This window comes from Taudactylus pleione, unplaced genomic scaffold (genome assembly GCF_031769625.1).
Source record: "Taudactylus pleione unplaced genomic scaffold, aTauple2 ptg000006l, whole genome shotgun sequence".
Taxonomy (NCBI): domain Eukaryota; kingdom Metazoa; phylum Chordata; class Amphibia; order Anura; family Myobatrachidae; genus Taudactylus; species Taudactylus pleione.
This window is the reverse complement of record NW_028284409.1, coordinates 10,493,473-10,637,651: the sequence shown is the minus strand read 5'-3', so window position 1 is coordinate 10,637,651 and position 144,179 is coordinate 10,493,473. Positions and strand designations below refer to the sequence as shown.

The window sequence follows — 144,179 nt, the reverse complement described above, 5'->3', positions numbered from 1 at the left end:
AATTAAATCTGATATTACCTATTTACAGGAAACCCCCCTAACTCCTACGGAACATGTTAAGCTGAATATGTTACACCACCGGGTCGGGGCCTTTTCCTCATATTCCAACCAAAGCTCAAGGTGTGGCGATAATAATACGTCGAGGTATCCAAACTGAGGTACACTCTGCAGATACAGACCCAAATCGGCAATATGTTATATTAGATGTCACATTAGATGGTACCAGATACTGCCTATGTAACGTGTATGGCCCAAATACCTATGATAGATCCTTTATTCTGAGATTGATCAATAAGTTATACCCTTTCGCAGATTCTCAAATTATATTAGGAGGTGATTTTAACTTGGTTGCTTCCCCGATTTTAGATAGGAAAGGCTCTTCTCGCACCCACCCCAAACAGCCTAAGTTAGGGTTGAATTATCTTTCTATGGAACTTGATTTACTTGATATGTGGCTGGTGAGACATTATGTGAACTTAGAATATACATATTACTCAGCGACGCATAATGCATTTTCTAGACTTGATTATCTGTACTTATCTAAGTCAATGTCCCCAATGGTTCTAGTATGGATAGATATACAGGGAATATTTTCCTTGGGATCTTCCTCCCAATGGCGGTTCCCAGCAAAACTTGCCTCCTCTCTCAAATTTCGGTCAATGTTAGAGGCTGCTTGGGCTACATATGAAATAAACAATCGGGAACATAAAGATGATTCCTGTTTGCTCTGGCAAACTGCTAAGGCAGTAATTAGAGGAGATATCATCTCCTTTATGAAAAAATACAGGGCAGAACAAGATGCAGCTTACAGATCTGCTCAGATCTCCCTTACTAATGCATTTCAAACATTACAAGTCTCACCCTCACCACAAAACAAAGCTACATATACTGAGTGTAAACTGCATTTCGATCAAATTCTTACCCAATTGGATGATAAATACATCCAAACGGGTAAACTGCACTTCTTCAGATACGGTAACAAGCCTAGTCGTCTTCTCTCTAATATGCTACGGGGAGATAGATCACACAATAATATTGCAGCACTTAAGGATGAGCACTCAGTTACACATTTTAAGGGAGAGGAGATAGCTGACATCTTTTTTCACTACTATCGAAACCTTTACTCTCAGGAACCAATTGCAACTGAGCAAAAACAAACTTTCTTGGATAACATTATCATACCACAAATATCGATTGATCAAGCAGAAAGTCTTACCTGTAAAATCACCACATTGGAAATGGACCAAGCTATTAAAGCACTGAAAGTGTTGATAGCACTTGGCCCTGATGGTCTTAGCGGAGAATCCTTTAAAGAATTTACGCTCCCATATAGTGGAAACCCTAACTAATGTATTTAACTCAATACTAGATAATAAGACTCTCCCCTTACACTATAACTCGGCCACAGTGAAGGTCCTTTCTGAACCGGGTAGGGACCCTCTTCTCCCCTCCTCATATAGACCCATCTCTCTACTTAATGTAGATTATAAGTTGCTGACAAAAATAATAGCGGAGCGACTTAAAGTGATACTTCCGTCAATAATACATCATGACCAAACTGGATTTGTGTGGGGCCCGAAGTTCGGTTTCTAATATTAGGAAGGTCTTGGCTATAATACAATCATTACAGGGGATGTGGATGATCCCAGGTTCCTATTATCCATAGATGCGGAAAAAGCGCTTGACCTGGTAACCTGGGATCATCTATTTGAATCTTTACGCCGCTTTGGAATACCCCCCCTTTTTACAGACCTTTTGATTACATTATACTCCTCTCTCATTACTCGAGTCCTTACCAATAGACATCTGTTGGCTCCTTTTTGTATTCAAAGAGGGACACGACAAGGATTTCCACTCTCACCACTGCTATTTCTACTTCAGGGTCCATAGGGTATCCACAGGATACCTTGGGGTATAGGTGTGACGTCAGTCACTGGGCACCATAGAGTTAAGCTTTTCAGCCTCCCAGGATGCACTAGGGTCCCCCTCCTATACCCCGCCCCGAGCCAAGGCACCTCAGTTTAGTTTGGTGCCCGGCCGGCGTCGGGTGCACCTGTCGGAGTGGGGGCTAGAAGAGCCCCTGAAGCTTTCTTCAGTGCAGCTGTGGCTGCACATCTGGATGTACAGCATGGACAGTCAGTCCTGATGTCCATGCTGTCTTCCCTACACCCCCGCCAGTACCAGAACGCCGGTACCGATCCGGGGATGCTGGTGAGCATCTGGGGTCACAGCTAGCGGTGACCCCAGATGTTCCGGACCATGGCCGGATCCAAGGGGGACAAAGGTAAGCAGCGGGGTCCCGCGGTTGGTCCCCGCTGGTCACATGGTCCTAAGTCCCCAGGCAGGGGGCTCCCTGGGGACTGGCTGCAGCGTGGAGCCAGGCGACCAACCTGTGCTTTCCACTACCCCCTGGGACAGCGGACCGCAGCAGAGCGGTAGTGCTGCGGCGTCCCAGGGGTTAAATGCATGCCAGGGGAGCGCGCCTTCCCTGTCTCACAGCCGGCGCCTCCCCCGCTGCACACAGCCCTCTCTGCATGCTGCCGACTGGTCCTGTAGCAGCGCTCCTCCCCCAGGCCAGCCTCCTCTCTGCTTCTCGGTGGCCATCTTCTCCAGAACGCATGGTGAACACTGCTGGAAGCGCTGGACGGAAGCATCGTGGTCTGGGTCCCCCCGCATACCTCTCCTCCACTGTGGTCAGGTCTGTGTATGCAGCGCTGTGTCCTACCAGACCCTGTGTCTGCGTAGTTGAGTGATCAGCGCTGTTAGTGCAGGAATTGATTTTCTTTGCATTGTATGTGACTATGCTAGCGCTGCTGCCTGTAACTTTTCTCTAAACTGTCAGCTTTATTACTGTCCCTGTTCTTTCTGCTAAGCCCTTGCGGTGCGGTGCTGCAGGGTGGTCTCTTGCCTATTTAAGTTATAATTGGTGAGAGAGGTCACATACGTGGTGCCATCATGTCCGAAAGTGATTTTCCCCTCCGGCTACAGTGTACTACGTGTAAAGTACCGTTAGCGGAGGGGGAGGGTAGCGCGGAGGGCCTTTGCCGGCAGTGTTTGTCCATGGCACGGCCTCTTACGGTTACAGCACCGGTACAGGAGCCGCCCTGGGCTTGTTTCGCTCAGGTGCTTACAGCCTTAGTGGGCCAGTTAGCTCCGCAGCCCGCGTTTACACCGATGGGTTTATCCCAGCAGTCAGTGGTGTCGTCACCCATGCAGGGTTTCCCACGACAATTGGTGGTGCCCCACAGTCTCCCTATTTCCCCGCTCCCGGTTTCTCAGGAGCCAGCGTGGGTTAACTCCCTGACGAGTTCTGTACAGCACTTGTTGGAAGTGTTGCAAGGGGAGTCTGTGATGCGGCCGAATAAACGGCCGGTGGCGTCTCTGTCGGCTCCTTATGAGGATGACGAGGGGACGTCTGATGATGGGGAGATTCTGGATCCTTACGATCAGGAACCTCTCCATACTAAGGATGCTGATGCTAAGTCCAAAGTATATATTCCTGGACTTATTCGGGCGGTCCGCACAGCCTTGGTGATTGAGGACGAAGTTCCCCCAGCAGCTAAATCTAAGTATGCCTTTTTCAAGGATGTGAAGGGCGATGCCACAGTCTTTCCTCTTTCGGGTCAGTTGGTGGACCATTTAGAGGAGGCGTGGAAACAGCCTGGCAAAAGATACCAGCCGCAGAGACGCCTGGCGGTGGCTTATCCATTCGCGGATAATTATTTTGCAAAGTGGGAATCCCCTCGACAGGTGGATTCTCACGTGACCCGTCTTGTCCAGAGTGCCACATTGCCGATGCCATCCATGTCCTCCCTTAAGGATGCTACGGACCGCAAGGTGGAAATCTGCCTGAAGTCCGCTTATTCCCTTGCGGGGGGGGCAGCATGGCCGGCTATGGCCATTTGCTGGGTTGCCAGAGCGATGGAGCGCTGGGCGGATTAATTAGAGGCTTCTTTTGATTCTGACTGTCCGGCCGAACAGGCGGAGTTGATTGGCAATCTCCGTGATTCGGCCACCTACATCAACGAGGCAGCCCTAGACATTAGTACTCTGGTGTCTAGGATTTCTTCAGCAGTGGTAGCTGCTCGTCGCACCTTGTGGCTGCGATCCTGGAAGGCGGACGCAGATTCCAAAAAGGGTCTGGAGGCGTTGCCGTTTACCGGAGAAGTTCTCTTCGGTCCAGATCTGGATAAAATTGTGGCCGCGCTGGCGGCAGCCAAATCGGCTTGTCTCCCGTCGGCTGCTGCTCCTTCTGGTTCTGGACCATCGTCCTTTCGGTCATCTAGGGCCCAGGGCAGGCCCAAACCACAGTCGTTTCCTCGACAGGCTGGTCCTAAGAAATCGGCCAAGCCCCGGAAGCAGGCATGGAGTACCAGACGTCCGGCCCCCAAGCCAGATGACAAGCCTGCGGCCTGACGGTCCGGGCCTCCCTTTGGGGGATCCCAGGGTGGGAGGCCGCCTGCTACAGTTCGCCCAGTGTTGGTCGACCACTACGACAGACACTTGGGTTCTGGAGGTGGTTTCCCACGGATACGCCCTCTCCTTCCGGCACAGACCCCCAGCTCAATTCTTCACCACGGGTCTACCATCAGACCGGAACAAGGCTATGGAGCTGCGGAAGGTATTGCACACTATGCTTCAGGCTGGAGTTATAGTGCCTGTTCCATTCTCCCAGAGGGGCCAGGGTTTCTATTCAAATCTAATTTTGGTACAGAAACCCAATGGGTCATATCGTCCGATTCTCAACCTCAAAGCACTCAACAAGTCTTTGCGGGTCCCGAAGTTTCGGATGGAGACCCTACGGTCCATCATTCTGGCGCTGGAACCTGGGGACTACATGGTGTCATTGGACATACAGGATGCTTACCTGCATGTCCCTATTCTTTTGCGCCATCAACAGTTCCTCAGGTTTGCAATCCGCAGCGACCACTTCCAGTTTCGGGCGTTACCTTTTGGCCTGGCGACAGCACCACGTGTTTTCACCAAGGTGATGGCGGTCATGGCGGCTTCTCTGCGGCTGCAGGGAGTCCGCATGTTGCCATACTTGGACGACCTGTTATTGGTGGCAGGATCTCCAGAGCTCCTGTTACGCCACTTGGACCTGACCATTGCACTGCTGCAATGGCACGGCTGGCTAATCAACTGGCAGAAGTCCACTCTAATCCCGTCTCGGAGGATTCTGCATCTTGGAGCCTTATTGGACTCGGGACAGCAAAGGATCTTCGTGACGGAGGACAAGATCTCTGCTTTACAGTCAAGGGTGCGCAGTTGTCTGCACAGCCGCCGGGTGTCCTTACACTTGGCGATGAGGTTACTGGGCTCCATGGTGTCGGTGTTCGACATGGTGGAATACGCCCAGTTTCACTCCAGACCTCTGCAGCACCTGATCCTGTCCAAGTGGAACGGGCTGCCTCAGTCTCTGAAGTCCCAGACGTTTGTGCTCACCCCGGAGGTTCGCCTGTCCCTTGCGTGGTGGTTACAGACGACCCACCTCAACAAGGGACGTCCGTTCTGGGTTCCAAATTGGGTCCTGTTGACAACGGACGCCAGTCTTCGGGGCTGGGGAGCAGTTTCGGGTCCACACTTGTTCCAGGGCAGGTGGACGCCGACAGAAGCGGAGCTTCCAATAAATATCTTGGAAATCCGTGCGGTCTTCAATGCTCTCCAGCAGGCACAGCGGTTTCTCCAGGGTCACCTGGTGCAGGTCCAGTCGGACAACGCTACCACCGTGGCCTACATAAACAGGCAAGGAGGAACTCGCAGTCGGGCGGCTCTCGTAGAGGTCTCTCGGATCCTGGTTTGGGCGGAGCGCAATCTTCTGGCCATATCAGCGGTCTTCATCCCGGGAGTGCTAAATTGGGAGGCGGACTTTCTAAGTCGCCAGGACGTTCATCCGGGGGAATGGTCCCTGCACCCGGACGTTTTTCAACTACTGGTGGACAGGTGGGGTCTTCCAGAAATCGACCTCATGGCGTCCCGGCACAACAAGTTGCCGGTGTACGGGTCTCGCACAAGAGATGAAGGGGCGTCTCTGGTGGATGCTCTGTCCGTCCGGTGGACGTTCCGGTTCGCATACCTGTTCCCTCCAGTCTCCCTTCTTCCACGGGTAATCCGGAAATTCAAACAGGAAGGAGGGATGCTCCTGTTGATAGCTCCCGCGTGGCCCAGACGGCACTGGTTCTCAGACCTTCAGGGTCTGTCCGTGGACAGTCCTCTGCGGTTGCCGCTACGACCGGACCTTCTGTCTCAGGGTCCTTGCCTTCACCCGGACCTGACTCGGCTGTCTTTGACGGCGTGGCTGTTGAGACGGCCATGCTGAGGTCCCGGGGGTTTTCCAGCTCTGTGGTGCGTACCATGTTACGAGCTCGGAAACCGTCTTCCGCGAGGATATACCATCGCGTGTGGCATACGTTCTTCCAGTGGTGTCGACCGAGAGGTTATGCACCGCGGGAGTTTCGTCTGTCTCGGATTCTCGCCTTCCTGCAAGCGGGAATAGATCATGGGCTTCGCCTTGCTTCTTTGAAGGTACAGGTTTCGGCCCTATCTGTCTGGTTTCACCGTAGGATTGCTACAATCCCGGATGTGCGCACCTTTATGCAATGTGTTCTCCGCATTCAGCCGCCCTTTGTTCCACCTGTGGCGCCTTGGGATTTGGCTGTGGTCCTGAGGGCTCTCCAAGGACCGCCGTTTGAACCACTGGGCTCAGTGGATCTTAAATGGCTAACAGCTAAGACTGTTTTCCTTCTGGCCATTGCTTCGGCCAGACGTGTTTCTGAGTTAGGGGCTCTTTCTTGTAGACCCCCTTTCTTGGTTTTTCATGGGAACAGGGCAGTGCTCCTCACTCGGCCTGAGTTTCTTCCCAAAGTTGTTCCCAGTTTCATGTTAACGAGGAAATAGTTGTTCCGGCCTTTAACTCACCGGATCTTTCCGTGGGTGAGTCCTCTTTGGATGTTGTGCGGGCCTTAAGGACTTATGTTGACCGCACTTCTTCGTTTAGGAAGTCGGACGCTTTGTTTGTCCTCTATGGCTTCCGTAAAAAGGGTTGGCCTGCTTCAAAGCAAACTTTGGCAGCCTGGATCCGTATGGCTATTTCTGAAGCTTATCTTCATGAAGGCCTACCGGTCCCTCCTTCTCTGAAGGCTCATTCCACTAGGTCTGTGGGTCCTTCGTGGGCAGCTCGATGTGGTGCCTCGGCAGTTCAGATCTGCAAGGCTGCTACGTGGTCCTCTGTCCATACCTTCGTGAGGTATTACAGGTTTGACACCTTCGCCTCTCAGGATGCTTCCTTCGGGCGGCGGATTCTCCTTTCAGCACAGGAGTGTCCCCACCCTTAAAGGATACTGCTTTGGGACATCCCCAAGGAATCCTGTGGATACCCTATGGACCCTGAAGTAGACAATATGAGATATGGTAAGAACTTACCCTTGTTATCTCTATTTCTATGAAGTCCATAGGGTTCCACAGGACTCCCGCCCTGTCGCACCTGTGCTGCAGATGGGCTTTGCTCTGGTCACCGGTTTTCCGTCTCCCTCTGGTGAGAATGTGATTCTTGTATGTGTCCAGATCTTTTTTCTCTCTCTTCCTTCTCCTCCTCCGGCCTATGGCTTGATAACTAACTGAGGTGCCTTGGCTCGGGGGCGGGGTATAGGAGGGGGACCCTAGTGCATCCTGGGAGGCTGAAAAGCTTAACTCTATGGTGCCCAGCGACTGACGTCACACCTATACCCCAAGGTATCCTGTGGAACCCTATGGACTTTGTAGAAATAGAGATAACAAGGGTAAGTTCTTACCATATCTCATATTATGCCATAGCCCTTGAACCATTGGCGATCGCATTAAGACAGAAATCTAGTTTTAAAGGTATTGCAGTCAGGACTGCAAGTTGTCTCTCTTTGCTGATGACATGATGCTCTTCATTTCAGATCCGTTACATTCCATACCTGCAATTTTAGATACAATAGCTATATTTGGTTCCTTTTCAGGATACTGTATAAATATAGGAAAATCTGAATTGCTCCCTATCTGCAAATCCACTTTCCTATCCTATCTTTACATCCTCAAATTGCCTCTCTGTTTACTGTTGAGACTCAGAATACCAACCCACGGTGACTAGCATCCGTGTAGACTCGGAAGGGCTTCTCATAGTCTGGGTATGCCAGTAGAGGAGCCTCGATCAGGGACAACTTCAGTTGCTCAAAGGAGTTTTATTGGTCTTCGGTCCATGCAACCAGGGAAGTGCTTCACCTCTAATGACCAGACGCCTCGCAGAAGCTCATGGAATGGTGTGGCGGATAGGCATCCTTGTGCGTCAATCTGTTCAGCTTCCGGTAATCTACGCAGAATCGAAGACTGCCATCCTTCTTCCTCACAATCACTAGCGGTGCCGCCCATGGGCTGTGGCTCTCCCGGATTACGCCAGCTTATTTCATCTCGCTGAGCATACTTTGCACTGGTTGATACATGGCTGGTGGTAGGGGCCTATGCCTTTCCTTGATCGGTGGGTTAGTCCCTGTGGGGATGTGATGATGGATACCTTCTGTTTTCCCATAGTTGGAGGGATATTGACTAAATGCCTCCGCATTTTCCTGTACCACTTGGAGCGTTCCCTCACGCCTCTTTTCTGGGGTGTCTGAATCCCCGATTTGCATCTCGCTCCACCAGGGAGTCTCACTGTCAGCAGCTGTCCAGTCACTATTCTCAGGTGGGCCACTGGTACGCTCTCCCCAAACACATCTTGAAAGTCAACCTGGATAAGCCGTGCCACCAGGCAATTTTTGAAAAGCCTTATTGGATAGCTGTGTGGATTCATTTTTCCGGACTGGTACTCTTTCACGTTCTACTTTTCCCAGGGTCTTAGCTATGGCGAAGGGTATTGTCCATCAGAGTCGCAGGATTCAAATATGACCTCGTAATTTTGACCACCTGGTCCAATCCTGGCCTTGCACCATACAACATGTTCCGAATTGGGTCTCAAGAGAATAGGCTGACGGTCACCAATTCTGGCTTTTCCCACTTCTCCCCAAGCATTGTCAAATTTCTTCTGCCGCTCAAGCAGTCGCACGGTCTGCTGCATTGTCTTTCACTCCTTTGGGGCGGCGGAACGCATCTTCATCTTGAGAGCCTTCACCAATTCGTCGGGACAATTTTCTGAGGACATTCATCCCAAGAATGACAGGGGGTAGGTATTCATTCTGTACTGTGGTGACCAAACACCCTTGCATCATGAGCTCTGCCTTGCCGATATTCAAGTCAGCTTCAAAATAGCCACGTTAATTGATTTGTTGCCCGTTGCTAGCAAGTAGCTGTAGCCAAGTAGTCGGTGGGGTCACTATTTCTTGTTCATCCCAATACCATAGGAACTCTGTGAATCTGATAGTGGTCACTTGTGAGCCGGTATCCGGGAGAGCTGGCACCTATATGCCGTTAACCCCTTGTCAGATCTCTTTTACCTCTCGACCCAGCTGACATATTTTGCATTAATTCTGTGATTTTACTTGTAAGGACTCTGATCGGATTGTGACCGGACTGTACTTGTTGTGTGGCTATCCCCTTAGGAGTAAGGAGAGCAGGTCTCAGGATTTGACTGATGTCATCCAAGTTCTCATTTTCTAAATGTTCTAAAGATTCGTGATCTTCAGGGTCGGCATTCTGGTTTAGACCAAGGATCTGCTAACACCTCCTTCTTAAACTCAGAGAATGAGCATTCCGGATTCTGACGTCTCCACATTCTCAATTGGGAACATATCACTTCTCCTTGTGTCCCTTCAATAAATAAGTTGATGAGGGTTTCATCTTCTTGTTCTGCCTCGTGGTTCTAAGGCTTGAATTGTACACATGGCTTCCTGGCCCAGGGCAAACTCCCTTACTGACTCCTGAGGTTTTTGTTTTTTAGCATAAAGACGGCACTTAAGTTCTGACAGGGTGCATGAGTCAAAGATGCCAGCTAATTTTTTTAAAGATGGCTTCCACCGTTTTACGTTGTGCATTAGACCACGCTTTGACCGCACGTCGTGCAGACCCTTTCAGTTGTCCAAGCAAGATCTCTACTTTTTATGTGTCGCTCAGTGGATATTAGCCGAAACATAGACTGCATTTTGTCTTTAAATTCTTTGAAAGTACTCGTACCTGGTGTACGTGCATCTCCTGAGTACGTAAGTAGCCATGGGGCCCCAAAATAATATGGCATGTTAATAGGTGAAGTCTATGTCATTGGTAACCACCTTCTGTTGGGTGAGGCATTTATTGCAGGTAAAAATCTTCGGCCTGATATTGATGTAGAAGATTGGGGTTCTGACATCTGGTCAATTGTAGTTTGCTTCAATCTTTGGCCTGACATGTAGGAGATAGGGTTCTGACATCTTTTCTATTGTAGTTTGCTTCGATCCTGTTCTCGGACACCTCGTTGTAATAACAGCCTAATGGGTGAGCGTTGATGAGCGGCGTGTGTATCGTACCTGTTTCCTTATGTACTTGTAATCGTTCCCAACCTTCTGGGTACTTTTGAACCATGCTCCGCTCCTGGAATCCCTTAGTCAGTGTTCAGAGAGACAAGGACCCCCAGAGAACCCCCCCAACAAAGTCACTATTTGTTTGGACAGTGACTATGAATTTTATTTAATTGGAACACTGTGTCACGGTACTTTGATGAATAAAAGTCGGTTATGCAAATCAACATACCGTATTCAAATTACTGTTGGCTATAACTGCATTTCAGACTAAAACAGAATTCACAAGTGCAACTACAATTTCAGGATCACATTACATACTTTACATATTCAAATAGTCCTTCGAGAACTGGGAGCAGGATCTGCAATATCTTAGAATGACCACACGGTGGTGGGGTTTAATGAGAATGACAAAGCAAGCAAGTAAACTTTCAGTACTCTTGGCTAACTGTGAAACAGATATAGCAGTTCTACCTGCTAGTATTGGTAGCAGATAACACAGTTCTTGTCACAAACCCATGCTAGAGACCTCGTGCTGAGACCCCTGCATCTCCCCATGTGCTTATGTCATCGCATCTTGCTGAGTCGCCGGTTGCTCCTGTCAGGGGAATCCAGAGTGGGGCCTATGCCTGAAGGTGCTTTCCTGCATCCCCGCTGTTGCCTAGGTGTCCCAACCACACTTCCATGCACTTCAGTGTGTCAGACCTCCGGATCATGGGTGCGGCCATCTTGGATCAAGTAGGTGGTCCAGATCCATCCAGTCAGCAGCACTCTCCAGTTGTTCCAGCCAATCATCCGACCAGGGGTGTAAGAGCCATTCCCTGACTCTGTCTCATTGCCAGTACAATAGTGCTCTTTGCTACAGCAAGACCTATGTTCCTGAGCTCCGCTGGTTTCCTTTCCAATTTGCCTGCCTCTAGTTCCTGTATACTCCAGTCGGGAGTACTCCTGCTCACAGTCCAGCACACTCCATCCTGGAGTCCTATTCAAAGTGCTTCACCCAATCCAGCAAACTCTATCCTGGAGTCCTATTCAAAGTGCTTCACCCAATCCAGCACACTCCATCCCAGAGTCCTATTCAAAGTGCTTCACCCAATCCAGCACACTCCATCCCGGAGTCCTATTCAAAGTGCTTCACCCAATCCAGCATACTCCATCCCGGAGCCCTATTCAAGTGCTCATCCCATCCAGTGTACTTCATCCCGGAGTCTGACTCAAGTTCATATACCAATTCTGCATACTCCATCCAGGTGTTATATTCAACTACCCTCCAGTATTGGTATCCTTCTTCAAGTTCTACAGTATTCAATTCTACAGTTCCTCGCCACAGTACCCCCTGAACCTCAGAGACTCTTATCATTTGTTTACAGTGTCTTCAGTTGAGCATCTCTGCACCAAGGACTATAATTACCATCTCACATTTAGTCCTCATTTTACTGTATGTAAAGGAATTACATTAAACCATCTAAATTCCAAATCTCTCCTGGTCCTGGTGTCTCTGCATCTCAACCCAGTTCGGTTCTACCCCTTCGAATACCTCAAGCTGTGACAGTTTGTACTGGCCGCATGGATCCATCTGGTACCCAGAGCCCTGGGCCTTGATCTGTCCAGGATCTACTGAATCGCATGGGTAGACAAGAGTCGGCTCAAGTGCAGTTGATGCAATATGTTCAGGATATATCTACTCGTCTGGATAATGTTCAAGCTCTCCTCTCAGGAATATCTAGAGCGGATCTCCAGTCCAGTAATAGCTACAATAGCAGTAGCTTATTTTTATGTTAACTCCAATATACATGAGAGTAATTAATCTCTATAACAGCGAGATCTTCAGAGTGTCCGGTTATAAGGACAGCTGTATGAATATACTCGGAATTGATATATGTTTGCATTGAAACATAAAGGGATTTTACAATAAATCCCCTATAATAGCGACGTTCTCCAGATTGACCGGATATAAGGATATATGTGGAAAGACCTATGACCAATACATGTCTGCGTATTAATTACAGTACATGATCCTATAATTTTAGAATTATTATAATTACCATAGGGGAGTGGTTCCTTAGGACATTAAGACCACTCAACCTAAGTCGCTATTCTCTACTTAAGCAAGTGACACAGAGACTGAGAATATCACCCATATTTGGACTTCAAGAATGAAAATACGGTCACACAGCAAGGGTTCTCCTTTTTATTATCACTAATTTCTATCATTTTGACTTTTTCATATAATTATCTTTCTCTATTTTTAACCTCTATTTCGCTGGTCATGTGGGGGCATTTTAATGTATATTTAATAAAGATTGATTTTTATTTCTTATTACTTTTTGTCGTGCGCCATACCATAGACATTCTTTTCTTCTCCCCTCCTTTGTGAGGTTAGGATGGTATACATTCCTTTGTCTTTTGGCAGCACCCCTTATTTAGTTAAGGATTGAAGGGTTTCTTTGGAATAGTTTTGAGTGCAGATGTTTTTTCCTTTGTCTTCTATTATAACTCATTATGGCTGTTTCCTTAGCCTTTCTGTACATCTAGCACCTCTATATTAACAAATAATTTAATGTATAAATATATAAATAAACTGATTTAATATATTTTTTGAAAAACTATTTATATTTAAAATTAAAGTTTGATTGCATTACTCCTCAGAATGGCATCATTCAGTTTTAGCAAAGACTTAGAAGAAAGACGTGACAAATTTATGAATACTACAGAATCACTATTCACTAAGAATCAAGACAGATTAGATTTCCAATCAAGAGATTGGTCAAATGATCTATATACATTGAAATCTGCATTAATGAGACAGGGGAAAACTTGCTGGAATAAAACCACATTTGACAACTATTTATCTAATGATCTAATCCCTAGGGGATTAAGATTAAAATTATTCCCCATGTTTGAATTAGCCAATAATGACTTAAAACAAGAATGGGAAAATACCCTAACACTTTGTTCGAGAAACTTAATGAAAATCCTAATCAAACACGATGAAGTCATACTGAATCAAACAACACGTGAAATATCAGAATTGGGAGAGAAATTAAAACCTTTTGAGTCTCTAGAGAATTTTCAGACAAGATACGAAAAATATAAATAGGAAATAGAAAAATATGAGGAAGAAATAATACAACATAAATGAAGGAAACTTCAGCGTGATAGGGATGATTACTCCCAAAATAAGATTTATAAATGGAATATTCAATCCCAACGTACTAGGAGCCCAATTTCTCAGAACTATTCAACCTCTGAAATCGATTCCTCTGAAGGAGAAAACTCTGGTGCTATATCCCTGGCTAAAAACTATAGGAGGGATTTTTTAGGCCAGACTCCAAAGGTAACAAGAACCAATATAGAAATAGATGGCGGAAGATCAGGAGCGGGAATAGGCGGAAGGAGGAAAAGAGATCTATTAGACTGGAGAGAGGAACCAAGGGAACAGAGGAAATACCAGAAATAATAGTAACAGGAATTGAGTCCAATGATCAGAAAGATTCCCTAAGAGTCATCAACCTTTCAGATAAGATCTTAAATGATGACCAGTTATCAGTACTAAGTAAAGGACTCTCATTCTCTCCATGTCAGGATTTTGACAGATTTGAATCTGAAAAAGATTTACATCTTTTTATTAGAAAAATCCTCTTAAAAAAATTCTTCCTAACACAATCCCAGAAAAAAGAACAAAATACATGTTCGAACTATGACAGTAGTAGACTCCAGCCAGAAGATTCAGTAATAGTACAACTATTAGAAGACTTAGAACAAGATATTGATACCTTAAATCCAGATATACACGAACCGTTTGATGCTACCAAATTAAAGAAGAAAACTCATTTCTTCCAGGATAATAAAATATGCCCGGTAGCCCAAATATACCAACAATTAGTCTCTAAAGATCTAGACACACTCTTTAATCATAAAAGACCATTTGTTGATAATATTATGAAAGGTGAAAGACGGGCCTTGAAACAAATTCGTGAATGGGATGACATAATCCTGAAGCCATCTGGCAAAGGGGGCAATATTGTCCTGTGGCCTAAATGTATGTACATTGATGAGTTAAATAAACAATTGAATGATAAGAGTTGTTATAAACAACTCATCTTTAATCCGACTCAGACCTTCTGCAAACAATATAATAATCTTATCAACACAGCTTTCAATAATGGAGTTCTTACAAAAAGGGATTATGAATTTCTTAAAGTGGACAAACCAAAAATGTCCACACTATACCTCTTGCCAAAGGTACACAACAACGAACAAACACCTCCAGGAAGACCCATAGTATCAGGGGTAGGCAATTTATCTGAGAAGGCCAGTGTATTTGTTGACCAACATTTACGCAAATATGTACTCACATTACCATCTTATGTGAGAGACACGATGGACGTACTAGTCAAACTCCAAGATCTGACTGTAAACCCGGATGTATGGTTGGTATCGTGTGATATAGAAAGTCTCTATACAAGTATTAACCATGAGAATGGGATACAAGTCATCAGATATTTCCTGAATATGGGTGCATATAATGATTTTAGTGACTTTCTGATTAACCTTTTGAATTTTGTACTCACAAATAATTGCTTTATTTGTAATGAATGCCACTACCTCCAGGTTAGGGGTACGGCAATGGGGACAGCTTTTGCCCCCACCTATGCCAACCTCTACCTGGGGTGGTTGGAGAAAGAAGTGGTTTTTAATGAGTCACTTGAGAAATACACTGATAACATACTATTGTACCTACGCTATATTGATGACATCCTGATACTATGGGAAGGTGATAACTTGACATTGGAGGAATTTATTACTGTACTTAATAGGAATGATTTGAATTTAAAATTAACCTATGTCATGAGCCAAAAAGAAATACACTTCCTGGACCTGACAATTAAAATTGGGGATGATGGCCATATCATAACAGATATGTACAGAAAAATAACAGCCACCAACAGCATTTTACATGCAAATAGCTCCCATCTTCCATCTACCATTCGAGCAATTCCGAAAGGCGAACTACTCCGAACCAAATGTAATTGTTCTACCTCAGAGTCATTTGAAAGGAGACAACAACAATTAAGTGAGAGACTCAAAGACAGGGGATATAGTAACAATATAATCAAAAGATCAATTAGAGAAACCAGAAAATACTCTAGAGATTCATTATTGAAACCTAAAAGTAAGAAAAAAGAGGAAGAAACACTCAGATTTGTTGGAACTTTCAATGTACACTGGAGAGAAATCAACAATATCCTCCAGAAACATTGGCCTATTCTTCAGATGGACACAGATTTGGGTGCAATTTTACCTCCAAGAATTCAAACTAGCTGGAGGAGGTCACAGAACATTAAAGATCTACTTGTTCATAGTCATTTAACCACTAATAAGAAATCACTTTACAACCAGAAAGGCTCCTATAGTTGTGTCATTGTAAAGCGTGCAGGTACATGACTCCAACAAAATGGTTTTATGACAGATACAACAAAAAATGGACGATTCAAAATTATATTACCTGTACCACCGTGGGAGTAATATATCATTTAGAATGTCCATGTGGGAAAATTTATGTGGGAAAAACATCTAGACCTCTGAAAGTAAGGATATTGGAACACAACGGTTCAATTCGCAATGCCAATCAGGATCTGGTCAAATTTAAAAAACTTACGTCTGTGGCCAGGCATTTTTACAAACACCATGAAAGCAATCCAAATGCTTTGAAGGTTTTTGGGATGAAACATGTCCAAATGGGGATTCGTGGTGGTAACTTGGATGACGAACATCTGCGGGCTGAAACTAAACTAATATTTTTAATGAATAGCCTTTATCCCAAGGGACTCAATGAGTATAATAGTTATATACCTTTCCTTTAATTCATGGTGAAGACATGTATTTTTTAGGATCTGTAACAGGCATTTAACAGGACTTTTGAGTCGATTGAAGTAGATTTCATCTCTTTAACAACAGGTACCACTTAGCATTAGTTTGGGAATCCTTGCATTCATGCATTATGACTCAATATATGATCCATAATTTACAAGAGATATGATGGGATATTTAGATTCAACTATTATGATTTATTTCAGGGTGTTTAGCTACTGGCGGATGACTGCAGGACCCTAGTTCCCTAGGGGCTGTTTGCTGATAGCCGTGTGGTTGCTCATCCTGGTATTTTATTATTCCTTCTTCTTCCACCTCCTCTTCTTCTATTTCTTTTTCTTATAGGTGTCACTGCCCTCCTTCCCCACTCTGAGTCTAAACACATCTTGGGTTTGGGACGGATGCCACTGCCTACCTTCTTATTCCCGTCTGTACAATTTATTCTTCCCCATTTCCTATTCTCCCCCTTTTCTCATAGGTGTCACTGCCCTCCTTCCTCACTCCGAGTCTAAATACATCTCGGGTTTGGGACGGACGACACTATTTACCTTTTTATTCTCGTTTGCTATTTTTCCCTTATTTCAATATTATTTTTTATTTTACGGCTGGGGGCGGCTTTTGTTTGTCTGGTCCCCCCGACTCTGAGTCTAAATATATCTCGGAGGAGAGAGGACCTGGCTTGCATTTCCGTTCCCATTTTGTCATCTCATTTTTCAATCTTCTTTCTCTTTCCTGTTCTTTCTTATAATAAAGTTCCCCCCCCCCAGTATAGTATACTTAAATCTTATTTATTGATAATATTTTCCTCGTTATATTTACATTATGCACTTCATTATTCTTATTTTTCACTATTGACACATCATTATTTCCATATAATAATAAAACTTTTCATCATTTTTAAGACTCCTATTATAGATTATATCACAGACATTTTTTCTCTATATTATGATATAATTATAATCACTGATTCCTATTCATTAGTATTAACACAATACCTTTTTCCTTTTTTCTTCTTACTGCTCACTGTTTTGTTCTTTTTCATTACTTCATATATGTTTTCATATTTATTATATCGTATATAACCTTTTCTTTATTTTAAGTTATTATCACTGATGTGTCACTTTTCACACATTTATGACTTATGTCATACCTTTGTATGTTGTTTGTTACCCTGAATTTGATTTTAATTTATTTTATTTAATAATATTATCAGCCCTATAAATGGGGTATTATTTATTTCTTAACAATCAATAGATAACTATTGGGCTGTACTGATATTCCCAACTATAATACATATTAATATAAACTATGAATGAGTAGGGGATATCTAGGGATATATTATTTATATTAATTCAATAGTTTTCTTTAATTTTGATTTGTTAGGAAGCATGAGGAATCGATATAACACTATCTTAATTATTCATAATATATGATTCATGTATTATCTTTGTAACAAATGAAAGATGTTTATCCTGTCTAATCTTACTATATAATCTAATGTGGATGTTCGGAGAAGCATATTCTTACTTACCTGTCAGTATAATTAAATAAGCTAATAATCCGCTTATCTGAAGATGTTATGTGTCTATCTAGGCTGTAAGAGACATTTACGATGTGTCTGTAATCCCATTGGTGGAGAGACACACCCACCAAAGGGAGTGTATGTTACAGCGCTGACGATTGAACATGAGTTAGGTGTTTCCATAAGAATATTAGATGGTCTCTGATTGGCAGAGACAACCACGTGACCAACAAAGAGATTCTGATTGGATTGTGGGGATGAATATAGTATGAGGTTGTAATGGCAATCGGCTTGCCTTGATAAAGCTGACTCACAGCGAAACGCGCATTGGCATACCCGCCGTGTGTACCACATGTGTTGAATACAAATTAATATTATATGTTATAGATGAGATGAATCAATAAGTTTACACCATGTTATTTCGATTTACAATGGTTCAAATGGGTGTGCAGTAACTCCGTCATTTATTATCAATCTGTGCCTTGCAACATTGTGTCTGTGTGCTAAATTATCGATAGCACAGCCACAACAGCAGCATTTGGCGCCGTTTCCAATATCAATATCCAGTAGGATGACTGTGACATTTTGCTAGCCAAAATGAGTGTGTAGAATCCCCGTCATTTGTTACTGATTTATATTATGCAACATTGTGTCGGCGTGTTACAGCATAGCTACAACAGCAGTAGCTTATTTTTATGTTAACTCCAATATACATGAGAGTAATTAATCTCTATAACAGCGAGATCTTCAGAGTGTCCGGTTATAAGGACAACTGAATGAATATACTCGGAATTGATATATGTTTGCATTGAAACATAAAGGGATTTTTACAATAAATCCCCTATAATAGCGAGGTTCTCTAGATTGACCGGATATAAGGATATATGTGGAAGGGAAAGACCTATAACCAATACATGTCTGCGTATTAATTACAGTACATGATCCTATAATTTTCAAATTATTATAATTACCATAGGGGAGTGGTTCCTTAGGACATTAAGACCACTCAACCTAAGTCGCTATTCTCTACTTAAGCAAGTGACACAGAGACTGAGAATATCACCCATATTTGGACTTCAAGAATGAAAATACGGTCACACAGCAAGGGTTCTCCTTTTTATTATCACTAATTTCTATCATTTTCACTTTTTCATATAATTATCTTTCTCTATTTTTTAACCTCTATTTCGCTGGTCATGTCCCATGTGGGGGCATTTTAATGTATATTTAATAAAGATTGATTTTTATCTCTTATTACTTTTTGTCGTGCGCCATACCATAGACATTCTTTTCTTCTCCCCTCCTTTGTGAGGTTAGGATGGTATACATTCCTTTGTCTTTTGGCAGGGTTTCTTTGGAATAGTTTTGAGTGCAGATGTTTTTTCCTTTGTCTTCTGAGATAGGAATGTGCACTGGCTTAAAAATTAGAACAAAATATTACAAATAAACTTACAGAACAAGGAAATTTATTAACAATGGAAAATACAAAACAAAGGTTCGTCAAAAAAACATCAACAGCTAGGAGAAAATGGAGCATCACAACATGTTGCCAAATCCATCCAAAGTGTGGTATTTCCAAATGCAACATACAATGTTATTGATAATGTGGTGATGTTGTTTTTTGGAGGGGGAAGACTTTTTGTTTAGAAAAAAAAATAAATATTAGCATACATGCCATCATTTCAATATTAAAACATTGGTAATCATCTAAACATAAATGGCCTAAATATGTCCCACAAAACAGAACAGATACACCACAAATATAAAAAAATACCTGATAAAACGAGCAACCACAGCATCACGGCTGGCCCCCCTGGATACTCCCACACCACCTACCTCAGGGAGGCCATCCTCCGGCAAGGCATCCTCTGGCTGCATTGGGACTCGATTCCTTATGGCGATGTTATGAAATATCCCACACAGGACCACGATCTTGGAAACCATCTCCGGTGAATACATGTTTGTCACCAGACCGGTGGATGCATCTGAAACGGCCCTTTAACAGGCCAAATAAGGAATCAGCAGCCAGGGCGTGCAAGGATATCCACTGTCTCCTGCACAAAATGATTTAGAAAAATACATATCAGAAAAAAACAGTGACATCAAGTTAATTTGAGCAACACATCAACATATTTTACTTACCTAGAAGCCATGCGGCACCAGCTTGCAGGGTAGATAATTTGTGCGAAAGCCCTGATTGCCGAATGACAAATGCATCATGGGCACTCCCTGGAAACTTTGCATTCAGGGACAGGATCTGGAGGGAGGCATCACATACCACCATTACATTCAATGAATGAAAGTGTTTACGGTTCCTATAAATAGCCTCCTGCAATGCAGGAGGCTGAAGTGGTATGTGGGTGCAATCCACTACCACTATGATATGTGGAAAGCCAGCAATTTCTAGAAACTGCTGCTTTACCAAACCAAGGGCTACCATATCCAATGGCATATTAATAAAATGACAAATTTTTTTAAAAATGTATCGATGATACACCTCAGGATCCTCGAAAATGATGGTTGGGATATCCCACCCACCACACCCACTGTGGTCTGGAAGGACCCTGAGGCGCAGAAATGCAACACCAACAACAACTGCATTAGTGGTGGGATTGCTGTAGGAATGTTAATTTCACTTTCTAGATCACTCTCTATTAATGAGAGAGTATCTACGATAATGTTGGGTGGGAGCCGGAACCTTCTTAATACAACATCATCTGGCATTCCAAATGTGTTCTATATATCTGGGGTCTTGCACGCCTCCTCTGCCTATGCCTAGGAGGATGATCAGGGAGGTAGGGGTGTGAGAGCATCACCACAATCATATCTCCAACAGCTCTCTGAAATTAATCAAACATTTTTAATGTTGGAGATATTTTAAAAATGTTGTGAAAAACTTAACTTCAGCGGTATGTAGGATAATCTTACAGGGTTGGGAAGGGACATCTTGGCTTGCTCCTACATGTTTTTTTAAAAGTAAAGAAGAATAAATAATACAATTTAAAAAACAGGGAAAAGTAAACCATGCCTTCCTAACAAATAAGAATTCTAGACATTTTAGTTGTAAAAAAACATGGCCTGCTAATAAAGTCGATTCACCCAAATTACAATAGTGACAAACATGGCCTGCTAAGGCAACATCAACACAAAAGCACCATGCAGTACTCATATGTACTTACCTAGCCAAAAGGGAGAAAAAAAAACAAATCCAAATAAGGGGAAGTCCTCCCAAGGCCAAAATCAATCTAAAGCACTCCTAGTATATATTTAAAAAAAACAAACAAACATTAATTCACTGGTAAACATGGCCTGCTAATAGAGAATAATACTAGACATTGGAATAGTGACAAACATGGCCTGCTAATAGAGAAGAATACTACACATTTTAGTAGTGAAAAACATGGCCTGCTATTAAAGAATACTAGACATTTTAGTAGTAAAAAACATGGCCTGCTAATAGAGAAGAAAACTTGACATTGGAATAGTGACACACATGGCATGCTAAGGCAACATCAACCCAACAGCAGCATGTATTACTCATATGTACTTACCAGGCCAAAATACTAAGGAGATATCATGCAGAAACTGATCCCTTCAAACACCAGCCACTAACCAACAAAAAAGCATAATGAATAGCTGAAACACCTCAAACTTTAATAGGGTGCAAACTCCCGCCCAAAAATTATTTGTCCGCACAGTGCGCAATGTAAGAACACAGCACACAGCTATGATGCGTATGCATCTATAAATACTGTGCGCACACCACTATTACTCATGCTTTGATCAATAGTGAAACACCATGGACTCTGATGAACATTCAACCCAAAGAACACCAGACTTAAATAAGTTTAAACTTCAATGTTTGCACTTGCCCCAAAAATAAATGACAGTATGAATTCTGCATGTTTCAAAATTGAATCACAAATTTTCTATTACAATGTGTAGACCCTCAAGATGCACGAGCCAGTGATGAGGAGGCTGTCCCAAGCCATGGGAGGCACAGGCAGAGACAGCCACCCTTCACAAGAAAGGAGATGGAAGTTTTGGTTTGCATGTGCATGGAGCAAATTGTCCATGCACCTAGAAATATGGGGGCTGCACAGAAGGAGATTATTCGGGACCAGATAGCCAGTGCTGTCAACTTGGAGGAGCCCATCGTCCAAACCACTAATGATGTGAAGAGACGGTACATTATTTAGACTCATAATGTTTAAAAATAGGGCTCAGCATGTCATGGGGACAGGTGGTGGTTCCACCCCTGAGTCATTAGAATTAGCTTCTTTGGAAGAGATGGCTCAGGGGTGTGTGCAGGAAGAGGAGGTGGTTGACGTCTAGAATATGGACACAGACATGGCTGACTTTGCAGCTCCACATGGTGGTGAAGGTCATTTTCTTTTTTCACCCCCCCAAAAAAAATCTTGTTTCAACTTCACATACACAATATGATTATGTGTTTTATGCTTCTTTACAGTACTAGAGGTGAAAGAGCCTGCTCCTGAGGTCAAGTCTGGGCCAGCAGGTCTGGAGGGTCTGCAGGGGATGAACCAAATAATACATCTGGGGACCCTGTGGAGCCCACTCCTGGGGCACCATACTTACAGGCCATGGCCCTCCTCACCGAGTTGGTCGGCCAGACTCAGCAGAATACATCTGTTCTGCTAAGGATGGAGGCCACTCTGGTGAGGATGGATGCCACTCTGCTGAGGGTGGCGGAGGCCCTGGAGACATCTGCTGCGTCCCATGTTCGTATGGCTGCTGCCCAGGAGCAGGCCAACCGGCTTGCCATGTTGGAGCCATCCTACCTTCCTGCTATTCAATCGTGGACCACCACTTCTGGCAGCCCATCAGCCAGCCCCCAACCTATGGCAAGCCCTATGCCTAGGCCAGAGCCAATACCATCCAGCTCTGGCCAGGCCAGTCGGCGTGTTATACACCAGTCGACTGTTGCCGAGCTTGCCCTTCAGCTGAGGCCTACAAAAGGCAAAAGATAGCACTGGCTATCTCGTCCTTCATCCATTCCTGTGCAGTCTCCATATTTCTTGCTACCAAAACCTCCATCTTCTTCCTCATGAATTTTTAATTAGTTAAATTTGTTTTATATATTGCATTTTGTTTTACAGTAAATTTCTTTTTTGCCATGAATTTAAATGTGCAAAAAAGAAAAAAAACATTAAACATTCAAAACAATAAGTCTTTGTCTACATTTCATTTTTTATAAAATGGTAAAAAACCCCCACAGGTTTAATAATCCCAGGTATAAGGTAATTGCTTACAAACAACATTTACACAAAAGTATCAAAAAATACTAGTTTCTGGATCATTTACAAAACAAACATGTTTCGAAATCCTCCAGCAGACACAAAAGTATCAAAAAATACTAGTTTCTGGATAATTTACAAAACAAACATGTTTCGAAATCCAGCAGCAGTAAATGGTTTAATTAATCAAATTCGCTTCTGCAAACGCAACTGGGCAATTAGGCATCCAATTAGCCCTGTTATTAACAACAAGTTTCCAAACTATTAGGTGTTTGCCTTATGGGCTTTGAAATAGCAACATCACTAGTAACATCGGTTACATTAGGTACTAACGAAAATACTATCGGTCTTGCGGGAGACCATACCCTACCACAAGCTGGACGATCATCCCGACCTGAAACCTGCTCACAGAGTGACGTATTACTACTTCCGCTCTTCGTTCTCTCTTGCAGCACATAATTTATGTACGCCCCTAAAACGCTGTGCGAACGCTGTGGCACGCCTGCATTTTAGACCACCACCGGTCACCACCCACAAACGGCCCTTCCTGTCAATCAACTATCGGGAGTCACTTCCTGCTCACAGTCCGTACGAGCAACCGAAAATCTGATAGCAAGGACTCGTTTGCACATGCGCATAACGGAGCATACGCATGTGCAGTCGCAGAACATCAGCTGCGTACGAGCGTGTGGTTGCTTGCGAGAGGGTCTGAATCAGGCCCTGAGTGTATACTAATACTGAAGGGGAAATGTTCCAAATCACTAATAAAACTTATTATAAAAGACAGAGACCATTCTCTGACACAAATCCAGGAAAAAGCTAGAACATTGGATTAGGAGTTCAGACCTGTTAAAGAGATGGAGGATTACAAGAAATTAATACAAATAACCAACAAAAGAATAGACAATGTTGAAAGAGAAATCAAAGAAAGAAAAAATAGAATCATTATAGATTTGGAAGATAAGAAGGTGATGAATCCAACAGTTAGGAAAAGCATTACAAAAAGTGGATAATAATCGAAGATCAGAGGAGGTAGATAAACAGAGGAAAACAGTTCAATATAAGCAAATACAGACAAAATCCAGGAGACCATTATAAAATACACCAAAGAAAACAGAACCCTATAGGAGGTACAAACCATTTAATGTGGATAATATCACTTATAACAGGAATGAGAGGAGTGCCTATAACAGGGCAGAAAATAACATTACAGCCTACAGACTCGACAGAAGGAACATTGCAACAAATTCCTTTGAAACACGCAGAAGAGATGCGCAGATGGAGGATAGCAGAATGTCTCAGCAACTGTGACAAAGAATCTCGGAAAAACACATAAATAAGAAGGACCTAGCTTTACCCCCCCCCCCCCCAAAAAAAAAAAGAAATAGATCAGTTGACTCCACTGAGGATTTTTTAGATTTTCTGGGAATAGAGAACATAGAACAAATTCAGATTACATCTCAAACAAGAAGAAAAAATAAAATACAACAAAAGGGGAAAAAGAGGAGTAGGGAGTAAAAGAAGGAATATAAAGTTACTAACTCAGAAGGGATCTTTAACCTGAGTTCAGTGGAAATAACAAAAGAACAGATGAGTTTACTACATAAAGGGCTACAATTTGCCCCACAGGCAGGTCCAAACAAATTTGAAATGTATATAAATTTATGAGAAAAATGTGTCTGAAAAAATACTTTATGAAAGATCCTATGGTGAGAGAACAAGAAGTACATCAAGCAAAAGAAAATAATTTCAAACACACTTAATTTAAACCCCAAAGTATCTTTGTTCCATATCACAAGAAGGGACCTATCTTTCAAAGATTGATTGAGAAAGACATTGAAAAATTGCCAGACAAGCCAAAGATTAAACTGAATCTCACTCAAGTTGAGAAGAAAGCCTTGGAGGAATTAAAACAAAATAAAAACGTGATAATTAAGAGCGCAGACAAAGGTGGAGGCTTAGTACTTATGGACTAGGACAAGTACACTGCAGAAACAGAAAGACTCCTTTCAGATGAAACTACCTACAAAAAATTGGACAAAGATCCTACAGAAGAATTCAGGATGGAACTTAATGACAATTTAGAAGAGGGACTATATATTGGTATACTCTCAAAGCAATAATTGACTTTCTAAACCATAACTCACCAAGAATGCCGTTTTTTTTACCAAATCCTGAAAATTTGCAAGGATTTAACCAACCCACCCAGACCTCCTATAGTTTTGGGGATAAACTCCCTCACATCTAATCTGTCGGGATAGGTGGATGTTTTCCTGCGACCGTTGGTCGTTCAACAAAAAAGCTATATTGCAACGTCTTGCGGAAATTGAATGGAAGGAATCATACTTCTTAGTAACATGCAATGTTAAGTCATTGTATACCTGCATAAGACATGCGGATGGCTGTGCACACACCTAGCACTATTTGTGTAAAGATCAAGAGGTTCCACACAGTGATGTAAACTTTATCATGGGGAGTATTGAATACATCTTGCAACATAATTATTTTTTGTATGGAGAGGGGACAACTACAAACAGATAACTGAGACAACGATGGGAAGTTGCTTCGCGCCAAGTTACGCAAACTTATTTGTGGTGATTTCGGAGGAAGATTGTATTTGGAATGACGTGTTTTGCATCTGGGAAGGAAAGGAGGAAGAACTTAAATTTTTCTTGCTATATATCAACCAGAATAATCTAAATTTAGAATTCACTTCCACTTACACCAACATGAGAGTTAATTTTTTGGATTGAGAAATTTATATTGAAGATGGACATATAGAGACCCAGACTTACATCAAAACTGTAGATTGTAATAACTATTTACTAGCATCAAGCAACCATCATCCACAAAGGATTAAAAATATTCCAGGGGGACAGTTCCATAGGATCAGAGGATTTGTTCAAAAGAAGATACTTTTGAAAAACAGTGTAACTCTCTTAAACAGAAATTTCTGTAAAGAAATTACAATGAAACATTGCTAGAAACCAGTCTGGATAAAGTAAAGGAGCCTATCCATTAGGCGACCTGAAAAACTGAACGTCTAGCGTTCAGTCCTTCAGGTCGCCATGGGTGAGGTGCCCCCACTGAACGGTGTTCACTGAACGTCATTCAGTGCAGGAGACTGACCTCCTATCTGCCAACATGTGGAACCTGATGATCGTCGTCAGGTTGACGAGCATGTTCGACAGATAGTCGGCGTCGGCAAGGACCCAGCGTGCACGCGCATCGCTGGTCCTTGGCGGCTATCCATTAGACGACTTTCTGAACGTTCCGATCAAAACCTCCTGGTTTTGGTCGGATCATTCAAATAGTCATCTAATGGATAGGTCCCTTAAGAAACAAGAAGAGGGAGGATCTCATCAAGTACAAAACAACAAATAAAGAGAGGAAATCCAACATCTTGTTCATCATTCAACATAATAGCAGTACAAAAGAATTGGAGACCATACTGAACAAACATTGGGACTTAAAAATCGATCCAATGGTGGAAAAGTTACTTTCAAATAGACCAAAAATAGTCTACAAGAGAGCAAAAACATAAAAAAATATGCTAACGTCAAGTTATATCCCCAGCGGTGCATTTATATATTTTTATTTATTTTTTTATTATTTTTGTTTTGTTTTCATTGTTTTTCATTTTTTAGCTTTTTTTATTTATTTGTATTCCATTTTATTTTAATAGTAGGCACAATTGTAGTATTATTATAGATTACCCCATTACAGTGTTTGGCTAAACCTGTAATCAGGAGCTTTTAGTATACTTATGTTCATGGAGCGACTTTAATAAAGTGATTTTTATCCCGGAGAAAGACTTCTTCATCAATCTCAGCTTCAACCTATCAAAGGAGAGCCCCGGTGATTTAAAGGTATCAGGGGCAAAGGTTCTGCTTCCTTGACAAAGACAAGCCAATTGTTGAAACCCGTAGGAAGTGTCTCAGCGGGCGTTGACATAGAGCACTCCCGGCATATACCAGAGACGCAGAACATCGAGCGTGTCTTATCCCGTAGAGACCCGCTGTGCCACCGAGCAAGGCTTCTTCTGCAAACAGGCTATGTGACACAAGGTGCAGGACGAAGCACCGGACCAGGCGCACGTGCACAACTACCAATCTGTGACATGAGCCGAAGAACCGATACCAAGCAAGGTGGTAGGGTAAGATAGGGATAGTTTGAAATTCTGAGGTCCTTTATTCACAGGTCCAAAACAGACATTTTCTTAAAAGAGCTATAGAGAAAGCTTTCGTTTGTAGAACTAAGAAATTGGTTCCACTTGTGTTTACTATAATTTAATCGACTTTATTTTATTTAGTTTTTGGTTTTGTTTTAGCTCAGTTAGGATGCATTTTTAAGCTCATTTGCATTTTTGTCTTAATGCTGCTACTATTTGTATATTCACATATATTTATTTAGCTTAGCACTGTTTTCTTCCATTATTGAAGGGAAAATATATCATCCAGTGGATAGATCCCCTTCAGTTTTTGTACCCTGGCATCATCAGTTATTTGCCAACGTCATTCCCTACTATCCACGTGGACACAGAGGGGGAATATAAACTTTGGCGAGCGAAGCGAGCCACCGTGCCCGAAGCGTGGTCAGCAAAGCGAGCCCATAAGGGGACAAGTTTCTTTTTTTGTTGTCTGTATGGTCATGGAAATACACTTCCGCCATCACTGAACGTCACTTCCAGTTACTAATACTGAATGGGAAATATACCTTTCCCTTAGGGTATGTACTGCGGTCACTGTGATTGGGCGACATGGAGCACATTGCATCACACGTGCCACACACGCTCACTCCTCCGGTTGCCACGGAAGGGGACTCAGACCAATCAGCGTGAGGGGCGTGACCGCAATACTGTCCTCCGTCATCTCTTGTTTTTACATTTTCTAACACTACTGTGCGAGGCCTGTTACGTGGTGACGTCACCATGTGACCTGACATTCCACTTCCGGTTCTACCACTTCCTCCCCATTACCAGCAGTCACCGCCTACCGGAGACGAGTAACAGAGGAGGAAGAAGAAGCGGAGAAATGGTGGCCAGCGGGGAGCTCAGGCGTGTGTGAGCTGCGTCCATTTTGTCAGGTGCGTTCAGCTCCTGCACATGCGGTGCATGTTAATTAGCACTTACTGCACCACCCTGTACGTGACATGTGTTACCACTGGGCTGCATAGCCCCTTTCCCAGTACATGCGACATGCGCTGTACCTCCAACACTGTGTATGCACGGGCAGACTATATTACATGGCCCTCAATATCCTGCATCAGCCAGCTCCCACACACAGCACAGGAGGACGCACATTGCACCACTTCTGCTACCTTGTATTTGTTAGTACATGCGCTGTAACTACATCTACCTGTCTGTGTTATCTATTTATCAGATACTACTCTCCCAGGTGTGAATTGTAGGGATATTAGAGGTTACAAGGGATTTCTGTATTATAATACGAGTCTGCAGGTCCCAGAAATGTGAGGTACCATCTGGTGTCTGTAGTAATTCACACTAAAGATACATTAAATATACAAGTTTTCCTAATGAACCCTGATTCTATGACCTAACACATGGTTTTTACAGCATTCTAGGAAACTATACATTTACTCACATTTCTTTATTATATAGATGTGTAAAGAAGTTATACAACCTTTAACATCACTTAGTCTTATTGTATAAGTATACAGTGTTGTATTTAGGATCATATGCCTTCTACTTCCACCCTTTGAATAAATTACCTTGTATCATAATTGTGTATATATTAAATATTACACTTAGTATACTACAGTATATGATTAACTACACCCCCACCAGGTTGTATATAGCACAGGGCGCACGTTGCACCACCGCTTACCAGTTTATATCACTTGGCGCACACTGGACCTCTTTATATTTTTATTATCCTTTATATGGCGCCACAAGGGTTCCGCAGTGCCTCACAAAGTACATAAACAAATGAGCAAACTCGTAAAACAGTGACTTACAGTACAAGACGATACAGAATAAGAACATAGTTTATAAACATTTCTGCAGCGATTATAAGACTCAAAAAGGCAGCAGGGCATCAGCTACCAAGTGTTAAGTGCCCTTGTGGAGAGTTTTGAGCAGATGATTGTATGAGTGAGGGAAGGAAAAGCACATAAGGGAAGAGGGCCCTGCTCGTGAGAGCTTACATTCTATAGGGGAGGGGGGGGGGGAGACAGATAGGGTAGACAGTGAGGAAGAAGCATGTAAGCAGCCGGTGGATGAGAGCTGGAAGGATTTGAAGTAGTGAGTCTTGAGACCCCGTTTGAAGATTTGTGGAGAGGGAGAGAGTTCCAGAGGAAGGGAGCAGCACGGGTGAGATCTTGGAAGCAGGAGTGGAAGGATGTGATCAATAGGTTAGGACTAGACTATACAGCGCAGATGGACCTGTGACGTCACACCCACGTGATCCGGCCTGGGAGGGGCGGGGATGCTAACGGGGGACCAAGAGTGTCCCCTCGCGGGCTCGCTGCGCTCGCCACGCTTCGGGCATGGTGGCTCACTACGCTTGCCACAAATATTTATTCCCCCTCTATGCCCTAGTGGATGGTAACGCAGGAGCGGTCCAGCCTCTTGCAGCGGTCACGTGGTGGATACGTCACAGTGGTCCTTTCTCCAACTAGGAAATGGCAGCAACCGTGATCAATAGGCAAGAGAGGTTGGATGCATTTGTAGGAGAGGGAGGGAAATTAGTGTGGTTAAGGGAGAGGAGGGTGGGTGCTGAGCTTAGTGGTTGGGTAGTAGGACCATTGTGGGGGAGAAAAGCATGAAAGAGGAGTAATGGGAGAGGGGAAGGGGGGAAGCGTACAGACAGAGGAGGGGAGAGAAGACGAGGAGTCTAGGGGGAAAGGATAGAGGTGGGAACAGGGGGCAGAATAAATGATTAGGTAGGCACTGAGTAAAGTGAGAATTTGAAGAAAACATGGACACGGTGTGGATGAGGTAAGAATAGTGTATGTGTGAGAACGACAGTGTTGAAGATTTTTCAAAATGCTGGTGAAACAACACAGTTGGTGAATGTATATGCTTGATGACAAGTTTTTTATTTAGGGGTATATACGTGTTTTAAGGGTTTTGAAAATGAGTAAAAAAAAAAAGTTAAAAGTTGTGAGACTAGGCAAAAGCAATGGCAAATCAGACTGTATATGCAAGGTTTCGAGGTTACTTTACATTGGTTCAAATAAGAATTTAGTTTTTAGTGAAAAAAGAGGCTGCACAAATAGTAGCAAGTGAGATAATGTCTTTGCAAGGAGTAGACAAGGAGTTCAGTGTTGCATGTCCTGGTTATGCAGGCAGCAGATATTTGTTGTGAAGAGGTAGTGAACTCACACTTGATGCTCCATAGGTGTCCATATGCAGTATTGCTAGCAGTTTAGTTGTGTTTGATGAAATGTTCTCCTTTTGTTTTCCTTCGGTTTAACGCCGGTCTAACGCTGACATTTTCCTTAAAATCTATTTTGCACTTGTGATTTTGCACTTAGGAGTCTGCTAACTCCAGCCAAGGCTAAACAGCCTAGTGAATGATATTTAAGTAGAGATGTTGCCAAGTGTGCATCCTAATTAATGACAACCCCCCCACTGGCCAGCCAATACAGACCCAACAATAATATGGCTTAACCAAACATGTAGCACATACCAAACATTTAGGACGCAAGATCAATCATGCCTACACACAATCTAAAGTCTGTAGATAGTACTTATGGCAATTTATATACAATATTATAAGACTGCAGCAGACTTCAGATATTAATTGCTGATTACCTAAATCTAAAATTCAAATAAAGCAGCACATCAGGAGTAATGTGCTGCAGCAGACATCAGATATTAATTTCTGTTTACCTGTGGAGACAGAGATATATAACATTATGCAGTGACTAGGCTTTATTACTGCCACCAGACATCACTATGAACTTCGCTAGCAAGCATACCAACGTTATTTGTTCTACATTTACAAAGAAAGGGACATTTTTACATTTGTTGCGTTACATTGTATATGTCAATTTATAAACAGATTGGAGAGAACAAGTTGTAATTAGTGTTAGGCTAATTTTCAACATTTCCAATCTTTACTGTTTAAGTCAGCTAAACATTTTTGTTTTTGCAAAGAATGCATATTCAACAGTCATCACAATTAAAACATGGCTTACATACACTGAAGTGCCAAAAGTCCTGGGGTAGATGCCTAGAATCGTGTAGGACCCCCTCTAGCTCGGCAAAGTGCCGCAACTCTGCGTGGCATCGATTCCACAAGTGTATGGAAGACTTCTGAAGATATGTTGACCCATGGCTAGCTTCTTACAGCTACATGATAATTCTAGATGCAGGATTTTGGATGCAAATGGACCTCTCCACTACGTCCCATATATGCTCGATTGGGTTCATGTTGGACGAACATGGTGGCTCTGGACAACTTGGGACCGCTGGCATGGTGCATTATCCTGCTGAAATATTCCATCATTGTGGGGTTACATGAAGTCCATGAAGGGCTGCAAATGGTCATCAAACAATGCAACTTAGCGGTCAATGACGTGTTCAGGCGGACCCAACCCATGCCACGTGAACACACCCCACACAATTATGGAACCACCACCAGCCTGCATGGTGCCTTGTTGACGGGTGCCCTGGTGGATCTTCTGCTCCCATATCCTATGGAAGCCAAAGAATGCTGCACAGACCTGCTGGATATGCATCTGGTAACCTCCTACATTGAATGTGGATGTGATTTGAGCCCGTGTCACTTGTTTGTTACCATGGAAAATTCTGGCCAGATGCCGCTGGTCTTGATCATTAAGCACCCGTAGTCGGCCACTGTACTGTCCACAGTGGGTGGTAATATCTTCCATGAGGTATTCCCGGTACACATGTGACACCATAGGTCGAGGATTGCTGAATGTCACTTTGGAAATGGAATGCCCCAACTGTCGGAAACACACTATCATGCCCTATTCAAACTCTGATCATTCATGTTGCCTAGCCATGAGCAGCCTAACCAGTGTTCTAACTTATTCGTGAGATGTCAGTCAGGTTACAACTGATGCAGGTCTGGGCATTTCCAAGACGTGTCAGTACGATGACGGCACCTACCATAATCTTTACATACTTCTATACCATGACGTTTGGCACTTCAGTGTATTTATGCTGTCACTTTATACAGATATGCTATTAATTAATCTCTTCTCTCCCTTTCTCAGTTGCAAACTGTTAAATACAATCTTTGAAAATGGGCAGATCCAATTCTAGGTCCCATTCTTCGAGGTCGAAGTCCCGATCTCCATCATCATCTCGATCACGGTCACACTCAAGGAAGAAAAGATATAGGTAAAGAGATGCTATTGCTACAGAGGTCACCAATTTATCAGTCGCATTTCTGCAATGTCTTTTTTGAGAACACCTCTCTAAATGGAAATGGCTTTATTACAGTTGCTCTTAAGATCAATTAGTTCAATTGTACATTATTTATGAAATATTAGTTGATACCACCGTGGCAAATGTTAAAATAACCAGCCCCCTACTTTGGTCAATGGTATTTGCATACATGCACTGAGGGAGACATGTTTGCCAAGAGCCATTTTACCTAGTATCCCTCTCACCCTTTCCTAGCGAGTTCCATGCCAGAAAATGACATGGTTGAAGAGTTGCTGTCACACAAAAGTAATTTCTCTCTGGCTGACTGCTACATAAAGTTTTAAACTACATGCAGTTTTTTAGGACATTGTTGGTAGGAAGCCAAGTCAGCTGTCCAGGCACCTGCAAAATGACTGTAGCTTATTTATTTGCAAACTTCTACTAGCTATTTGGTAGGTTTAAGTCACCATTACAATTGTGTGCCAGAGCTGAGTAACTGCTCAGTAGTTTTAGAGAAATGTGGCTCTAGAATACAGTTTTTTACTTAGTGAGATTTAGCCATTGAATGTAGATAATAGTCTATAAGTATAGATTACAACCTATTGACAACAATTTGCCTTATAATACAATTTTGCCTCTAAGAGGCATGGGACTAGGTTTACAAAGCTGTAGCTTTGACTTGGACATTTAAAGCGGCAATGATATTAAGTGCAATATACTGAGCTTTATACTTCATATTCTGTGTTCTCCCCAGAATTTTTTTCCAGCCGGGTTGCATCAAGAAGTAGCCGGATGAGGCCTTTGCAATAATAAAATGTTTTAAACCCTGATCTTATAATGGTTTAAAATTGAAATAACATTTTATATATTCTCCTCTTCTTAGAGGCCCAGTAGTCTGCAGATTTTTCATAATCAAAGTCTGTAGGATCTGGTCCCTCTAGTGAAATCAGCATCACGTTATTTAGTGCTGGCACCACAGAATATTTTTTTTTTTATACAGCTCCCAGATACTGTCCCCACTTGCAGGCTCCCAAATACTGTCCCCACAGATTTTTTTTTTCAGCTCCTACACAGACAGAGTGAACGCAGAACTACTATCTTTAATGTGTTCAGGCGACTGTTTCCGCACGAACAGCATGCCCTTGCATTTATACAGGGGAAGGGATCTCTGCTAATCCACTGTAGTCCAGGATAACCTCCAGTCTAGTGGCCAAGCCAATAAAACAATGCTTAAGACTGTGTGACATTCAGGTAGAATCTAAATTAGAATAGTGCCATAGCAACATATATTAAACAGTATTGTAGCTTTGGGATACATTTTGTAGCCAAAAGGTAAATTATATCCAATTGATAACACGTGATGTGAATAAAAAATGCTTATTTATGTTTCAGATTTTACTGAATAGAATATTATTTAGTTGACACAAAAATGCTAATTTGTTTTGTTAAACATAGGTTGGTATACCTTTAAACAATCAATTGTTCTATCTTTTTTAAATGCATAATTTAAGCAACTTGTTTCAAAAATAATGTAACTGTCATTGGAATTCATGTTTCAAAGGTAAAAAGCATACATACACTATTTGACAAGGGTTTAGCTATATCTAGTAATATTTGTTTTCTCCCTTATAAACTGTTGCTACATTCCCACTGTAATGGTTTATTTTTTCCTGAAGAATAATTTTTAAACTTTAAGTTCCAGATCTCGGTCAAGAACATATTCGCGATCTCGCAGCAGAGAACGTGTTTACAATAGAGATTTCCGCAGAGATTACAGGAACAATAGAGGAATGAGACGTCCTTATGGCTTTAGAGGAAGAACCAGAGGTTATTACCAAGGAGGTGGTGGGAGGTATTATCGTGGTGGTTACCGGCCAATGTGGAATCGTAGGTACTCGCGAAGTCCTCGGCGTGGTCGGTCTCGCTCTAGAAGTCCAAAAAGGAGGTCTGCATCATCTCAAAGATCTAGAAGTCGATCCCAGAGATCCTATAAGTCCTCTCAGTCACCAAGGTCGTCTTCATCCCGTTCCTCCTCATGTTACAGCAAGTCACCAGTGACAAAATCTCGTGTTTCCCAAGAAAAAACAAAAAAGAAAACCGAAGGGGCTGAAAAATTACAAAGTCCCAAAAATGAGAAATCGGGCGATGAGCACAAAGATGCTTTTGACCCTTCTGAGCCTTTAGATGAACTTGGCAAAGAATTAGATTTACATGGTGACAGTTGGGCAGGACTGTCTGCCTATGATAACAGCCCACGATCCCCTTGTAGCACTTCTCCTGTTGCCTCACCACCCAGCCAGAGTTCCTCCCAGTCTGATTGCCCTATCCTTAGTGTGGTCCACTCTGGTAAAGATACTTTGTCTCAAAATTCACATTCCATTGCGCATAGCCCAGAAAAGTCTGGGTCTGGATCTGGTGGCAATGGTTCCACACGCTACAGTCCTTCGCAAAACAGTCCACTTCATATCCCTTCCCAAAAGAGTCCAGCAAAGACTGTGGTATCTCAGAACCCTTCACGTGACGAAGGGCGTTCTCACTATTCACTGTACCCTGACACAGCAGAACAAGAACCTGCAAAAGGTGTAAAGCATCTAAAAAGGTATGGTGGGTGTCTTCTGTTTACTTCATGATGTGTTGTGCAGTGGTATTACACAATTTCAATACATTAGTAAATTATTATTCAACCTAATTGAGTTTTAGATGTACCTTTTTCCCTGAACTACTGAATTTGTGTGTTAAGTTATACTATGCTTCACTGTTTGAGTCGTTGACTTTTATTTATTTTTTTCTTCATGCTTTAAGTTACTAACCTGTTTTCTCTATGTAATAGTCTATATACGAATTCAGTTGCAGAAATGACCATTTTTGCTTGTCATGTAAATGTCCCCATTTTCAAATTTGTTGACACTCTTATTTTACACCTGCAGGTATGCTGATGAAGAACTTAGTCTATTTCCAATAGAAAGGGTTAGTATTAGAGAGAAAGAAAGCCAAAAAGATAGGGCGTTGGATAAGTCCAAAAAAGGAGGCAAAAGCTGGGACCAACGTGATGCATTGGATTATTTTTTGGAGAAAGACCCTGTTAAAGCTCAGTTTTTGTCTATTTCTGAAAGTGAGGATACAGAGGAAGTAGAAGACTACAGGCAGTTTAGAAAGGCTGTGCTAGCTGAGCAAGGCAAAGGGTTTTCCTCCACATCCCACTGGATCTCTGAGGAGGACGGAACAAAATACAAGTCCAAAGCTGCAGGAAAAGCGAGTAAAGAAGGAGAGAAAGTTAGAGAGGGTAAGGTACATAAAGTGTCCTCTAAAGACAGGCATAAAGATGACGACAAAGGTAGCGATAGGTCAATGATTAAAAAAGACCCCAAGTCACCTGACCCAGTGGTATTTGAAAAGATGAAAGACCCGTTGAGTTGCAGTTTTCCTTTACATCAGAGTGTTGAAGTCAGAGAGAAGGCAGTGTTCAGAGAGGAAAGTCCACTTAGGATCAAAATGGTGGCAACAGAGTCTCACCACCCTGAGGTCAAACTTCGGATGATTTCTGTGCCACTTGATGATGCCAGGTAATGATGTAATAATGCTTTCTTCTAGTCAAGTGATTTTACCTCAATTAATCATAAGCTAAATATTATTTTCTGTTGCGCTAAGGATGTCCTCGATGATAAATGACCGTCTGCTAGCCAGTACTCTTGTACATTCAATCAAGAGACAGAAAGATTTCCGATCCATCTTTGATCACATGAAGGTTTCCTACTCCAACAAAACATCTCCTGAGTCCTTTATCTACCATGTGGTGTCTTTGGTACAGTTTGTTAAAGGTAAGAAATCTATGATTAAAATGTTTGGCCTTTAGAATGTGGGAAGACTTCCTATTGTTGTTTACTTTAGAGCGCATTATTTTATTATCTGTGATACACAACACAGAGCCACAATTTTGCTACTCTGTTGAAACAGTACTAGTGTTAGGAACTGTTATCTGTTACTTTTGTATCTACTAAATGTGCTATATACTTAGTGCTGTTCTCTCATGTACAGATGCGCCACTTATAATGAATAAAATATGCTACAAGGGATGTCACGAGGCGCACTTGGGTGCATCACATTTACGTACATTCATGGCACTAATTTGCTACACCAAGATGTGCTGCTTTGAAACATTTATAAATAATATAAAGTATGCACACTACAGCCGCTGAAAAGCTGGGTTGCTTCAGAGCCAATAAGTATAAATTTAATGGCAAAATAACCAAGCTCCCACACATTAAGTTTAAGACACCGTGCTTAATACTTTTATATTAAAGTTTTTCATCTGAATATCTGATCTGTTTATCAAAGTGCTAAAGGTTAGTATACTGGACGCTCACTTCAAAGGGTGTGGTTTGGGCAGCAACAATGCAAAAAGGAAACCTCCAAAGGAATGTGCATAAAGGTATAGCAAAATGCGCTCCAGGAACTGATATAATGTAACAGCTAAAAATGTCAAAATCAGAAATTATGAATACAATATATGTTGATTTATAATAAACTTTACTTGAGTGATGTTATGACAGAGGTCCTAAGAACCAAGGCTGTATGAAATCCAAAAACAAAACAAGAAAACAATTATATGCACACTACTCTGAGAGGTGCAAAAACGTACAAATTGTACATATAGGAAAAACTCTTTAATAGGATAATGATAAACAATGAGGAAATAACCAACTAAGCAATGCTAATAGCAGGCTCATAAATGCTAAAAAAAAAAGTCCAGGTAATGTGAAGTAGATGAATAATGTCTCAAATAGACGTCACCCTCTATTTGAGACATTATTCATCTACTTCACATTACCTGGACTTTTTTAGCATTTATGAGCCTGCTATAAGCATTGCTTAGTTGGTTATTTCCTTATTGTTTATCATTATCCTTTTAAAAGAGTTTTTCCTATATGTACGTTTTTGCACCTCTCATAGAGTAGTGTGGATATAATTGTTTTCTTTTGTTTTTTATTTATTTTGTTTTTTGATTTCATCCAGCCTTGGGTCTTAGGACCTCTGTCATAACATCACTCAAGTAAAGTATATTATAAAACATCATGTATTGTAATCATAATTTCTGATTTTGACATTTTTAGCTGTTACATTATATCAGTTCCTGGAGCGCATTTTGCTATACCTTTTATGTTTATCAAAGTAATTAATATAAAGTAGTAAAATAGTTGTGTATTTAAACTGTTGCATCCTGGGTGTACTCAAATGGTAACTGGATAAATGACGAAATTTAGGAAAAAGAAAAGTACTCTAGAATTTAAACAACAATCCTTTTCCAACCTTTGAATTTAATCTGTCTATGTTTAATAAAATTAATATTATAGCAGAAATGTATTTCAGTCACCATTTTGATGCATTGTTCATCCCATTATCTTGTGTTCTATTTCTAGCCCCAACAAAAATGTAATGCAACTAGTTATTAGCACCTAATGCCTCATTTTGTATGCCCTCTCAAGTGTCAATTTTACCTTCTTGTGACTGTTTAAAAAAAAAAAAAAAACAACAAAAAGTTTATTAAAGGACACCGTTTTTGTGGCCACATAAACATAAGCATGTAGTTTTTACAATCTGTTAGCTTCTGCCACTCTGGGGAAGGAAAAAATAGCACTTGGAATACGTTTTGTACTTTTTGCAGTAAGTCTGGTGTGCTTGAGTTATTTCTTCTTGATTATTTTATGCTGCAAATGTGCTCAATCTTTATTCTGCTTTGCAGCAAACCACCACATTATGCACATAATCAGTCTGCAGCAATACAGTGTGCTTAATTTGGCTGTTAGCACTTTTCTCTTGCAAGATGTGGATATTTTTTGTTTTATGACTTAAGAAAAGTTCCGCAATATTTTTCATTGTGCATCACAGCAGGGATCTTAATTACGTTTCCGACATATTGGAGGAATCTAAAATTTTTACACTGCACTGTAGATTAAAAAATTTCTCTCTGAAAAGGGTATAAGAAAGGGATATTTCTTGTCCAATTATGTGCGAGTTTGCGAATGCGAATTTGTTTCATAAAACCCACACACTTCGCACTAATCTGCGCTCCCGAGAATTGTGGAGTCCAATTAGAATGCCAATTCCCGCTACTCGTGACGATGTTGTGCGATTATGGTACAAAAAGCAAACTGAAAGAAAACCATTAAAAAGTGAGGAAACCATCCTAAACCCCCCAAAAATTGGAAACTGAGATAGCAGGACCATATAGAAGGCTGTAAGTGACCATAAGCAAAGTACTGGAGGTTCTTAAAAGATATCAAATATCTGTTTTTTCACTTTTTAATATTAATTAAAGCATTTCTAGCATTTTGGAGTGTCAGGAAAAAATGCTTGTACAATGATTTTTCAGTGTTTTTATACACGTCTGTAAGAAGTTGGAATAAACACATTTACCTCTCATTTGCAAGTTCAAAAACCCCTCTCCCATCCAACACCTCCGCATAACTGTCCCACATCATTTACACCTCCACATAACTGTCCCACATCATTTACACCTCCACACACCTGTCCCACGTCATTTACACCTCCACATACCTGTCCCACGTCATTTACACCTCCACATACCTGTCCCACGTCATTTACACCTCCACATACCTGTCCTACATCATTTACACCTCCACATACCTGTCCTACATCATTTACACCTAAACACACCTGTCCCACATTAGTTACACCTCCACATACCTGTTCCACATCAGTTACACCCACATACCTGTCCCACATCATTTATACTTCCACACACCTGTCCTACATCATTTACACCTCCACACACCTGTCCCACATCAATTCATTTACACCTCCAAATACCTGTCCCACATCATTTACACCTCCACATACCTGTCTCACATCATTTACACCTCCACATACCTGTCCCACATCATTTACACCTCCACACACCTTTCCCACATCATTTATACCTCCACACACCTGTCCCACGTCATTTACACCTCCACACACCTGTCCCACATCATTTTATTTACACCTCCACATCATTTTACCCATCATTGAGCTTTTTAGAGAAATTTGCCTAAAAACTGACACGTATTTATTGGCCAAATTATCCTATTTAAACCCCTCCAAGTGCATGATTATTCTGTGGGAGGGGTATGCCAGAGCTTCTGCACTGTGCCCTGACATTTTTAGCTTAGCATAAAGATTTTCCCTACTTTTAATCTGCTCAGTGGTCTTCACGCCAGAGCAAATTTCCTCTGAAAAAGCGATGTGAGTTTGCAATTGGATTGCAATAGAAATTCGCAGTACGAGTTTACTGCAAGAAGGGCACGCAGGAACACTCTCGCACCTAATTGGACTGACCGCTTTGACTGTTACCAGCACTGGGATCCTGTCACTATTGTTACGTCAAAGGATTTTATGTGATCAATGTGGATGTTCCTGCTTTACCTTCCTGGCTTCTATATACATTCTGAGCACTATGTAAAGCAAGATGGTGGCCTCTTCCCTTGAACTCTAGCTGGGCTCTTTATGGACTCACCAGCTTCAGACAAAAATGTACAAGGTTAATGAGATGTTTTAAAATAATGCTCTTTCATACAAGTCCTAAATGTGTTGATAAACTCTGCTTTATTTTTTTTCTTTGTGATTTAGTTTATCCAACTCAAATATAACCACTTTGTGCGGACTACATTTTTACAGTGTGCTAAGGAGTTTGCAGTTCTGATTCAACTGGAAGTAAATCTACCAACTCATGTTTGGCTATTATATTGTCACTTATTTATGGTGGAAATTGTACGTTTTGGTTGCCTAATTACTGAAATGTAAGCTTAGGTAAGATTTCTAAACACAGATATTTGCCTTCAGTTTAAACAAATTTACCATTAAGGTTGTCCACCTTGGGACAATAATTCCCCCCTTAAAAAATGATTTGGGGTAACCGTTTCTGTGGTTAGGACGCGGGGAGATTTTGCACTGGAGGACTGAATTCATCCTAGGCATTGCAGTGCTGGGATAGCAAAGTGAAATTGAATGCAACACTTGTTCATTCACATACCCCATTTTCCACACTCCTTTCAATTATAGAACATTTATTTCTGGAGATGTCACTGGGCAGGTAATTCAGAACCTCTCTCCTTCCTTAGTTTCACAGTGCTGTTACCAGGATACTTTGTGCATACACCAAAGTATTGAACCGAAAATGGACATACACTATTTAAACACAACCGCTTATTGTTACTTAGTTTGTGTGTCAGAGAATATACATTTTGGGTATCAAATTCAGATACATTAAGCCAGGGGTCTTCAACCTTGGCCCTCCATCTGCTGTGGAACTACACATCTCAGCATGCACTGCCACCTGTTTGATATAACAGCTTGCTAAAACTATGACAGTGCATGATTGGATGTGTAGTTCCACAGCAGCTGGAGGGCCAAGGTTGAAGACCCCTGCATTAAGCTAATGCTCCATTTAAATAATTTACCTGACAAGGCAGTTTTTCTTGCAGTGTTATTTAGCTGAATACGGTAAGTTTCTGTCTGTGTGCAGCAACATGGAGTTGCCTGATGTTTTGGCTTCTAGCTGTGTATTACGGCCACAATTTTGCACAGCTGTGTCCTCATGCTTGAGTATCTCAAACTCTGTTTTTCTACAGATGTTTTTGCAAATAGTATCTCGGTATTTAAAGGGGTTTTCTTTGTTCAGCCTCCTTTCCCTCTTTAGTAACACTGACACACCCCCATGTGGCAATTTGGCAGGGGTCTCCTGGAACCTCCTCTATTACCTGTAATCACTGCAAGACCTAATAATTTGCAAGCATGGTGAGGGTAGAGCTTTCATAGCAGGGCCAATTAGAAAGGGCAGGAGTGTTGGAAGCAAATGCTGTGTCTGATTGGACAGGTTCTATGACCATCCAATCAGATGGCAAAAAAATAAATCACAGGGACACTTTCAGTCCTTGCAACAAGGTGGGGGGAAGTTAACTAAAGAGGATGGGTTGGCCCAAAATATTAAGTGTTTCTTACGCAGTGAGCCTGGGCTTTCCACATTTCTTATTTGGTGCTGTCTTGTTTGTTGGTGTAAACCACTCTTTTGATCATGAGCTGGAACTGCCCAGTGTTGATTTCTTTTTCATTATGACTAGGTCCCGGAAAATGTTTTGAAAACCCATGTAACACAATAAGTATACTATTGCTGATGCAAAAATATGCAAAAGTCTTCCTGACACAAATGGCAAAAAAAATCTGAATTGCTAGCTCCAAATATTCCTGGGTATGCTGGAATTAAGCTTGAGGCTCTTCCCTTGTAGTGGCTCTTTCAAGGTGTATTGCTTGATATTGAGGCATGTGCTGGATGATGGGCGGTAAGTGGAAATAGCTGATTGTTGAATTTTTTAAAGAGGGTTACTTGCTTCACATGTTGCATCTCCATATTTGAAATGTGTGCTATTGACCTACTGTTAATATTTTAGCACTAAGTGTAATACTAGCAGCACTAATAACAAGAGGATATAAGGTACGGTTTGGTAACAAACTATTGAATTTCACCAAAATAGAAAACACTGTGCGACCTGTCTTAGTTGATAAAATACGATAACTTTGTATGTTACTGAAGAAAACAGACAACCGGTTTCTTGGATTAGCTCATATAAATGTTCCATTTAAGGCAATTGGAACATTGCCAAGGCACACTATCCGGCTAAGCGGTGTGCTTGACCAATGAATAAACATAAACATTGGCTCCCATATAAAAATATACACACATATTGGCCTCCACAGGTATAAAACACACTACATTGGCCTCCACAAGAATAAAACTCATTACAGCCATGGCCAAAAGTATTGAGAATGACACGAGTATTGGTTTTCACAAAGTTTGCTGCTTCAGTGTTTTTAGACCTTTTTGCCAGATGTTACTATGGTATACTGAAGTAAAATTACAAGCATTTCATAAGTGTCAAAGGCTTTTATTGACAATTACATTAAGTTTATACAGAGTCTCAGTATTTGCATTGTTGATCCTTTATTTTTTTTCAAGACCTCTGCAATGCACCCTGGCATGCTGTCTATCAACTTCTGAGCCACATACTGACTGATGGCCGCCCATTCTTGCCTAATCAATGCTTGGAGTTTGTCAGAATTTGTGGGTTTTTGTTTGTCCACCCGCCTCTTGAGGATTGACCACAAGTTCTCAATGGGATTAAGGTCTGGGGAGTTTCATCACCATGGACCCAAAATTTCGATGTTTTGTTCCTCGAGCCACTTAGTTATCACTTTTGCGTTATGGCAAGGTGCTCCATCATGCTGAAAAGTTCGCCACCAAACTGTTCTTTGATGTTTGGGAGAAGTTACTCTTGGAGGATGTTTTTGTACCATTCTTTATGCATGACTGTGTTCTCAGGCAAAATTGTGAGTGAACCCACTCCCTTGGCTGAGAAGCAACCACACACATGAATGGTCTCAGGATGCTTTACTGTTGGCATGACACAGGACTGATGGTCTGAATCCTTGTCATGGCAAAGAGGGACTTTGCAATTAATTGTAATTCATCTGATCACTCTTCATGACATTCTGGAGTATATGCAAATTGCCATCATAAAAACTGAAGCAGCAGACATTGTGAAAACCAATACTTGGTGTCATTCTAAACTTTTGGCCATGGCTGTATGTTACAAGTGCGCTGGGCTGACCGCAGCGACACACTAGTGTTTGAAAAACGCTTATTTAATTACTTAACTGATGATTTCCAGCAAGACCGGCCGGGCCCGCAGGAAAGTCTGGGGAGTCGGAAGAGATCCGTTCTGCATGTGTGTACAACAAATTTCCTCTTTAAAAACACAGCGGGGCGGTGCAATCAGCTGAAGTACAGCTGGCTGCGTTTGCATCCCATCTGACCACGTCAGTTAAGTGGTTAAGGACTATAATTGTTTCATTAGCAACAGCTGCAATATAAAGACTTTTTCATTTTGCACCTATTACACTTGGTGTTTTAAATGTGCATGTGGCTTCAGAGAACTTATTTATGTGTTTTGTTTAACCTCAGACAGACCTGGGCTAGCACAAGATGGCTCCTCATAATTGTAATATCCCAGTCAAACCTCATGCCCTAGCAATGTATTTATCCTATTCAGAAACCACTCTTAGCTTCTCCCAGCACAGGCTTCTATTTGAATGTCCATAATCAGAGACTGTATCTGAGTAGTGTAACATTAATAAAGCTGTGACCACACTAGGACAAAGTACTACTTAGTCCAGCATGAATTTGCAGGATGGGGCTATTGGACATCTAGGTGAATGTCTTATCAAATATTGCCTTTTTTTTTTTTTTTTTTTTTTTTAATTGTATGTTATATTGCACATGTTGAATCATATGACCTTTGGTAACAGGCTGCTTGGCAAAACTACCGATGCAGCAAGCAGTCAGTGGTGTTTCAGCTCCTATCTAGGCATAGAGATGGGGAGTGGGGATCATACTGCTTACACGGTCTAATTGAGGGAGAGTAGAAAGCTGGGGTTGAATGCTGGGATTATTTTCTATTAGAAGAAAGCAATCACAGCATCATATTAGAGACGACTTCTGTAGTATGTGTAATATAACTCCTAGCAGAGACATGTCAGAAAGTGAGTGTTTTTGTCAGTGCAGTGCCTCAAGCACAGGACATCCTGGGAATTGTGGGAAAGTGAGACTTTCTTAGCCAGGAAATAGAGCTGTTTTCACTATTGTACTTTATACTTATGGTAACAATCAAGGATTTTCCAGGGCCTTTAGCTTTTCTTTCCCAGTTCAGCCCAGAGCAGGTAATAACAGGAACATAGCCATAAAAATAGTCCCTACATAAATGTTCTGGAATATAATAATGAAATGGGTTTACCATGATAGAGATTGTATGTCAAAAATTCTGGCACATTTAGATATGAGGATAATTATTACATGAATGTTATTTCTGTGATATATTTTTTCTATTTTGTCTAATTATTGCGTTCTTCACATCTTAATGTAAAGACTGAGGCTTTGCCTATAAGGGATGTAAAATTAATGGGACAGTTTTTCTACTTTTCCACCAACAGAACATTATTTCAAAGGTGATGGACAGACCCTCAGTGAGAGGTTTGCAGGATATCAGAAAGTCACCAAGGATCAGGCCAGCTGTCCAAAGAGCCCTGAGATACATAGGTAAGTGCCATGATATCTGTAACCCTGAATAACTAAGAGAAGGTCCTTTGTGCCTATTTTATGTTCTATTAAGCAAGGAGAAGACATCACACATTAATATGTAATTCTGCGAGTAGGCATTACATAACTATACTTATGGAGGAAGTGATGTGTTGCAGACCTGTACAAACATGGGTATTCCCTACTTTTTAAAACTCACTAACTAGATGGACAAAATAATTCCATACACTCGCAAATTCATAGATATTTAACATGCAATATTCTGCAGAGCAGTCACTATAATTTTGAGGTGATGTAAGAATTTATTGACTGACAGAGAAAGGTGGTCAGGGCTTTATATTTGTATTGCTTATTTCACGTAGGAGGATAGATCTATCTCTTAACGTGGAGAGGAAACAGATATATTTGCCGGACGAAGACAAGGACTTGGTTGCGAAGGAAGAGCCTGTAAAGGTATTCATTTGCTTATTATTTTTAAAAAGAGAACTTTCTATGGATTTACAGGAATGTTGATGCTGATCACAGAAGAGACTATGGGCCTGATTCAGAGCCGGACGCTATTTGCGAACGGTCGTTCAGAAAAAGGGGCCGGCTATTTAAATTGAGCGCTCGTTCTTTGCGGTGTGTTGATGCCTCTATGTCTGAGCAAGCGAACTAAACATGCCCTCGCTATTTTGTAAAGACGCCCCCTGGCCGTTCGCATCATACGTCATCTCCGCTATTAGATTAATCGAGTACATCGAAAGGCGTCTGACCTGCTCGCAGTGCTTGTGGTTGGATTTTCCTACTGCAATCATGCGAACAGTTCAGGCTAAGAGACAACCAAGTGACTTGGCCGATGACGTTGCTTTGTTAATTATGTACACCCTTAAAACGCCCGTTTTGAATGTTTGGCACGCCTGCGTTCGGATCTCCACTCCCCGTTTTCAAGCACCTTCTCCTGTTACCACCCACAAACGCCTCATCCTGTCACTCAAATTAGCAGGCACTCGCTATTTTGCGAACACACGATTTCCGACCGCACTGACTAGTTGGCGCATGCGCATTACGACCCATACGCATGTGCAGATGTGCGAACATCGCTCGGAGCGAACGAGCAGCCGCTTACGAGCGGCTCTGAATCAGGCCCTATGTTCCTGCCATGTAAATTACAAATTGCCATTCCGCTGTTAATGTGTTTGGCAATGATTCAGAAGTCCTAGCTCAATGAGTGGAGGATTCCAAAACTTTTAAGTTTAGATGTTAGTGTATCCTGATATCCCTTCTCAACTACAGTCAGGTGCATAAATATTGGGACATTGACAGAATTTTCATATTTTGGCCTCTATTCACGACCACAATGGCTTTGAAATGAAACAAACAAGATGTGCTTTAACTGCAGACTTTCAGATTTAATTTGAGGGTAATTACATCCAAATCAGGCGAACGGTGTAGGAATTACAACGGTTTCTATATGTGCCTCCCACTTTTTAAGGGGCCAAAAGTAATGGGACAAACTAAACAATCCTAAATCTAACTATCACTTTTTAATAGTTCGTTGCAAATCCTTTGCAGGCAATTACAGCCTGAAGTCTGGAGCGCATAGACATCGGGAGGCAATCGGGAAGCCGACTGCCTAAATACCGGCAGCCGGCTTCCCAACTTTCCGGCTTCCCAACTTCCCAGCCGGCTTGTCTTATCCCGGCAAGGGTGAAATGCCGGGCGTCTAGATGTAGACGCCCGCATTTCCCCGACGCCGGGAGACCGGCGCCTGGCATCACGATCGCAGTGATGCCGGACGCCTCGAGCGGACAGCCGCGGGTGGGGAGGGTTAGGTTTAGTTTAGGCACCCCCCCCGGGGGACTTAGGTTTAGGCAGCGGGGAAGGGGGTGGTTAGGGTTAGGCACCCCTAAGGAGGGTTAGGGGGGTTAGGTTAGTGGATACTTACCTATCCACGATCGGGATTTCCAGCGCTGTCGGGCTTCCGCTGCGTCGCACTCTGCTTCTGTCGGGCTGCCGCTGACGGGAATCGAACCGCCGGCCATGCGGCTGACGGTATTTCATACCAATTCCTAGACATCACCAGACGCTGGGTTTCATCCCTGGTGATTATCTGCCAGGCTTCTACTGCAAATGTCTTCAGTTCCTGCTTGTTCTTGGGGCATTTTCCCTTCAGTTTTGTCTTCATCAAGTGAAATGCATGCTCAATCGGATTCAGGTCAGGGGATTGACTTGGCCATTGCATAACATTCCACTTTTTAGCCTTAAAAAACTCTTTGGTTGCTTTTGCAGTATGCTTCAGGTCATTGTCCATCTGCACTGTGAAGTGCCGTCCAATGAGTTCTGAAGCATTTGACTGAATATGAGCATATAATATTGCCCGAAATACTTCAGAATTCATTCTGTTGTGTTTGTCAGCAGTCACGTTATCAATAAATACAAGGAAACCAGTTCCATTGGCAGCCGTACATGCCCACGCCATGACACTACCACCACCATGCTTCACTGATGAGGTGGTATGTTTTGGATCATGAGCAATTCCTTTCCTTCTCCATACTCTTCTCTTACCATCACTCTGGTACAAGTTGATCTTTGTCTCATCTGTCCATAGGATGTTGTTCCAGAACTGTAATGGCTTTTTTAGATGTTGTTTGGCAAACTCTAATCTGGTCTTCCTGTTTTTGAGGCTCACCAATGGTTTACATCTTGTTGTGAACCCTCTATATTCACTCTTGTGAAGTCTTCTCTTGATTGTTGACTTTGACACATATACATCTACCTCCTGGAGAGTGTTCTTGATTTGGCCAACTGTTGTGAAGGGGTTTTTCTTCACCAGGGAAATAATTCTTCTGTCATCCACCACAGTTGTTTTCCGTGGTCTTCCGGGTCTTTTGGTGTTGCTGAGCTCTCCGGTGCATTCTTTTTTTTTTTAAGAATGTTCCAAACAGTTGATTTGGCCACACCTAATGTTTTTGTTATCTCTGATGGGTTTGTTTTGATTTTTCAGCCTAATGATGGCTTGCTTCACTGACAGTGACAGCTCTTTGGATCTCATATTGAGAGTCGACAGCAACTGATTCCAAATGCAAATGTCACACCTAGAATCAACTCCAGACCTTTTTACCTGCTTAATTGATAATGAAATAATGAGGGAATAGCCCACACCTGTCCATGAAATAGCTTTTGAGTTGATAGTCCCATTATTTTTGGCCCCTTAAAAAGTGGGAGGCACATATAGAAACCGTTGTAATTCCTACACCGTTCACCTGATTTGGATGTAATTACCCTCAAATTAAATCTGAAAGTCTGCAGTTAAAGCACATCTTGTTTGTTTCATTTCAAAGCCATTGTGGTGGTGAACAGAGGCCAAAATTATGAAAATTCTGTCAATGTCCCAATATTTATACACCTGACTGTATGTAGTTAACTTTGTGAATGCTACAGTTTTGCTCTAGAGCCAATATATAAAACAAAAAGTTGTCACACGCAGTAATGGTATATTTATGGAAGGCAGTTTACCACCGATTGTGCTCTTAATTCTAGTGATGATGTATATATATCACTTTTAAGCAGGTTCATCTGACATTCAGAATCATGGAACATTTCAGCTTCTATGTGCAGTCTGAATGAGGAACCTTCAAGGGTCAGACAAAGCATCTGGTTTGTAGGGAAATATAAAAAAATACACCAGTTGTGGGTCATAGTAACATTTTGTCCCTGCCAAATCCTTGGCACATTAATGGAATCCTAATTTTGGGTTTTTGGTGATGTTACTGCATGGGATTGTTTTCAGGTACTAAAATAACATAAATTATCATTTAGATCTGATTTACTTAATTATAATATGCAGATTTGATTTTAGTTTAGGAAAAGCTTAACATCAATCATCTTACTAATGTGTTGTACATTTATTTACTATCTTCTTGTGGTCCTTTCATCTTCTCTTGGTACATTTCTCCAGTCTCTCTAAGCTGTTTTCATATGACTACTTTCTTCCCTCAAATAATGTAGCGGAATCTTTACATCGATATGTACAGTGCTTCCTTTTTAGAAAACTAATCACTCCCCAGGACTAGACCATTCATCTTTTCACAGATGCACCGCACATAATAACTTCCACCAGACCTTGCTCTCGTGCTCTTTTTGAGATTTCGCAGAGCTTTGCTCTCAATTCTCAGTGCCACATGGTGTATTTTACTGAGTACCTACAACATAGACACTTTTATAACTCTACTGAATACCAACCTAACAGTACAGTGCTCCTTATTGGAATCCCTGTGGCGTCATAACCTTACCTCTAAAGGTCTAATTTCTATACTCTTCTAAAAGATGCTCATGAATTGGCTGAGAAGAGAGATGCAGCTAAGACTTTAGGCCCTGGTGATGAGGAATGGACCTAAATCAAAGCAGCTCTGGCCAAAAGCTCAATATTAGTACAGATCAAAGAAAATTCCTTTTAAGCTATTCTTTAGCTATATGTAGCCCTGACCAGTATACATTCAATCTTCCCTAATTCTTTAATATAGAATCAATATTGAAGGATAAAAATACTGCTGCTGTTTAGAAATGGTTAATAAAATATGACCAGTTCTTAGGCAGAGATAAGCCCCGCCCCTTACTCGGTCATGTGTCAGATGGGACGCTGAAACGCCATTGCACCAAGCCAGTGCTGCAGAGCCTGACAATCAGACTGCTGAGTGGGTTTTAGTGGTTGTAGGCTATGTGGGTGAGGGGGGGGTTGTTGTTGTTTAGGGGCTTATCAAAGGAGTGCGGTCTGTACTTTACAGGCTGTTTATATTTTTATATTGCACTCACTGGTATTGAGAGCTGTGTTACTAGAACTTTTCATTTTGCTATTAAAGATGTTTTTTGTCAATTGGCCCGATAACACTGTGTGTGAGAATATTCCTGCACTTTTTCTTTGGGAAACTGCTCCCAATCAACACTGCGACACTAAGAGCAGTGAGTCTGGCTTTTACAAGCTGGTTCTTATTCAATCGGACAATGCCACTACGGTGGTGTATCAATCGGCTGGGAGGCACTCTGAGTTGCCAGGCTATGTTGGATGGTGGCTCAGATCTTTTCTTGGGCAGAGGCCTGGGTACCTGCGATATCGGCCATCCGCCTTCCTGGGGTAGAGAACTGGGAGACTTAATTTCTAAGTTGTTATTCAGTGCACCTGGGAGAGTGGGAGCTATCAGTAAGTTTTTCAGGCCATAGCAGGCCTTTGGGGTATGCCCATTTATAGACCTAATGGCCTCTCTCCTCAACAAGTAGTTGGCAATCTAGCATGGTCCAGGGACCCTCGGTTGACTTTGTAGTCTGTCAGTTTCTTGGTCTTTCAGACTGGGGTATCTTTTTCCACCTTTATCCAGTGTGAATGTCATCACCTTTTGGCCAATGTCTTCAGTCTCTCTTGTCTTGCCTTTTTTGCAATATGGACTGTCAAAAGGACTAAGCCTGTCTTTAAAGGGGCAGGTATCTGCCCTTTCTGTGCTTTTTCAGATGCGTTTAGTGTTAATCCAGTGGTGCAGCCTTTTCTGCAGTGGGTGTTGTGCATCCACCCACCTTACATTGCTCCTGTCCCTCCTTGGAATTTAAATTCGGCCCTGGATGCTCTTCAAAAACCACCTTTTGAATCTCTTCAGTTGCACTACCTTACCTTGAAGGTTGCTTTCCTTCTAGCCATTGCTTCGGCTAGAAGGATATCAGAATTGGCAGCTATCTTGTACGCCTTCCTTAAATATTTTTCATTCTGATAGTGGTGTTTTGGACTAAGTCATTCTTGCCTAAGGTAGTGTCCAAGTTTCACCTGAACAGGACATAGTCCTCCCTTCTTTTCCTGGTTCTTTTTCCAATTCTTTGCTTCATCGCTTAGATGTGGTGAGATCATTAAGAATTTACATTCATCGTACCTCTGGTTTCTGTCGTACTGATTCTCTTAGTGCTGGTGGATGCTCCTAAGCGTGGCTGGCTGACTAACATCTAAGCATTCTGTTGCTAAATGAGTGATGGCAGGTATTAGTCAGACATATTTGTTCTCTGATGTGCCAGTTCCTACTTCGCTACAAAGACATTGAATGCGTGCTGTCTGGGCCTCTTGGGCGGTTTGCCATTGTGCTTCAGTGGAACAGTTGTGTAGGGTGGCAGTTGTGCCGAGGCTGGTTTCGACCACCGTGTGTTGAGTGTGGCCTTGCCCTCCCCCTGTTAGACTTGCTTTGGGAAATCCCAGTGTCAGCTTAGCAGTGTCCCCCTGATCGGATGATAAGAAAATTGGATTTTCTTTATGTACTCTCCATAAAAAAATGTTTGTCATCCATCTGGGGGACACTGCAATCCCTCCTTTTCCTGTCTTTTCTGTTTTTGTTCAGTTTATGGTTATAATTAGAGTGGTGCAAATTTGCTCCTCCAAACAGCTTTGTTAGAGAACTAAGGCTTCAGGGAAGCAGGAGTGGTTAAGTGGAGGGCGGAGCCAATCAGATTAACTTTCTAGTTCCTACTCCTGTGGCCCAGCCCATCCGACGCAGTGTCAGTTATGCAGTGTCCCCCAGATGGGTGACAAGGAAAGGATTTTATGGTGCGTACATTAAAACAAATATCCAATCTCTGTGCTGCAGGTGTTTTCTTCAGGAGCAGTGGGCTGTTTTTTTTAACCACACCTAATTAGCCCTTAAAAGGTTACAGCAGCTAGCATAACATTAGGCAATATGTGGAAACAAAATAGAAAAGGAATAAGCTCGCACTTGGTATATGCCATATTGTCCAGGGTAACAGACAAATGGTATTATGATTGCCCTATTTCTTTACCAAGAAAAAACAAATTTGAAATCACACAGCAGCATATAAGTACACCACGCTATGATCTAGCATTCATCTTTAGAACACCATCTGTTTATAGTACTACTCACTTGTCATTAGGTATATACTGTGCACAAAGAAACAATAACATATAGTGATTCTAATATTGCTTTCTCTTATTTGCCATCACCCCTTCAGTAATGTAAAGCTGATGATCTAACTATTCTGCCTACATTCTTTCTAATGTTTACCTATTGGTATATGCAGGTATTGTTTCTTTGACACATTGCATAAAGATGTTTATTTTGTGGCTTTAAATTTGCGAAATACTATTAGGTTATGTTAATCTCCTAAAACCTCACTAATGTTTGCAGGTAGAAAAAAAGCTAAAGAGCAGCTTGATTGATGTGAGAGGTGATTCCGACCGTCGTCGGAAGGAGCGCAGTAAAGAACGCGGAGATTCAAAAGGCTCTCGGGAATCGAGTGATTCTCGCAAGCGCGAAAAGCCACAGAAAGAGCTAAAAGAATTCAAATTTTTCAAGGATGACAAGTAAGCAGAATGCCTGTCTAGCAACAAACTGAATGCGTTGCTTTAAATAAGTCTCTATCAAAGATTTGTTTCATGTAAACAACCACAATTGTTTGTTTTACAGCAAAAATGTATTTGTCTTTTACACGACTAATGGTGGATGAGGACAAAAACTTTGGAATAGCAAGCTAACTGAAAAATATGACAAATTATTGTGTCCTATTGTCCAGGCAACATCAGGAAGTTGGACTTCAGTGCAGTGCATTTCTAGAACCCGTTTGTGTAAGAACTTTGGTTCGTTATGCTTGATTCCGCATTTTTTCCACTCATGACACCGCAGTACGAACAGAATCACTGATTGCTGTTGATTTCTCAATGTAATTCCTTCCAAAGAAGAAAAAAAGTGTGTATTTTGTAGAAGAAATACAAAGTATTTTGAACTTCTCATTTCTGGCTGTTTGCCATTGCTGCGGGGAAGGATATTAATATATTTACTTTGGAAACATGAGTTTTTTTTCTGTTTAATTTCAGACAATAAGTTGACAGATTCGTAGAACGTCAGCTAGTATTTAGTTTTAATTTTTTTCAATGTTGACAAATTTGAATGAAACTATGGATGTGTGTATAGAAAATTTTATCAATATAAAGAAAATGTCATATGAATCCTTACATTTTTCCTTAAATGTATTGGTTACAATTTGTGAGCAGTACAAGGGATCAAAAGAAGCATTGCAATCACTGCTACACAGCAAGGAGCGAAACATGTAACAGAGGATGCAGTCTACTTAGTTGGGTTGGGTATAGGATCCAGGCGGTCAGGATGCTGGTGATCAGAATGCAGACTGCAGCATTTCGGCGACAATATTTTGACCTCCGGCATCCTGCTTCCCATTTAGTGCCGGACTCAATTAGTCGCGAAAAGCCGAGATCGGCGAAAAGTTTCATGTATTTTGAGGCAAGTTTTTGCTTGCTTACTCAGTGCGCACACCCACTTTTCGCCCTATTCAATTGTAAAACAGGTGAAAACGCATATGAGCGATGGCAGCGAATAGTGGAACTGGCGAAATGGTCCATTTTTTGGGGGGGAAATCATTCTGTAACCCCAATAAAGCCTAATTCACTCGGGGAATCAATATAAAGTGTATTATCAGCCATAATAAAAGTAATTTGGGTTCTTATTTTGAGTCAAAGGGCTGTTATATGCATATTTGCATAAGTGTTGAAAAATGATATTAAGTAATGTCTTTTATGAAAAATAATTGCAGGTTCATGTAAATGGATACTAGTATATTTTGGGGTTTGTAAAGTGCTGAATAAATAAAAAAAAAACAAACCTGCTGCAGTCTCCTGCAATTCCAAAAACACCTGTCCCATCCATAGAGCAACCCAAAATACCTATCCTAGTACTTTTTCAAACACACTTTGCATTTTCACCCCAAAAATGACATGGCTTTTTTAGGGGGTATTTATGAATTATTATTTTTGCCTAATTAGTCATTAGGGGGGGAGGGGGGGGATTTTTTACTTTTTCTCTTGCCTTTTGGTGGAGAAACTTTTTCGCCTGTTTTTGCCTATGGAGCTTTCACCTAGGGGAAAACGTCCTGGAATTGAGTAGTGCGATACTTCTGAAACAGGGGAAGACCGCACATCGGTAAACTTTTCGACGATCGCGGCTTTTCGTCTCTAATTGCATATGGGCCTTAGTCTGATCATTAATTTTTTTTTGTGCTCAAAGAAATCTACTCAATCACTCCAACAATCTGTGCTCTTATATAGGTGGCGTATACCCTCATGTTGCAACCATGAACATGTAAACAAAGGCAGTACTCTTCTACACCTGTAGCTGACCTGATCTTAAAAAAATAATCCCCTATTCTCAGCTTTTATTTTTTAAATGACTGTTCCATTAAAGATAATGGATGCACGTTCCTGGAGCATATCTGGGAACATTAGGGCGTGTTTGAAAGCGGAATGATTCCTACCTTTTAAGTAGTTTTAGTTCTGTCTGCCAGTCTCTTATTGGGCCAGTACATTTCTTGTGATTTAGGCATTTTTAAAGGCTGCTGTACATAGCATTTTGACAAGCACCTACTTTTGTATATTTTATCAGTAATAATGCAACCTACACAATAAAACAGTATCCATAAAAGCACACGCCATTACTTTCAGTATTTTGTATGCAGAGTACCATGCAATATGTACATCATGCATTAAACAAGAAAAAGGAAAAAGGGACTCCCCTACATCCCAAAAACCCAGTTATGTAGTACTGTACATTAAAGTACAAGTAAAATTGGATAAGCCTATTATAAATGTAATCTTAAATGGGTCGGGACTGGTGTCATGGAGACTGTTGGTTAATAAATACAATTTTTGCATAGAACCTACCTGGTGGGTAAGCGCGGGTGGTGGTGTTATAGTAAGAGGGCATGCATTGTAATTACCTTCATAGATGATCTATATTGACATTGAAAATAAAACATAATTTTCCTTTTTGTCTGAATATATTTTACTTTTGTTTTGTTTTTTCATTTTAAGAGTTTTGTATGTGTGTTTTATAATTTTCTTTTACAGCAAAAGAAGAAAAGACCATGAGCCCTCTCCTCCTCCATCCGATGATGATAAGGACAACAAGAAGGAAAGCAGAGATGAGGAGTTCAAAGGCCCTGTAGATCCCAAAGAATACCCAGGTTTTCCAGGAATCAGCAGGCCCAGAGGCACATTTGTAAGTGTTAAAATAACTTTTTTTATATATATACATTTTTTTTTTGTCATATATATTTTAGGGGTATAGATATGTGATGTCAACAACAGGGCTTCTATTATTAATTTACCTTTCATTTGCTGAAGGTCTAATCAAACAGCAAACTTTTCCAATACATCCACTTATATACACACAGTAGGTCCTTATCCCTTCCTCCTCCCTGATGATGAGGGGGTGGACCTGTGTAATCATTCTTTCTCTCTGGCTTGATCACCATGCAGCGCATTCATGTATGATGTGTTCAGGTGATGCAGAATTCAACTTGCTCTATTTCATGCACAACTGATGTTTTCATTTCAAGAGAACATGAACCATGGCAATAAAAGACAGGAATGCTTTCTTTTCTTTTTTTTTTCTTTTTCTTTTTTGTCCCACATCCATCATTTTTGTTTTTTTCTCTTCCATTAGCTACCTCAGTTTCAGAGCATGGCAACTACAGCAAAAAGCAAGCATTTATAGCATCATTGTGTGTAATATTTTACCAGCACATTGCTTTTTATTTCCTCTATTCATTTAGAGGAATGCTGTCTGCTCCATACAGTTGTAAGGTTTTTTGTTTGTTAATAAGTACAGCTTATATTATATGAAATGCTATGTAGCACAGTCATTTACCTGGACCAGTATAATAAACCAGTGTAACAATTTTAATGTAGATTTTCTTTTTTTTGTTACATATTTTAGGTTAAAGCATATGGGGGACTATTGTCTTTAAGTATGCTCTGTATTATTAATGGCTTAAATTGTAAATTCTGAATCCATTGTCTTCAGCAAAAAAGAGCCAAGGCATGTTATTTGTTGTCTTATATGCTACTTTTTGTCAGCAGTTACATTAGACACATAGACTGACCAAGCAATCATCTTTGCCATGTTTAAAGGGAACACTTCACCAATTAAACCAATTGTTTAGCAGTTCCGAATTAGAGGCAGAGGCCGCGCGCGAGGGGTGTTTGCTGGAACAAGTACTGCTCCTGTGAATACAGCACCAACTTTTCAAAAGCGATCTAAAGAGGAGGAGTGGGATCCAGAATATACTCCTAAAAGCAAGAAATACTTCCTGGTGGGTGTTCAAGGTTTTCCTTTGCATGAACAGACTGCCAAAAATACTATATATACATAATTATAACATGAGCAGTTGCCCATGTTTCAGATTTAAAAAAAAACAAAAAACACACCCACGCCAGCTACTGTGCTCTAGTTTTCAGACTTGGTGGAATAATGAGTCATGCAGTTTGTGCTGTTATAAGGCAAAATAGAATGCATACAATATTTTTTTTTTATGGGGATATATTCAGTTATGTTTTTGGTAAGCATTCTGTAATCGGTGTAATGGTCGTATTCCATGTGGCATTAAAATCCATTAAAGGCAAATGATACTTCATTATATGTTCAATTATTCTGATCCCAAGTATGTTTTCTTCACCCTGTTGACAAGATCACATCTCTACACAGAGCTTAAGTTTAAGCTCAAAGCAAGTTTACTTCATATTTTTTTTTTAACAATTGAAAATTTAATATTTACATTTGTGTAAGAATTGCAAATTTAGGTTGTTTGGAACAATACAAATACATAACAATTTGATGTTATGTTGAATACATCTTCGTCAGTAACACACATGCATCATAAAGAGTACTTGTGGACTGCAAAATAATCTGGGTTATTTGTTGGTCTAGCATGATGACCGAGACGATGGAGTGGATTACTGGGCAAGGAGAGCTAGGGGACGTGGCAACTTCCAACGTGGTAGGGGACGGTTTCCTTTTAAAAAGTCAGGGAGCAGCCCAAAATGGACACATGACAAGTACCAAGGAGATGGTCTTATAGATGATGAAGATGAAGCAATAGAAGATAGACGCAAAGATGAAAAGGTAGATATAGTTTATTCATTTTTGTTTGCTAGGTTCATACATTGTCCTCTTGGTAGAGGGATTGGTATCCTTTGCCCACAGTCACAATGTCGACAATCGGTTTGTCTGCAATGTGATGTCGAGATGATCTAGTGTTAGTTAAAGCACTGTAATCATGTCGGCAGTATAAGTTTTAAAATATGATGGTAAAGCATCATGTTTAAACTTATACTGTTGAGGCATCTTTTGCTTGAAAGAACACTGCGGACAAAATGATTGTGAATTTATGAAAATGAACTCATCTGATTGGTGATAAGTAATTGAATTCTATCAATTTAAAGATTGAGTTATTTATATTTGAAGTAAATGTGGCGTGCTATAAAAGATGGGGAGGCTTTACTCATAGTGGGCTAAAATTTTACCCTGGCCACACATTGTTGTGCAGCCTGATCTTTCAACCCCACTTAGGACTGTGGATTTGTAGGGCGCCGGACCATAGAAAGGGCACTCTCTCGCACGTCCAAAAAGGGGTGAGCCTTTAAGACCCCCCCCCCCCAATTTCATCACTCTGCCGCCAAGCTCCCATCACTGTGAACAAAGGCCGTGCGCATGCGTACACCATCTGCTCACCAGTGGTGAGCGCTGCACTGCAACTCCCCACCGTAAAGTGGCTAAACCAGTCTAAAGTACCATGCCTAGACAGCCGACTTTTCGTCAAATTCTGCTCTCCACCTCAGGACGGTGAAAGTAGAAATCTGGGCCGCCACGCCCAATCAGAGCAACAATTGAATAGCTCTGTCAGGCGGTCAGTACTAACGGGCGCCCAATAAACAATTGAATCTCTACCCCCTTTGAGCCGTTTTGGAGAAACATTTTATTATTGCATTTACCGACAAAGGATGAGGGGGCAATTATATATGCATGGTGGAAGGGGCCTGGGAAATGTTTTGCAAGGTTTACTGTTACTTTAATCTTAATTTCAGTTCCACTCATTTCTTGTAATTTTTATATACACAATTGCATGTTAGTAGCTGCTCTTAATTAAACCAACTTGCATATAATGTTCAAGTCTTCACCAAGTAAGAGTACTTTTTATAGAGGGAATAGTGTATCTTTCCCACAATCCCAAAAATATACTGGTAGGAAAATTAACCCTAGTGTATATGGATGTGTGTGTACATGTGGTATGGAATATAGATTGTAAACTCCACTGGGACAGGGATTGATATGAGTGGCCAAATATTCTCTAAAGCGTTGCAGAATATGTATGTGTGATATGTATAGCTGGTAATAAATAATAAAATATTGTGTTTACTTCACAGGAGTGATGCATCTGGAAGAAGATTGGTACCACAAGTTACCTTCTTATAAAATCACTAGATCAACATCTGAGTTGTATTTTAGTTCTGTTGCTAAATAACAAGTGACATTTGGTTTTAAAGAACATTAGTTTGGCGTGGAGTAAATTTATGCCAATGAGAGTCCAGAATAAACTGGTACATATAATTGCTGGTGTTTGAAATGACAAGTTTTATCAATCTGATTTTAAGTGTTTCTGTTAATCCTGTGTGTATCTGCCATGGACTGATCTAATGATCGTGAACGGCTTCATTTTCTTCTTTCTCTCAACTGATAAACGGAAAACTCACTTTGAACAGCTAGAAAGTTTGCCGTTGTAACAGATTGTTACAAATATATTTCCTGAACCTATGACTCTTTTCTGGTACAAGTTTTATTTTTGCTTGGATTTTATTTTGCAAAGTTGATGCTGGTTATAGGTGTCACCCATTGCATGTGCTGTGTAAACTGGTATGCGTTGCTCCTCTCACACCACTGATTAAACAGCATTTTGCCAAGTGCTGTGAGATAAACTACAATGTGTTAATCCACTATTCCTTGAAATATTCTAAAAGCTGTGTACATAAAAGGCAAGCCATCGCCAAACCCCATGACTAACATTTTTTCTTTACTAAAGTATGTACCCCCCCCCCCAAAAAAAAAAAACAAACAAAAACAGAAAACACTTGATTTAAACAAATATTGTGACAATCTGAGTGTTGTAGTTGATAGTACATTACAGATGAACAAACTGGTACAACAACATCCTTCATAAGATAGGGAAGGGTCATACTTCCTCCACTAGGGGGCACAGGGATGACGACACTAGGAGTATTGCATGGTGAGGAGAGACTGGGCACCAAATAGTTAATGAAATTAATCACAATCTCAGGCTCCTGTCCACAGGACATCTGCGCTGCCGCTCCATCACCCCTCTGGGCGCCGCAACTCCAGTTTTGGCTGGGGAATTGGGCCGGCATCCCGGGGTCTTCGCTAGCTAGCCCCGCGGACAGACCCAAACGGCAACCCGGACGCACAAGGAGACAGGTCAGGCGGGTCATCACTAGCTGTGACCCACGCATTGGCAATCATACCTCCGGTCTCATGGGACAGACCGGAGACGCTGAATGTGGACACAAGCTCCGTCCATCGTGATACACTAGACCACCAGGGTACATATGGAGCGGGAATCCAGCCTCCTGGTGGGTAAACAATCAATATGGGAACGTCGGCTTTCCCCATTAAAGCGGTGCGGCCCCTCAGCTCAGGGTGCCATTCCTCTGAGGTTTTGCTTCCCTAAGCTGCTCTCTGACCACGCCCCTTCTGAGGTCTTCGGCGGCCATTTTCTCCAGGCACAGCCACAGCACTCTCAGGGATACGCAGGGTCTGGTCCCCCCCTACATACCTCTCCCTGTAGTCAGTGTATGTAGCGCTATAGTCTACCAGACACTTGAGTCTGTGTAGTTGATTGTAATGCCAGTTTGCAGTTCTGTTATTTCTGCATTGTATGTGACTTATGCTAGCGGTGCCTGTCTATTTCTCTATACTGTCAGCATATATCTTTTTCCCTTTTTTTTCTGACTTTGCCCTAACATACAGGTGTATTCAGAGTTTTTTCTGTGCCTCACATCTATAGAACTAAGTATTTGTGAGGTTTGTCACATACAGCTCGTTGCACTGCGCCATATTTGGGCTGTGTGCTCCTGCAGCTTACCCAAGCATAAGAGGGGACCAGTATATTGCATTCCTACTAGTATCCTACATACACAGTGGTTACATTATACCCAGTACTATATTGTGTGCCATTTACTCTGCAGCTATGTCTAGCAAAGGCAAGGGTAACAAGTAGGCATCAGCACCCATACTGCTATCATGCAAATTATGTGCTGCAGGCTTAAGTGAGGAGGATTTGATAGAAGATGGGTTATGTATTAAGTGTTATACTCCACCAGGCTCATCAGACCCCCCAGGCTTCCTCTTCTCAGGTACTGGCCACTATTGCGGACCGCATTGTGGTTCTGGATGTAATTCCCCCTATGGGGCTATTGCAGCAGGCTATAAGTCCCCCTTCGGGGTGGCCACAAGAGGTTCAGGCGATACAGGTATCTCGTGTGCACCCACCATGGGTAGACGTACTCTCTAACTCTGTGCAGAGTCTGGTGGCTACATCTAATGCCTTTCAAACCAAGTTGCAAGGTAAGAAGCCCCTACCCAGTAAGCGTCCTGCGTTCTCATCACAGTCCACGCAACTCTCAGATTGGCTAAAGCAATAGAGAGCTGGGCTGATGCACTTGAAGACTCTCTTCCCTCAGAGGCTTCTAGTGATCAGATGTCTTTTGTTGCTCATATTCGAGATGCAGCTTCCTATATTGGAGAAGCAACATTGGAGGTTAGGAGACTGGCATCCAGAGTCTTGGCTGTGCTCATAGAAGGCAGATGCGGATTCCAAGAAAGGCCTTGAAGGATTACCCTATAATGGGGAGATCTTGTTTAGCCCAGACCTTGACAAGATTGTAACCACATTGCCAGTATCAAAAATTGCATTTCTGCTTTCAGCAACTTCTACTACAAGGCCTCAGACTACATCTTTTAAGTCCTTTAGTCCTCAAGGAAAGCCTAAAGGCCAGTCCTTTCCTAGGCAGTGCTGGTGTCAAACCACCACGGATGCTTGGGTAAGAGAAGTGGTCTCTCACGGGTACGCCCTCCCATTTCTCAGACGGCCTCCCCACCAGTTTTTCTACACAGGCCCTCCTTCAGACGCGAAAAAGGCCTTACAAATGCAGAAAGCCATACAGTCCTTGCAAGCAGGGGTAATTGTGCCAGTCCCACTATTTCAGCAAGGGACGGGTTGTTATTCTTTTTCTGGTTCAGAAGCCAAATGGGTTTCATCGGCCTATCCTCCACCTCAGATCCTTGAACAAATTCCTCAAGGTGCCAAGGTTCAGGATGGAAACCCTACGCTCCATCATACTAGCTATGGAGCCTGGGGACTTTATGGTATCTCTGGATATTCAGGACGCATACCTACAGTGCCCTCTCATCAGCGAAATATATCCGGTTTGCTATACTACAGCAACACTTCCAATTTTAGGCTCTACCCTTTGGACTATCCACGGCTGTTTACCAATAATTATGACTATCATGGCGGCCCACCTGCGTGGTCAGGGTGTCAGACTGCTATACCATACCTGGACAACCTCCTGCTCTCAGCAGGTTCCCCAGAGGTGCTTCACCGCCATCTGCAACTAACCTTTGCATTGCGTCATTGGTACTCAGATCTTCGGAGTCTCGTTCGACACTCCGTTCCTACTGCCTCAACGACTGGACCTGTTGTCTCGAGGTCCTTGCCTTTAGCTGGACCGTCTGTCTTTGACAGCGTGGCTCTTGAGATAACCCTCCTGAGGTCCCAAAGGTTTCTCTAGCGCTGTATTTAAAACTGCTCAGAGCGCATAAGCCAGCCTCTACTCGGAGTGTGGCATACATATTTCCAATGGTGTCGTACCAGATGCTACGACCCCCCAGGTGTTTAGGATTTCCAAGGTCCTGGCCTTCCTTCAAGCTGGATTGGACCTAGGACTCCGCCTGGTCTCACTGAGAATGCATGTCTCTGCTCTATCCATTTGGTTCCAGCGTAGGCTTGCTCCACTACTGGATATCCACACCTTCCTCCAAGGTGTCCTCTGGATTCAACCTCCCTTTGTCCCTCCAGTGGCTCCTTGGGATTTGTCATTTGAAGCCCTGGATTCTGTGGAACTCAAGTGGTTAACAGCAAAGACACTTTTTTTTTTTCTTCTGGCTATAGCGTCAGAAGAGTGTCCGATTTAGGGTCGCTCTCCATTTCTTATTTTCCACCAGGATAGGGCAGTACTTCAACTCGCCCTGGGTTCCAGTCAAAAGTTGTTACTAGTTTCCAGTCTCCTCCATGAGTGTGATTCTTGTACCAGTCTTCCTTCACTCTTCTCCTCCGGCTTATCATGACCTGAGGTGCCTCTGGCTTGGGGGTGGGGTATAGGGGGATGGAACGGTGCATCCTGGGAGCTAAGGCTGGGTACACACGTAAAGATTTTCTGTCCAACCACCCAACTAGTTGATTGGTTGGAATGAAAGCAAATGACAATCAGCAATTTGTTCCCAAACGCCAGAGAAATGGACAAATACTGACTAAATTGTCAAGATCAAATATTTAACAAACTTGTCTGAACAACCGTTTTCATGTTTTCTGGTATTTAGGAGCAAATTGCTGATCATCATATACTCCCATACGTTACCAGATTTTCATTCCAACCAAGCAACTAGTTGGATGGTTGGACAGAAAATCTTTACGTGTGCATGCACCTTAAAGCTTTAACTGCGTGGTGCATGGTGTCCTCATCCACCACCTACACCCCCAAGGTCTCCTTGTGGATTTTATGGGCTTTGAAGAAAGAGAGTTAACAAAGGTAAGTTTTACCATAACTCTCATTAGATCATATAGACAGAGGGATAGATATATTTATCTGACTCTGTCTAATGGCCCTTTTTTTGCTTTACATACCCTTACTTATTTGGGTCTGTGGGGGAATTTTTGCAACTCTTAAGATGTCCAGAAATAAGTCTACCAAGGAGATGGGCTCTACAGCATCACGCACCCATTTATGCAAAGATGCTAAATTGCAGCTATTGAGAACATTTAAGAAACCCAAATACCCCTGCTGAAGGTATCTATAGTGACCCCCAATGTCTGTGCATCGTTTCGGGGGTGTCAGGCTGAATTTGCCAAAACTGACAGTACTTTTCGCATGTTACAGTTTTCCTGGGTCCCATTTTCGCTGATTTCTAATAGAGTACGAGGACGCGCATGATACTTTGTCGCACTAAAAACTAGCAAGTCTAAAGCTGCACATAGAAGCTCCTAAGGCTGCGAGGAAAACGCCATATTAAGTGCATCACTGAATGCGTAGGGAAGCAACCTTTGATTCAATGGCCCTTACTTAGAAGTACACACTAGAGCAGTGGTTCTCAAACTCGGTCCTCAGCACTCCACCCAGCAGGTGCACAGGTGCAGTCATTACTCACATTTTAAAAGATCCACAGGTGGAGTTAATTATTTCACTTGTGATTCTGTGAGGAGACTTGGAATACATACACTGTTTGGGGTCCTGAGGACAGAGTTTGAGAACCTGTGTACTAGAGAAAAGGCCACATTTGGCAGAAGTGATCAGAACAAATTCACACTAAATTAGAAGAAAAAAAAAAAAAGTAATAATACAACCCATACAGTATTGTTTATTACAGACCTTTATACAGGGTAATTTTTACAATGAAAACAGACTTGATACATTTGTACAGGAAAGCTTGATACACACTATGCAATTATTGGACTGAACAGCCAATAAGCTTCCAATTATTGCAGTGTGTACACAGCACATAGGGCCAATTATTGTTTAAAAACCCGTTAATCTGATCTGGCCTGCTGCAGTGGAAGTGATGAGCAAATGTCATGTACATTTTCTAGTGTGTACAAGGTCTGTAAGGCTGTTCATTTAAAAACATGTTATCTTTAGAACATAATTGTTCAGATAAGAACAGACAATTCAGTAGTGTATATCAGATGTCATGAAGAGGTCTTTTAAACTCCGAAAACCATGGATTGTTGTTAAGATGCCTATTTATCAAGCATTTTTTCATAAAAATTTAGAAACTTCAGTTTCTGCATAATTTTATGAATAATTGCTGTGGGCCAACAGTCTAATATTCCGGTACATTTCACAAATCTCTAGGAGAGTGCTAATTACCACTGCAGATTGCAGTCCCCATTGTTTTTTATTTAATGTACCAAACTTCAAGAAGCAAAGCTTTTTGGAGTTTGTCCCTATTAGTGTACACCAGGGAAGGGGAACCTCAGGCCTGGGGGCCGTATAAGGCCCGCGGAGTCATGCGGTTTGGCCCTCAAAGCTTTTTTTCTGCTAGCCTCATCTCGATACCAGGGTGCCTAGAATGGGGCCCTGCAGCCAGAATCTATGCAGCAGTGCCACCTGGAGCGTCCTTAGGATGCTTCAGACGGTCACACCGCTAACCTTACAGCTCCCCGGAGCATCATGAAGATGCTCCAGGCATTGCTGTAATCACTGGCGATTGTGGCCCCGTCACAGTCCGACATAAAATGGAGGGGGCGTGGCCTGCACTGGGCCCACAAGTAATGTTATATATATCAAAATGGCCCTCGGCAGAAAAAAGGTTCCCCACCCCACTTAGGCCTGAGGTTTTTACATTCATGTAAAAACTTCTGACCCCCTCTCCAGCAGCCTCGAGCTGGTGCTGGAAGCGGACATTGTGCACAGTGGCAGATTCCCTTATAGGACAACAGCGGTTATTGCGAGTTGTTCCTGCATGTTTGGTTTCGTACATAGTGGGACTATTTTCATTCAAAGTGGAAATATCTGCAGCGATACCATGTTAATTGCAAGTGCCACAATTATAAATACATATAGACTCCTAAGTGTTAGAGAACTATTGTTTCAGTACTGGGAAGTATTGCTGGATAAATTAAGGATATCTTTTTCACAAGATAACTTACAGTATTTAGCTTTTGACACAACAGTGTGTGGCATTTTTATAACTGAACATACTGTAAAGCTGGCCACACACTAGACCAACTTGCATCCAACTTGTTAATTGGTTGGAATGAAAATCTGGTAACGTATGGGAGTAAATGATGATCAGCAATTTGCTCCTAAATGCCAGAAAACAGATGAAAATGGTCGTCAGACAAGTTTGTTAAATGTTTGATCTAAACAATTTGTTCAAACAGTTTTTGTCCATTTTCTGGCGTTTGGGAGCAAATTGCTGATTGTCATTTGCTTTCATACCTTACCAGATTGTCATTCCAACCAATCAACTAGTTGGCTGGTTGGACAGAATCTTTCCATGTGTGGCCAGCTTTAGTCTTTTTGCTCAAGTCAAAAATATTACTGATGCGAACCATGATAAAAAAAAAACCCCCAAAAAACAACAATCATCCCTCCCCATTGTCACTGTAGCATCAGGTTGGTTTGTGAAACATCCAAGAGTGACCACTTGGAAGGAGGATAGAAGATAAAAAAAAAAAAAGGCAACCTGCATCCCAACAGCAGCAATACATCCCCATTTAACTGAAAAAAAAAAAAAAATTGAATGTTAAGTGTAAAAATGTTCACATTAAGAGAATATCTATATATTTTTTTTTCTTAACCGATTAGACAACATTTACGAATTAAAGAGTAAAAATATGTTACTCTGTGAAGCTTTACAAAAAAAAATAAAACAGATAAAAGCTCCCGCTCTGTGGGCATCTACTATGATTGTGACAGAGAACACTGTTCGGATGGAATGATTTGTTTTTCTAGAGCACCTGGCAACTTATGAGTAACCCAATAGTTTTGTTGCTTCAGTGTAAAGATACATACATATCACATGGAAAAACACACAAAATACATTGGGGAAACAACAGAACACTAAAGCTGGCCACACATCTAAAGATTATCTGTCCAACCAGCCAACTAGTTGATTGGTTGGAATGACAATCTGGTAAGGTATGAAAGCAAATGACAATCAGCAATTTGCTCCTAAATGCTGGATAATGGGCCAAAACTGTTGTTTGAACAAATAGTTTAGATCAAACATTTAACAAACTTGTCTGAACGACCATTTTCATCTCTTTTCTGGCATTTAGGAGCATATTGCTGATCATCATTTACTCCCATACGTTACCAGATTTTCATTCCAACCAATTAACAAGTTGGCTGGTTGGATGTAAGTTGGTCTAGTGTGTGGCCAGCTTTAGAACATAGAGTAGGACAGTGGTTCTCAAACTCATGTTTTGCAGGTCACCCAGCAGCTGCACAGGTGTATTCATTACACACTAATACATTTTAAAAGATCCACAGGAGGAGCCAATTAATTCACTTGCAATTCTGTGAGGAGACCTGGAAAACGTGCGGACCAAATTTGAGATCCTGTGAAGTAGGAGATGCAATCAATCAGGGAAAGAAAAGTTGCCCCTAGCAATGGAGATTATTTATATATATATTTATATATATAGATATATATATATATATATATACATACACACACACACACACACACAAAGCTGATGGATACTATGGGCAAATTCTCCCTTAGTCCACTCTTTACACACACATCATCATTACAGTTGCATGTCTAGGTCACCAGTAAAATGTTTTACTAAGGAAACTTGTTGCAGCATTAAACCAGCCTCCACTGCTTTCATCCTTTGATAGAGGCCGGGTCACAGCTTTTTCTAAGCCTTTCTGTGGACTTTCCTCTTCTGGAAAATAGTCTGGTAAGCACAGGTTCTCCTCCACTGTTTGATACAGTTCCATACTTTCAAGTGGAAGATAAACCTATATATAATGGAGTGAGACATAAAACGTTCCATTAAAATTATTAGTATTTTCCTCTAACAAAATTGGTGAAGAAAGCTACTCGTCTTGTTGTTTGGATTGTATGCAAAACAAATTATATAAAATGGTCACCAACAGCAGTCAGTATGCATCCTGAGGAAAGTCTCAAAAATAATTCTTAAGTGCTATTGGTGCAGTTGAAATAGTGAGATCAAGCTCTAAACTTCTTTTCTGAGACTGCAAGGGGACACTGTGGTATAGGAGGTCAGAGGAGCACAGCAATACTAAATAGTGGTTGCTCATATCAGCTTAATGAGCTTTCACATGTATTTGCAAATATGTGCAACAACGACCTCTGGATTTCTATCACCATGTAGTGTTCAAGCCTTTTTGCAGCGTGCTGGAGGAAAACTTGTTTCCTTTTTTTTTTTTTTTTGCTGTAGTACAGAGTAAACCCCTCCCTTTACAAGCACCTATGAAAAACCATTAAGCTGTTACGAGCATTTTGTATTGCATGGGGCTCCCATTACCAGAACCCTAGAAACTGCTCCGTACTGTGAGGTCTAAACAGAAGCTACAACATGAAAATTGCAATTTTTGATTGATTCTCTTAATTCAGACCCCCACCAGTGAGCACAAAAAACACTCACAGCCATCTCAAGGTGCCTACACACTTAGCGATATTTTACACAATTTGCCCCATTCCGACGCATTGTGATGACAAATAGTGTAAAATATGCCCAAATCGTGAGTATCCACTCACGATCACGATGCGCGACCCCGCAGGTCATACATCGCATCATTAGATCTGCCGTGCTGTAGAGCAGATCTGACAATCTCAGTCACAATGCACTGGAATAGTTAGGAGGCACGATAGATCGTTTGTCACATTGGACAGTTTTTAACACCAAATGCCGGGGAGCTGCTGGGGAGAGTTCAAGGGGAAATCGGACACAATGTTGGATTGTCAGCACATCGCCAAGTGTGTAGGCACCTTAAGAGTGCAACTTGTGTATTCACTACCAATATTTACTGGGGATTCCATTCCATGTCAACTTAGATTGGTCACCTTCCACAAGTTGATGAGAACTACTTTAAAATAAAACAAAAATGTGTTGGCTTACATTACATACCTCATCGCCAGATTCATTCTTTATCACCTGCTGTGCCTTCAGAACTTTGGTGTCAGCAATTGCCGAGGTTAAGCTCTGTAAATGTGTTTATACAGTCACATTATATTTTCATTACAACAGTACTGTAAAACACATTAAATATACTGATCATCTACACAACATTGGAGGCAGCTACATAGTTTGTGGAACTTAGTAAATACCATATACCTTTCCTTGAAATGACTCAAGATACTTAGAAGTTGTGTAATACTGAAAAAAAAAAGTTTTAAAATATGTAGAATCAAATAGATATGCACACAGCCTATACATTTATATATATAAAATACAAAGTCAATCGGCACTTCTGATAAGGCCGATTGTCTTTGTATTCTGCATGAGTTTTTCTAGTCAGGCACCCGGGCTATCTATCTATCTATACACACTATGTTTTCCCATCTGAAAAATGTTCTCTCCACATATTTAAACTCCCCTATTATGGAAATACTTCTGGCCAAATCATTATAACCAGCAGGCGATTTTTTGCAAAGTAGCTGTTCCGCAGATAATACTGACATAAGATGCCTGAATCTGTAGAAGAACGGAAAGGCGAAGGAATGCAGAGACTAATGAGTGCATCACTCAAATAAACTATGCGATTTGACAGACTCTGAACGTGCAATGATTGTTGGCGCTCACAGCAGCTGTACGAACATTAGCAAAATGGCTGCACTGGTGAATTGTTTGATAGTGGCAGTTCTAGTACACACAGAATGGAACAGCAGACAAAATAAAAATACTGAGTTTGAGCAAGGCCTGTGGTCATAAACGGCTACTGGATGCTCAGCCCAACAGAGGGGCCACAGTGCATCAAATTGCAGATAATCTGTATCTGGGACTAATTCAGATGGCCGCTCAATGAACACTGCAGCACATTACATTGTATGGGCTACAGAATGAAAGGCCTGTATTTGTTCCCGCAAGGCTGCAGGAACGGCAGGGCGCTGGGGGATCGGCCAGGAGCGTCTGCGTGCTCCTGAAAAGGGGGTGTGGCCAGTCAGGGAGGGGGAGTATCCTTGTAACATCCAATTTGTCATGCTTGGGGGTGTGCCCAGCATTTACGGAGGTGCTGGGCTTCCCCCAAGCTCTCCCTTCACGGTGAATAAATGCTGTGTGCACGTTGTCTATTCACCCAGCGGTGAGCGGTCACTGTAACTTTCCCCACCCGCGGGACACTGGCCCGTGGGTGGGGGAAGGCTGAGGGCATGCCGTTTTTAGCAGGGTGCCGCTAAAAGGGCGGTGTGCATTTTGCCCTTTTAAAATCGGTAAGTGAAATCAAAGAAAAAAGAAACTCCTTTCATGGGGCACTCTCCAATTATATATGAAAATATGATATAAGATAAAATATAAATCTTTATTAATTATCATTAAAATAATGCTGCCACCCTCCTGCAATATGAATAATAAGTGCAAGACAGACTGACAAACAAACAAAAATACGTGATCACAAGTGATCCTGTATGTGCTAGCTGCACCCCTAAGATCAATATCAATACAGGGAGAATATTAAATATATTCTCAGCAACAGGTCCAATTGGACCGTATAACAACTATAATGAGTAAATAACAATAAGACAATCAGCAGTCCTGACCATAGACCTAATGTTATGCTCTTGAATATCAAATATGGGGTAACAGTAGTATATGCACATATAGGTCTGGCGAAAATAAGTGGAAAAAAATATAGGTATCATAAAATGACAAATATTAAAAAGCTGAAAACCACGGATATAATATATAATTACAATCACAATGATTAATTAGTTGGAGGCGTCCCTCCCTTCTACCTGGGAGAATGTAAAGTAAATTGAGCCTAGATAGAGTGTTAAATCAAAACCAAGTGCACTTATAAGTCAGATGCTGCTTTCCCATGTCATACAAGTATCAGACATGAGATGAGCGTCACTGACATATGGCACAAAAACAAGAGATATGGTAAGAACTTACCTTTGTTATCTCTGTTTCTATGAAGTCCATAGGGTCCACAGGGTTGACCTTGGGGTATAGGTTGGGAACCAAATCCGGGCACCACGCAGTTAAAGCTTTTAGCTCCCCGGATGCACTGGGTCCACTCTCCCTATAACCCCACCCCCAAGCCAGAGGCACCTCAGTTTGTAAGTAGCCAAAGGCCGGAGGAGGAGAGAAAAAGAGAAAGAAAATAACCCTACTCACAGAGAAGGAGACGGGAAACCGGCAACCAGTAACACAGCTCATATGAAGCCAGGTGCGTCAGGGTGGGCGCCCTGTGGACCCTATGGACTTCGTAGAAACAGAGATAACAAAGGTAAGTTCTTACCATATCTCTTGTTTTCTACTTCAGGGTCCATAGGGTGTCCACAGGGTTGACCTTGGGGATGTCCCAAAGCAGTTCAACCAAGGGTGGGGACGCTCCTGTGCTAATAGGAGAATCCGTCGCCAAAAAGGAAGCATCCTGAGAGGCAAAGGAAACCAATGCCTAGAACCTTAAAGACCAAGTGGCCACCTAGTAAAGCAAAACAGCCGAGGCGCCATAGCGAGCCGCCCACGAGGGTTACATGGCCCGAGAAAAAACAAGCATCAACAACAGAAACGCCTACCCATGGGTAGGCCCCTGAGGAAGACATAAGAGGCCATCTAGCCAACATTTGGTTATAGGCCGGCCATCCTTTCCTCTGAAAACCAGAAATCTCAGACCACAAATAAGGAGTCCGATTTCCCTAAGGAACTTGAACGGATCACAGAAATCCAAAGTGGCCGGACCACAGTCAATGAGGCAACACCAGCCGAGAGGACTGGGGACTGAATGGCCGTACCATAAGTTCCAGAATAATATGGAACCTAAAAACCACTTTAAGAAGAAACACAGGGCGAGAGCAACGCACACCCTAACATGATGCCCTCCAGAAGAGGGAGCCATATTAGAAATCTCTCAATTCAGACACTCTCCTGGTTGATATAAACACCCTGAGAGAAAGAGAGAGCCTAAGCAATAGACCATGTAATGGCTATCACAACCAGCGGTTCCATTGACTGTCACCGGAGGGAACAAAGAACCACTACTAACTCCCAAGGAGCCCCTAGGGAGGACAAATGGAGGCATAATCCAGAAAACACTCCAAAGGATGAACTGGAAACCAAAGTGGAGCAATTCCATATCTTAACCATACTGACAGTGTAGAGATCCGCACTGTCAGGAAGGCCAGGCCGAAGATGAAACCCAAGCCAGCCGGAAGGAATGCCAGAATATCTGGAAATCCTGGACACCGGAGGATCGTATCGACAGGTACAATACCATAAGAATTATGGCTGCCACAGGTTGTGATAGGTCCCAGCAAAAGCTGATCTATGTGCTCTAATCATTCCAATGATGACAAAGCAAGGGAAGCCGTAAGACCACTGTAGGGACACAGTCAAAGACAAAACGACCCAGGTCCAAGGCAAAACCAAGGACCCTGAGACAACAGGCCCGGGCAGTGAAGCATCAGGAATGGAGTATCGATGGAGAGACTCCGAACATGCAAGTACCCCTGACATCTGCGGCAATCAGGAGCCACCAGCAGGAAAGCATCTCCGTCTCGATTGAAACACTTCCAAAGATCTCGAGGAAGAAGGGAGACCGGAGAACACAGGTACACATAGTGGAAGGACCACTTCACTGACAAAGAGTCACTGAAGTGTGCTTCAGAATTCCTAGAGCTGGACTGTAACACCATAGTGTGATAAAGTCAGAAGGCCATGAAGGTCACCTCAGGGGGGGCCCCCCCTGCTCACCAGGAGATGAAACCTCTCTTGGGGAAGAGACTAGTCCCCGGGATGCACGTTGTGACGGCTGAGGAATCCCGCTTCCCAATGGAGAGCTCCTGAAAAGAATGCTGCCGAGATGGTCGGGAAGGGACCCTCGGACTATGTCCGAATGTGTGACATACCTGACATTGCCACCCAACGAACAGTGTTGCTAAAAAGGAAGCCACTGTCATGACCCGTGTCGGACTGAACCTTTTCAGGTTCACCGTGAAACAAGAATTATGCCAGAGTGAAGGCCCAAGACAGCCTAAAGTTCCAACAAGTTAATTGGCAGGGTGGAATCGACAGACATCCAACTGCACTGAAATGGATGCGCACCAGACACTGTCCGTAGCAAAGAATACCCTGGACGAGATGGCCATAGCCACCTGGACAGGGACCGACTTGCCTCCGAAGAGAGCATCATCGTTTGAACAGTGATCCGACAGAAAAAACTCGATCCATCTGGAGATGAGCCAATTATGGAAAGGCCTGGAATGGAACTGAGCCCATTCCACCCTTCCAAAGGCAGACACTAAATATTTGACCACGCATCCCAGAGTGTAAAGACATATGTCGACTGCGTAGACATCCATGTACTCCTACTGGAAGAGTGGAGATTCCGTCTTACGCCAGAAGAATTCTCAGATTCCGAGAATCCAGCAGGGCTCCTAGATGAAGAATACCCAGAGAGGGATACAGGGAGGACTTTTTCCACGTTAATTAAATGTCTGCACCCTGAAGAAGCCACAGTCATCCTGACCTGGCTGTAAAGTACCCCGGTGATCGCGCTAAGAGCAGGAGGCAGTCCAGGTACAGAAGCATTGGGATATACTGAACAGGAGAACTGTCAGAAAATCCAAAACGCTGGTAAACCCCTGTTGAGCGGAGGACAGTCCCAAAAGGCAGAGTCCGAAAAATTGTAAGGGTTGCTGTGATACAGCAAACCTCAGCCCATGCTGATGAAAGGTCTCTATAAGTACCCGTAGTAGGCACGTGTCCTGTATATCCAGTGATACCATAAAGTCCCCAGGTTCCAAACATCGTATGATGGAGCATAGGGATTTCCTCCTGAGCCCAGGTAGCTTTAGGAACTGGTTCAGGGAATTGAGACAGAGAATAGGCCAAAGAGGACCATTCAGCCATTGCACCAGAAAGAAAGTAGAACAACCAGTCCCTCGCTGAGATAGTGGGGATGGCCTAATTAGCTCTGCTTACCGCAACGACTGTATAGCTTTCTGGATTTGTAAAGAGGCCGCCTGAGCAATGAGAGGGCGTATCCTCCTACCCACGTAGCCGCGGCAACTTGACACTAGTACCGGGCGAACTGAGAAAATCGGTATCTCCCAGTTGTAGGCCTGTCACGTCAGGCTGAAGATATATCCGTCGGTTCAGAAGCAGGATCGGCTGGCAGTACAGGCCTGCTCGGTACTGGATATGGCGGCCCTTGTAGAGGCCGACAGTCTAGGAAGAAACAGACCTTTAGGCTGACCCTGAGGACAAAAAGACTTAACAGACTTAGTCTGAGGCCTTGTAGTGGGCGTAGCTGAAGACGGTAAACTTGTCGTTAGTACTACAGCCAATGTTACTACAATCTTGTCAAGGTCAGGACCAAACAAGATCTTCCTTATAGATGTATCTGCACCTCTGCATTCCCAGAGCGTAGTCCTAGGGTATTACGAAGGATACAGTCGCAGCCAGAACTCCAAAAGTTAGGAGACTGGTATCCAATATAGGTATTTCCACCTATGAAAACTGCATATAATTACGTGAACGACCAAAGACATTTGAACCCCAGACGTGTTGGAGGGGAAAAAAAGACGTTACAAATGCATCAGCCCAGTATGCAATAGTATTAACCAACCATGCTATAGCCATGGTCGGATGGGTAACAACCCCTGAAAGCGAGTATACTGATTTCAGGCAGAGTTACCACCTACGGACCCAAAGAATCCGACCACGCAGGAATGGGAGGCGTAGTAACGTCTGTAATCAGACGAGAAACACGCCCATCCCCCCCCAAGAGGGGCTCGTGATGACCCTCAGGGAATTTGGGACAGGAGGCCAAACGCTGTTGTAATACTTCGTATCTGGCAACAGCCAGAGTCCCGCCATGCGATCCACCCACTAGTCAGCAACAGGGAACCCGAAGGCATGTTAGACTGAGGGTGTATGATACAGGTGCAGGTCAACATTCACTCTAACCAGGATGGACCTGCTACCAGCCCGAAAACAGGGATAATAATACCTGAAATAGGCTTACCCCCGTGTAAGAGGGAAAGAGCCCAAAACAGTATCCAGTGCACAGCAGAGCCAACTGGGAAGTAACCACAGGGCGTCTACCACGCCACTTTGCGTTTTGTAGAAAAACGACATCCACCCAGGGTGGCTGTAGCGGTAATCCCTGCAAGGGGAATGACAGACTACTGAAGCACCAGGGGGAATTCATATACTGTGAAAAAACCCCTGCAGGGAGCGGTAGTCTGTGTCACAGGGGAAGAGTGCAAGAAACTGCGAGATACCCTGAGATGAAAAGGGCAGTATGGTGAAGTAACCCCAAGTGAAGTACAACAATGGGGCCTGCCCGGCGATCCGCAATTGAGAGGATCCCGAGAAAACAAACCGCCCAAGGGGGTCGTGAAAGGGGGCCGGCACTAGATGGTGCCGCATACAGAACCCTTTATGAGTCAAATCCTCCGCACTAACACCTGCAGCACATGACTTGCAGGATAGTAAAAATGGGTGCAGTATCGTGCTCTATCTCCTGGTCAGATATCTGACCCCTCTTGGCGGAAATATCAAGCAGCGCTATACTGGTCCTGACTGATGCCAAAATTAGCTGCAGGAACCCATTTTCAGCGTATGCAACACACCGTTCCATCTAAAATATGGCAAGGTGCAGCACGCAACAGTATGTGACAAACCTCACGAATATTAACAAATATATATATGCGAGGTGTCAGAATCACAAGTACTTTAGCTGTATAAGGGCAGATAAAGAAAAGGGATAGATATACACTGACAGAAGAGACAATAAAGTACAGACAGTCAGCACTAGCATAAGTCACATACAATGCAGAAATTTTATATATATATATATATATATATATATACACACACATATATATATATATATATATATATATATATATATATATATACACATACACACACACACACACTAAACAGCAAAAGGTCACTGCATTCAACTGCCCAGATTCAGTGTCTGGGAAGGCTACAGCGCTGTGTATACTGACCTAGTGGTGAGGTACGCAGGGGGACTGAGCCAAACGCCATCTCCGGAGATCTGCTGCTGCACCACAGAAAAGATGGCCGCTGGAGACCTCAGAAGCAGCGCAGCCCGCGGAGGAAGCAGCTCAGCGACGCCAGACTTTTGACACTGAAAGGCACGCTGAGCTGAGGGGAGGAGCCGCTGTAACAGGGAAGGCTTGCTCCCCTGGCCGGCTATTAACCACCGGGACGCCGGCTCCCTGCACCGATCGTTAAGTCCCTGGTGATCTAGTGGACACACAGGGTATGGGTGGCCCGCCGCCAGTGCCGGCGCCTCCGGTCTGTCCCCAAAGACCGGAGGCACAGGACTGCATTTGAAATGCGCGGATCACCTTACCTGCTCCCCGTGGATCCGGCAGCAGTCCTGGGCGCCCACAGAGTCCGGCTAGTACAGACTCTGGGGTCCCGCTGAGATCCCCAGATCTGTACTGGCGTCTCAGCGCCAGCGGGGTGACGGAGCAGCAGCTTAGACGTCCTATGGACAGTGCGACGCTGCCGCTCTGAGGAGTCCAAAGTCCTTAGAAAAAACTTTGTCCCTAAAAAAATAAAAGAAAGCTTAGGGGCTGCTAATCAGCTCCCCCTGCGCTAATGGTAAACCGACTCCGGCCGGGCACCAACTTAAACTGAGGTGCCTCTGGCTTGGGGGTGGGGTTATAGGGAGAGTGGACCCAGTGCATCCTGGGAGCTAAAAGCTTTAACTGCGTGGTGCTTGGATTTGGTTCCCAACTTATACCCCAAGGTCACCCTGTGGACCCCCTATGGACCCTGAAGTAGAAAGAAACAGTGCAGCTTGCTCTGCTGTTAGTGTCCAATATAACCAGAATCCCTGATACCAATTAAGCAGCACAGGGTATCTGGTTAAGGACAACCTAATGAGAGAGCAAGGAAAAAGATAAAGGTAAGATACTTGTCTGTCCCTGTAGACTCCCAGGTAGGATCGTGGTGCGGAGGTTCCAAGTGCGCACTAGGTCCCCCCCAGCTGTGTGGGACACTAACAGCAGAGACAAGCTGCACTGTTTCTTTTGTGCCATATGTCAGTGACACTCATCTCATGTCTGATACTTGTATGACATGGGAAAGCAGCATCTGACTTATAAGTGCACTTACTTTTGATTTAACACTCTATCTAGGCTCAATTTACTTTACATTCTCCCAGGTAGAAGGGAGGGACGCCTCCAACTAATTAATCATTGTGATTGTAATTATATATTATATCCGTGGTTTTCAGCTTTTTAATATTTGTCATTTGTTACCTTTTATGATACCTATATTTTTTTCCACTTATTTTCGCCAGACCTATATGTGCATATACTACTGTTACCCCATATTTGATATTCAAGAGCATAACATTAGGTCTATGGTCAGGACTGCTGATTGTCTTATTGTTATTTACTCATTATAGTTGTTATACGGTCCAATTGGACCTGTTGCTGAGAATATATTTAATATTCTCCCTGTATTGATATTGATCTTAGGGGTGCAGCTAGCACATACAGGATCACTTGTGATCACGTATTTTTGTTTGTTTGTCAGTCTGTCTTGCACTTATTATTCATATTGCAGGAGGGTGGCAGCATTATTTTAATGATAATTAATAAAGATTTATATTTTATCTTATATCATATTTTCATATATACAGTCAGGTCCATAAATATTGGGACATTGACAGAATTTTCATATTTTGGCCTCAATTCACCACCACAATGGCTTTGAAATGAAACAAACAAGATGTGATTTAACTGCAGACTTTCAGATTTAATTTGAGGGTAATTACATCCAAATCAGGTGAGCGGTGTAGGAATTACAACGGTTTCTATATGTGCCTCCCACTTTTTAAGGGGCCAAAAGTAATGGGACAAACTAAACAATCCTAAATCTAACTATCACTTTTTAATACTTTGTTGCAAAACCTTTGCAGGCAATTACAGCCTGAAGTCTGGAACGCATAGACATCACCAGACGTTGGGTTTCATACCTGGTGATGCTCTGCCAGGCCTTTTTCCCTTCAGTTTTGTCTTCATCAAGTGAAATGCATGCTCAATCGGATTCAGGTCAGGGGATTGACTTGGCCATTGCATAACATTCCACTTTTTAGCCTTAAAAAACTTTGGTTGCTTTTGCAGTATGCTTCGGGTCATTGTCCATCTGCACTGTGAAGCGCCATCCAATGAGTTCTGAAGCATTTGACTGAATATGAGCATATAGTATTGCCCGAAACACTTCAGAATTCATTCTGCTGCTTTTGTCAGTAGTCACATCATCAATAAATACAAGGGAACCAGTTCCATTGGCAGCCATACATGCCCACGCCATGACACTTCACTGATGAGGTGGTATGTTTTGGATCACGAGTAGTTCCTTTCCTTCTCCATACACTTCTCTTCCCATCACTCTGGTACAAGTTGATCTTTGTCTCATCTGTCCATAGGATGTTGTTCCAGAACTGTAATGGCTTTTTTAGATGTTGTTTGGCAAACTCTAATCTGGTCTTCCTTTTTTTGTGGCTCACCAATGGTTTACATCTTGTGGTGAACCCTCTATATTCACTCTTGTGAAGTCTTCTCTTGATTGTTGACTTTGACACATATACACCTACCTCCTGGAGAGTGTTCTTGATTTGGCCAACTGTTGTGAAGGGGTTTTTCTTCACCAGGGAAATAATTCTTCTGGCATCCACCACAGTTGTTTTCCGTGGTCTTCCGGGTCTTTTGGTGTTGCTGAGCTCTCCGATGCGTTCTTTCTTTTTAAGAATGTTCCAAACAGTTGATTTGGCCACACCTAATGTTTTTGCTATCTCTCTGATGGGTTTGTTTTGATTTTTCAGCCTAATGATGGCTTGCTTCACTGATAGTGACAGCTCTTTGGATCTCATATTGAGAGTCGACAGCAACTGATTCCAAATGCAAATGTCACACCTAGAATCAACTCCAGACCTTTTACCTGCTTAATTGATAATGAAATAACGAGGGAATAGCCCACACCTGTCCATGAAATAGCTTTTGAGTTGATAGTCCCATTAGTTTTGGCCCCTTAAAAAGTGGGAGGCACATATAGAAACCGTTGTAATTCCTACACCGTTCACCTGATTTGGATACAATTACCCTCAAATTAAATCTGAAAGTCTGCAGTTAAAGCATATCTTGTTTGTTTCATTTCAAAGCCATTGGGGTGGTGAATAGAGGCCAAAATATGAAAATTCTGTCAATGTCCCAATATTTATGGACCTGACTGTAATTGGAGAGAGCCCCATGAAAGGAGTTTCTTTTTTTCTTTGTTTTCACTTACCTTAGTATACTCTGAGGGAGCACCTCTATATTATATATTAGAATTTCTATATCCTCGACCAATTTGGGTTTTCTCCTGTGAAATTGTGTTTTTTTTTCCCTTTATCCCCCATTCCCTATTAATAATACCTTTTAAAATCGGTTAGGGAGCAACACCCCGCTAAAATAAGCTAGCAGTAACACTAGCCTGTCCATACGCCTTGTGCTGCAAACTGGAATAAACACCTCCAATTTGCTCAGGAACACCATAATTGGATAGTAAATGATTAGAAACACCTGATGAATCACATTCCAATGACACCATGCAGATGGTAGGGTAAGGATATGAAGACAACAGCATGGATCCAACTAGCATCGCCACAACTCTAAAGGCTGATGGAGAGGCAACGTTATGGAGTGCATCACATTTGGGCTAATATTCCCCAAAAATATACCAAAATCCATGCCTAGAATTTAAGCCGTATGAAGGGCAAATTGTGGCCAATAAAAGTACAAAACTGGTAGTCATATCTGGCCACTCAGTGTATATAGAACCTCTATTAATCTGGTTACATACTAGATAGAAAATGTGGTCTGCTATGTCCTTTTTCACTGAAAAATAAAGTTTTAACTCAAGATTTTCTGGGAGATTCAAAAGGAAATTATGAAAAACAAGGGACCTAACATGAGTAATCATTGCTAACCATGAAATGCAGTTTTTTCAAGTTTAACTAGAACTCAGTCACGCTCTAGAGCTACATCTCTATATAATAAAACGAAGTGGTGATAAAAATGTAACCACGTTGACATGCATGTCAGACCTAAGGTGCACATGATGGTGTGTTGGGCTGCTGGGACCGGAGATCGCTCACCAGCTCCGGTCTCCACAGCCTACACACTATAACATTGGTTGCCTGGTCAGGTCTTCTAGTTTTTAAGCACGTTTAAAAACCAGGAGACCAGACAGGTGACCAGGATCTGGTCTGCGGCAGGTACACACAGACCAGTCGGTGGGAGTCGGATCTTCCGAAGATTGGACAACTGTGTACCCAACTTAAGAGACACAAATCTAAATACACATGCAGAGATGCGATACTGTATCACACAATCAAATTCAATTTAGGCAATATTGGGCGCAACAGCTAGTATACAATATAGATAAAGTTTCCCACTTTCAACCTATGCCAGTAGTCATGGGATCCTTCTTTGACAAACTGGATATACCCCCTAATCAAAGAATAGTGGGGCAAACAATCTGAGTAGATGATCCAGTAGACAAGCAGGTGGATGCTTCCAAATGGATAGAGCAAATCGTCGAGATAGCTGAAATCGTCCTAACTGTCCCTCCAAAGACCCCATAATGTAGTGAAACCAGTGGCGTAACTAGGGTATTTGGAGCCCAGGGCAAATTTAAAAATAGAACCCCACCTCCCCATGCCAAAAAAATGGGCGTGGTCACTTAAAAATGGGGTGTGTCAACATGACACACCCCTTTCACGTCACTCTGAACATTCCTTTCCATATGCACCTTATTGCAGTGCCCCTTATACAGTAACCCCAGTAGTGGTCCCTCTTATGCAGGTCCCCAGTAGTGATCCCCCTTATACAGTGCCCCCAGTCGTGGTCCCCCTTATGCAGCGCCCTATGCAGTGGTTTCCCCCCTATGCAGTGACCCCAGTAGTGGTCCCCCTTATGCAGTGACCCCAGTAGTGGTCCCCCTCCTATGCAGTGACCCCAGAAGTGGTCCCCCATTGCAGTGCCCCCAGTAGTAGTACCTGCAGTAGAGGTCTTCCCTCTCCCAGTAGCTGTCCCCAGTAGAGGTCCCCTCCCGATGCAGTGCCCCCCAGTAGTAGTCCGCAGTAGAGGTCCCCCTCCCGATGCAGTGCACAGCAGCCCACTGCAAGAGCCGACTCATTGGCTGCTGAAACACACACATCGCCGCCGCGTCAGGGTGCTGGGAAGCCTGAGTAAATGTATAGTGCTGACGGCACCCACTGAGGTCGGCACTACACTGGCCCAGGGCACGAGCCCCGGCGGCCCTGCCCTAGTTACGCCACTGAGTGAAACCCTCACTCTACCCGATGATTTAAGGTCTTCTCTCACTACCCACACTCCAATTTATTACATTTATAGATAGTGGGTTAGGATTATATCTGCCCTGTAAGAATGGAAACCTAAATCCTAAAAAAGTGGCTAAAGGGCTTGGAACTGTCAGCCCCGCGGGGCATATACTCCAGCTTCAACAATGGGGATTATCACACAGGCCATGGTGGATAATCTCCACTGGTGGAAGCAATAGCTGCCTCGGTCCTTTACAGTATGCAGTCTGAACCCGTTTTTCTGCTCTATGACGTGGCAGTTGTCAGGTGACATGCTGTTCAGACTGCATACCAGTAAGGACAGGTCAGCGTGCACTAAGAGACAGATGTTGCAAAGAGCATGTCCTATCCCGATTCTCCATTAAACAGCAATAGGTTGAAACCATAAAGTGGAGACCCAAAGTGTTGTGGTCCCGGCCCCGTGATTAAAACCCCACTAGTCCAGCGGACACCAGATAAGGATTCCCTAGGGAAAAAAAGCACCAAGGATCCCATACCAAAGTATTTCCCTTTTTAGTTAATACTCCTATGATATGACCATGCATTTTATTTAAAATTGCCAGTTCTATATTCAAAAATCCAAAATTATTATAACACATAATAATGTAATTAGTTAGGTGGCTTATTCATTCTTACATCTGTTGCCAAATCTGGCTTTACTCTGACAGTGCATCTCCTCCTGGCAATCTGGAAAGTAAAGCTGATGACACCTTTCACCTTCAATAACGCCTCTTCACACAGAGATTTCCTTTCCTGAAATTAAAGTTAGAAAATTCTAGTATTAGTATTAAATTAGAAAATAATCTAGTCATAGAAATCGTTTTCCTGCAAATTAATTACGGATATCAAAAACTTTAAATGTTTAAGTTTATATGTAAATGAACAGCAAAATGGTCATTCCTGTGCCTCTGATCCATTTAAAACAGTTTCTCAAGTCTCTTTCCAACAAACACAACAGGCCAGATTTGGGGGTTGTATTTTATAAACAGCTGAATTAAAAAGCGACAATTTTAAAATTACATGAGAGGATGGATAGAAGGTGAGGAAAATATATCTATACTGTTATGGTGGCAGAAAGTTCAAACCGTTTTGGGGGGTATATTGTCATTATTTCTTCAGTATCGCACTCGGACGAGGAGCACCATCATTTAACAGTGATATCTCTTCTTTAGTGAGGGCGGTTAAATCAATCCTGAATATAGGAGGATGATGAACCGGCCCCTAATCCTAAAACCCCGATGTTTAAACGTCAAAAGGTGGTTAAGGCTGAATTCCCTCAATCAGAACAGCTCACTGAGCTCATGGAAGAAGCTTGGGGTACTCCTGGCAAACGGTTCAAGGACCCAAAAAGACTAGGGTCTTTTAACCTTCTCCCTACTAGGGAGTTTACTACGTCGGAAGTCTCTCCCACTATTGATTCTCATGTGGCACGCCTAGTCAGAAGCTTTACGCTGCTTTTACCGCCTACATCCTTCCTTCCTTAAGGATGCCACGGACAGAAAACTAGAAACTGGTCTCAAGTCGGTCTACTCGCTGTCTGGCGCTATCACTAGGCCAGCTACAGCTGCGGTCTGGGTGGCTAAGGCTATTGAAGGATGGGCATAGGCACTGGAAGAGAGCCTGCCATCAGACGCTACCAGGGAACAACTGGCCTACAACTCCCATATTCAGGAAGCGGCCTCTTATTTGGGAGAAGCTGCGTTGAATACTGGACTTCTTGCCTCTAAGGCATCTGCAACCTCAGTAGTCGCCTGCTAGGTCCTTTTGCTACGACCATGGAAGGCAGACACGGGATCCAAGAAAGCACTCGAATCCTTACCCTTTTCTGGAGACAGGCTGTTCGAAGCAGAGTTGGACAAAATTGTGGCTACTGTAGCAGCCTCAATATCTGCCTTTCTGCCATCAGCAACTGTCCTCTTATCGGTCCTTTTGCCCGCAGGGTAAGGCAAGAGGACAATCCTTTCCCAAGCAGTCTAGTTCTCACAAGAACAGCAAGCCGCGATCCAAGCAGTCTTGGTCACCAGACATCCAGCTTCCAAGTCTGGCGACAAACCCTCCACCTGATGGGACGGGCCTCCTCCTGGGGATCCCAGGGTGGGAGGCTTACTTCTTCAATTTTCTGACTCTTGGTGTCAAAAAACAACAGATGCCTGGGTCAGAGAAGAGGTCTCAGGGGTACGCCCTCACCTTCCTGAGGCGTCCTTCCCACCAATTTTCTTGTATAGGTCACCCATCAGACCCTATCAAGGCCATTCACTCCCTGCTGCGGTCAGGTGTGATAATACCGGTTCCTTCTGCTCAGAGGGGAACTTGTTTTTAGTCCACTCTTTTTGATTCAGAAGCCGAATGGTTCTAAATCGGCCTATTCTGAATCTCAAACCCCTCAACAAATTTATCCAAGTGCCAAGTTCTGCATGGAAATTGGAAACTATATGATCAATTGTCCTGGCATTGGAGCCTGGGAATTTCATGGTTTCGCTGGACATTCTGGATGCATGTACCTATTACTCCAACCCACCAGCGGTTCCTACGGTTTGCTGTTCTGCAACAACAGTACCAGTTTCGGGCGCTGCCCTTTGGTCTGTCAACAGCCCCTCGAGTCTTTACCAAAATAATGTCAGTAATGGTGGCCCGCCTCAGGCACCAGGGAGTCAGAATCCTGCCATACCTAGATGACCGCTTAATCTTGGCACACTCACCGGTTGCTACAACGCCATCTCCAGCTGACCATGGACTGCCTGCAAACACACAGCTGGATCATCAGTTGGAAAAAGTCCTCCCTATCTCTGACACAGCGCATGGTACATCTGGGGGCACTCCTGGATTATCAAATACAGAGGATCTTGCAGCCAACAGACAAGATTTTGACACTACACTTGCGTGTGCACAGCTTGCTCCACAATCGGAGGGTATCAATTCACTCAGCAATGCAGGTCCTAGGGTCCATCGATATGGTGGAGTACGCCCAGTTCCACTGAAGGCCCCTTCAAGTGATTCTCTCTTGGTGGAACGATCAGTATCATCTCACCCGGTCCCAGACGATCCTCCTCTCTCCGGAGATATGGCTTTCCCTCTCATGGTGGCTACAGACGTCCCATCTGGACAAGGGTCGCCCCTTCTGGATTCCAATTGGGAACTTCTCACTACAGATGCCATCCCTCGCAGATGGGGAGCATTAAGCGCCCTTGCCTGCACCCAGACCTACCTCGTCTGTCTTTGACGGCGTGGCTCTTGAGTCACCCCTCTTAAAAGCCAAGGGTTTCGCTCGCCCTCTGGGCCAGACAATGCTCAGGGTGCGCAAGCCTGCCTCAGCTCGCATCTATTACAGAGTTTGTCACTCTTACTTCCAATGGTGTTTCCCCAGAGGCTATGACCCTACAGTTTTTAGGGTCTCCCTTGTGCTTGCCTTTCTCCAGGCTGGGTTAGACATCGGCCTCCACCTGGCCTCCCTTAGAGTTCAGGTTTCTGCTCTGTCAATCTGGTTCCAGCGAAGGATCGCTCCCCTGTCTGATGTTAGAACATTCTTGCAGGGTGTTCTCCGCATTCAACCTCCTTTTGTCCCTCCGGTGGATTCATGGGATTTGGGCCTGGTTCTCCGGGCTCTACAGGCTCTTCCGTTTGAACCTCTGGACTCAGTAGATCGCAAGTGGTTGACAGAAAAGACACACTTTCTCTTCGCTATCTCCTCTGTCCGCAGGGTATCTGATTTGGCAGCTCTTTCCTGTCGCTCCCCCTTCTTGATCTTTCATCCAGACAGAGCTGTCCTCCATACCCAGGCTGGTTACCTTCCTAAAGTGGTAACCCGGTTCCATTTGAGAAGAGACTGTAGTTCCAGCCTTCCAGAGTTAGGATCTTTCTGCAGGTGAAGCCTCCTTGGATGTGGATCGTACTAATTCCTTTAGGAAATCAGATTCTCTCTTTGTGTTGTATGGCTTTCACAAGCGAGGCTGGCCAGCTAACAAACAACTCTGGCTCAATGGCTCCGCATGACAATCTCTCAGGCCTACACACAATCTAATCTTCCTGTTCCAAACAGGGTTACAGCACATTCTACTAGGTCTGTTGCACCCTTTGTGGGCGATCCGACATGGCGCTTCTGCTGAACAATTGTGCAAGGCAATCACATGATCTTCTTTCCACACCTTTCTCAGGTTCTACGCTTTTGATAACTTTGCCGCTCATGGATGCTTCCTTTGGGCATCGGATTTTCCTTTCGGCTCAGGAGTGTCCCAACCCTTAGGGAAAACTGCTATGGGACATCCCCATGGTATCCCTGTGGACTCCCTATGGACCCTAAAGAAGAAATTAAGAGTTATGGTATACTTACCTTTGTTAATTCTATATCTTCAAAGTTCATAGGATCCACAGTGTGCCCACCCTGACGCACCTGGCCTCATTGGGTATTTTGTCTCTTGATCACTTCATCTGTTTCTTGAAAGTAATGTTCTTCCTTCTCCTCTTTCCTGCTCCTGCCTTGGGCTTGTTTACAAAACTGTCTGCCAGTGGCTGGGGGCGGGGTATATGTGGAGGAGACCAGTGCATCCTGGGAGCTAAAGCATTAATTGTTTGGCGCCCGGATCTCTCCAACCACACACACACACCCCATGGTATCCCTGTGGATCCTATGGACTTCGAAGAAATAGAGTTAACAAAGGCCATAACACCTAATTTGTTTTAGTTTGACTGGTAGCATGGCTGTTTACAATTTTTCATGCAGCAGACCAGTGGATAAATTCATGAAAAAAACCCCACACCAGGCTAGCTCTAAAGCCAAACACAAGGCACTTGTCGCAGGCCCACCCAAGTCTCCCCAAAACCATATCAGGACAGATACGGCTGACTGACTCCGAAGAACGGTCCTGTAGTGCGCACTCTGCTATACGTGTGCAAGGAATTTCTTATATACTAGCCGTTTATGTCTGACACTAATTTTTTGATTTATGTCACCAAGTGGTCTATTTACTAAGTCATGGACGGAAATAATGTACCAGCCAACTAGCTTGTTTTTTCCATTAAAAACACAAAACTGGAGTGTTTATGCTTCTATAAACCTGTCTGCCAAGTTCTCTTATGCATCTGCTGTAAGGTGCCATGTTAGGAAGGAAGTGCTCCTCTGTACAGGGAGGAATTGTTGAGCCAAACATAGGGAAGAGTAAGCGATATCACAGTAACTCTGATACCTGCATATCAGCTTGTTGACCTTTATGAAACACCATCTGGAAACCATCCAAAGCTCCAGGAGAAGTGTCAGCTGTATGCAATGGAGTGGGCAGGTAATACACCCCATTCCCATTTTAATGTTTAAGAAGAATTCTTACCAGATTATCTAGTCCATGCACATGGAGCATTATAGTCTTTGCTCTTTTGTTGGAACTTGAAATGAAGGATTGTGGTTTATTTGTTCTACTCTTTGTTTCTGGTGTATAGAACTGAATAGATGGACTAAGCAATACGTAAATGGTCTGTGCAAGGAGCTTTATATGGTTACTTGTATCACACCTGGAAGGAAGAGAAGGTGAGACTAGGTCAGTTGTATTCTGGTCTTACCTGTCTTATATGTATACACAGGTTAATATAAAGGCATCTTGTAACATTGACAAATATACAAACATATGTAAATAGTTTATATACCTTATTTAACCTTGTGATATTTAAAAAGAGTTTTTTCATTACCAATGAATTGGAAGCCTGTGAGGAAGCACATATTTCTAACGGCATGAAGCACCACCGATCAGTGAAAGGGCACTTTAGCTCAGTGGTTCTCAAACTCGGTCCTCAGGACCCCACACAGTTCACTTTTTCCAGGTCACCCAGCAGGTGTCATTACTCACTGACACATTTTAAAATATTCACAGGTGGAGCTAATTATTTCACTTGTGATTCTGTGAAGAGACCTAGAAAACATGCACTGTTTGGGGTCCTGAGGACCTGATTCAGACCCGTTCGCTAGATGTGGCCGCTCGCTCCCAGCATATGTAAATTCAGCTAAGTGACGTCACAGCAGGCAATCGCACAGCAAGGCATAAGCACGGCCACTATGTCTTGGCAAGCGATCACTTTGTGTTTATAGACGCCCACCAGCCTGTCTTTAGCCGCCCACTAGCGCATGTCATCTCCAGGAAGTATATACAACCATCGGTCCATCGGGATCCATCGGATCCGAGAGCGGCGCTGGCGGTTGCCTTTACCCTACTGCAAGCATTTCAGTGTAAAAACCAGCCAGGTGATGTGTGCTCTGACGCTGCTTGTTAATTATGCACCTCTCTGAAACGGCGTTGAAACACTCAGGCCAGCGTTCGCAACTCCACTCCCCAGTTACTACTGCCCTGCCCCTGTTACCACCCACAAACGGCCTCTCCTGTCAATCATTCCACTGGGCTGTCTTTGCTGGGCGAGCGAGTGCTTCCCGATCGCTCGAACAAGTTCGCGCATGCGCACTGCGATGCATACGCAAATGCATAACATCGGCCGCTTGCAAGAGGGTCTGAATCAGGTCCAGAGTTTGATAACCTGTGCTTTAGATGGAAAAAAAAAAAAAAAAGTGTCAAATATTGGGGGAGATGTACGAAGCTCTGGAAAGTGATAAACTGGAGAGTGATAAATTTCCAGTCACTCAGCTCCTGTCATATTAACAGGCTGTGTTTGAAAAATGACAGTTTATCACTCTCCAGTGCTTAGTACATCTGCCCCATTATAACTAACTTCCCTTCATTTCCAATAACAGTATTTTACTGGGGAAAAGAGACAGGACACATCTATTGAGACACTGATTAAGACCAGGTGAAATGGAGACTAATACCCCTTTTACACTGCTGCAAAAATGAGAGTTATGGTAAAACTTACCTTTGTTAAGTCTCTTTCTTCGAAGTCCATAGGGTCCACAGGGAGACCTTGGGGTGTAGGTGGTGGATGAGGAATCCGGGCATTACGAGTTAAAGCTTTCTGCTCCCAGGATGCACTGGGTCCACTCTCCCTACACCCCGCCCCCGAGGTACCTCAGTTTGTGACAAGCCAAAGGCCGGAGGAGGATCAAAAAAAGAGAAGGAAGATTGGTACACACAAGAATCACACTCACAGAGAAGGCGACAGAAAAATGGCGACCAGAAACATAGCCCATATGAAGCCGGGTGCATCATGGCGGGTGCCCTGTTGACCCTATGGGCATCAAAGAAAGAGTTTACAAAGGCAAGTTTTACCATAACTCATTTTCTTCTTCAGGGTCCATAGGCTCCACCTCTGGAAGGCCCTATTTGTTCACTAGGAGTTGAAACACCTCTTGGTGAAGAGACCATTCCCCTGGATGCACGTCGTGATGGCTGAGGAAGTCCGCTTCCCAATTGAGTTCTCCCGAAATGAACACTGCCGAGAAGGCTGGGAGGTAACACTCTGCACAAGTTAGGATGACACTTCTGTCATGGCTGCCTGACTTAGCCTCCTAGATGGTTGATGTACACCACCATGGTGGCGTTGTCGGACTGAACATGCACCGCTTTGCCGTGAAGAATGTGTCTTGACATCATGATGGCCCTGTACACACCCCCAAGCTCCAGTAGGTTGACTGGAAGGATTGCTTCGTCCGCCGCCCAACGGCCCTGAAATGAGTGTGGGCCGGTCACCACGCCCCAACCCCGGAGACTGGCATCCGTTGTCAGAAGAACCCAGTCCGGGATCCAAAATGGGCGACCCTTGGTGAGATGAGTTGTTTGTAGCCACCAAGACAGACGCACCTCCGGAGAAGAACCAGCCTCCGAGTCCTGATCTGGGAGGTAACCCATTCCACTTGGATAGTATCAGCCCCTGCAGGGGCCTGGAATGGAACTGGGCATATTCCACCATGTCGAATGTGGACACCATGGATCCTAGAACCTGCATCGCCGAGTGAACAGACACCCGGCGACTTCGCAGGCAACTGCGCACCCGCAGTTGTAGAGAGGAGATCTTTTTTGAAGTTAGAAAAATCCTCTGCTGATGAGAATCCAGAAAGGCTCCCACATGAACCATCCTCTGAGGGAATTAGGGAGGACTTTTTCCACTTGATCAGCCACCCGTGCACCTGCAGACAAGCGATTGTCAGGTGCAGATGCTGTTGAAGTACTTCCGGAGAGCCCACCAACAAGAGGAGGACGTCGAGGTACGGGAGGAGTCGTATACCCTGACTCTGTAGGTGGGCTGCCATGACAGCCATAATTTTGGTAAATACCCTTGGAGCCGTGGAGAGGCCAAAGGGCAGCGCCCGAAACTAAGTGTTGTTGCAGTATAGCAAAACATAGATAACGCTGGTGGGAAGGCGCTATGGGGACATGTAGGTATGCATCCTGAATGTCCAGTGATACCATGTAATCCCCAGGTTCCATAGCAAGTATGATGGATCGCAAAGTTTCCACCCTGAACCTGGGCACCCTGAGGAACCTGTTCAGAGATTTTAGGTTGAGGATACGCCGATGAGACCCATTCTGTTTTGGAACCAGAGTAGTAACCAGTCCCGTGCCGAGATAGTGAAACTGGAACAATTACCCCTGCTTTCAGCATTCACTCTATGGCTTCCTGAATCTGCAAGGCCTTGGTCTTGTACAGAGGGGGGCTCGTGCAGAAAAACTATTGGGGAGGTCTGGTGACGGAAAGTACCTCTGAGCATTTTTTTACCCAAGCATCCTTTGTGGTGTGACACCAGTACTGGGCAAACTGAAGAAGTCGGCATCCGACCCTGGGATCCCCCAGAGGGAGGCCCGTCCCATCAGGTTGAGGGTTTATCCTGACTTGGAAACAGGGAGTCTGCCACTCCAGGCCTGTTTCTTAGGCTTAGAGGTCGACTTGGCCGCTGATTGTCTAGGGAAAGACTGTCCTTTAGGCTTTCCTTGAGAAAGAAAAATACCGAAAGGAAGAGGTTCTAGCCTTTGAAGGCGCAGATGCGGATGGCAGAGAAGCGGACTTAGATTTTGCCAGTGTGTCTACAATTTTGTCCAGGTCTGGGCCAAAACAATACCTCCCCCATTGAAGGCCAAGGCCTCCAGGCCCTTTTTGGAATCATCATCCGCCCTCCAGGAGCGTAAACCACAAAGAGCGGCGAGCAAACACGGCTGCGGCCGAGACTCTGGAGGTCAGTAGACTGGCATCCAAAGCCGCCTTACCAATATAGGAGTCTGCATCCCTCATGTGGCCCACTAAAGACCTTTGAGTCTCAGAAGCCTCCTCAGGGAAGGTGTCCTCCAGCACATTTGCCCAGCTCTCAATGTGGTACCGGACGGGATTGCATGTAGAGCGGTAACCCCTGATAGGGAGTAACAGTCTGAGGCCCAAGAGTAGATTGCAATAATTGCGGGATACCCTGAGAGAGAAGGGTGGCTGTTTGGGGTAATCCTATATGGGGCAAAACAGCCAGAACCACCAGACGATCCGCAATGGAGGCCAGCACCTGAGAAAAAAAAAAAAGCCCAAGGGGGATCCTGTCCCATTGTTTGGGGGTTTGAGGGACCAGGCAACTGATAGCACCTCACACATAGCCCATCCTGAGATAAATCCTCCTTACTTACCCCTGCAGCGCAGCACCTGCAGGAGAGCAGAGTGGGTGCAGCAGAGCACTCGACCTCCTCATCAGACATGTCTGTGCCAAACATATAATCAGGAAGCGCAAAACTGGTTACCCACAAAGTATGCAAAACACTGATCCAACATTATGGCACCGTGTAGCACACAACCGTATGTGACAGACCTCACAAATACTTGAGTCTATATATGTGAGATCAAAGAAACCTCCCCACACACACCTGTCAGGGCTGTATGAAAAGGAAAGGGATAGATATAGAACTACAGAATCAGAAAAAAAGACACAGACACTCAGCGCTAGCATAAGTCACATACAATGCAGATAGAAATTACTTACTGCACCTTGGCACTACAATCAACTGCCCAGATTCAGTGTCTAGGAAGGCTATAGTGCTGTATACACGAATCCCAGGGGAGAGGTATACAGGGGGACCAGTCTGCACGCTGCCAGAGAGATCTGCGATGCTCCAGAGACAATGGCCGCCGGAGGCCTCAGAGGGAGTGTGGCCGTAGGAGGAGAGCAGCTCAGCAATGCCAGACCTTAGCGGAAAGGCACGCTAAGCTGAGGGGAAGTGCCGCTAAACAGAGATGGCTGCCTCCTCTGGCCGGCAATTAACCACCGGGACGCTGGTTCCCACTTCCAGCTCCAAGTCCCTGGTGGTCTAGTGGATGCGCAGGGTATGGGGGGCCTGCCGCCACTGCCACCACCTCCAGTCTGTTCCCAGAGACTGGAAGTAAAAGATTGCTCAACACGCGGATCACCACAAGCGGTGATCCGCTCTTACCTGTCCCCCTAGATCCGGCAGCAGTCCAGGGAGTCATAAGCCCTAATTAAGCTAATTAGGGCTTATGAAGGGAACCACAGTTGACTGTTGTGTTTCAAGGGATAAGTTCTGTGTCAGATCTCTCACTTTTTCTCCTCTGCATACAATAAGAGAATAAGCAGCAGAGTCTGTAAGCAATAACTGTCATTCCCGACTTTTGCTTCTTTCTCCTTGTTCGCTATACCAGTATTGCTGCAGTACCTCAATTAAGATACACTGACCTCCAAGGTGTGCTAATTGTTTCTAGTTTTGCTACTAACCCTGGTGTTTTTTTTTATTACTGTACACGTTAAGTGTTGTACTATGTGATATGTCCTCATATTTCACCTATTTTAATCTGTGGTGTTAGCAAAACAGATCCTGAATACACTTCTATTCATCAATGTTATATGACATAAAACCTTATGTCATCAGATGTGTCTAAGTCTAGTCTTGTAAGTAATTTTTATGACCATTGTTGTACAATAAAAGCTATATTTTAAACATTATTAGATACATTTTCTGTACTTTAACCCATGAGTGCACCCACATAAAGTTCTTTACCTCTATATACTGTATAAAATACTGATAGACAACTCTAACATGGTTAGGTGGTTGTTATATAACTGATATTTAATCATACCTCGATACAGAAACCCCTTTTTGATCAGTGCGGTGATTTTTTTCCCCCTCCTTTCCCCTTCCCCCATTTACTTCATACCCCAAGGTCTCCCTGTGGAGCCTATGGACCCTGAAGAAGAAATAGTCATTTTATGGAATACAGCTGTGCCATCAAAAAAAATAGTCATTTTAATTTACCTATTCCTTATGTTCGCCAAACTTTTCATCATACCAAGCTCACTCTTCATTATTTCACAGTTATTAGGATTTTCACACAAATAGCGAATGGTCTGTTCCAGGGAAATAAAGAAAAACAGATTGAATCTTTTTATGTACTGTTTTACACAAGCATACAATGTATAAACACATCTTTATACAGAGGAATTTGTCGAAGCTGGATTATTGGCTGAGACAAGATCAGTTTAAAATTGAATCACAGCGACACCATCTTGCGACTGGCCGCAAGACGCCATCTTGGAAATGAGAAGCGCCATTTTAGATAAACTCACACTTTAGTACATGTGGCGATATTACTATTAGCATCATGCGAATGCATCTGTGACCATCGCCATAAGTTACGACGATTCACCAAAAGCCCATTTCATGACTTTAAGTAGTTTGGGTGCTCTGGATAAAGTGTATATTATTATAATTCCCCTAAAGGATATATTTCAGAAATGGCTTTACAGTGTGTCAAAATTGGATTGCATTAGCAACAACAGAGCAAATGGCCACGTGACAACTAGCCTGTGTAGACAAGCTTCCTGGATATAACGTCTGCTCTCACTCCAGGTGGCTCTGCTCGAATACACACCTTACATTAGCAGGCTTCCTGCAATAAAATACCTTCAAAGCCAAGAGAGTTATCTTAGGTTTGGGTCTTGTAGCTGTGCTAATTTGCATTTACACAAGAACCAGGGAGAACAAAGGACTTTACTTTTTAGCCTGGGAAGGGTGGGGGCTGCTGAGAGAGGGGGGCGTGTGGAACTATAAGGCTCAGCATTCCACACTGCTAGGTGTCCACTTAGTTTAAGTGAGATTTAAGTGCACCATTTCTCATACACACATTAATATGCACAATTGCGCTGGTAACTAATCGCATATTAGCGAATGCATAAGATCCTATATGAAAACGCTGTTCATTAGCTTTATGCACACGCATCTGCTCCAAGTTAACTAGCGTCTTTATATCAAACCCTGCATACTCACACATTACATATTCACATACAAGGTTCCATAAGCTTTAAGGTATAAGATTTAAGTTTGTTCATTTAGTATAAATGCTGTGAAATAAAGATTATTTGGTAACTAACGTTTTATACATGATAAGTAAGCCGTGTTTGGTATTGTACTGAGGCGTACTCTTTCAACAGAATTCCGGTATTATCGGTGTGGAGATCGCATCATGCATTCTCAACTTATGGACCGCAGAGACTTCAAGCAACAAAATGTATATTATATGAACAACTGTTAGGATGTTGCATGGGGCGGGAAACCAGAGACCCTTAGTTGTTGGAGGCTGGGTTGTGTCTATTCGAATCAGCCTGTTAAATGCTCTGTAACAGATACATCCCCCTTGACGACCAATGGCATCAGCAACAAACTTCTCTATTGTGTTGTCTATTTCTGGGGGGTATAAATATGTGTGCTCCAACACTGGGTCTTAGTCTTCTTGCTGAATGCTGACTGACGAGGGGTTTCTTGCTGATGCCTAACATCTGGACCAGAGAGCGCTGCGTATGTATAATTGTACTTGAGTCTGTATAATTCCTTTGCGCCAAATTGTGTATGGATCAATAGCGTGTAACTGACTGTACTTTTACTTGAATAATACTTTGTGCTTTGGTACCACACGTTCCAAGTCTGTTGTCTTTATTTACTGTGTGACAGCGTACGCAAAATAGCGTCATCCTTAGAGGTTTATAGGTAGGATATTAGAAGGTATAGGCAGGGGTATATAGAGGTTCTAATTCAGTATCGTTAAATTGCTCAGGGAATTTGCACAGATGGCAAAGTACCATTTAAAAAAAAAAAAAATCAGGTGTTAATTTGATATTTATGAAGTGGCTTGGCTACATTTAGCAGGCAATTTAATTTAGAATGATGCTCTGTTAAAACAGCGTGGGGAAGCACATTGTGACCGCAACATTTATTATTTTACTTTGCACACCTATGCAGGGGAGGGGTGCAGCAAAACTAGCGATGTTGGGCTACCATAAAAATCGATGTGCAGAAGCGCACACCGATAAGTGAATTGTCCCCTTAATATAGAATTTACATATATCCGACAATCTGGTTTTGTGTAATACAAAGCATTTTTCCATGTGATAAATCTAGTTTTGCATTCATTTTTACTTCATAATAATTAGGCAACCATCCCTCTTGGTTACAACCAGCATACTTATTTCAAATAATGTTGCGCATACACGGGGCTGATCTGTCCTGTCTGTCTGACATACAAATGAAACGGATCTGAAGTTCCATTTGTGCACTTAGACTAAAGGCCTCCCCATACATGGGGCGATAAAGCAGGTGATCCGACATATTGGTGCGATTTGCCTACTATATCGCACAGTGTATGGCCCTGAAGTCAGGCCGAGCGCGCTCCCGTGGGGGTCGTACATCGCACCCCCTGATCTTTCTGCAGAACCATAAGATCAGAGGATGCGATGTGCGATCCCATGGATTGCAATGCGGGTGAGGGGGGAGCCGGCATATCGGGTGGTCGGCCATCCGATCGCACCGTGTGCGTGGACCGCCCTATATGTCGGACGACGGATCCCCTGTTGCATCGCACCATGTATGGGACCACTTCTACCATTTCTCCTAATCAACATCTCATGATCCCATTAGATGTAGACGGGGATACTCAGGTTTTGTGCCCATAAACATAGATTTGCAGGAAATTATATCTAAATTAGCTATACTATTCACAGAGTATATGAGAGTACCTTACAAGTGTGTACAGTAAAATCTCTGCATTTCCATCTTAAATTCCTCACCTGGAGAGCAGACTGTACCACAGAGGTGTCCTGATGGCTGAGAAAGAGAATTAGACCTCCAAGGCAGCTTTTGTCCCTCACAATACTTGTTCTATTCTGTGGATCAGAAGCCAGGTTCCTCAGGTGGGTGACTACAGACACAGCATCCATTTTTGATTGGATATAGCTACAAGTCAGATAAGTGCAGGGGGACAGCTACTAAAATGCAAATACATGGGTATTGTTACTCAAGATTAAATATAAACAGATCACATGATCCTTTAGATAAACTGCATCATATATGAGACCTGGCAAGAATTGGGGGGACAGTTCTTAGAACCACGCTAACCTGGAAACATACTGTATAGAGTTCCAGGCACCACAATGCATACAGATCTTCAATCTTTCTAGTATGAGTAACTGCTACCAGGAAAAGTAGAGTACTGTCACAGTTGACCATCTTACATTTCTTTAAGATTATTTTAATACCTGAAAAACAATATAATGAACCTATCCTCTGTTAGACAATGTAATGAAAAGAACATAGTGCTGTATTCTTAATGGTGTTGAGGGCAAGTCCATTTTCAAATCCACCCTGCAATAGAATCAAACCCTACTTTGCTATTCTTGGATTTATCCTTCCAAACCCCACTCTAGCAGGGCTGAAGTATTATGTTCTATAATTTTAACAGTGTATGAATAACCCTCTAGCAAAAACCTCTTCTGCGTAATACCCCTTTCACACCGCTATCCTGGGTTAGAGCCGGGATTATGTACACTGGTCAATCCTGAGTGAGACCCCTTTCAGACTGGCGGCCCGACACGGCTAATTGCTGGGTCGATGATGTCACCACCATCACTTACCAAGCCGACGCTTGAAGAGATCACCTCCAATCGCTGGCTCTTCCTATGCTGAGAGGTACATGCACCGCGAGCCGAGTTGAACATATTTTCAACCCAGCTCGTTACCTGGGTTGAAATGCCGGGTCATTTCAACCTGGCCCTTTCACACTGAGCAACAACCTGGGTTATTGCTGGTAGTGTGAAAGAGGTATAATTTAAGATCGCACTCTTTACACTGTCAGACTGCTTATTCAGGTGATATACTGAACCTTGCTTGTCACAGTAGTTGTGGCATGTTTGGTAATGGCCAAACTTCTCCCAAAGCCATAATTAGTGCTTGAGTAGGACGACTCTCCATTGGGCCGACATATTAGTGTGTACCTAGCTTGACATTTCTGGTTTTGAAAAGGGACGAGATGCTCCTGCCTTATCCAGAATACATGTTCTTGTTGGCCTGAAGTTTGGGAGCACAGGAGAGAAGCATGCGTCCAATGTGCTGATGCAGCTCTGACCCTATGGGGGAGATTCCATTAGGTGAAGAGTTTACCCCATAGCTAACAATGCGTTGCCCAATTCAATCATCTCTGGGAACCTTGCATGCTAATCTCCAGAGGGTGGATTTCTCCTGGCAGCCTCAGGAGCTACAAGGAAAAAATAGTATGCAATAAAATGCCAACTTTGCATTGTAACTAGTGAGGAAGCCTAGATGCCAGCACTTTGCGTAGAATCTGTATTTGCACACGTTAACCTATGGTTTACCACACAAGGAAAATACCAAATAATCTAATAGCACCAGCCATAATAGCTGGAGCTAAACACTGCATTTAATTGAATCCCCCCCTCTGTCTGACTGGAGTACCCTGCAGCTTAATTTCTGGCCCAATGCTATATAAATCTCTTGCAAAACTAGTTTATTATTCAAAATGTTCTGTTTACAACCTGAACTCATGCCCTAAACCACGTTGGCCCGGGGTAAGTAGAACTGAAATGTGTGTAAGGGGACATCGTCTTGTGTTATAGCGGCTTTATTTATTATTGTCACCAGCCTCGTAGATTCTCACCCATCGCACAGCCTGGGGCCTGGGGGCTGCTGACACAGTGGTTAGGGCAGTTGCTCCCACTGATTAGGGGCATCACGTAGCTGATTGCTGAGAGGTGTGTGTGCAGACGCCGCCATACGGGGAATATAACAGAAACGATGCAAATGAGAATTCCGCCGTTGCTCAGTACGTCACAAATGTTATACATAGGTGTAAAGCCACCGGCAACCAGACAGCAGAGTGGACACCTGTGTAACTAATACACTAACATCATGCTCACACCATCTCACCGCGATAACACTTATTAGCCCGCTAGCCTCGCACCGTCCCGGTCTCCGCTACAGGCTGTGGCTGTGTCCTGCCTTCTTCTATTCAACTTCACAGTCACATCATCAGTGCTGCTGCTGCTAGGTCTATTACATGGTCGTTACCTGCACTCCCGAGTCCCACCAAGTTTTCTATTCAGAGCTCATTGGCCCCCAGATGTGTCATGTGTCTTCCCAATGCCGCTCTATCCAATCACCATGCAGCGTGTGATCTCGCGGCGCTAGTTTGAAAGAGTCTCGTCAGAGCGTATGTATGTACTGTTATGTTCTCCATAGATTACTTCCTGCTCCCAGCACTGCAGCAGCCGCCGTACACCGGACTCACCGGGCGCTGACACCCATCATAGCTCCGCGATCGCTGCGCTCGTTGTGCGTACTCGGGAGAGACCATCATCAGCTGCTCGGTGACAGCGATTCTCCGCTCAGCTGCAGGTTAGAGCCTCTATCCGTCACACGGACATGCTTGTACCCCCGGTGCAGGCAGCCGCCTACCGTCACAGCAGCCTGTTGTAGGGTCTGTAGCAGCTCCCCCACTGTTCATCTCTTCAATTATATCCTCTCTGGAGGGGCCAGATATAGAGATTACGTCTATTTTTCAGGTTGTTCTTTACGGGGCTCATTTAATGTTCCCGAGTAGAAATAATATCTGAGGCATTGGGTCGGGGTTCCGGGATATGGGGGCAGGTCACACCTGTCTCCTGTATGCACTGACGCTGCATTTTTGCAAGTAAAACTACGTCTGCTTTTCACACTTATTTTCCAAATGCAATAACTTAAGGCCGGGTTTATTTTCTGGAGTTACAGACGTTTATTTACAACGTATTATGTTGTTAGATTGAAAGATATTACTGTATTTGCTTGCTGTGTACTGTGCCCCTGGCCTGCCCTGTCCTGTGCATGTGCCTCGCTGCAAAAGTGATCCAAATTCTCATTTGCCAACCCCACCTCCCTTCTACCGCGTTCCGCTAACCCTGATTGCGTGTGTATTATATTCCTGGTAGCCTCAACTCTAACTACAGATGTGTCCACACTCCACATTCATCTATCAACTCACACCAAATAGCCCCATTTGGCAGGCAATCGACTTTGTGATTTGGCCACACCATGCAACTTTTCTTAAAATATGCTTCTTGTTCTGCGACTTTATGCCAATTCCCTTGCACTGTCAGCAAATTAAAGGGCATATGTATCAATCTTGATGTTAGATAGATAGATAGATAGATAGAGATATATCTATCTATGACCAACCAATCAGCTTCTAACTTACATTTTGAAGGCTGTGTTTCAGAAATGCTAGGAGCTGATTGGTGATGTATATTTCACAATTTTATCTCACATCAAGCTTTGATACTTATGCCCCTAAGACTCGGCATTTAGGGAAAAGTACACAATCTGGGTATAAAGGCAAAATACAAAGGTTCGATACAAAGGAATGCAGTCGGGATGCCGACTGTCTAATCCCGAGAGGGTCTAAAGACAGGCGTTGAAATAACGGCGCCTGTCATTTTACCTACAGCGGGTGCCCGGCATCCCGATCAAAGGTAAGCCGGGGGGGGGGGAACAGAGGGCTAGGTTACAGGCTCCCCCGGGAGACTTAGGTTTAGGCACATGGGGAGGTTAGGGTTAGGCACCCCTAAGGGAGGGTTAGGTTAGCGGTACTTACCTTTTACAGCAGTCGGTATCTTCACCCCTGCCGGGCTTCCGCTGTCGGGATTTGAACTGCCAGCCATGCGGCCGGTTGTAAATCATACTGATTCCGATACAAGGGACCTGCACCATGCATCATTATGCTTAATCTGCAACGACTGTATACTAATTCCTTTGTGACAAAAATACTAATCCTTGTACACTATCAACAAATTTGTATATGACTAACATGCACATTTCAGGAAAAAGGAACCACCCATGGTGGAGCATCTAAGTCACACCAGGTTGCTCACGGCAAATAGGATAGGTGTGTTTGAGGACACATCTGTACCACCAAGGAATGGGCCATTTTATTACTTGCAGTATTTTTACTTCTCATTTTTACATTGCCAAAATAACCCATACTTCTGTATGTGTAATATAGTGATCACTTCAATGTTTATTTTATTTCAGGAAAGAGACTCAGAATGTTTGGAGTCTGAAAGAATTCAGCTTCCTAAGTCATCCTCAGGGTTTGCAAATGTCTTTACTTCTGGAGCTTATTAGACAGCTATTAGACTACCTGGGCATTCCAACTGACAGGGTAAGTAGAGAGATCATTATGTTATCTGTTTTATTTCTCAATATTAAAGTGGATATGCCATCTAATGACGACCACAGATTATGCGAACAATAATTTTTTAATAAAGTTTTACAGTTTTTAAAACTGAAAACCCAGTTGTGTAGGGATCCTTGGACAGATGTCTGATCTCAGTGTATAATTCAACAGCATTGAAACAAGATCATAAGATATACACAGAGAACCTTGCAAGTAGCAGCTTTTTTTCCCCCCACAAATGGCGCTTTATTTTTTATTAACCATGCACGTCTTCTGCCCTGGCGAGCCAGGTGCATTTTTCACTGATGGCTTCATGCGCCAAGGAGCCTGAGAAGTGAGTTAACAGAGTGTGTAGCTGCGTTAAAGTAGAGTAAAAGCGTGTCAACAAGAAATTTATCTCAAGATGGCAAAATATCAGGTGTGTTTGGAGTCGGATGATTTGTAGGTACTTGATCCATGGTGCAAATTGTGTGCTGATGACAGCCGATGGCTGCATTTAATTTCGCCAAACACATCTAAGATGCATCCAATTATGGTAAAACTACTGCAATCTAATAGCAGGATTACAGTGTGCCAAAGACTCGTTTAAAAAAAAATAAAACATGACACATACTCTGGTTCCAAAGAGAAGTCTACTGATCTGTTAGTGTAGACATTTTTTCTACTATATAAAAGTGAAAATTTGTCCATCTGTCTTTCTAGACAAATCCACAGTTTACAAGCCGAGATCATGAAATTTTACATAAGAGCTTATTAAAACACGGCGGAGGCAACTAAAAAAAATTTTAATCGAAATTAATTACTGTTCATTTTTAATTAATTAAAAAACACAATTTTTGCTGTGGAGCCTCACGGCATATGGGTAGGGCCTCGGAGCAAGCGTTTTGTGTTGTCATGTTTTGTCATGATCTTAATGTTTATTATCGAAGAGATCTTTAGCAGGCTTTGAAAGCATTCTTGGCTCTCTGACTATACCAAATTACGCAACAACATTGACTTCTTTCTTCGAACTGTGTCAAAATGATGACTTTGCAAGGACCCTGCTGTACTGTGAGCTGCCAAAATTTTACACATGCAATGCTTCTCCAAAAGTTTTTATGCGCAGAAAACAGGGAGTAGCTGTAAATGGTCATCCTGGTATCAGAGCAACAGAAGCTCTTGGCCGTGTTTACACTGTACATCCGACAAATTTTGAATGCTTCTATCTCCGAAGTTTGCTTTACACCGTTACAGGTCCTACTTCCTTACGAAGACCTTAGGACTGTGGATGGGGAAGTTTGTCACATTTTTCGTGAGACCTGCCTAAGGAGAGGTTTGTTGGAGGATGATGTGTAAACAAACATTCTGTTTCATTTGCTGTTATTAGGCTCCGTGTGACATTTATCATCAAATCTACATTTTCCAGCCACTGTAGATGTACAGGTACCGGAACTGGCTGATATGTGCTCAGCCTGGGAATTGAATTATTGAATTCCCGCATATGGATACTAGAGGTGTTTTTTTTTTTTTTTTTTTTTTTTAAGGCTGGAAAGGAATGTACTGTGGCACCACCCTCAATACTAATCATACTTCTAGTGACATGAAGTAGCTTCTAGCAGCATTCTCAAATCCATAAACATTTAATGGCTGTGATTAGTAGCAATGGTGTATATGTGGATAGCTAGATGGATGTGTGTGTGTTACTAAGTTGTCTTGTATTTCTAGCACTTGAGTAATTATTAATATTTTTCTTTTACCAGCTTGTGCCAATATGGGAAAATTATATTCACCGACGTAGTTTCCTGCGCACGTTAGGAAACCATCTTCCTGCGGTATTATTTCAAAGAATAGATATACAGGTATAACAATGTGCTATTTGTAAGTGGGTACGCACCTGACAGATATATCTGCAGATGATGGTCGTTCATACACAATGAACGGCCATCATCCGCTTGTGCCCCCGGGTCCCGGCGGCCGGGAGTGTGTCCCGCCCCCATCCTTGCGGCTGCCGCTGTGTGTGTACGGGCAGTCTGCAGACCGCCTGTACACACTTGCCGATGGACAGATATGTCTGCAGAACGTCGTCGTTCACCGACATGCCGCAGGTACACACTGGCCGACTGGCAGCAGATACATTGGCTGATCAATTGGTCGGCCAATGTATCTGTCAGTATGTACCCAGCATTACTTGAAAGCAAAAGTACAATGGGACAATTGTACCAGCCTATATAGTCAAGATAGCCACATGCATGCTGCCAAAAGATAAGGGGGTAGATTTACTAAAGCTTCTAAAACAATAACAAGTTAGATTCTGTCTATTATTTTCTAAGATGCAATAAAGAAACAAAAGACCGAGGCCCCCATTTAACAACGAAGCATAACCCCTTTAGCGCTCGCTAAAGGGGTTATGCCACCCTTTCCGGATTTAACAGTTTGTCAAGCATCGCCCTCGCCATCTTTTAAATGGCAAGAGCTATGCGCTCCCCATTGCCAGCAATGAAGACCCGGTGGTGCCTTTCCGGCTTCAGCAAAGCCTTCCAGGCACTGCCGGGTCCCCCTGTCATGCGCAGATGGACCGTGGCGCATTACAACTGCGCTGGCAGCGTTGTGCTGTCAGCAGGTGAGCGGAGGATTTCGCTGGGCCTCGCCGGAGGGATAAGCATTGATAAATACTAGTGGCATTTTCGTTTGTATCTCAGTGATGTAAACTAAAATTTCCTCTGATATTTTCATTCGTTTATGAATGGGGCCCAGAATCTGGTTGGTTGTTATGGGCAACACCTCCACTTTTAATTTTTAGAAGCTTTAGTAAATCTACCCCTTGAAGTGAAAAGAAAAAAGTAGTATAGTAGGCTAATCTGCTCTTATATTGCATCATAAACATACTTTCATGTGTAAAAATGTAAGATAATCAGTAATTTTAATGTGAGAAACTTAAATGTATTGCTGCATAGGCATGGTTGCCATGTGAAAACTCCATTAAAGTGGGGAGGGGCTGGAAGTGGGCACACGGCATTGTGAATATCAGTCCTCTTGTAGATCTTGCACAGCAGCGAAGTGTCAATGGAGGGGGGCGTGGCCACTCCATCTTGGGATTGTGGACCTCATTCAGACCCGCTTGCAAGCGGGTCGATGGTGAGGGCCTGCGCACGCGCAGCGCTCGCACTGCGCGTGTGCAAGCCCCGGAGCGAGTGACAGATGCACTTGCTCCAGGGCTCTCTACAAAAGGGGCGGCTGTCGATGTTGATCGACAGCTCGCCCCGTTTTGTAGGGGGGGTGGCCGGACAAACGGAGGCGTTCCTGAAGGAACGCCTGCCATTTGTAGGCGGCCCTACTGACATCACCAGTGATGTCAGTAGGGAGATTCCTGCTTTGTTAGAGAAGGAAGCTACCTGGGGCTTGCGGTAGACGAGACCCTATCGAAAGGGTCTCGTCGCAAGCCCCGATGGTCTCGACCATCAGCTAGTAACTTGCTAAAGCTGTGGGTGGTAAGCCACAGCTTAGCGAGCGGCCAGGAGGCTGCCTTTCAAAAGAAAAGCTTCCGCCCTCATTCAGAGCGAGAACTCGCTTTTTAACCAAGTATTTTGTATTCTGGTCTTCCCCCTTTCTCAGAGCCCCTGCAAGTAGATGGGGATGTATCGATACCATCAACTACATTTTTATTTTTCATACAGGGCAGTAAAACCAGCTAAAAAATATATAATGTAATCACATGTGTAGCCACAGAACATGATACAGTGAGATACAATCAAAATGGGTTATTATATAAGGGACATGTACATGCATGCTGAACCTAAGTTCACCTTTATTAATCTTTTTCTGCCATGTTTGATTTCAATTCTAAAATAATTGTTTCCTTCTGTAGTTTCTGCAAATATACGAGCGTAAAGACTATGGCTGGACCCGTAGCTTGGTTCGAATAATGGGAACTTTGCTACCATTGGAACCCTGCCATAGACCCCATTTCCAGGTATGTACTATTCAAATCTAACTGAAAAGTATCTAAAAGTCACACGCAAATCTTTTTTTAACATGAAGTTAAGCCATCATTAATTATATAGCAAATGCTGTTTATTATGGAATAGCATACATGAAGCAGACTAACAATTGCAGCTCTTATGATGTGCTTATAATTAAATATGTCCACCATGTTCTCACTCCTCCTCAGTTCGATGCCATGTTAGGAGGGAGGTTCTCTTTTAGCTATAAATTCCCTGGCTTTAACCCAGCTCGGACCTGGGACACCGAACACGGCTTGCAGCCAGGCTACCCCTTTCACACTTAGGGGGACGACCTGGGTTATTCCCAGGTCGTCACACCGGACCCAGGTCTTGCAGTAACCCGGGACTTTCGACATTCAGTGGGCGCTTGGAGGTGATCTCCTCATCTCCAAGCACCACTGTCCCCGACCAATTGAGCCAGGTTGCAAGTCCTGCGAGCAGGGTCATGGACCATGGACTATCAACCCGGGTCGCACCTTTCAGGCCCAGACCCGGGTTGATGTGTGTTCTCAAGCAAAAACCTGAGTTTTATGGCACAAGTCTGAAAAGGGTATTAGTGACAGCTAGGCAAAATTGCACTGTGTTTAGTTAATTTATACACAGCGGGTAGGGTTGAGGGATGTTGAAATTAGATAACTGCATTCTCAGCTTTTTTTTTTTTATCTATCTGGGATCTAATCAAGATAGTGTTTTATATATGTTGGAGGAGAGTCTGTTACAGAACGTTACCACCTCACTCTGTGAGCAGGTAACGTTCTGTAACAAAGGTGAAGCTGCATTTCTGCTTGAAGAAGCCAATACATCTACGGCTCCGATTCCTCGTTCTGCTGATCTGACTTGACCCGCGGCCATTCATAATTATCGATTTATAATGAACAATGTGGTCGATGGATAGGGGAAATTCAACATGTTAAAAAAAAAAATTCGCTCGCAAGCAGGTCGATTGTGGCCCAGTGCGCATGTGAACGGCGAGTGCTCTGTCAGAGTGTCCGGCTCTGAATCAGGCCCTATGTATTTTACTTGTATGTGTAAACAATTTAGGAGTTTAGTGGACATTGAAGACGTCATGATACGTATCAGTGGCCGGTAACATAATCAAGATGGCCTTGTCCCATTGAGCTTACAATCTAAGAGGTGTGCAGGATATTTGGTACATAGGTGAGCAGAATAGCAAATGTAGCTGTATGTAATTAAATTGTTTGTGGCTATATGAAACTCTTTCAGGTAAAGGAAAGAAAAAAAAAAAATATTCACGATGTAAGTACAATACTTATTATATTCTCTAACGGGACACCAGAGAATGAGGTGTAAAACACCTCCTTCATTAATGGATTCCCAACCTCATTCTTATGCTGCATACACACTGGACGATTTTCCTGAACGATAACGATAAATCGTTCATATGGTTAATTTTTTATGCAGTGAACGATCGACCAACAATGCGCGTTCCCGCATTAATGATATCTATGGTTGACTGTACATGCAACTTGGACGATTTTGCCAAGATTTGCCTGTAAAGACATATGGTGCATGCACACGGTCAGATTTTTCTTCAGATCTGAACGATAACTTTTAAATATCGTTCAATCTTTCATATCTGAAGGAAAATCTGACATGTTTGTCAGATGAACGATGCGCGTTCCCGCTTGTCAGATAACGATATCTGACATCTGATGTGTTTGCAGTCAGATTTGGACGATTCCATTCATTTTATTGCAGTCAAAAATCGTTCGTAGTTCAAATCTTCATTAAATCGTTCAGATCGTTCATCTGACACATCTGACCGTGTGTATGCACCTATAACTTCACTGAAATATCTATCATAGATATCTATCAGTGTGTACACCCAAAATCGTTTGCCCTGTACTACAGAAAGTTGGAGGGAAATCTATCAGCAATATCTTTGGTTGTGCAGGTTGTACCGTGTGTATGCAGCATAAGATAAAAGAAAATAGCTAGCATTAGATGTTTGGTATTTCTGCAGTTGTTAAATACAACATTCTGCTTTATAGCATAGTTACTAATATGGGTGAATTAGGGCTGAAATTTAGTGAATTATGGACATACAAGAAATATTGTTGTAAAGATTTGAAATCAGTCCTAAAAAAAATACTTACTTTTTTTTTGTTTGTTTTTCAAATAACATGCACTTTTTATGTAATATTTTTCATTTACTTATTTTAAATTGAAAAGATTAATTACATAAGGCACTGTTTGTTAGTTTTTATCAGTTTGACAGCTGTAATAGCAATAAAATAAAAACCGTCACAAAAATAGATTTATTTTCAATGTTGCTGTTGAAAACTTTTTTTTTTTTTTTAACCCTGCCCTAATGCTTTTTAGTTTTAATTTGCTTTTTGTTTCTGGAGCTTTTTTTTATTTAATACATTATATTACAAAATATCATATTTTAGAATAAAGGGCTCTATTTACGAATGAGCCATAACTCACTTTAGCACTCTCTCTCTCTAAAGGGGTTACAATGTATTTAGCAAAGAGCGTTAAGCTCAGCTTACCTCTGGTTGTCGCTGTATCTCTTACACCATCTATAGATGCCGCCAGTGTTTACCCATCATCAGCCCTTCTGGCCTCAGCGAATCCTTTCAGGCTTCATTATGTCCCTGCCAGGTGTATTAATTAACAACCCGTCATTGGCAGTGGCATGCTACTGGGAACTTGTCAGAGGACAGTGCAGAGAAGAAGAGGACATTTCTGCACCTCTCCAGAAAGTAATGTAAAATACCAACGGCATATTTATGATGTGCCCTAATACATTTAGCCTCAAAATGGCACGCAGGTCCTGTGCAAATCTGTCCGGGCATCACACAGCAAGTATCGAACATCAAAATAATCAACACATTCCCCTGGTGCATCCTAGTTGCAGCGCATTGTGACTTAGATGCATTTGCAGCAAATAAGACGCCCGACGCTAGTAGAGTCTCACGGGACCTGGCATGCTGAGGGGGGCTGTTTGGCGTGACTGCAGCAAAGATGAGGAAAGTCCCATCTATTTCATTGTGATACTAAATGAACAATGCTGTCTGTTTTTAGTTTTGTTGTTAGATGGAGCCCACAGTGCTCTCATTCAGTCCAGGGTTATGTTACTACATATACATCTTACAGCTGCAGAAATATACCCATCTCCAATGGCTATGGTGATAATAGTGGCTGATGTTACAGCATTAAGCCATACACACATTCCCCACCAACAACTACAATTTCTATTCTACTACTTTGTGTCAATAGCTTTATGATTGTAACCTAATTCGCTATTCATGTCATTGTTCATAGTTTGTATCCATTATTATTCACTTCAAAGTACAGTGTACTATATTGGTGCATTATAAGTTGAAGAAAAAAAATCAATTCTATATAGTGTTTGCGTCTTGGTAGCAATCAAACCACTTGTCTTTCTTCATCCATCTGGGGAATGTTATTACTCTGGGTTATGCTTAGTGAGGTGTGGAGTCGGGCACTAACTAATTGAAACTGGCTTCCACCCTCTATATAACCCCTCCCCTTCCACCATCACCCCAGTCTTTTTTTCTTTTAGTGCCTTGGAGTAAGGGGCACTAGATAGTTCCTAGCTATTAGGTTTAATTTCTTTATTTTGCCGTTTGGTTTGGGTGCTTAGTTCCTGACAACAGGTGACAAGCACTAGCAGAGTGGGAGTTAGATAGAATAAGAGGTTTGTGTGAACCCTGTATCCCACTCTGAAGACTGCCCCTGGGAGAGTCACCAAACTACATAGTCCTTGGGTCTCTCTCCATACCAGACACACATCTGAGGGGGCCGCTGGCAAAAGAACAGGTAAGCTTTATACATGTTATATGTAAAGGACCTTGTTGCCTGTATCTACTGCTTCCCGGCACACTGCTTTTGAATAGAGCGGCCGGATATGTTATTACTCACATGACTGTACTGTAGGGCCGGCGTGTCCCACACCTCTCTGGGCTTCCACAGCACCAGATGCTTTCAGGACCCCGACGGTTCCCTTTGGAGGACCACCGGAGGGACTTAAGAGCAGCAACATGCTGCTGGCTTTGTGGGAGAGAGAGATGCTTGAACGTCCCCAGGAAGCGGCACCCCTGCACGTGCGGGCGCAATGTTGGTGACGTCATCATTCTGGGCTGCGGCTGTAGTCTCCGGATGCAAACGCCGGAGGCTAGGATAAAGTCATGTGTCCTGAGTGAGCAGGAAGCCGACGGCGTGCCTGGCCACATCTCCCACAGATACAGGGGGATGACTGTGTACTAACAGATAAGCAGTTAACTGGGATTATTACTTTTGGGTATTAACCTGGTGATCTATGTTGGGTTTATAATATTGTGATGTGTATATATACAAGTGCCTTTACTGCACTGGTTCTCAGGAACTTAGGCAGTAACATACAGGGGTATACTAAGGATATTTTTGAATTTGGTTTTTTGCAAGGAATATGGACTTCTAGGAGTCTGGGGTTTTTGCATTTAACAGATGGGTCTCTCAGTATGGATAAGCCAGACAAGGGTTCAGTCACCTTTATTACTTGTATAAAATGTGAGAAAAAAATTGCCAAAAGGTACGGACCCAGGGTCGCTCTTTGCTGGTTGCTCATAGGAGGATTAATTACCGGGAGGTTTGGCGGAACAGCCGGTCGATTGGGCCAGGTCTATGGTTGAGGCCATAGGTGAATTACGTCACTCTCGGGCAAATTATATGATAACGCTATGCTCAAGCTCATACTTTGTCTGTCTGATCCCTCGGTAGAGCCCAGATGAGCCCAGGATATGGGACGATGTCTTGCTCAGGTGGCAACGTCCCTTGTGATGTCAGACGGGCCGCCTACAAACGGCAGGCGTTCCTTCAGGAACGCCTCCATTTGTCCGGCCACCCTGCCTACAAACCGGGGCGAGCTGTCGATCAACATCGACAGCCGCCCCGTTTGTTGCGAGCCCCGGAGCGTGTGAATTTGCCTCTCGTTCCGGAGCTTGCGCACTGCGAGCGATGTGCGTGCGCAGGCCCTCACCATCGACCCGCTTGCGAGCGGGTCTGAATGAGGGCCCTGATTCCAAATTTCATATTCTGAAAAAATTTAAGTATCTTTATTCCTTTTCAGAAAAGGATACCAAGCTTTGGGAAATTCCATCCATGGTGGATGCTCCTATTGCTAGGTTGGTTAGGAATACTGTTATTACTGGTAGCCCAATTAAGCGATTGGCTGACCCCACCAGGTAAAAAACCATGGGTTGACTTAGAAAAAGCTCTGGTATCCCAGTACCCTCTACAAGATCTTTTATGGATCCCGCGTCAAACACGCCCTTCGACATATTATATCCCCCAATCTATCTTTGACTCCCTTAATGCTTGGGATAAACCTGGTGTCAGTAAAGAAGGGCTTACTAGTAATTACAAAACTTTCATTAACAACACTTTCTAGGTAGATCTGATATCAACCTCAATCTATGGTGTGAAAGGGGGATCACGCATATTGCAAATACTGTTATTCAGTTTGGGCAATTGCAGGCCCAGTACAAACTACCCCCAAGCGAATACTTTACCTACATACAGATCCACCATTGGATATTAAATATGTTAATCAATCAGAGTTCTAGTGTGACCCCATTTCTAGATCTAATGTCTAGGCTTTCTAAAGGCAATACAAAGGGTTTAATTGGGTTTTGGTATATTCATATAATAAGTTCCTATTCAGATGATAAACCAAAAATCCAAATACAATGCTAAGCAGAGATTAGCATTACACTTACACCTAAACAATGGGAGTAAATCTATCTCAATGCACACTATATGTCCAAATGTTGTAACCATCCTGAATTGCAATTTAAATTATTACATAGTCTGTATCTTACCCCCAATAAAACTCCATAAGATGTGGCCCACACATTCAAAACAATGTTGGAGGAAGTGTACAGAACAGGGGGATATTTTCCATATATTTTGGACTTGTAAAGGGGTTCAACAGTTATCGCATGAGATTTCTAAAGCTACGGAGTATACAATACAACATTCCACGTTAATAACCTTGCTCAGATTATACCCTACCAATAGCCCAAAACAACACCATTATCTATTGGGTGAAATATTAATAGCTACTAAAGTTCAATAGCTCAAGATTGGAAGAACCCCATACCTCCACCATTAAGTAAAATCATAGGTCAGGTACAGTTTGCCTACAGAATGGAGACATTGGGAGTCTCTCAATTATCGGCAGAGGTGTCCTCGCTAAATGAAATGGTTGGCAAAGATTTATTAGTGGTAAAGAGGGGGGGGAAGGTCTCCTTATGACTGCCATATCGCCAATACAAGGGGATAAGATACAATGTGTGCACAGGAGGACAAACAATTTTGATTGTCTCTAAAGGACAGAATGAAGGTTAGATTCTAATGTTAAAGTATAATTGTCACTACATATGTGTGAATGTAATGTGGCTCCCCAAACACCCCCCCTCTCCCTATACCCCCACCCCCGAGCCAGCGGCACCTTGGTTTTGTTGGTGCCCTGCCGGAGTCGGGCCATTTCGCAGGGGAGGGAGGCAGTTTAGGCAGCCCCTAAAGCTTATTTCTTTTTATGATTTTCTTTATTTTATCTTTACTACTAGAGCGCGCAGCAGCAGACTGTCCATGGGACGTCCATGCTGCCGCTCCATCACCCCTTCGGTGCCGCTACGCCCGTACTGATCTGGGGATCTTGGCGGGTGTTCCGGGGGACAGCGCTAGCCAGGGCCCCTGGAGAGGACCCAGACTGCACCTGGACATCGGGATGGGTAAAGTAGGTCGCCGCTCGCAGTCGATACCTCCGGTCTCAGGGGACAGACCGGAGGTGGCTGAGTGTGGACGCAGGCTCCGGCCATCGCGCTCCACTGGACCACCAGGGACAATTTGGTGCAGGAAACCAGCGTCCCAGGTGTTAATAATCGTCCAGGGGAGACCGCTTCCCTGTTTAGTCGGCTCCTCCCCTCAGCGCGCCTTTCCACTGCGGTCTGGCTTCCCTGAGCTGCTCTCCTTCTCCGGCCAGGCCCCCGCTGAGGTCTCTGGCGGCCATCTTCTCCCAGGACAACGCGTGGTCCGGTACCCCTGCATACCTCTCCCCAGGGTCAGCGTATGTAGCACTATTGCCTACCAGACTCTAAAGGGGCGATTCAGAACCATTCGCGGGTGTTTGGTCGCTTGCTAGCCGGCGATGTTTAAGTACTGCGCATGCGTAAAGTACTCAGTGCGCACGTGCACTATCACAGTGATCGAGATGCGATCGCTTGTAGCAGACCAAAGGCCCGTAAACTTGAGTGACATTAGATGCCGTTAAGGGGTGGTATCGGTGGAGTGGTTGAGTGAACACTGGCGTGTCAGTGTCTGAATGCCAATTCATGGGCGTCCATAATTAACACATCATCAGCATTAACGTGACAAGGCTGGATTACAGTCCGCAGCTCTCGCAGTGATTGCGGTAGCCTCAGGTCTACCTTAGCAGTGAGAATGGGTCTGATGGTGCACGATGGTACCCTTATGTAGCGGCGTCTCACTGTTTGCTCGTAGAGGGAAGTGGGTGGACCTTAGTAGCGGATGGGCGTCTGCATGTTTGAACAACGATTGCCTGTGCGATTGCATTTTTGCATATACATGCTACGTCGCGCACCGAGCGATCGCATGTTAGCGAGCAGGTCTGAATCGCCCCCTGAGTCTGTGCAGTTGATTGTAGTGCCAGTTTTCAGTTATGTTATTTCTGCATTGTACGTGACTAATGCTAGCGCTGCCTGTCCGTTTTACTATTCTACTGTCAGCATATATCTTTCCCTTTTTTTTCTGACTATGCCCTAACAAACAGGTGTATTCAGTGGTTTTCCTGTACCTCACACATATAGAACTAAGGGGTCGATTCAGACCCGGACGCTAAGCTGCGCTCTCACGCAGCCAAAAGGGGCTGGGTATGCAAATGCCGCGACCACACTGACAGGTGGAAGGACACCCTCTATGCCTTTAGAGAGCAACGGCAGAGCGAGCGCACACCAGTATAAAGACGCCCACCTTTCTTTCTTAGCACATGTCAGGTCCACGAAGTGTGATTAATCTGTTACATCGAGAGCCATCATAGCTGCACGCATCGCTTGAGGTAGACCCCACCGCAAGCACTGCGATCAGTGCTGTCTAAAATACATGCAAGTGACGTGTACAACGACTCTTCTTTGCTAATTATGCACACCCATAAAACTCCGTTTAGACGCCCAGACACACCTGCGTTCGCACATCCACTCCCCCGTTCACAAGCACCTTCCCGTTACCACCCACAACAGTACTGTCACTCAAATTAGCGTCCAGTCTGTGTACTACGAGCACACAATTCCCGAGCGCAGTGAGTGACTAGCACATGCGCATATTGACACATGCGCAAACATGCGATTATCGTCCATAGCATGCGTTCGCGGCTTAGCGCCTGGGTCTGAATCAGGCCCCAAGTATTTGTGAGGTTTGTCACATACAGTTGGTCGTTGCACTGTGCCATATTTGGGCTGCATGCTCCCTGCAGCTTACCCAAGCATAAGACCGGACCAGTATATTGCATTCCTACTAGTATCCTACATACACGGTGGTTGCTTTATACCCAGTGCTATATTACTCTGCAGCTATGTCTAGCAAAGGCAAGACAAACCGGCATCTGCACCCATACTGCTATCAGGCAAATTATGTGCTGCAGGCTTAAGTGAGGAGGATTTGAGATGGGCTATGTAGTAATATACCCCGCAGGCCCATGAGATCACCCTGCGCCTGTACAAAGAAGCCCCCCCTAGGCTTAATTTTCTCAGGTTCTGGCCATTATTGCGGACCGCCTGCCAGTTCCGGCTGTCATTCTCCCTATGGGGTTATCACAGCAGGCCGTAATTCCCCCTTTGGGGTGGCCTCAACAGGTTCAGGTGATCTAGGCCTCCTGTGCCCCCACCATGGGTAGACGTACTCTCTAACTATGTGCAGAGTCTAATGGCTACATCTAATGCCTTTCAAATCATGTTGAAAGGTGACAAGGCCTTACCCAGTATGCCCTCTAAGCGTCCTGTGTTATTGTCACAGTCCACGCAATTCTCAGATTCTGCATTATCTGAGGAGGCAGTAGATGCTGCTCTCTTTAACCCTGACTCCCCTCTGGAGGAGGCTGAGAGTCGGTCAAAATTTGATATTCCTGTCTTGGTATGAGCTGTCAGATCCATCTTATTAAAAGAAGATGAAGAGCCAGCCCCTAAATCCAAGCACCCTCTGTTTAAACAACAGAAAGTGGCTTCAGCAGAATTTCCTCTATTGGATCAACTAGCTGAACACAGGGCTGCAACCTGGTAAGAGGTTTCAACAACAAAAATGTCTGACCTAATGTTACCCTATTCCTGTGGCTTATTTTGCAAAATGGGGGGAAAAAAACCCTGCGGTGGATTCACATGTTACGCGTTTAATTAAAAGCGCTAGGTTGCCTATTCCTACAGTTACTTCCTTGAAGGATCATACGGATAGGAAAGTGGAAGCTTGCCTGCAATCAATATACTCTCTTTCGGGGGATGTTGCCCGTCCAACCATGGCTATGGATTGGGTGGCTAAAGCTACAGAGAGCTGGCCTGACGCACTTGAAGACGCTTTTTCCCTCAGATGCTTCTAGGGATCAGATGTCTTGTTGTTCACATTCAAGATGCAGCTTCCTATATTGGAGTAGCAACATTGGAACCAGTCTCCTAACCTCCAGAGTCTCTGCTGCCGCTGTGTCTTCCCGCCGTACCCTGTGGCTACGCTCATGGAAGGCAGATGCGGATTCCAAGAAAGGCCTAGAAGGGTTACCGACAATGGGGAGATCTTGTTTGGCTCAGACCTTGACAAGTTTGTAACCAGGTTGGCAGCATCAGAAACTACATTTCTGCCTTCAGCAACTACTTCTAATAGGCCTCGGACTACATCATTAAAGACCTTACGTCCTCAGGGAAAGCCTATAGGTTAGTCCTTTCCTAGGCAGTTGGCTTCCACTAGGGCCGCCAAAGCCAGGACCAAGCAGACCTGGAACACCAGACGCCCTTCTTCAAAACCCGAGGATAAACCCTCAGCCTGACTGGGTGGGCCTCCCTCTTGGATATCCCAGAGTGGGAGGCCGACTTCTTTAGTTCACCCAGTGCTGGTGTCAACCACCACAGTTACTTGGGTTAGAGAAGTGGTCTCTCATGGGTACGCCCTCTAATTTCTCAGACTCTACACCAGTTTTCTACACAGGCCCTGCTTCAGATCTGAACTAGGCCTTACAATACAGTCCTTGCAAAAAGCAGGGGGAATTGTGCCAGTCCCACTATCTCAGCGAGGGACTGGTTATTATTCTACTCTATTTCTAGTTCAGAAGCCAAATGGGTCTCATCGGCCTATCCTCAACCTCCAAATCCTTGAACAAATTCCTCAGGGTACTCAGGTTCAGAATGGATACCCTACGCTCCATCATGGTGGAATATGTTCAGTTCCATTCCAGGCCTTTGCAAAGGCTGATCCTTTCCAGGTGGAATGGTTACCCCATCGGAACAAAGCTCAGACGATGGTGCTGTCTCCAGAGTGCGTCTGTCTATCTTGGTGGCTACAGACATCTCATTTAACCAAGGGTAGCCCCTTTTTGGATCCCGGACTGGGTAATCCTAACAATGGACGCCCGGAGCTGGGGCACAGTGACCGGTCCGCACTACTTTTAGGACCGTTGGTCATCGGTCGAATCAACCCTGCCAATCAACATATTGGAACTTCGAGCTGTCTACAGGGCCCTCAACCTGGCCTAGCACATACTTCACGGAAAACCCGTACAGGTTCAGTCCAACATTGCCACAACAGGGACTTACATTAACCATCAAGGATGAAGTCGGGCAGCAATGACAGAGGTGTCCCGCATTCTGACATGGGCCATGGGTCACATCCCGGCCATTTCGGCAGTATTCATTCCGTGCGTTCCCAATTGGGAAGCAGGCTTCCTCAGCCGTCACGTCGTGCGTCCCTGGGGAATGGTCGCTTTACCAAGAGGTGTTTCAGCTCCTAGTGAACAGATGGGGTCTCCCAGAGGTGGACCTCATGGCCTACGACAACATCACAAACTGCCTTTGTACGGGTCCAGTACAAGAGATGCCGAGGCAACCTTTTGTAGACGCATTGTCAGTGAAGTGGACCTTCCAGTTTGCGTACCTCTTCCCTCCAGTCTCCCTTCTTCCTCGAGTTATTCGGAAGTTCAATCAAGACAGAGGCACTGTCCTGCTGGTTGCTCCAGCTTGACCCAGACGTTATTGATACTTAGATCTTCGGAGTCTCTCCATTGACACTCTGTTCCTGCTACCTCAACGTCCGGACCTGTTGTCTCGGGGTCCTTGCCTTTACCCGAACCTGGATCGTCTGTCTTTGATGGTGTGGCTCTTGAGACATTCTTCCTAAGGTCCAAAGGATTCTCTAGCTCTATCATCAGCACGATACTTAGAACGTGCTAGCCTGCTTCTGCCAGGACCTACCACAGAGTGTGGCATTCATGTTTCCGGTAGTGTCGTACTAGAGATTATGACCCCCGGGTGTTTCGGATTTCCAGTGTATTGGCATTCCTTCAAGCTGGATTTCCAGTGTCTTGGCATTCCTTCAAGCTGGTTTGGACCTCTGCCTACACCTGGCCTCGTTGAAAGTGCATGTCTCTGCACGGTCAGTGTAGTTCCAACGTAGAATTGCTCTGCTTCTGGATATCCACACCTTCCTCCAGGGTGTCTTCCGGATTCAACCTCCCTTTGTCCCCCCAGTTGCTCCTTGGGATTTGGCAGTACTTCGGGCCCTGCTGGGTCCTCCCATTTGACCCACTAGATTTGGTGGAACTTAAGTGGTTATTTATTATTATTATCATCATTTATTTATATGGCGCCACAAATGTTCCGCAGCGCCTTACAAAGCACATAAACAAGTTGTAGACAGGCGACTTACAGAACAATACAATACAGGACCAGGACATGGATAATACATATTGCTACATTAGTGATCATAACACCCAGATAAGCAACAGAGCATAAGCAGCCAAGTGTTAGGTGCCCTAGTGGTGAGTAAGAAGTAGATGAAACTAAAGTAGGGAGAAGTACAAGAGGTTAGAGGGCCCTGCTCATAAGAGCTTACATTCTAAAAGGGGAGGGGAAGACCAACAGGGGTGACACAGATGGGGAGGAAGGTGTATGTATCAGGGAGTTAGAATGACAGCTGGAAGGCTTTGATGAAATAATGGGTCTTGAGAGCCCGTTTGAAGGATTGCAAAGAGGTGGAGAGTCTGATGGGGAGTGGGAGAGAGTTCCAGAGGTGGGGAGCAGTGCGTGCAAAATCTTGGAGGCGGGAGTGGGAGGAAGTAATCAGCTGGCATGAAAGGCGGCGTGCATTAGTTGAACGAAGAGAGCGGAGAGGAGAGTGAAGGGAAATGAGATCAGAGATGTATATGGGGGAAGATTGGGTGAGGGCTTTGTAAGTGAGCGTGAGAACCTTAAATTGGGTTCTAAAAGGGAAGGGGAGCCAGTGGAGGGCTTGTAGGAGAGGGGAGGCAGATGTAGAGCGTTTGGAGAGGAAAATAAGCCGTGCAGCAGCATTGAGGACAGACTGGAGAGGAGAGAGATGGGATTTAGGGAGGCCAGATAGGAGGAGGTTACAGTAGTCCAATCTGGAGATGACCAGTGAGTGTATTAGGGTTTTTGTAGCATCCTGGGTGAGATAGGGTCTGATCTTTAGAAATATTTTTGAGATGGAAACGACAGGACTGTGAAAGGTTCTGGATATGTGGTTTGAAGGACTTGGGGCTAGATGAGATAGTTATACCATCAATTGATAAAGAAAAGTGGGAAGTGAGGTTATGTGGGAGGGTGGGAAGACGATCCTGGTTAACAGCTAAGACTCTTTCTTCTGGCTATTGCATCTGCCAGGAGGGTGTCACACTTGAAAGCGCTCTCCTGTCGTTCTCCCTTTCTGATATTTCAACAGGACAGGGCTGTGCTTCACACTCGCCCTGTGTTCCTATCTAAAGTGTTTTTTAGTTTCCATATTAATCAGGAGATTATAGTTCCGGACTTTCAGTCACCAGACCTCTCGACAGGTGAGGCCTCCTTTCATGTGGTCCGCGTCCTCAGGTTTTATGTGGACCGTACCAGTTCCCTTTGGAAATCGGACTCCTTATTTGTGCTCTGGGGATTTCACATGATGGGATGGCCAGCCAACAAACTAATATTGGCTAGATGGCTTCATATGACTATTTCAGAAGCTTACTCGCAGGCCTGCATGTTCCAACTTCTGTTAATGCTCATTCTACAGTCTGTGGGTCAGTCCTGGGCAGCTTGCCGTGGCGCCTCGGCTATTCAGCTGTGTAAGGCGGCCACGTGGTCTTCTGTCCAGACCTTTTTAAGGGTCTATGCCTTTGGTACCTTCGCCTCCCCGGATGCTTCCTTTGGGCGCCGGATTCTCTTCTCAGCACAGGAACGTCCCCACCCTTAAAAGGACTGCTTAGGGACTTCCCCAAGGTCTCCCTGTGGAGCCTATGGACCGTGAAGAAGAAAATGAGATTATGGTAAGAATTTACCTTTTTGTTAACTTTCTTCGAAGTCCATAGGGTCCACAGGGCACCTGCCCTGACGCACCTGGCTTCATATGGGCTATGTTGCTGGTCACCAATTTTCAGTCTCCATCTCTGTGAGAATGTGATTCTTGAGTGTGCCAGTCTTCCTTCTCTCTTATCCTCCTCCGGTCTTTGGCTTGTTACGAACTGAAGTGCCTCTGGCTCGGGGGCGGGGGTATAGGGAGAGTGGACCCAGTGCATCCTGGGAGCAGAAAGCTTTAACTGCGTGTTGCCCGGTCTCCCTGTGGACCCTATGAACTTCGAAGAAAGAGAGTTAACAAAGGAAAGTTCTTACCATAACTGTCTTTTATTCTTGTATTATTTATCTGCAAAATCAATAAAAAAAAGAATACTGTTATTTCCACAACAATCTGTAACTCCTAAAGATCCTATGGATAGGAAGAATGAGGCTGTACTTAAATCTCTATTCACTTTGTCAGGAGTCTCGCTGTGGACTGTTCTGGCCAGCGCCTGGGTGATCAAGGCTATCAATCCCTGGATGAACCAGATGATTACTTTATTTCAATTATGGGATTTGTCTGAAGCTAGTTCTTTAGCTGATCAGATTTTGGAAGCTCTAACCTATATAGGTGATGCTTTAATACAGTGGTGTCAAACTCTGGCCCTCCAGCTGCTGTGGAACTACACATCCCAGCATGCAGTGCCACAGTTTTGCTATTAGGGAATGCTAAAACTGTGGCAGGGCATGCTGGGATATGTAGTCCCACAAAATCTGAAGGGCCCCAGTTTGACACCACTGCTTTAATAGTTACTATTCAGGTACAGTCTCCTATTTCGGCTTTGCCCATTTCCGCCAGGTATTCGCTATGTCTTAAAACAACCATGCTTTAGAGGCATTGCCTTTTAAAAGAGGTTTTTTGTTTGGCTCGGAATTAACTAAAATTTATTTCTCAGGTCACAGGAGGTAAAAGTCCCTTACCTTTCTGTAACACCAAAACCAAAATTCCATAGGTTTCATTCCTTTCAGACTCAAGGCAGGGGAAGCTTTCAGGCTTTCCAGGGTGTGCCTGGGGGGGCCTGGAGAGGGCCCTTCGGGGGGCGTGCTGTCCCCCACAACCTGCTCCTAAGCCAGCAGGTCAATCCACACGACTGGGAGGGATCCGTCTTGTGGTGGGAGGCCCGACCTCAAATTCCGGGAAACTTGGATTCAATCCTATTTGGATTTTTGGGTAAGTCAACTAGTAACCAGGGGTTACATTTTAGATTTGGAGGGTCCTGTTCAAGAAAGATTCTTTTCTACTCCCTGTGGGTGGATGTAGAAAGACTGCTCTTATACAGAAAATGTCTGCGCTTTTATGATTCCAGATTAGTAGCTCCGGTACTACATCAAGACCTGGGGTTCTACTCCAGTCTTTTCTTGGTAGATAAACCAGACTGGTCCTTTCATCCCATTCTAAACCTCAGTGGGTTAAATGCTTATCTCCATTTGGAAAGATTTAAGATAGAGTCCATAAGGTTAGTCATTTGTTCCATGGAGGAAGAAGTTTTTCCGGCCTCCATAGATATCAAGGATGCCTACCTGCCTATATGGAGGGGTCATCAACATATTCTGCGGTTTGCAGTAGGACATCTGCATTATCAGTTCCAGGTTCTGCCATTCAGTTTGGCCACTGCTCCCAGAAAAGGTTATGTCACACATGATCTCCCTACTCAGGAGTGGGGGGGGATAAATGTATTGGCTTATCTGGACAATTTGTTACACCTTCAATAGCCCTATTGCAACAACCTCTTCAGATTACCTTAGGCATGCTCCAGAGATTCGGCTGGATAATCAATTTTCCCAAATCAAATATTATTCCATCTCAGAGGTTGGTATTTTTGGGTCTTCTCTTCGACACCCAGTGACAGAGTTTCTTCCACAGGCAAACATTCAGGAACTTCAGTCCAAAATAAGGACCATTTTACAAGAGTGTCCATCTTAGTCCCCAGCACTATGTAGCCACTGGAAAAAATGATTGCTTAATTCGTGGTTCTAGACATGCACCTACAGGGTCTTTGGTCTACTCAGGAAACTTCTCTTTCCATCAACATATTGGAATTAAGGGCGAAAAATTGGGTTCCAGCTATTCCGGCAATTTACATTCCAGGGGCAGACAACTGGGAAGCGGACTTCTTAATTGCCTCGGTGTGTATCCATTGGAATGGGGATTACACCAGGAGGTTGTTTACAGAAATAGTTTCCAGATGGGGATCTCCAGAATTAGATCTAATGGCTTCTCGTCTCAACAAGAAACTTCCAAGGTACAGATCTCGGTCCGGGGATCCTCGGACATCTCTTGCCCGAGGATCCCTTTGGCCCATCTCTTGAGGGCCAAAGGGTTTTCAGAATCTATTGTGAAAACCATGATACAGGCTCACAAACCAGTTACTTCGCAGACTTATCGAATATGGAAGATATATATTTGTTGATGTGAACAACACAAGCTCAAACCTGAAAGGTTCCGAGTATCTCGCCTCTCGAGTTTTCTGCAAGAGGGGTTGGTTAAGGGTCTTGGATTGTCCTCTCTTAAGGGACAAATTTCGGTCCTATCCTATGTTTCAGAGGAAATTAGTGTCCATTCCTAAACTTACAGGGGGTTCTTCGCATACAGCTCCCTTATGTTCCACTGGTTCCTCCTTGGGGCTTGAATTTCGTTTTGGAGGCGCTTCAAAAGGCACCTTTTGAGCCTCTGAATTCTGTAATAACTGCAATATCTCAGTTTGAAGGTTGTTTTTCTTTTGGTCAGTGCCTCGACCAGAAGAGTATCTGAGTTAGTGGCGCTTTCTTGTAAATCTCCCCTTCTCACTTCATGAGGATAGGGTAGTGTCACGCAGTAAACCTTCCTTTCTTGCAAAGGTGGTCTCTGCCTTCCACATTAACCAGGATATTGTCCTTCCAGCTTTTCGCCAGGATTCAGTGATTAGTGAAGCTTCTTCCTTAACACTGTTGGATATGGTACATGAATTATGCATTTACTTGGATTGTACTGCCTCTTTGAGGCGAATGGGCTCCCTGTTGGTGTTGATTGCACCAAAAAGAGACTGGCCAGCCTCGAAAGGATCCATCGCTAGATGGGTCACTTCTGCCATTTGGCAAGCATATGTCTTCAAATGTGACTGTTCCAGCCTAAATTCGGCCCATTTGACTTGTGCTGTCTAGGCTTCTTGGGCTGTACTGCATGGTGACTCGGTCAGGCAGCTGTGCAAAGCAGCTATCTAGTCACCCATACACACTTTTACAAAATTTTACCGCTTCCATACATTTGGAGCAAGGTATGCCAGTGTTGGGAGGAAAATTCTTAGAGCGGTTGGTTCCGACGCTCCCCCTAGCACCCTCCCACCCTCCCCCCCCACCTTACTAGGCTTGCTTTGGTATATCCCAGAAGTAATAGCACCCCCAGAGGGATGAAAAAGGAAATTAGATTTTTACTCACCGTAAAATCTCTTCCTTGGAGTCCATCTGGGGGATACCAAGATCTTTCCCTTGTTTGGTTTCATATTAGATACCTTTTTGGGTTCTGGCTTCTCAGTGCTTTCGTGGGTCTTTCTCTCGCTTTGTTAAACAAAGACTGAGGTTATAATGGAAGGGGAGGTATTATATAGGGGGTGGGAGCCAGTTTCAATTAGTTGGTGCCTGACTCCACACCTCATTACGCATAACCCAGAAGTAATTGCATTCCCCAGATGGATTTACAGGAATTAAATTAGATTTTTACTCACCGTAAATTTTCTTCCTTTTTATCTCTGATCCTGAGAGGACCCTTTATATATCCCTTCCCCCAATCAACAATGTATGCAATATTATACATATTGGGGCTGATTCTGAGTTGGGAGCAAAGGAAAAAATGCAATTAATTCCAGCAGGGTGGCATTAAGATGTATGCAGGTGGGGGCGGGGGTAGTGTAGTCTGGCTGTACACAGATATAGGGCCTGATTCAGACCCACTCGCGAGCGGCTGTCCGCTCGCAAGTGGGTCGATGTTATGGACTGAGCATGCGCACGACGGAGGGAGCTCCGTCGTGCGCATGCGCCAGACGCGACGAGCGAAGGAAAGTCCTTCGCTCGTTGTGTCCGATCAAAGGGGGCGTGCTGTCAATGTTGATTGACAGCACGCCCCCTTTGGTGGGTGTGCCGGGGGCGTGCCTCCCTGACGGGGGCGTTCCCACGGGAACGCCTCCCGTCAGAAGCCGGCCCACTGACATCACTAGTGATGTCAGTGGGAGTGATTTTGGCTCTGATAGAGCCAAAATCACTCCGGAGCTTGCGGTTGAAAACCTCAACCGCAGGCTCCGGCTCGCAAATTCGATGGTCTCGACCATCGCGACCATCACAATGCACGCTCGTATAGCCTGTGGGTGGTGACCCACAGCTATACGAGCGTCCAGGAGGACGCTCCATGAAAATGGATCCCGGCCCTCATTCAGAGCGTGCGCTCTGCTCAGAGCGTACGGCTCTGAATGAGGGCCATAATTTTTAAAGACTCTTGCAGATACATTATTGCCCACTTGTAATTGTGTACAACAATGCACGGTTAGACACAATACACATCTGCACTCTATATACCCTCTGCAATGTTCCTGCTGTCCAAACCGTGTCCTGCCTCTTAAAGACAGGGGAGAGATCTGTTACTGTGCCTGTCACTGTAATGTGAGGGCAGTGTGACTGATTTTGGCCATCACAACCCTGGAGCAGCAGTTGCTGGCAGCATGTAAAAAAGACAGATGGAGCGCCCTCCAAAGAGGGCAAATGTAATTCTCGCAAAGCCAAGTGGCAGCACTCCAGGACTGAGCCAAGTACTCAATGATTATATTCATTTTATTTGTTACTGGAGGTAATTTTAAGTTTGTACAGTAAACTAGCATACTTGTCTAGTTCCAGGTCATGCAGCTTATTTTATTTCTTTATTTGTTCCTGAAGCGGGTCTTAGATACTGGAGTCCTCCAGCCTAAAGGATATGGAGCAGTGTGCAGGACTGATATTCCCTCTCTGGCAGACGCCCCATGTCTGTTGGATGATGATGCAGCTTTGTCTTACACCAGATTTAGGTAATATTCATGTCTTTTTTTTTTTTTATATTATTTATTTAATTGTGGTTGATTGATGGGTTGTTCACATAATAATAATAATAATAATAATGATGGTCTCTTTCATCAGACGTACTTTTCCATCAGTCGAGTCAGTGGGAAACCATATGTTAACAGAACATAGTGAAAACACTCCCGGATGTACGCTAGATCCAGCTAGCAGAGTCTCTGAAAATGGTGATCTTGCTCCTAGTGAACATGCTATTCAGAAGATCGCAGCTTTGGAAGATGAGCTGGCGCAGCTGCGAGCACAGATTGCTGCAATTGTTGCCATTCAAGAATCACAAAACCTACATTCTTGTAAGTCACTCGTGCACATCTGTTGACTTTCTAATACACTGAAATAAAGTTTTACTGTAACACTAGCTGTGATATTTGTATTTTGGTTCTTTAGTTCATGCCTTAAATATTTCCGTTTCAGTACTGCACAAGCTTCAGTTACCAGAACTCGCACTGTTTCTCTTTCTCTATCTAGGTTCTGAAACGATTTGCTCGTTTGGCAGTCCCAGTAATGCTCTTCCGCCACCGTCTTTAGCTTCTACACCCCTTTCTCTGCCGTTCATGCAACCCGCAAAACCTGCCCCGCCGCCGCCACCTCCTCCTCCAGTCCCAGCTGTTAAGATAAATTCTGCAAAATCTGCAATTGATCTTATAAAAGAACGTAAGGCGTCTCACAGGAAGAGCCCAATCCAGGAGGAGGAGGCAGAGAGAGGCAAAGTGACTAAGCTTCCCAGTATGCTGGATGTTTTGAAAGACATGAACTCAATCAGACTTCGGGCTGTTGAAAGGTAAGATGTTTTTTTCTCATGTCTTATCTCAATTTGGCAGGCTGGACCACTTACGGCTCCAGCCAACTGTATCCATCATACATAATGCATTTTTGTGTAGTATCTATGAATGATATTGAGGCTAAAAATCCGATTTGGATAACCGTGTGCCCAGTTTTAGCAGATGCAATGTTACCATTTAGTAGAGATGTAGGCCTGTTCAGTCCTTAGCAAGTTGTATGGGGCTGGGCTGGTTTTCCACAGGTAGCAGAGTGTTCCACAACTGGTCCAAACAAGTGAGCAGAGTCCGGGAAGGTGAGTGTCCACAGAAGAGAGGGACACTTACATTGTTATCTAAATTGGATTTTTATCCTGAATATCATGCATTAAACTGTGAGCTATATATTTGAGATGGGACTATTTGAGATTTCTTATTTTATTTTCATGCTAGTTGAAATCCCTAATATATGCATTTTATGAAATTATGTGCTTTTAAATATCCCTCACATGTAGTGCTATTCTTAATACTTCTTGGTGAATATCTTGAACTGAGCCATCCAAATAAATATATATATATATATATATATATATATATATATATATATATATATATATATATATATATATATATATATATATATATATATATATATATATATACAGATGAAGTTCTAAACTTCTTTACTTCAACGTTTCAATCTTTTGGATTTTCGTCATCCTGACGAAAATCCAAAAGATTGAAACGTTGAAGTAAAGAAGTTTAGAACTTCATCTGTTTATTGATTTATTACTAAGGAGTGCCGCTGCTATCACTTTCTACATTTATAGTTTTTTGTTACTTGCGGAGGGCACCCGAAAATCACTGACTGAGGAGGAGTGCCAAGCTTTATGCCATTTATATATATATATATATATATATATATATATATATATATAATATATTAATTTTCACACTAAAGTTACACATTCTTTAGCTCTCTTTCCCCTCTTTTTCTACCAGCTCTATGCATATGAGCTGACAATCCCTTTTACAGCTGCTTCATATGACAGCATAACAGGGTTTTTCTACTTCAGGGTCCATAGGGGGTCCACAGGGTTGACCTTGGGGTATAGCTGGATCTGGATCCACGGGCACCACGCAGTTAAAGCTTTGTTGCTCCCAGGATGCACTTGGGTCTGTCGTCCTCTATACCCCGCCCCCGAGCCACAAGCCCCTCAGTTTTAGTTGGTGCCCAGCCGGAGTCGGGTCACCCTGGGCAGTGGGGCTGCATAAACAGCCCCTAAGCTTTATTTTTTAAAAGAAGATTTTATTTTTGTTTATTTTTACTAGCGGCAGCATCAGACTGTCCACCTGGACATCCACGCTGCCGCTCCAACAGCCCCGCTGGCGCTGCGACGCCAGTACTGATCTTGGGATCGCAGCGGGACCCCGGGGTCAATACTAGCGTGGCTCCGGGAGCTCCCACTGACTGCTGACGGACACACGGGCCAGGTAAGCCGCGTGCAGCGCTTTGCGCTGCGCGCGGGGATCAAAGGCAGTCTTTAAGCCGCCGGTCTCTGGGGACAGACCGGTGGCGCTAGTAGTGGCGGTGGGCTCCCCCCTCTGTGGCATACCCCGCGTGACCGCTGGCCCCCAGGGTGTAAGTACCGGCAGGGAGCCGGCTTCCCTGGGGGTTTAATACTAGCAGGGGAGGCAGCCTTCCCTGCTTTAGCGGCTCCTCCCCTCAGCCCAGCGCGCCTTCTCTCTTGTGTGCTGGCGTCGCTGGGCTGTTATCTCCTGGCCACTCTTCCTCAGTGCTCTCCGGCGGCCATCTTCCAGGCAGCATCGCAGAGCTCCCAGGCGGTATACAGTGGACCAGTCCCCCTGCGTACCTCTCCCCCTGCAAAGGACAGTGTTCGCAGCGCTATAGCCCTCCCAGACACTGAATCTGGGAGGTGGATTGTAGCTGAAGGTGCAGTGAGTATATCTTCTCTGCATGGTATGTGACTATTGCTAGTGCTGCTGTCTGTGCTTATTTCTTCTTACTGTCAGCTTATACCTATCCCTTACCTTCTCCTGCGGCCTGCAGGTGCGTGGGGGAGGGGTGTTCTTTATGTGTACCTCACTTTTATAGATCTACGTATTTGTGAGGTCCATCACATACTGCGGTGTGCTACTCAGTACCATATTGTGGGCTGTTTGTGTTGCATACTTGGGAGTGCGCAGGTGTTATACGCCTTACCTCGTTTCGGTGATACGTTTTTATTGCAAAAGTTTTGTGTCATGTCTGATGAGGAGAATGAGCGCTCCGTGGCTCCTGTGTTGTTTTCCTGCCGACGCTGTTCGGCAGGGGTTGACGGGGCGGATTTGTCTCAGGACGGTCTGTGCGGGCGGTGCCACCTGGTACCTGGTCCCTCTAAACCCCCGGTGGCGCAGGATCCTCCGTGGGTGATGTTTATGCAAGTGCTGGCGTCGATCGCGGACCGGCTTGCAGTCCCGACTGCTGTCCCTTGTAGGGCGTTGCCCCAGCCTACCATCCCCCGTTCCCCGAGTGTGACGCGTCTGGTGCAGTCTCCTCCCGGGTCTCAGACTGTGGGTCCTTATACGGGATTGCCTGTATATGTGCAATCTCCCACGGTGCCGCAGCAGTCGATGGTACCTTTTCAGGGGTATCCTCCAACGGTACCCCCTCCCTGGGTGGATGTCCTCTCCAGCTCTGTTCAGAGCCTGGCGACTTCGTCATCGGCTTTTCAGTCTATGTTGCACAGTGATTTGCTCCCAAAGGCGTCCAAGCGACCGGTTTCGGCTTCACTGGCGGCACAGTTCACGGACTCTGACGTGTCTTCGGATGACTGGGAGATCCATGAAGACTCTGACTCAGATGCCGGGGCCCAGGAGGTGGAGGCTAAGTCCTCCATGTTCCGGCATTGGTTAGAGCGGTGCGGGCCATCCTTCCTATAGAGGAGGATGCGCCAGCTCCCAGGTCGAAGAACCCTAATTTTATAAAGGCCAAAGTAGCTTTGACGGTTTTTCCCCTGTCCGACCAGTTAACTGATCATATGGCAGTGGCCTGGCAGTTGCCAAGAGATTCCAACCACAAACGGTTGGCTTCAAACTATCCTTTTCCTGAGGCTCATTGCAGGAAATGGGAAACTCCGTCTGCGGTGGATTCCCACGTCACCCGCTTAATTAAAAGCGCTACACTGCCTTTGCCGTCGATCTCCTCCCTGAAAGATCCCACGGACAGGAAAGTGGAGACTTGTTTAAAATCTATCTACTCTCTCTCGGGGGCGGTGGCCCGTTCGTCCATGGCCATCTCTTGGGTGGCTAAGACCATCGAGAGCTGGGCCAACGCTTTGGAGGATACCTTTCCGGAGGATGCTCCGGAGATCCAGAGAGCATTGATAGGACAAATGAGGGATGCGGCTTCCTACATTGGGGAAGCATCGTTAGATGCAAGCCTGCTGACCTCTCGGGTGTCGGCTGCAGCTGTGTCGGCGCGTCGGTCCTTGTGGCTGAGGTATTGGAGAGCTGACGCAGACTCCAAAAAGGGCCTGGAGGCCTTACATTTAATGGAGAGTTGCTTTTTGGTCCAGACTTGGACAAAATAGTGGATACTCTGGCTAAATCTAAATCAGCCTTCCTCCCTTCGGCTTCTGCACCTACTAAGGTACGGTGCTCTGCCTTTCGGTCCTTTCGGGTTCAGGGCAAGGCCAAAGGTCAGTCCTTCCCGAGGCAGTCGGCGACCAAGGCCGCTTCTAAGCCCAGGAAGCAGGCCTGGAGTGCCAGGCGCCCTTCTTCCAAGCAGGAAGATAAACCTTCTGTCTGATGGGGCGGGCCTCCCTCTGGGGGACCCCAGAGTGGGAGGTTGACTTCTTCTCTTTGCCCAGTGCTGGCACAATACCATCACGGATGCCTGGTTTCGAGAAGTGGTCTCCCAGGGGTACGCCCTGTCTTTTCGGCACAGACCGCCCCGTCAGTTTTTCTGCACGAGTCCTCAGGACAAGACCAAGACTTTACAGATTCAGGAAGCTATAGAGTCCTTGCTGAAAGCAGGGGTCATTGTTCCCGTTCCTCAATTACAACAAGGGACGGGGTACTATTCTTCTCTGTGTCTGGTGCAGAAACCCAATGGTTCTAATCGCCCTATCCTCAACTTTGAAGTATCTGAACAAATTCATCAGAGTTCCCAAGTTCAGGATGGAAACGTTACGTTCCATCATTCTGGCGATGGAACCTGGGGATTACATGGTGTCCCTGGATATCCAGGACGCCTACCTCCATGTTCCGATAGCACCTTCGCACCAGCGGTACCTGAGGTTCGCTATCCTTCAACATCATTATCAGTTCCGGGCGCTACCCTTTGGCCTCTCCACGGCACCGAGGGTATTTACAAAGATTATGGCGGTCATGGCCGCACATCTTTGGAACCAGAATGTACGGCTGCTGCTGTATCTGGACGACCACCTGTTGCTGGCGAGCTCCCCGGAGGTACTGCTTCAACATCTCCACCTGACGATCGCTTGCCTGCAAATGCACGGGTGGCTGATAAATTGGAAATAGTCCTTCCTGATTCCATCATAGCGGATGGTTCATTTGGGTGCCCTGCTGGATTCTCGTCAGCAAAGGATCTTCCTGACCCCGGAGAAGGTCTTCTCCCTACAGCTGCGGATACACAGTTGCCTGAGCAATTGCCGCCTGTCGGTCCATTCGGCTATGAGAGTTCTGGGGTCCATGGTGTCGACATTCGACATGGTGGAATTTGCCCAGTTCCATTCCCGGCCCCTGCAGGGGCTGATTCTCTCGGAATGGAACGGGTTACCTCACCGGATCCGCTCTCAGATGCTGGTGTTGTCCCCGGAGGTTCGGCAATCTTTGGCTTGGTGGCTTCAGACAGCTCATCTGGTCGAGGGGCGCCCCTTTTGGATCCCGGACTGGGTCCTGCTCACGAAGGATGCCAGTCTCCAGGGTTGGGGGGCAGTGACCGGCTTATTGTCGCTTCAGGGTCGTTGGTCCGCGGAAGAAGCACTTCTCCTCATCAACATCCTGGAACTGCGGGCAGTATTACAGGGCCCTGCAGTCGTCCAGCCCCGTTCTTCACGGAAGGGCGGTTCAGGTGCAGTCCGACAACGCCACCACGGTGGCGTATATCAACCACCAAGGAGGAACTCGCAGTCGGGCAGCGATGTCGGAGGTGTCTCGCATTCTTGCTTGGGCGGAGTGTCACATTCCAGCGATCTCGGCAGTCTTCATTCCCGGAGTCCTCAATTGGATGGCGGACTTCCTCAGCCGTCACGACGTGCCCATCGGGGAATGGTCGCTTCACCCAGAGGTGTTTTAGTTACTCGTGGACAGGTGGGGGCTGCCGGAGCTGAACTTGATGGCCTCCCGTCACAATCACAAGTTGCCCGTTTACGGGTCAAGGACAAGAGACGCAGGCGCCTGTCTGGTGGACGCGCTGTCGGTGAAATGGACGTTTCACCTGGCGTATCTGTTTCCTCCGATATCCCTACTTCCTCGGGTTCTGCGGAAATTCAAGCAGGACGGCGGCACGCTCGTGCTGGTAGCTCCGGCGTGGCCCAGACGTCCTTGGTACTCCGATCTGGGATGCCTCTCCATCGATGTTCCGTACCTTCTTCCTGTTGTCTCAAGGGCCCTGCCTTTACCCGGGTCTGGGACGGCTGTCTTTGACGGCGTGATTCTTGAGACAGCCGTCTTGAGGTCTCGGGGTTTCTCCAGTTCGGTCATTGGTACCATGCTTAGGGCACACAAGTCTGCTTCCACAAGGATTTACCACAGGGTATGGCACACTTACTTTCAGTGGTGTGAATCCAGAAGCTACGATCCTCAGGTGTTCCGGGTTTCCAGAATCTTGGAGATCCTTCAATCAGGTTTGGACCTCGGCTTACGCCTTGCCTCTCTGGAGGTTCATGTGTCTGCTTTGTCCGTGTGGTTTCAACGACGGATTGCTACACTGCCAGATGTTCACACCTTTTTCCAGGGTGTTCTCAGCATCCAGCCTCCCTTCGTGCCTCCGGTGGCTCCTTGGGACTTGGCGGTGGTGCTACGGGTCTTGCAGGGTCCTCCTTTTGAGCCTCTTGAGTCGGTGGAACTCAAGTGGCTGACGTTTAAGACCGTTTTTCTCCTGGCAATTGCTTCTACCAGGAGGGTGTCAGAATTGGGGGCACTTTCCTGTCGCCCTCCTTTTCTGATCTTTCACCAGGACAGAGCGGTGCTCCGCACTCGTCCTGAGTTTTTGCCCAAAGTGGTTTCAAAGTTCCACATTAATCAGGAACTTGTTGTGCCAGCTTTTCAGTCACCTGATCTTTCAGCTGGTGAGGCTTCCTTAGATGTTGTCCGGGCGCTTAGAATCTATGTGGACCGGACTGATTCGGTTAGGAAGTCTGATTTATTGTTTGTCCTCTTCGGTTTTCACAAGAGGGGTTGGCCTGCCAACAAACAAACGTTAGCCCGTTGGCTTCGTTCCGTTATTTGTGAGGCTTATGCACAGGAAGGTTTACCTGTGCCAGCCTCTGTTAAGGCTCATTCCACTCGTTCTGTGGGTCCCTCTTGGGCTGCTAGACGTGGCTCCTCTGCTGTTCAGCTGTGTAAGGCGGCCACTTGGTCTTCCATTCAAACGTTTTTGAGGTTCTATGCGTTTGACACCTTCGCCTCTCAGGATGCATCCTTCGGGCGCCGGGTGCTCCTTTCAGCACAGGAGCGTCCCCGCCCTTAGTTGAACTGCTTTGGGACATCCACAAGGTCAACCCTGTGGACCCCCTATGGACCCTGAAGTAGAAAACAAGAGATATGGTAAGAACTTACCTTTTGTTATCTCTGTTTCTACGAAGTCCATAGGGTCCACAGGGCGCCCGCCCTGACGCACCTGGCTTCATATGGGCTGTGTGGCTGGTCACCGGTTTTCCGTCTCCCATTTCTGTGAGTATGGTTTCTTGTATGTTCCATTCCTTCTCTCTGTTTAGTCTCCTCCGGCCTTGGCTGCTTATCAACTGAGGTGCCTGTGGCTCGGGGGCGGGGTATAGAGGAGGACGGACCCAAGTGCATCCTGGGAGCAGCAAAGCTTTAACTACGTGGTGCCTGTGGATCCAGATCCAGCTATACCCCAAGGTCAGCCCTGTGGACCCTATGGACTTCGTAGAAACAGAGATAACAAAGGTAAGTTCTTACCATATTTCTTGTTATTTTGTTTTATATAGCTCAATGGGGCCTGTTGCTTTAGTGTACATTCACCTCTAACAATATTGCTTACTGGTTACTCATAACTTTATTTATTTTGTTTATTTCGATGCAGTCTTCATTATCACACACTAGTGCCTATATGTTCTCATCAGTGCTTCATACTCACATTAAATGTACAATGCTTATGGAAAGATAAGGTTAGGTTTATACTAATCTTTCTACTCTCTTCAACTGATCACTGTCGAGGTACATTGACGTCATGTGTGGCATCAGCCGCATTCTCTTCCTTGTAAGCAGCTACAGCATGCCACTCTGCCCATAAACATATGGATACGGTAGCTGTAATAGTCTCCATTGTCTTAATATGTAATCTATCCATGATATTCTGCTATGTCGCTCTCCTGATTTGATTTAATCAACTCTATGATCAGACATTTATAGAGTATTGATGCTTGTGTGACACTTAAGGGGCCTATCCATTAGGTTACCTGAAAAACTGAACGACTAGCGTTCAGTCCTTCAGGTCGCCTAGGTGCGGTGCCCGCACTGAACGTCATTCAGTGCAGGAGACCGACCTCCTATGTGTGAACATGTGAACCTGACTATCGTCATCAGGTTGACGAGCATGCTCCACAGATAGTCGGCGTCGGCAAGAACCCAGCGTGCACGCGCATCGCTGATCCTTGCCGGCTATCCATTAGACTGCTTTCTGAACGTTCCGACCAATACCTCCTGGTTTTGGTCGGATCATTCAAATAGTTGCCTAATGGTTAGGCCCCTTTACTTCACCTGCCCTGTGTAGGCAAACTGAACAGGTAAGTGCAATTATCTAGGGATAAAGTACACCTATGACCCTAACATTTGGTGCATAGAATTGACCAGTGACAAACCATTTTAGATTCTTTTTAACAAAATGGCATAGTGCAATGTAAGTGTTTTATGTTGATAATGATTTGTTTTGTTTCTTTCACTCTGTCTAGGTCCCCGGGGGGTACACCATTAACAAGCAAACACAAGAAGAGGCGTTCTCTTAATGACCCTGCAGCTATTATAGCACATGCATTAAAGCAGAAGTTTGCACATAGACACAACGACGACTCATTCGATAAAGAGAATAGATCGCATGAGGAATCTACATTCTCAAGTCCTGAAACTCCAATGGTACAGTGCATAATTCCAGAAACTATTAACTAGATAGCAGTGTATTTATAAATTTCATAAATGGACACTTTATTACAATTATCCTGTGTCTAGTTGTAACTGATTTGTGTGTTGAGGAACGTGAGGCAGAAAGACTAATTCTCTTGTTGGATTGCATGGTACATTACATCTGACTCTGTCAATGCTCTTCATCTGTAGTTCGGTCGCCACCTACTGAAGCCTGCTGGAAAGAGAACACAGATGGAAATGTCAAAAAAGCAAGTGATTGTCAGATCTGGTGCCCATGTGTAGAAGATCGGTATGGAATCCGTTCTGCATGAGACTTGTTGTAAAGAAGTGAGAATCTGTTCAAAGCGGTCTGTAGCCCAGTGTTTTCAAGCCTGGGTCTGCACTTAGTTTTTATTTTTTCCTTATTACTAGGATATCATCATTTTAAGTCTGTTTTACTGTAAAAGTGTATCTTTATTTTACGTGAGAAGTTTTGAGTGCTACAAGATGGCTGGAGATAGATAAAATTAGCATGTCGTAAGGGGATTCAGATTTTTTTTAAATCCTTTTATTAATGTTTTCCTTTTTCTGTCTTTTATTGCTTCAACTGGCAAATGTGATCTACTCAGCATTCCAGTCCAAATCATGGGGAAAAAACCTATTCCACTGCTAGTATTAATCTACTCCATATACGAGCAGTTGTTTAAACCAGCTAACAGAACAGAAACATTGGAATGAGTACATATAGCAATTTATACATTTCTTTATACAACGGGTTGCTAGTCATTGGATATTTGACACTTCTAAAGGTCAACTATATCCAAAATTTGACATGTTCCTATATAAATTGTGACGGTAACATATAATAATTTGTGTATACTTGAGTCCACTGCAGCTCTGTTCAAGAGTAAAGTACAATGTATTATCTCCTGTATGATAGACAGCCAATACCTTATTTTACAGGTAGCAGATAAAGCTGTGCTTTTATGGAAGAGAAGCATGATGGCATAGGTTATGGTTTTGTGCTTCATGTGACATAATCCGCCACAATGAACAAAGCCTACATTCTATATAATATATCTGATTTGAGTTGGTGTTTAGAAACCATTAAGGATAGCAGACGAACCAAAACTTTTCATACATGTGACTGGCATTGTTCCAATCAATCTGGGAGTTCGTTAACTTTACGTCAGTCACAATGTCGACAATCCATATTGTCTGCAGTGTAATGTTGAGCGCAGTATGCCGACACGTTGCCAATGTTATTTAACCAGGCGTGGTCACATCTGGAAGGTAATCTACCGGCAGCCGCTTGGCCTGCCCCTCGGTTACCTCTGCGACCTCCCCTCAAGGCCAGGGTACGGAAGGGCGATCCAAAAAGGATCACCCATTTGCGGCTGCAGGAAAACAAGCCACCTGCAGCCTGGTGGGGTGGCTGCAAGAGGAGACCCTAATAGGAATATCTATCTATGGTAATTAGCTTGGTGGAGGGGTGTCAGTGGTGTAGTGTAAGGTGCTTGAAGGGTTAGGTTTAGGGTGTGGTAAGGGAGGGTTACCTGCCCTGTCAGGCTCTTCTCCCTTCGGGCTGCCGGTGTCAGGATATGAACCGGTGGCTATTGAAAATATGGCTTTACTGCCATCAGCATACATCAAACAGAAAACAAAACAACAAACACCTAGCCCTAACTCAGAATTGCCCTAACTCAGAACAACTATCTCACTTCTTGAGCCCTCACTATCCTTGGGCAGCTAATCTGCAAACATAAAGTTTCTCAAATTCTCTCCTAGTCCTGTCTCTCACATTTATTGTATATCACAGGCTTCAGCCTGGCTTGGCTTTGGCTGCCACAGCTGCTCACATGTACAGCCTCTCAATCTAACCTGCTTCCTTGCAGGTAACAGGCTCTGACCTGCTCGTGTTCGCATAGCTCAGTCCCAGAGTTTGGTGGCCATCCCTGTCTCCCACAGGTATAGACTTAGGCCTCCTGGCCCTCAATGGCTTGCTAGCACAATGAGCTCTGTCTGGCTTCCACAATTCCACTTGGCCTGCCTGACTGCTCCAGCCCCACCTGGGCTCTGTGCAAAAGGGTAGCATCTAGGTGTGTTCCCACACTCCATTTCTGCTCTGTGGGCGGATCTCTCCTGCCTCACACAGATTCTGCTGTTCGCTAGCACCATGTCTGGTGATACTGTCACACTATATGTATGTGTATACATACATACATACATACATACATACATACATACATGCTCTGCACTCAACTAATTTTTGCTCTAAAGAGTATTTAATTTAAATTCAGGAAATGTTGGTTCCAAAACACTGCAATAATTTGTCAGGCCGGCCAACTGCATCAAAGTCTCCACTTCTGGCCAGTCCCTACTCTGACTCACACAAACATGAGTTGCTCTGCATCATTTGCCACAAGGTATCACACATATTCTATATACAAACTATGCTTTTTTTTTCTTCATGGGTTTAGGCCTGCTAGCTCACTGGCTTAAGGAGACCGTACCTCACCCAAGAATAATAATTAATGATCACCTGGTTAGCTGACGAGAATTTACTTACATATGGAAAAATGGGGTACAAGAGAAAGTGTGACCACAAAATTTTATATAAACAATAGGCTTTAATCCACAGCACTCAATCATCTGCGGTGCCTGAGGTGACCACACCATTTAAATGAAAGAATCATCCAGACTCTGCGCCCTTCTAATTTTTGCTACAAACTATATTTCATTTAAATTGAATATTTTGGAAGCAACATTCCCTGAATTTAAATGGAAAAACAGTTTGGAGTAAAAATATAAATGGTGTGGTCACATACCTCAGGCACCGCAGATGGTTGAGTGCTGTGGATTAAATCCTATTGTGTTTTTATATATGTAGTTGCCTGTACATAAATGAATGAATTGCTTATCTGAAGCACAAGATCTGTGGGCAATAAGCAGCCCTCCAACTGTTGTAGAACTAAACATCACAGCATGCCTTGCCACAGTTTTGCTATTTGGCCTTGCTAAACCTGTTGCAATGCATGCTGGGATTTATAGTTCAATAGCTGGAGGACATCTTAGTGCCCATCCCTAAAGCGCAGACCCTACAACATGACCCCTTCCATCCGGTCCAAAATGCTCTGCTCCTGGTCTTCCTTCTTAATTGATGATTGCAGACACCTGTGGTGAAATACCTGTCTCCGCTATTAACTAGTTCAACACCGGTGTCTGCAATCATTAATTAGGTGGGAAGTCCAGGAGCAGAGCTATTTGTGGAGGGGTCATATTGGAGGGTAGGCAAGCATTTTAACCAGGTTGCCATTATTACTTTAAACCTGATGCTTTACCATCATAGTTAAAGTGTCAACACTGTTTCAATGCTGTAACTAACATTACTACCTTTTCCGCATACTGTGCTTGACATTATGCTGCCGACAATTTGACTGGCGAAATTGTGACTGTTGGCATATCATCCCGATTCTGCTAATCTACACTAAAACGATTGCAACCAATCGGTAATGTATTTCTATCTATTTAGTATAGGTTAGTCTATGGAAGCAAATGTATTGGTTGTAGTGGTTTTAGTATATATTTGCAAATTGGGCAATAGCCCTCAAAGACTACATGCAGTAACTTTTATGTGCATTTATATTTAATCCTTGCACTGCTGTCTGTCTTATCACCCGCTTTTGTTAAGTATTTCAGGATGCTTGTCTATGCTTTAAATAAGTGAGAATTGAACGCAGAGGTGAATTAATTTTGGGAGAGGCGATGGCCCAACAATCCTTATCCGGTTACAGCCAATGTGAAACTACTACTGTTGGAGGTGGTCATATCTGTGTCCCCCTTCCACATAGCCGCTGCATTGGTGGCAGTTCTATCAATGTTGGAACAGTTACGATTTAATGGTGTCTATAGTATTAAATTCATTGAATATGATCTGGTTTCTTAAGAAGTTTTGTCCTTTCAGTAATGGGACCTTATTATATCCTTGTACAGTCATGTTTGGTTAAGTAAAGGGGCGCTTGATAGGTGAAACGGGTAATTTTTCTGTGAAATGGAATTTTGCAGTATTCACATACAGTGGTGCCAGAAAGTTTATGAACCCTTTTATTTTCTGCATAAATGTGATATTAAGGGACTGATTCAGTTAGTTGTTGAAGCTGCTGAATTCCTGTTTTATGTTTGTTTTTTTAAATAGAGCAGGATCACCTAACTCACACCTGTAATGCTGGCCATACACGCTACAATTATCTGGGCTATCTTCCCGATATCCGCGGATCGCGGGTGTCAAATATTGCTTGGTCGGGCATGCCCGATTGTCCAGCATGCCCGATTGTCCAGCATGCCCGTCCGATGCGATATTTAAGAGGTAAACTGTTGGCCGCATTGGGCAGCTTATGCCCAGCCGCGGCCGACGGACAGATATTTCCTGTGTTCCTTCCCATGGAAGGAACAGGGAAATGTCTCCTCCCCCGGGGGCGGAGCGCAGATGTCGGGCTAATCTCAGTGTATGCCGAGGACATCTGTGGCTGGCAGGCTGCCAGATAAAATGTCTGTCAGTCTGATGGGCACTTTATCTGGACGTGTATGCCCAGCTCTAGTCATCCCATTAATTGACACTCCTGACTTTAACTGAACTACCAATCCTAGAGCAGTGGTTCTCAAAGTCTGTCCTCAGGACCCCAAATAGTTCACATTTTCCAGGTCACTTAGTGAGTAATGAACACACCTGTGTACCTGCTGACATTTTAAAAGGTCCACAGGTGGAGCAAATTATTTCACTTGTGATTCTGTGAGGAGACCTGGAAAACATGCACTGTTTGGGGTTCTGAGGACTAAGTTTGAGAACCTGTGTCCTAGAGGTTCATATATTTTTCCGGCAATGAAATTGTTGGTTCATTTTGATCAATAAAGTATATTGTTTTTTGTGTTTAATTTATTGTGTTCTCTTTATATTTTTGGAGTTAGATGAAGATCTGAACATATTTAATGTCACTTTTGCAAAAATTCTTAAGGGTTCACAAACTGTCTAGCACCACTGTATGTATGTTAAGTTTTTAAAGTATGTAATACCCATGATATTAGTATCAAAGCCAATGTAAATGCAGTGTAACTTTGTACTGGGCAAATTGAGTTCTGTCTATAATTGATTGGATGGATTACCATGTTGTTGTGGGAAATAACTCATTATCCGTTTTACATGGAATAAATAGTTTTCAAGTGCTCAATTAGAGGTAAATAATCCGTGTAATGCTGCTAACTAAATGAACCTTGAAAGAAATGGAAAGCTAGGCAGCTGTTGTAATGGGTTTGACTCCGACCAGTCATATGTGTTGAGTTTGCATGTTCCCCCCATGTTTTATGTTTCCTCCGTGTAATTCAGTTTTCTTCCCCAGTCTAAAAAAAACCCAAAATTTTACTCTGCTATTCTGCGTCTTGTTTGTCTGGTAGGAAATGTAGGAAGTTGGCTGCACTGGTGCAGGGACTGTTGCTAAATATTACATATCCTCTATATAGCGTCAATCATATTACATTGTACAAATAAACCATAACATTAATATGCATCTTTAAGGTATACTATTGTATATTTATACTTTCTAGAACAGTGTTTCTCAAACTGTGGCATATATAGGTCTCGGTAATGTGGCGATGGTCTAAAAAAGGCCCCACATGATGTGCTAGTCTGATGCTCCTAAATGGGCTGGCCATCGAATCAGGAGCATTGTCTCCTGCTCTCCATTCTGCACCATGGGGCCTGAGAGCATGTGGGGGGATCTCTCTGGCATGTAAAACGCATGAGGAGGGGACTAAGGTCATGCAGTAGGATCTGATGGGCATATAAATGGCATGTGGGAGGATCAGATGGGTATATAAATGGCATGTGGGAGGAGCTCATAGGCATATAAATGGCATGTAGGAGGATCTGATTGGCATATAAATGGCATGTGGGAGGAGGTCATAGGCATATAAATGGCATGTAGGAGGATCTGATTGGCATATAAATGGCATGTGGGAGGATTTTATGGGTATATTAATGGCATATGGATGGATCTGATCGGTATATACTGCTAAAGGCACATGGAGAGGTCTAAGGGCATTTGGAGGAATCTGATGGGCATGTGGAGCGGTATGTCTAGCACATTTTAATAATATAGTATGGTTCATTTACATTTATCTTTATTTCTTTAAAATTTGGGGTCACTAATATGTGGATGTCCTTTTTTTAGTGTCACAGTAGGAAAATGTTTGAGAACCACTGTTCTAGAGCGCTTGTTTGGTATGTTTGTACAATACAAATTTGCCCGATTTAAAGAAAAAAAAAAGACAGCCCTGTTTAGTCCAGAATACAAAATTATGCTGCTAATTCCAAAAAAAACAACCTTATTATTTTTATTTACTTTTTTTTTTAAATTTACACTATTACATAGTTGCAAAATATTTTTAAAAACTTTGTACTTTTCAAGTCTATTTAAATGTTAACTTGCATAACGTTTCTTACTTACATTTTGTAGATTTTGCTTTAAATTCTACAATCTTGCAAAGCCTTTAAACTGCTGCTGTCACAATGTTTAATATGCTTATTGCACAGTAATGTGTTGTACATTGTATCATTTTGTACATAGTTTAAAAAATAAATTTCTTTATCTTTCATGGGAGCTTTTATGTTTTATTTTTTATGGTCTGTTCACTTTTTTGTTGTCCTCCAAATAGGTGTGGATCATTCTCAAGGGAAGATCCAGTTTCAGTAGGCTGAATTTGCTGACTGCAGACAGTACATGAACTATAAAATTACATGAGAAGTGGGAATATCTTTGTTTGGGTTATGTAACAAGGCCAACAGTATATCATGCCAACTTACTGCTTTTCTGTATCTTTCAAAAAGATTGGGCTACCAGATACTCCCAACAAATATTTTTACTTGAAATCATTTAAAAAAAAAATTGTTTCCTATGGTACAATGTAGGTTCATGAAAAGGATATTAAATATCTGAGAGAAGGTAATGCTTTAGCATGAATTGTGGGCAGCACAGACTGTGTAATGGTTAGTATTACGGCCTCTCAGCACGGAGGCCATGGGCTCAATTCCCACTACGGCCCCAACTGTGTGGAGTTTGTATATTCTCCCTGTGCTTGTGTGGCTTTCCTTCGGGTGCTCCGGTTTCCTCCAATACTCCAAAAATATACTGGTAGGTTAATTGCCCTCCCCCCCCCAAAAAAAATAACCCTAGTGTGTCTGTGTGTGAGCATGTTAGAGGGAATATAGATTGTAAGCTCCATTGGGGCAGGGACTGATGTGAATGGCCAGATGTTCTCTATAAAGCGCTGTGGAATATGTGTGCGGTATATAAATAACTGGTAATAAATAAAATAAATAATTGTGAGCTCTATCCTGTTTAGGCTCTTGTGTGGGGTATTAAATATTACTTAGACGAACATCCCACCTAAGAGGTTTAGTTGTATATGTTACAGAAACGTCACGTCATCCGTCATGTCAAACCTGGATTAGTGTGTTCGTTAAAGGGGTAGAAAATTGAATAAAGGATTTTAGAAGTCATTTCAGAAAGCCTGTTTTTAGAGAGAGGCTTCAAGGTGACCTGAGATGACTGTACCTGTCTTTTGGAGCCAAAATTGTCAAGTGGTACTACAGGTTTAACAGGTTTTGTTCACCTTATCGTTGTGGTCTGTAAATAGTTTTTACATGACCTATATTTTCTGTTCAGCCACATAATTTTGTCCATTTTTAAAAATTCCAGTAAGAATCATTTTATGTATAAGATGAATAATTATTTTGGTAAAATATGCAATTTTATTTTATTGCTTTTAGCTGAATAAAATCAGAGTCATGGTTTAACATACCTTGCATAACTTTTTCTTCGAGGTCCATAGGGTCCACAGAATCTACCTTGGGGGTATGTAGTGGAAATGATCCATTGTACTAAACAGCTTCTAGCTTTGTAGCTCCCAGCATGCATCGGCCCTCCTCTCTATATACCCCGGCCCCAGCCACAGGCACTCAGTTTGTAAACCAGCCTAACGGCAAGAGACTGATAGTGGAGAAGGAAGTACATCACACACAAGAAACACTCAACACACGAAGAGGGAATCAGTGATACGAAAAAAAATAAAAGAACAGATCCCAACTGAGGCCAGGTGTGTCAGGGAGGGTGCTGTATTGGACCTCAAAGAAAAAATTATCTAAGCTATGTTATACCATAACTCTGTTTTTCTTCTTCAGAGTCCATAGGATCAACACTCTATCTTGGGGACGTCCTAAAGCAGTTACCTTAAGGGTGGGGACGCTCCTGCGCAGAGAGGAGAATCCGCCACCCAAAGGAAGCATCCTGTGAGGCAAACGTATCAAATGCATAGAATTTGATAAACGTATTGACGCAAGACCAGTGGCTGCCTTGCACAGTTGTTCAGCCGAGGCGCCATGTCTAACCGCCCACGACAGACCGAGTAGAATGTGCTGTCACCTTGTTAGGAGCAGGGAGCTCAGCCTGTATATAGATCTGAGAAATAGTCGTACGCAGCCAGCGAGCCAAAGTCTGACTGTTTGCTGGCCAGCCTCGTTTGTGAAATCCATATAACACAAACAGCGAGTCTAATTTCCTGATGGAGCTGGTACGATCTAGATACGAAGGGCTCGAACCACATCCGGGGAAGCTTCACCTGTAGACAGGTCTGAAGACAAAGGCCGGAACTACAATCTCCTCATTAATATGGAAACTGGAACCCACCTTAGTACGGAGGACAGCCCTATTTTGATGGAAAATCAAATATGGAGAGCGACATGACAGAGCTGCCAAGTCAGAAACACTACGAGGCAAAAAAGTGTCTTCGCTGTCAACCATCTTACATCCACTGCATCCAAAGGTTCAAAGGGAGTTGTCTGCAATGCCCTGAGAACCAAAGTCAAATTCCACGGAGCCACCAGATGGACAAATGGAGATTGCAGCCGGAGAACCCCCTGCAAAAATGTTCTAACATTCGGCAGAGGGGCAATTCTGTATTGGAACAAAACTGATAGTGCAGAACATGAACTCTCAAGGTAGCCAGGTGAAGACCCAAGTCTAATCCTACCTGAAGAAAAGCAAATAATCTTGCGACCTTGAAAATCTTAGGGTCATATTTTCTGTGAGCACACCAAAGAAAAAATGAATGCCAAATTCTGTGATTGATGCAGGCTTCCTTGCCCTCAGCATCATCTGAATCATAGAGGCCGGCAGCCATGCCGTCATAGCCAGCCGATGTAAATCCTGATATAGGCAGGGACCCTGCACTAGCAGATCCGGCCGTAGAGGCAGTGGAAATGGACTGTCTATGGATTGGACATGTCAGGACTGAGAACCAATGCTTCCTGGGCCAGGCACGAGCTATCGGTATTATTCTGTCACTTTCCTGCTTGAACTTTCTGACGACCCTTGGGAGGAGGGAGATTGGAGGAAACAGGTATGCTAACCTGAAGTCCCACCTCACTGCCAGAGTGTCCACGAAGATGGCTGAGGTGTCCCTTGTTCTGGACCCCTACCTGGGAGGACCTTGTGGTTGTGACGTGGCAACATGAGGTCCACGGCCGGTAATCCCCACTTGTCCACCAGGATTTGAAAGGCCTCCACATGAAGAGACCATTCTCCGGCGTGTGTGTCCTGGTGACTTAGGAAGTCCGCTTCCCAGTTGAGAACACCTGGGATAAATATTTCCGGAAGATGGCATTCTGCCCACAGCAGAACTTCCACTACTTCCCTCATGGCAGCCAGATTTCGTGTACCTCCTTGATGATTGATGTAGGCTACTGCTGTCGTGTTATCGGACTGAACCTGGACAGGCTTGCCCTGTAGGAGGTCTTGTGCCAGTATGAGCGCTCTGTGCACAGCATTAAGCTCCAATATATTTATTGGTAGGTGACTCTCCTGCCCCGACCACCTTCCTTGAAAGGTGTGGTGACCTGTCACTGCTCCCCATTCTCGCAGACTTCTAGTACCCATAACGGACGACCCTTGTTTACATGAGTCGTCTCCAGCCACAAGGCGAGCGAGAACCGAACCTCTGGCGAGATGCGAATCATCTGGAACTTTATCAGCTGATACTGACCATCCCAATGAGCCAGGATCCAGTTTGAAGGGCCCTGGAGTGGAACTGGGCATAAGCCACCATGTCGAATGTGGATACCATGGAGCAGCACCTGCATTGCCAAGTGTACCGACACTCTTTGCCTGCAGAGAAGACTGCACACCCGAGACGGTAGTGCCACAATCGTTCCCTCTGGTAGAAGAATCCTCTACCCCAGAGAATCCAGCAGCGCCCCCAAGTGCACCATCTGCTGAGCTGGAGAAAGAGACAACTTCTTCCAATTATCCAGCTGTGCTCTTGATGACAGACAATGGTCATCTGGAGATGACCTTGTAACATCTCCTGAGATTGCGCTAATATTAGGAGATCGTCCAAATATGGCAGTATCCTGACTCCTTGTCTCCTGATATGAGCCGTCATGACTGACATTATTTTGGTAAATACTCCAGAAGATGTGGCCAGCCAGAATGGTAGAGCCTGAAATTGGTAATGTTGCTGATCTACCGCCAACCTTAGAAATCTTTGGTAGGATCGTGCAATCGTGACATGCAGATATGCATCCTGTATGTCCAGGGATACCATGAAATCCCCAGCCTCCATCGCTAGCATAATTGACTGTAGGGTTTCCACACAGAATTTTGACACATGGATAAACCTGTTGTGAGACTTCAGATTCAAGATGGGGCGATGTGACCCATTTGGTTTTTGAATCAAAAATAAATTTGATTAATAACCCTTTCCCTGTTGCGTCACAGGGACGGGGACTATGACTCGACTTCAGGAGGGCCCCAATAGACTCTCGGTAGGCTTAAACCCTGCCCGGGCCTAAAGGCAGGTTTGTACCCACAAACCTCTGAAGGGGGATGCCTCAGGAACGTGATGGCATAACCCTGAGAGACCAGCTCTCAAACCCGGACATCCGTAGTTGTCTAATACCAGACCTGGGAGAATAACACTTAGGCCCCCCAGGGGGAGGCCCGCCCCATCAGACAGCAGACTTACTATCTGGCTTGGCAGCAGGATGTCTGCCTGACCAAGATTTATTGGGCTGATGTGTCTTGCGGGCATGACTCTGTCTAGAGGAAGACTGACCCTTCGCCCTACTCTGTGGGCGAAAGGACCGAGCTGCCGACTGCCTAAATTTAGGAATAGTCGTGGATGGCAATTCAGCTGACTTCAGTATTGCCAGAGAAGTCATTATGACATCCAGCTCTGGTCCAAACAGTACCTTCCCTGCAAAAAACAATGATTCAAGAGCCTTCTTGGATCCTGCATCCGCCTTCCAGGTTTTTAGCCAAAGGGATCTTCGAACTGCCACAGAAGTCGCCGAGACCCTAGAAGCCAAAATACCTGCGTCAATGACCGCTGCTTCTCGCATCTGATAGACTGCTGTTCTCTGGTACCATCAGGCATTGTACCTTCCAGAGCTGTCGTCCATTCTTCCATAGCTTTCGCTACCCAGGCTACAGCCATAGCTGGTCTGGTAATGGCTCCAGATAATGAAAAGATTTGGTTTCAAATGATTTGTCAAGTTTCTTATCTGTAAACTCCTTTTAAAGAGGATGCTGCAGAAATGGGTAGCGTAGCGCTCCTAATCAACCTTCTGACATGAGCGTCTATCGTTGGGGGAACTTCCCATTTGTTACACTCACCCAGTGCAAATGGGTACGGAGAGGTTATATTCCTTGTAGCAGGGAAATGCTTCCCAGGAGTACTACATGCCTCAGACATAAGATTCGTCAGTTGTTCAGACTGAGGAAAATAGTACTTGGCCACCTTTTGATGCCTAAATACCACCTTGGCTGTTGGCAGGGCCTCCTCCTCTTCCTCTATACTGAGGACAGATCTAACCACTCACCAGAGAGGGGGACATCCACCAGAGACTGATGGTCGTCTTCTACTGAGTAGGACCCAGAACTCAGAGTCAGAATCTGAAGAGGAGTCCAGGTCATCATGAGGCAACTGATAAGAGAGATTCCTATGTCCCTGCTTTGCCGCCACTTGTCTATCTGGCTGCTGAGGAGCTATAGACGGCGGTGTACTCTGACTAGAGTAAGCAGTAGAATTAACCCAACAGGAATTCATGGGTTGCATAAACATAGAAAGATGCACCTACTGTGAATACCCCATAGCATGGGGAAATGCCGGAGCCCGCGCTTCTATGACTTTGTCCACTAAGTGCGACAAAACCTGATACCACCGGGGTGGTTCTAGCGCTGAAACTCTAGATGTACTGGCTTGAACAGGTAGCTGTTTACAACAGAGGCTACACAATCCATCCAGATTAACATCCTGCCAAAAAAGACACACATGATCTGAGTACTGGCATATCATCCTTCTCACCTGCACCTTTACACATGACAAATGTATAAATGGTATAAGGCGTACAACGTAAATCCAATGTGACTCCCTATCAATGAAACCCCCCACACCTTTCAGGGGGATGAGGAGAAACAGTGACAGGTACAACTGACAGTTTGAAACAAAAAGACAGTACAAATACAGCAGCTAGCATTAAAGTCACATACAATGCATAAATACGCACAATTGCTATTGCAAATGGTACTCTGAATCAACTATCCAGCCCCGGAGGGGTAAATAGAGTGCTATATACCAGGCCCAAGGGAGAGGTATACAGGGAGACCGACCGACCTACCTCTGAGACCAGCAGTTACAGAAGGACACACACAAACGCGATCTGCGAGCGTCTCACCACGAGGTGGTCAAATATAGCAAACCAGACGCTGAACTCTGTACCGGACTTTGCTTCTGGTTTGGGGCAGGAGCGGCCAGGGGAGCGCCTGATCTCTCCTAAGCTGCGATTTTGATGGCACGAGTACGGTGGCCTCATAGTAGTAGACGCGACCAGTGCGCTGTAGTGCGTCGACTTATCGTCCCCGGCGACAGACGATAAGGACCCGGTCGCCTTAGTGAGGACACGTCACATGAGGCCTTCACCTGCACCGATGCGTCTCCTACACCAGATGCAGGATGGCCGCGCACGTAGTAGGAGCTGCAGTGCCTGCGTCTTTAACGTTGCCTGGTACTGCTAAACTTTGTAGTCATTAAAACTAAGTAAATCATAAAAGAAAAAAAGCCTGGGACTGCCTAGGCAGTCCTGTTATAACAGGTACGTCTGGATGCTTGCCGTGCACCAAACCAAAAACCTGAATGGGTGGGGTATATAGGGAGGAGGACCGATGCATGCTGGGAGCTACAAAGCTAGAAGCTGTTTGATGCAATAGATCGTTTCCACTACATACCCCCAAGGTAGATTCTGTGGACCCTGAAGAAGAAATGTCCCAATTGTGTCACTGTGTTTTTCACGCAAACAGTCATTTTCTGAGTAAAGAATGTACAGCCTGACAAGGACGCTGGAAGCTTTTATTAACAGACCCCAATTTTTCAAGAAAGACCAGTAAAGTGGGTAATCAAAGTAACAAAATTACAGCTTAGAGAGCATTTGGAGTAAGTACCACCCCTGTCTAGGAGTACTGGTCCCCCAGAGCTACATTGGATCACTTATGCAGTGAAAGACCTTCTGCTAGTCGGATGGGATGATAGACCATGTAATTTGTGAGTGGACACATCAATAAAATATCTCCTTTATGATAATGTGCAGAATAAATTGCTTGGATAGACCACTAAGTCAAAACCAAAAATATACTGTATGCTTGCTCATACAGGTGTAGATTATTCAGGACAGAAACTATAGCACAGAAAACAGTATTGTACTTTTCGAATTGTTTGTTTTCTAAGGCGTCTTGTAGTTCAGGGGATAATGGTTATGTACTTATGTATTACCCTGTAGGAGATGCACGCTGTAACACATTGCTTCCGCTCCTGTGCCAATAGAATGCACACCGGCGTCCTGGTGCTTCATATGCAGCATATGCTTTAGCAGGACACTACACCTCCTAATACTTCCAGTGGGTAAATAGTAATACTTTTCTCCATGCCCATTGACTTTATTCGGTATTGGCTATTTATGCATGCAAACCTAATTTCTCATAACCATCCTGCTACTTTATTATAAATGGACCCTTCCATAGAATTACATTGAGCAAAGGAACTTTAGTAATTTATTTCTGAGTCCCATTAGTACAGATCTTTATT

At 44.0% G+C, this 144,179-nt stretch overlaps 3 protein-coding genes across 13 annotated transcripts; 2 read left to right on the top strand and 1 right to left on the bottom strand.

The window, feature by feature from the left end:
• Positions 1 to 28,029: 28,029 nt before the first annotated feature.
• Positions 28,030 to 58,233, top strand: BCLAF1 (BCL2 associated transcription factor 1). Of its 7 annotated transcripts, none has more exons than XM_088452481.1 (12): positions 28,032 to 28,184; positions 32,307 to 32,433; positions 34,163 to 35,059; positions 35,388 to 36,023; positions 36,109 to 36,278; positions 44,500 to 44,605; positions 44,968 to 45,058; positions 51,757 to 51,932; positions 54,486 to 54,636; positions 55,586 to 55,732; positions 56,347 to 56,541; positions 57,843 to 58,233. In XM_088452481.1, the coding sequence occupies exons 2-12, from the start codon at positions 32,336 to 32,338 to the stop codon at positions 57,846 to 57,848; spliced, it is 2,673 nt and encodes an 890-aa protein (XP_088308607.1). In that variant the 5' UTR covers positions 28,032 to 28,184; positions 32,307 to 32,335; the 3' UTR covers positions 57,849 to 58,233. The 7 variants fall into 7 exon arrangements, 6 of the variants coding, with proteins under 6 accessions (XP_088308607.1, XP_088308587.1, XP_088308579.1 ...); XM_088452461.1 differs by having other exon boundaries at positions 55,583 to 55,732; XM_088452453.1 differs by having other exon boundaries at positions 28,033 to 28,184; positions 34,157 to 35,059.
• A 7,368-nt stretch (positions 58,234 to 65,601) lies between these two features.
• Positions 65,602 to 96,171, bottom strand: LOC148543066 (armadillo repeat-containing protein 1-like). Of its 5 annotated transcripts, none has more exons than XM_088451671.1 (7): positions 96,086 to 96,171; positions 93,793 to 93,990; positions 90,989 to 91,080; positions 85,142 to 85,322; positions 80,460 to 80,576; positions 67,364 to 67,447; positions 65,602 to 66,239 (listed from the first exon to the last, which is right to left on the bottom strand). In XM_088451671.1, exons 2-7 carry the CDS (start codon positions 93,940 to 93,942, stop codon positions 66,042 to 66,044), a joined length of 822 nt encoding a protein of 273 aa, XP_088307797.1. In that variant the 5' UTR covers positions 93,943 to 93,990; positions 96,086 to 96,171; the 3' UTR covers positions 65,602 to 66,041. The 5 variants fall into 5 exon arrangements, with proteins under 5 accessions (XP_088307797.1, XP_088307816.1, XP_088307787.1 ...); XM_088451690.1 differs by having other exon boundaries at positions 93,793 to 93,987; positions 96,086 to 96,099; XM_088451661.1 differs by lacking the exon at positions 96,086 to 96,171 and adding an exon at positions 95,945 to 96,079.
• Positions 96,172 to 96,304: 133 nt separating this feature from the next.
• Positions 96,305 to 132,147, top strand: MTFR2 (mitochondrial fission regulator 2). Its single transcript, XM_088451650.1, has 9 exons — positions 96,305 to 96,412; positions 98,081 to 98,210; positions 99,965 to 100,063; positions 102,070 to 102,174; positions 120,730 to 120,857; positions 120,967 to 121,196; positions 121,372 to 121,684; positions 129,824 to 130,004; positions 130,203 to 132,147. The coding sequence occupies exons 2-9, from the start codon at positions 98,148 to 98,150 to the stop codon at positions 130,293 to 130,295; spliced, it is 1,212 nt and encodes a 403-aa protein (XP_088307776.1). The 5' UTR covers positions 96,305 to 96,412; positions 98,081 to 98,147; the 3' UTR covers positions 130,296 to 132,147.
• Positions 132,148 to 144,179: the final 12,032 nt, after the last annotated feature.

Excerpts from the sequence above, each read along its gene's own strand:
- BCLAF1 (XM_088452450.1), top strand. The coding sequence starts at position 32,336 with ATGGGCAGATCCAATTCTAGGTCCCATTCTTCGAGGTCGAAGTCCCGA. Across the intron at positions 32,434-34,156 it reads TCAAGGAAGAAAAGATATAG|TTCCAGATCTCGGTCAAGAA; the intron begins GTAAAGAGATGC and ends TTAAACTTTAAG. Across the intron at positions 36,024-36,108 it reads GTGCCACTTGATGATGCCAG|GATGTCCTCGATGATAAATG; the intron begins GTAATGATGTAA and ends TGTTGCGCTAAG.
- LOC148543066 (XM_088451671.1), bottom strand. The coding sequence starts at position 93,942 with ATGGATGCTGTGTCTGTAGTCACCCACCTGAGGAACCTGGCTTCTGAT. Across the intron at positions 91,081-93,792 it reads TGGTACAGTCTGCTCTCCAG|ACCATTCGCTATTTGTGTGA; the intron begins GTGAGGAATTTA and ends TCCCTGGAACAG. Across the intron at positions 66,240-67,363 it reads CTGGCGATGAGGTATGTAAT|GTTTATCTTCCACTTGAAAG; the intron begins GTAAGCCAACAC and ends CATTATATATAG.
- MTFR2 (XM_088451650.1), top strand. The coding sequence starts at position 98,148 with ATGTCTTTACTTCTGGAGCTTATTAGACAGCTATTAGACTACCTGGGC. Across the intron at positions 98,211-99,964 it reads TGGGCATTCCAACTGACAGG|CTTGTGCCAATATGGGAAAA; the intron begins GTAAGTAGAGAG and ends TTCTTTTACCAG. Across the intron at positions 100,064-102,069 it reads TTCAAAGAATAGATATACAG|TTTCTGCAAATATACGAGCG; the intron begins GTATAACAATGT and ends TTCCTTCTGTAG.